A 144,179-nucleotide genomic window follows, 5' to 3' on the forward strand; every position below is an offset into this window, starting at 1 on the left:
AGTCTCTCAACATCAGGTTAAAGTCCAACAGGTTTATTTGGAATCACGAGTTTTTGGAGCGCTGCTCCTTCATCAGGTGAGTCATTCACTCACTTACTCACTCACTCCCATCACTTGAAAGGCCAAATGGCCTCTTCTGCACTGTAGGGATACTAGACACAAAGTAATGAGTCATTCGCTCACTCACTCCCATCACTCACCTGATGAAGGAGCAGTGCTCCGAAAGCTCGTGATTCCAAATAAACCTGTTGGACTTTAACCTGGCGTTGTGAGACTTCTTACTGTGCCCACCCCAATCCAATGCCGGCATCTCCACATCATTACTAAATGGGAAATCAGTAACAGATTCGACTTAAAATATAGATTGGCTATGCTAAATTGCCCCTTTGTGTCCAAAGATGTCATTTAGATGGATTAGCCATGGGAAATGTGTGGGGTTGCGGGGATAAAGTGGAGGAGAGGGCCTGGGTGGGATTCTCTGTCAGAGAGTCGTTGTGGACTTGATGGGTCGAATGGCCTCTTCTGCACTGTAGGGATTCCAGATGCAAAGTAATAGCTACGGCAGAAGTGCTGATATCCAAATGGAGTCAGAGCCATTATGGCCGTTCTTTAGAGCAGTTCAATCAGTCCCATTATCTCACTTGATCCAATAATCCTGCAAGTTTATCTTTTTCCAAGTCTCCATCCAATTTCCTTTTGAATCATTAATCATCTCCGCTGCCATCATCCTCCAAAGACAGCAAGTTCCTGGTCAACACCGTTCACTGTATGAAAACGTTCTTCCTTACACCCACCTCACGGCATCTTGTACCCAAAACCTTAAATCTGGATTCCCTAAATATTGTACCACTAGATTGTCTTTACCTTCCCTAAACCTGTGATAATCTTGTACACCTCTATCAAATCTTTCCTCAATCTCTTTTGCTCCAAGGAGAACAACCCGAGCTTCTCCAATTTAACTTTGGAACTAAAATCCCTGGAACGGTTTTGGTAAATATTCCCTGCACCCTCTCATCGATCCCTAGTGAGGTGACCAGAACTGGACACAATACTCCATATGATTCTTCTAGGACACAAACTAAAGGTTCAGCGTAACTTCCCTCCTTTGGTACTCAATGTCTCCATTTCTGAAGTCCAAAGTCTCTTATAACATTTATTGTAACCATCTCAACATTCACGTCCAATTGATCTCCAGGAGGTAAACTAATGTAGTACCACCGGCTCCCTCCTGGTGGCACTGATCAACCGTTGGACTATCTTCAGTTTCAACCAAGTCTATTTCTTTCTCGTTCAGATGTTAAGCACAGTGAATTTCCAGTGCTGAGAAAGTGCTCATGTACAAGCTACATCAGAAAGTTTAGAAGAATAAAAGACCTTTTGGATTTTGTCCATGTGCTGATAAGTAATTGAATGAATTAACTGGAGTATAAATCATCCCATGAGGATTAGAATTGCACTACAGTATTAGTTTATGGCATGATAATTACAACTGGAGAATGAAAGCCCAACTACTACCCCCCACTGCCCAGAGAACAGGATTATACACTGGAGCCAAAACACCACAATTTAATTCACTAGAGACAATCAGAGAGCTTTCCAAAAATAGCAATATGCTTAAAGTATCTTTAGAGACAGCCAGCCAGTCCGGCTATTTCATCATCACCATCTTTTAATATGCTCCTTTACAATAATCGAGGATTCAGGTCACTTATAGATGCACAAACATTTGCAGATGGCAAATCTTGATCCCTGTAAGCACATCTAGCCATAGAACCACTTGACCTTTAGGCGGCGAATATTCCGCCTTGGAAGTTACATACCAGAGGCTTAGGATGTCAAAACAATTGGTCCATTATATGGACAGCACGGTGGCTAGCACTGCTGCCTCACAGTGCCAGGGACCTGGGTTCAATTCCAGCCTTGGATGACTGCCTGCGTGGAGCTTGCACATCCTCCGTGTGTCAGCGTGGGTTTCCTCCAAGCACTCTGGTTTCCTCCCACAGTCCAAAGATGTGCAGGTTAGGTTGATTGACTATGCTAAATTGCCCCTTAGTGTCAGGGTGATTAGCAGGGCAAATTTGTGGGGTTGTGAGGATTGGGCCTGGGTGGGATTGTTGTCAGTGCAGGCTTGATGGGCCGAATGGTCTCCTCCTGCGCCGTAGGGATTCTAGGGTTATTTTGCAGAAAGAAAATTGAAGGCAAAAGCATCTCTATGGAAATTCAACTGCCAAATCAATCTTATATAGCTCCTCTAACCAGATAACTAAAGATTAGTTGTGGACTAATGGTATAGCTTGATTGGCGAGTTTGTGTGTGTACTCTAATGGAGTGGTTCTCAAACCATTGTGTCACAACACACTGGTATGCTGTGAAGACCCCCCCCCAGTGTGCTGCGAAAAGAGATTCAAAATTCATGTAATTAAACTAAAACTAACGTTAGTCTTCAGCTCCATGGCCAGCATCTCCAAGACCCGATGAATCTTGGGCCTCCCGTGCATGTGTTGGCCAGGAAAGAGCCGCACATAGATCATAGAATCCCTAGAGTAGAATGAAGCCGTTTGGCCCATCGGTTCTTCACCGACTCTCCAGAGCATCGTACTCAGACCCTATCACCAGAACCCTCCATGCAAGAGCCTGCTCCGCCATTCAATAAGATCATGGCTGATCTTTTTGTGGACTCAGCTCCACAGATTCACAACCCTATGGGTGAAGAAGTTCCTCCTCAACTCAGTCCTAAGTCTGCTTCCCCTTATTTTGAGGCTTTGCCCCCCCCCCCAGTTCTGGTTTCATCCACCAGTGGAAACAACCTCCCTGCTTCGATCTTATCTATTCCCTTCATAATCGTATATGTTTCTATAAGAGCTGCCTTCTTTCTTCTAAATTCTTCTAGTCCCAGTCTATTTAATCTCTCCTCATAAGCCAACCCTCTCAACTCCGGAATCAACCTAGTGTATCTCCTCTGCACCCCCTCCAGTGCCAATATATCCTCTCTCAAGTAAGAAGGCCAAAACTATATAAAGTGCTCTAGGTGTGGCCTCACCAGCACCTTATACAGCTGCAACATAACTTCCCTGTTTTTAAACTCCATCCCTCTAGCAATGAAGGACAAAATTCCATTTGCCTTCTTAATTACCTGCTGCACCTGCAAACCAACTTTGTGTGATTCATGCACAAGGACACCCAGGTCCCTCTGAACAGCAGCATGCTGCAACTGTTTACCATTTAAATAATAGTTCATTTTGCTGTTATTCCTACCAAAATGGATGACCTCACATTTACCAACATTGTACTCCATCTGCCAGACCCTCGCCCACGCACTTAGACTATCTATATCCCTTTGCAGACATTGTGTCCTCAGAACACTTTGTTCTCCCACTCATCTTAGTGTCATCTGCGAATTTTGACACACTACACTTGGTCCCCAACTCCAAATCATCTATGTAAATTGTAAACAATTGCGGTCCCAACACTGATCCCTGAGGCACACTGCTAGTCACTGATCGCCAACCAGAAAAACACCCATTTACCCCCACTCTTTGCTTTCTGTTAGTTAACCAATCCTCTATCCATGCTAATACATTACCCATAATGCCGTGCACCTTTATCTTATGCAGCAGCCTTTTGTGTGGCACCTTGTCGAATGCCTTCTGGAAATTCAGATACACCACATCCACCCTTTCCCCATTGTCCACCGTGCTTGTAATGTCCTCAAAAGAATTCTGTTAAATTAGTTAAACATGACCTGCCTTTCATGAACCTATGCTGAGTCATCCCAATGGGACAATTTTTATGCAGATATCTCGTATTTACCCTGCTAATCCCAACCTACTTGGGACACTAAGGGGCAATTTAGTGTGGCCAATCCACCTAACCACATGCGTGGTTTAGATTTTTTATGTCGGTCAGACCCATGCACACGGCCAACGGGACTAGAGCTGAAGTCAAAGATCCCAAGCAACTGCACAAAAAGTGAAAACTCAAAAATGGTGTAAAGCCCGAGGAGAAGCCAGGGAGACAGGCAGAGGTTAAAAATGAAACTCCCAGTGAGGAAGATGATTGAGAAAATAGGTGTGCCTCAAAATATATATTTTTTATAATGATGTTTTTGAAGTTTATTTATTAGTGTCACAAGTAGGCTTACATTAACACTGCAATGAAGTTACTGTGAAAATCCCCTAGTCGCCACACTCCAGCGCCTGTTTGGGTACACTGAGGGAGAATTTAGCATGGCCAATGCACCTTACTAGCACGTCTTCTGGACTGTGGGACAAACCGGAGCACCCGAAGGAAACCCATGCAGACACGGGGAGAACATGCAAACTCCCCACTGACAGTGATCCAAGATGGGAATTGAACCCGGGTCCCTAGCGCCGTGAGACAGCAGTGCTAACCACTGTGCCACCCCGTATAGAGGTGTCCTGCGACATATAAAAGGTCGGGAACGACTGACCTAATGGAATATTCCCCTGTATAGAGTGAACATGTTCCATTATGGCCCACTAGTAGTCCATTACTCAAAGTTCAACACTAATACTGTGAATGGTTATTTTCATGCCCCATCCTGAAATTATCTGGTGTCAACAGCTCAAAGTTGAAAGTAACTATACGAGACAGAAACTGGAAAGAATTTCTTTATTTCAATTTAAACATCTTTTTAAATTATACAATGCTGATCAATAGAAAAACATATCCAAATTACAATACCAGTGATTTTTTTAAACAAAGTTACTGAAATTCTCATGAGTTTACTCCTATTTGGCATTAAGTTGTTTTACAAGTATCACAAACTACAATGTACAAAAAAGGTACAAGCAAAACAGTCAATCCAGATGGAGAATGCAACTTTGGCCAATTTTATTACGTGCAAGAGCAGCAAATTAAAGTCGTGCGAGCAATGGGAACTCCTGGAAATACGCTTTCCATTACACATTGGCTGAAACATAACAACACACAAACAAGTGACATCTACGAAGCAGGATCACTGGGAGATTGGAAGTGTCTCCCGGATGTATGTTTCTGGGAATTAATGCGGAAACTCTGCCATCGCTGAAGGATTCCTTTAGTTTGAGTTTGGGTTCCATTTTGCGTTGAGATGGTATCCAAATTGAAACCACAATCCGGTCACCTATTTACAAATATTCTGCCAATCGCAACTTAAACGGAGTGACCTCCTTTCCCTTTTACACACTTCCCCTGCCCCCACTCCCAGGGAGACCTATGTCAGTGAATTTGGAGGGGTTCCTTTTTAATATGCTTGAAGGTCCATTCAAACTATTGGACAGGTAAAGATCCTTGACCTATTCACATGCTCCTCCCAAAGGCATGTGAAAAACAGTTTAATATGCAAAACTGCAACATTTTCCAGGTTTTTAAAAATACTGTCACGGGATGGCAAAGATCTATTCAGCATTCGGGACCCATGTACTATGGACCACAAAATATCAATCTCCACTACAACCTATGGTTGGAAGTGGAAAATATAACCACATTTTTCACCTATCGCTTCAGTTAATGTTTGAAATGAAATATCAATTGTGTTTTAATTTATTTTGAAATGTTAACCTTGGACTATGCTGAAATGTACATTTCATGCGCTTATAGTAACTGCTTTATGCACCAGTCTATCCAATTTCTCCCACTTTGTCCCCTCCCTGAAACAAACACTTCTATTCCACGAAGCGTTAACTCTTATCCTGTTGGCGAACAAGGAAAGCTCACGTGTATTTATCGGCAGAATACTAGGCAACAGAATGAAATGAAGCAGAAACCGACATGGAGGGAAAGAAAAGGCGATGCTCAACTTCCATGCTAAAGGAAAAATATAACCTTATTAAGCAGACATACGAGAGACGCAACCTAGTTAGGTATTGAAAGCTGGAGTACGTTTCTGTTCAGTGAATTTGACTTGCATTTCTGATATTCATTCTCTGTATTTCAAAAATATATCATTTGCATAAGGGGAAAAATAGTCACATCTTCACTATTTATAAACTGTTCCTTCTTGGATTGAGAAACAGAAGTTTTTACATGCGCCCACTGAATGTTTCCATAGACGTGCTTTGAAGTTTAAGCTATACAATTAAAATAAGACACTCAAAACATTGGATGGGGAGAATAACTGTTTTGGGAAAGGCTCTGAAGAAACTTGGTCTTCATCTATTCAGCAAAAAAAAAGGGGATGCCAACATTTGGATTCGGGATATAAAGTCCCCAAGGACAAACCAACATTTCTGTGCTTTACTTGTACTCAATCTTTGGAGTTATTTCCTATAAGCTGCAAAGGAGAGGTTATTGAGCTTCACTATTCAATAATGCTTTACCACAACACCATCTACCATTGAACAGTCAAGTGCTACTAGTGCTCATCATTTTGCAACTATCCTTCAAGAAAGATCAGAGGAAGAAAGGGTGCACAAAACCCAAAATCCCACCAAACAACGATCCAGAGATACAGGGCGGAATTCTCCAGCCGCGCTGTTTCTAAAAGCCCTAAATTCCCATCCAACCGTCAACAGCGTTTCACATTCTCCGCAACCCGCCCGCTAAAATTCCAGTGGTGAGCGGGATGGGAGAATTCCGGCCACAGTCTTGAGTCACCAGTGGCTGCAGCTTAAGCCTTGAGCAGTTGGCTGCCATGCTGAACTAAACCTATCCATTTAGAGCCTGAAGAGGCACATTTAAATAAAAAAAGATTTGCTTGGTAGATGTCAGTCTCTCTGGATCAGTGAAGAGGCCGTCCCAGCAGTAACTGTGCACCGTGGTGCCAACAGCATTGTGTGCCCCACATTATTCTTTGGTGTGGAGGTCACTTAAACCTGCACTGGCCAAAAGGTCACGGCCAGTCCTCAAATGCTTCCACAGTGCAGCCAGTTTATAGAAAGAACCACCACACATTACAGAAGATTAATAAGCAGAGGCTGACCAGCCACACTAAAGAATGCAATGGTAAAGCAGCTCCAAGAATGGGGCAAACTAAATTTTACCGGCGCAGAGTTAATGGTTGGCATTTCTTCCAACGCGAGCCATTGAATTTCCAGCATGTTAGAAACCTACCAAACCATTAACAGAAGCGTTTCTGAATTTTAAACAAAATATCAGAAAGCCGAATTGGTTTATTTGCCAAACTTAATACTGCCACCTTTTTGCTTGGAAAAAAATTTACATTTTAAATTGCCAAACATAGAAAGTCTTCACTGAAGAGAAAAAAAAATTAAGAATCTAGAAATGAAGAATGGGGGGAAAAAAAAAAATCAAGAAAGTGAGGACAGACTGCAAATTCAAAACCCCACCGCCCCCCCCCCCCGCCCCAAAAAAACTAAATATACATCTTGGAGTCTAGGTGTCTGCCAGTGTATTTACAATTTACATCCATATACTCGATCATTAAAATGTGCAAATTTCTTAAAAGAAGATTAATCTTTCTTTTGGTGGAAACATGCCCTCGTGAGCTGACTGGGTAGCTGTAAAATTGGCATGCCACATCAGAGGGTGGACTGTTTCCTTCCGTCATTTGAAGTCTCAAATTAGTCATTTCCTATTGAATCATAAAGGAGAAGATTTTTCTTATAATTGTCCTTTACTTTGCTAGGTTAAAAATTATTTTTAAAAAAAAAACAAGGGAAGTCCCTTCACGTTCCAGCCCATCCAAACACAGCAGCACAATGTAAAAGAGCTGGCAATTAAACATTCATTTAAAAAAAAACACAACAAAAGAAAATGTACACTATGCCATGCTAAAGAAGAAACGCACAAGTGGTGTGGCTGGGCAAACGCCACCAGTTTAAATACATTCAAACAAGACTGTTAAAATACCATCATTTTTCTGTCACAACAAGGGATGTTGACATTTTTAAAAGATAAGTTGAAGAACTTAAAATAAATCGCTCTTTTAGCATTTTACTTTATAAGGAACCCTCCCTATAGGAGGTGGTCAGGTGCGGGTTGCTGACGCAAAGAACAACTACTGCAGTATTGTACTCAACATTTGAATGCATCAGTTGCCTGATGAAGACACAACCTTTGCGGTTGGCATTATGGAGTGGAAATAAATGTACTGATCCACAGGTCAAAGACAAAAAAAAAACCCAGTGTAAAATGAAGAATCAACGCCCCAAAGCAGGAGACTCGTGGTACCAAGCGTAGATGATCACTGCCCAGCTACCCACCCCCTGCTCCGATCACCATTCCCCGCCTTCCCCAACTTGGTATCAAAATCATCGGCGACAAGCCACATAATTTTACTAAAAACCTGCGCTCTTCCCCTCCTTTAGGCTTTACATTTGGAATAATAATCTGTCGGCCCTTGGAATGGTGGTGGGAGAAGAGGCAAGGGTGACAATTCAAGAGGCCAATGTTGGAAATCAGTCTCCCCGTTTGATATTTTAGTGGCCAGGAGATAAGAATTCCATTCTTGGCTCTGGAGATACACTGAACATTTGTATTTTATTAGTCGTCTCACCGTAGAAATATTCCCCCAAGAATTTAGAGTAAAAATGTACAAAATTTAATTATTTTCCTTCCCCACTCCTTTTATGCTTACTATGCAACATGCACACAGGCACAAAGAATGCTCGGCTGTTTTCAATAGATCCTGAAGCATCCGCTCCACCCTCCAAATTCCAATCCTGCTCATTTTACAAGCATTCATTCAGGCTTCTTTTCATCGCTGACATAATATGGATTCTCTTGACCCTGACAGAGATAGGTATAGCGGGACTGCTGCTTCCCTTTAAAGGTCTTCAGGTCATCATTCTTCTCCGGCTGCAATTCAAAAACACACGGCCAGCATTAAGAAAATGTTAAATTAGGAGCAGAGTCAGAATTCGTACGTACATGTGGAGAACGTCATGGCCGGAATTCGCTGGCCGTTCACGCCCTGTCGCCGCTGCAAGCGATGATGGAGAATTTGGCACTCAGCCAGATCTCCGTTCACTGCAGCGGGATTGGAGAATCCCGCCGGCATGGACGGCTGGAAACTTCCGGTCCACGTCTTGCAAATACATCTCAAAACCTTTTTGCCTTAAATGTGAATGCATGGACTCTGGTGCAGGCAGTGTGACACTTACTGTTTCAAGTTTAAAGATGGAACCTAACGGAGCATGTTTTAGTCGCAGAAACAGGAGGAGTAGGTCACTGAGGACAAGGGGTTGGGGTGGGTTCAGTACAGAACCTATTCCCAGGTCTTCAATTCCTTTGTATGTGCATTGGCTGTGGCAATGAGCATTACTTCAGAAGAACATATGACTTTTTGCTAAAAACCGCAGTAAATGCTGATTAAATGGTAGCATTCTTGTGCATTTAGAGTATCCTTGCCATTAAGCCTGTTCTGCCAGACCAGCAGATCATGGCTGATCCGTATTTTGGTTCCATATACGTTAAGCACTCAAAAGGCCGGGATTTTCCAGCTGGTCACGCCGGCGGAACCTTCTGGTCCTGCCCCGCCCTCCACGGCGGGTTCCCTGGCAGTGCAGCCTGCGAGCAACGCAAATGGCCGTCGACTGGGTGGGAAATGGAAGAGAGTTTCAGATTTCCACTACCCTTGGTGAAGCAGTACTTTTCCACCTCACCCCCACAAACGGCCAAGCTCTTAAAGTTATATGCCTCTGAACTCTACACCATTTTCCCATTGTGTCAAGATTTAAATTTGTGATGAAATTAAAACTATTGGGATGACATTGTGCTCCTGTTTTCTTTGGCAGTGTCAGAATCGGGTTTCACACTAAAGGTAAAAACGTGACGCGATTGTCCCTGCCTCCCAACAGCGACACAATGGTATTCCCAACGTTCAAAGATCAGGAACATCCTTGTTGCATATTTACATCTCATTATCAAGCTTCTATACCTGAATTATCATCCCCCCCTTCTCTCTCCCCCCAAAAATCCATTCACATTGGCATGAGGAAAGATTGGCATGTATCACGACTGGTTTCTCACGATGTGCATCTGGCAAGCAGACCTCCCAGCGGGGCTCAGTTGAGTACATTGCTTAGGGAGGAGAGGGTCATGCCCTGGCAGGATGGGTTCCATGAACTCTTGTGCACTGGGATGACTTTTTAAAATCTTCTCTAAAATAGTAAGCCACTAGCGAGGTGGGTACAATCAAAGCACAGCCCACCAGTTTGACATCGTGGGACTTGCCCCTTGCTATTTCCCTCCCCTCTGTTCCCAAAGATACGATGTATAAAGTAACCTCAGTTGGCCTCAGTGCTGCTTTTCCCTCCCATTGCACGGTGGAACAGTGGTTAGCCCTGCTGCATCACAGCACCAGAAACCCGGGTTCAATTCCCGGCTTGGGTCACTGTCTGTGTGGAGATTGCACATTCTCTCCATGTCTGCGTGGGTTTCCTCCGGGTGCTCCGGTTTCCTCTCTCAATCCGAAAGGTGTGCTGCTTAGATGCATTGACCATGCTAAAATTTTCCCTTGAGAGGTGCCGGAGTGTGGCGACTAGGGGACTTTCACAGTAACTTCATTGCAGTGTTAATGTAAGCCTACTTGTGACACATTTATTTTTCCTTCTTTCTTCCTTTCACTATCACACTCTACCCAATTCTGCAAACATTCCTTTCTGTTCCAGGGTACAGTCTGACGGCATGGATACTCTAAATGCACAAGAACGTTACCATCTAATCAGCTTTACTGCAGTTTTAGCGGGAATCAATGTTCTTCTGAAGTAATGCTCATTACCACAGACAATCCATGTGCAGAAGACCTGGGAATATGTTCTGCACTGAACCCACCCTAACCTCCTGCCCCCAAATTATGCGGCATTGTCACTGGACTAGTAATCCAGGGACCCAAACTCTGGGAACCTGGGTTCAAATCCCACAGTAAGAAGTTTAACAACACCAGGTTAAAGTCCAACAGGTTTATTTGGTAGCAAAAGCCACACAAGCTTTCGGAGCTCTTAGCCCCTTCTTCAGGTGAGTGGGAATTCTGTTCAAAAACAGAGCTTATAAAGACACAGACTCAATTTACATGAATAATGGTTGGAATGCGAATACTTACAACCAATCAAGTCTTTAAGAAACGAAACAATGTGAGTGGAGAGAGCATCAAGACAGGCTAAAAAGATGTGTATTGTCTCCAGACAAGACAGCCAGTGAAACTCTGCAGGTCCACGCAACTGTGGGAGTTACAAATAGTGTGACATGAACCCAATATCCCGGTTGAGGCCGTCCTCGTGTGTGCGGAACTTGGCTATCAGTTTCTGCTCAGCGACTCTGCGCTGTCGTGTGTCGCGAAGGCCGCCTTGGAGAACGCTTACCCGAATATCCGAGGCCGAATGCCCGTGACCGCTGAAGTGCTCCCCAACAGGAAGAGAACAGTCTTGCCTGGTGATTGTCGAGCGGTGTTCATTCATCCGTTGTCGCAGCGTCTGCATAGTTTCCCCAATGTACCATGCCTCGGGACATCCTTTCTTGCAGCGTATCAGGTAGACAACGTTGGCCGAATTGCAAGAGTATGTACCGTGTACCTGGTGGATGGTGTTCTCACGTGAGATGATGGCATCTGTGTCGATGATCCGGCACGTCTTGCAGAGGTTGCTGTGGCAGGGTTGTGTGGTGTCATGGTCACTGTTCTCCTGAAGGCTGGGTAGTAAACACCATCCACCAGGTACACGGTACATACTCTTGCAATTCGGCCAACGTTGTCTACCTGATACGCTGCAAGAAAGGATGTCCCGAGGCATGGTACATTGGGGAAACTATGCAGACGCTGCGACAACGGATGAATGAACACCACTCGACAATCACCAGGCAAGACTGTTCTCTTCCTGTTGGGGAGCACTTCAGCGGTCACGGGCATTCAGCCTCGGATATTCGGGTAAGCGTTCTCCAAGGCGGCCTTCGCGACACACGACAGCGCAGAGTCGCTGAGCAGAAACTGATAGCCAAGTTCCGCACACACGAGGACGACCTCAACCAGGATATTGGGTTCATGTCACACTATTTGTAACTCCCACAGTTGCGTGGACCTGCAGAGTTTCACTGGCTGTCTTGTCTGGAGACGATACACATCTTTTTAGCCTGTCTTGATGCTCTCTCCACTCACATTGTTTCGTTTCTTAAAGACTTGATTAGTTGTAAGTATTCGCATTCCAACCATTATTCATGTAAATTGAGTCTGTGTCTTTATAAGCTCTGTTTGTGAACAGAATTCCCACTCACCTGAAGAAGGGGCTAAGAGCTCCGAAAGCTTGTGTGGCTTTTGCTACCAAATAAACCTGTTGGACTTTAACCTGGTGTTGTTAAACGTCTTACTGTGTTTACCCCAGTCCAACGCCGGCATCTCCACATCATTCAAATCCCACCACAGCGAATGGAGGAAAAAAGGAAAATCTGGAATTAAAACTCTAATGACCATGATTGTTGCAAAAACCCATCTGATTCACTCATGTCCTTTAGGGAAGGAAATCTGCCATCCTTACCTGGTCTGGCCTACATGTGACTCCAGACCCACAGCAATGTGGTTGACTCTCAATTGCCCTAGCAAGCCACTCAGTTCAAGGGCAATTAAGGATGGGCAATAAATAATGGCCCAGCCAGAGACACCCACATCCCTTGAACAAATAAAAAAAATGACCTAATTCTTACTCATACTAAAGGTTACTCATAGCATTTGTAAAGATACCAGGAAAAGACATTCTGTACAGTGTTGAACACAGCTGCTGAGAATAAGCCAGGCACAGTGAGGTCATTCAATGCAAGAAAGAGAAGCCCTGACCTCACCTGATGGTGAAAAAATTTCCAATTATACAACAAGCTCTGACACGAGATACCACTGCCTTCCCACAAATTCATATTAAAGATTACAGGTTTGAAAGTGTTCCGACAGCAAAGGTTTCAAACTGATTTTTTTTAAAAAACTTGGCTACACAAGATATTTTCAACACAAGGCCAAGTCAGTCACTGTGTCACGTAGACATTTCATTACATAAATGTACAGTAAATCCCCGTTTTAAGCGTCCTCTTTTAAAGTAGTTTTGTTTTAAAGGGCTTTATTTTTTACGTCTGGGTTCCATTTGAAGTGCAGTATTCCCTCTTTTAAAATGTGCGAGCAGTGTGATGACATCATCATGTCCTCAGTCTGGCTTGGGATAAACACCATTTTGTTCCTTCTCTACATTCAAATTCTTTTGCTGCATTTTCAGGTCCCCCCAACCCACCGAACATTTTTATTTGTACCCTGTATTGGTTGCTCTTTGTTAGTTTTGAAAGAATTCTCCACTGTAAATACTCATTTTTCACATTTCTTTGCTGCTTCTTGTACAGTCAGACCTGAGGAACTGTTGTGGACTTCTGTTTTTATAAGAGTTCTTTGCTATTCAATGGTACTACTCTGTATTGTACAGTATCTGTGTTTGAGGAATCTATTGAAAACTTGGTGGTTTAAAGAGGTCTCTGCTTAGAATGAAGCCTGCAGACAAGGCAGCAATGTTAAAGTCACTGAACTGGATTGTATAGTATTCCAGATACTAAGAGCTTAAGAGATGAAAAATTAAGCTTTGACTTTGGGCGGGATTTTCCAGCTTTTTCCCACCGGTGCCATCTTCTGGTTCCACCAAAGGTGGCCCCCTGGCAGCAGGTGGGCGAGCCACGCAAAATGCCGTCGACACTGGCGGGACCACAAGATCCTGCCAGCGGCCAATGGCGAGCTGCCTCCAGCATTGGAGGCCTGGAAAATCCCACCCTTCAACATAAATACTTGAAAATTAAGCAGCCTGAGGGGATCTGATGGAAGAAATGGTTTTCATTGTGGGAGTTTTCATTGAGTGATTTTTATCAATGACTTGGAGGATTTGAAGGGTGGGTCAGTAAATTTGCTGATGACACCAAGATTGGTGGAGTAGTGGATGAGGTGGAGGGCTGTTGTAGGCTGCAAAGAGACATAGATAGGATGCAGAGCTGGGTTTAACCCTGATAAGTGCGAGGTGATTCATTTTGGTAGGACAAATTTGAATGCGGATTACAGGGTCAACGGCAGGGTTCTGAGGAATGTGAAGGAACAGAGAGATCTTGGGGTTCATATCCACAGATCTCTGAAGGTTGCCACTCAAGTGGATAGAGCCGTGAAGAAGGCCTATAGTGTGTTAGTGTTTATTAACAGGGGGTTTGAGTTTAAGAGGGGTTGTGCTGCAACTGTACAGGACCTTGGTGAGACCACATTTGGAGTATTGTGTGCAGTTCTGGTCACCTCACTATAAAAAGGATGTGGAAGCATTGGAGAGAGTGCAGAGGAGATTTACCAGGATGCTGCCTGGTTTGGAGGGTAGGTCTTATGAGGAAAGGTTGAGGGAGCTAGGACTTTTCTCTTTAGAGTGGAGGAGGATGAGAGGCGACTTAATAGAGGTTTATAAGGTGATGAGGGGGATAGATAGCGTGGACGATCAGAGACTATTTCCTCGGGTGGATGTAGCTGTTACTAGGGGGGATAACTATAAGGTTCATGGTGGGAGATATAGGAGGGATGTCCGAGGTAGGTTCTTTACTCAGAGTGGTTGGGGTGTGGAATGGACTGCCGGCTGTGATAGTGGAGTCGGACACTTTAGGAACTTTCAAGCGGTTATTGGATAGGCACATGGAGCACACCAGAATGATAGGGAATGGGATAGCTTGATCTTGGTTTCGGACAAAGCTCGGCACAACATCGAGGGCCAAGGGGCCTGTACTGTGCTGTACTGTTCTATGTTTGAGTATTAAAAGAAAAGGCAGCCACTAGACTATTGCTGGAGCACTTATCTTTCCACTGTTGTTGGAGGGCCTTGCAAAGGCCTACAGATAGTATTTCTCCAGTGTTTTACAATGCCTGCTGCTAATGATCCTCTTTCTCAGAATTGCTAGCCCCACCAAGGAATTCCCTTATTTACCAACTGACTCTAGATAGCCATCTGGGAGCTACATAAACAATTTGAAACATTTAAACGAGACATGGGTCAGCCTTCTGGCTCCAACACAGGTTGACAGATGGGACATTCATTGTTCAAGTTCTCTCACTACCAATCCTGACACAGCAAGATAAACACAAGTTAACATTTAACTGTAATTAACTCAGGCTTGTTTGATTTGCATTTGGGTTGTTTATCAGAACCTTTATCAGATGTCTGCAAAGCACATCAGAATGTGGGGATCACTGCTGCCCAGTAAACTATGACCTTCGTCTTGGTTCTGGGATCCTAGTTCTCAAATACTCTTTCTCAATGACCGAAGGCTGCACTGACACAATGCATAGTGCTCCTACCTACTACCCTGTGATTAGCCATATCACAGCATGGACTTTGGGACCAGCCAGAGGGGAACTGATGGAAGAAATAGTTCTTCATTGTGGGAGCATTCATGAAAAGGCAGCCATTAGACTGTTGCTGGGGTACTTTTCTTGCCACTGGAGCTGGAGGGCCTTGAAAAAGGCCTACTGATGATATTTCTCCAGTGCTTTGCAATGCCTGGGTGGACTGAATTGCATTTTACTCAGGAGCCATATTTTCTGAAGTTCACAAAGCAATTCAGGAACAAGAAGTGACAACTAGATTGGCTGGAATTTTCTGGCTCTTCACGCCTGGTGGGATCTTTTGGTTCCCCCCCGATGACACACCCTCTCACCAAGTGTACAATCAATGGAAAATCTGAGAAACAAGTCGTGGGGAGGCCAGAAAATCCCCACAATTATTGGGGATTAATGATCTTCAAGATTCATCTTCAAGATTCATCATCCATGGCCGGGGTTTCCTCATCAGGTGGGAAAGGTGGTGTATAAACCGTTGGCTCCACTGATGGGATTTTCCTGATGGATTTTTTTGGAACTCAGTTTTAAAAATTCCTGGAGGTGGCACGCACGATGTCATGCTGGTGGAGCGTGCTCGGAATGAGCTCACTCTACCACAACGTCAGTCTTTCCAGAGACCTGGGTGCCCTTTTCCTCAAAGGATAAATGAATGATTCTTCCTCTCCTGCTGGTTGACATGGGGAACCTCTCCTTCACAGATCTCCCTTGAAGCCTCCCCTCGCTGGCGGTGCCCCCTGGCACTGGCCAGGCCTGTTGGTTCAGACCAGTTTTAAACCCCACCAACAAGACAGGGAAACCTATCGGGAGGGGATGATACAGTGCGGAAGCCTGCTAATACGTGGTAATGGAGTTCCTATCCTTGCTGGGTGGGAATTATTACATGATGGATGTCAACGCAAAATCCCATTGGTGTATAAACCGTTTGCAGGCTCTCATTGGATTATAGAATCTCTACAATGCAGAAGGCGGCCATTCGGCCCATCAAGCCTGCACTGGCAACAATCCCACCCAGGCCCTATCCCCATAACCCCACGTATCTACCCTGCTAGTCCCCCTGACACTAAGGGGCAATTTATCATGGCCAATCAACCTAACCTGCATCTTTGGAGGTTATCTGCATCCCTTTCCCCCCCCCCCCACTGGCCTTTCTGCCTTCTGAACATGGGAGAATCCCGGCCTATACAATGTTGCAATAATCAAATACCATAGCTCATAGGTTTTACAGGCAAGGTTTAGTTTTAGGAATTAAACTGTTGAACGCAAGATAATCAACTTTAATAAACTTTAAACTGAAAATATCTTTTCCTATCTTGTGCATTTTCAACTGGGAATCAGGATAGTGGTGCAGATCATTTGAACTAGAGAAACGACAATAAACACTGCAACCAAATCCTCATCAATAGCTAACATCTTGAAAGAAAATGACTTGCACTCATATGCTGCTCCTTTCTCGACATCAGCCATTGAAGTAATTTTGAGTCACTGTAATAATGTTAGAAGTTCAGCAGCCCATTTGTGAAGAGCAAGGTTCCACAAACAGTATAATAAAGACAAAATAACCCGTATTGATGATTATTGAGGGATAAATATTTGCCAGGACATCTGGAAAAACTCCCTTAGCTCTTCTTCGAAATTAGTACAATGGGATCTTCCACATTCACCCGAGAGACATGATAGGGCTTCATTTGAAGTCTCATCCAAAAAAGGCTACCACAGTGGAGGGCCGGCCAAGTTGTTTTGTGCTCAAACCTCTGGAATGAGACATAAACCCACAGCTTTCTGACACCGAGGCGAGTGCTACCATGGCTAAAAATTTGATAACTGGATAGTTTGAAGCCAACAGCCAGTGATGCTCCTACTATGATCTGTTATTAAATAATAGATCAAGAACATGTGGGACAAGCTAGATGGACCAGTCGGTATTTTCCTGTATGTTTGACTTGAACTTTTACCTCTGTTAAGGCGACAAATAGTCTTTTATCCTGAATGGGTGGCACGGTGGCACTGCTGCCTCACAGTGCCAGAGACCCGGGTTCGATTCCCGGCTTGGGTCACTGTCTGTGTGGAGTTTGCACGTTCTCCCCGTGTTTGCGTGGGTTTTCCCCGGGTGTTCCAGTTTCCTCACACAGTCTGAAAGACATGCTGGTAGGTGCATTGATCCGAACAGGCACCGAAATGTGGCGACTAGGGGAATTTCACAGTAACTTCATTGCAGTGTTAATGTAGGCCTTACTTGTGACTAATAAATAAACTTTAAACTTTAAGTTAAGGCAGCATGGTGGCACAGTGGTTTGCACAGCTACTTCACAGCACCAGGGACCCGGGTTTGATTCTGGCCTTGGGTGACTGTTTATGTGGAGTTTGGACATTTTCCCAGTGTCTGCTTGGGTTTCCACTGGGTGCTCCGGTTTCCTCCCACAGTCCAAAGATGTGCAAATTAGATGAACTAGCCATGCTAAATTGCCCTTTAGAGTCCCAAGATGTGTAGCTTGGGTGCATTAGTCATGGTAAATGCGTGGGGTTCCAGGGATGGGGGTAGGTGTGGTTCCAGGAATGGGGCAGGTGAGAGGGCCTGGGTGGGATACTCTGTCAGAAAGTCAGTGCAGACTCAATGGGCCAAGTGGCTTCTTCAATGATTCCATGAACTCACAGGGGAAGGGAATGAGAGCCAAGATATTTACCACGATAATGATCTTCTTGAACAGAAGTAGGGCCAGTGAATAGTAGATATTTTCAGTCAGATAAGTACCCACTTCAGGACCTTCCACAGAGTAAATACCATTTAGAATCAAGGCGTTATTCAAACTGCAGCTTTGTGGGGTCTGTCTAAATGCATGTCTGATGCTTGCCAAGGATATGGCATGTACCGAACCAAATGATCTTTCACCTTTTGCACTGGCTATTCGCCAGCCAAATTGTAGCAGCATAAAACACAGACAGTTAGAAAGTTCTGTCAGAAAGAGGAACACCAAGTTCTGGTTATATACGAGCTCTACAATATCATTAATCAGCTTTGTTCTACCAAAGGCACACGGGTTCAAACTAGTAACAGGTAAATTTATAATGTTAGGAAAATTATACTGCATAAAATATGATTTATGTATGGAATGGACTTCCAGTTGTAGCATTGCGGAGACAAAAAGCCTAGAAAATTTATAAAGCAATTGATGCGGCCAGAGGGTGGAGGAAAAATTAGAATCTTTCTAAATGGATGAATTTACATGGGTTAAATAGCCTTCCTTATTTCTGATGAGACTAATGAAACATTCCAATACTGAAATCACTATTCCAGTTTTAAAGTACAAGAATATTTGTGAAAAACTGGGCAGCAACCTTTGTGGTTAGGTGGAACAGCCATGGTAAATGCGCAGGGTTACAGGGATAGGGCAGAGGGGTGGGAGATGTGGAATGCTCTTTCCCAGAGTCTGTGCAGACTCAATGGGCTGAATGGCCTCCTTCTGCACTCTATGGCGATAAGCGTAAAAGTCAGAATACTATCGAGGAAGAACTTCAGAAACCATTTTATTTTTGTGTCAGACTAACCTGGCCTGTTTGGCCAGTGAGCTTTATAAAATTTCTAACTGAACCAAAGGAATCAAAAAGTTGTTTTGCTAAAGTCTGAAACTGTCGCCTTGGGAGTACGCATGTGCTTTTGAGAAGAATGTAGGCATCATTGGAGGCACCTTACAGATTATAGAATGTCCGGGGGAATGGAAAAATCAGAGGGACAAGACGAAGGGTAGGATTTTCTGGCCGCACTCCCCCAAGGCCGGAAAGCCCCGCCCAATGTCAACGGACCTTTGCTTGGTCCGTGTCCCGCCCGCTACGATTCCCGTGGTGAGCGAAAGCACTCACCGTTCTCCCACCATCCCGATGGATTTCGTTTAAACTGCTGGTGCTCCCATTCTCCTGCATTTCGAGCTGATTGCCATCCCAGTGCATGGTGGCGCGAGGAATCTTTGGCATCTCGGATTTGGGCCACATTACGTAATCATGGGAGCCGGATGAGGAACTACATGATCCACTCTTGGATCTGGAAACAAGATTCAATTTTGCTTTAGTTAAAACTCAAGTCTAAACAGACAGTATAATTTACAATGCGATTACGTGTTGCAATTAAATGTGTGCAGATCCCACACTCTTCAAAATGCCATTTTAAACCCGTTAGAATTGCATTTATCCATTGATGTGAACAAGCGCGTGCACTTACACTTTCTTCCTTCCTGCGTCCCTTCAATAATGCGTCAATTCTACTTGTGTAACATAGACAGTATAAATGGCTGCATCATGCTCATTCCCCCTTCCCATTAGAGTTAGCTCAAACCAGATTGAGTACATCGCTTCAAAATATCAGCTGATGGCTGCTGAAAGGTCAAGTGTTTGTACTGAGGTATGACTGACCAAAATATCATGCTTACATTAGCGCAATGAGGATAGCAGCAGTATAGCAACAATTATGTCATTTTCTAAAACCATCCTTTGACTGCAGTCAAAAAGGATAAGCAGCAACACAATGTCCACACTGCATGACTAAAGAACACAGTGACTAGCTGTGAAGGCTTATTCCTTCAGAATTTAATAGCTTGCTCAGTCATTCAATAAGATCATAGTTAATCCTTGACCTGAACTCCTCCTTGCCCAATCTTCGTATCCCACAATTCCCTTGGCGTCCAACAATGGTACACAATACTGAGTATTTTGGCTGAGGTGGGTGGGGGGTGGGGTCAAATTTCTCAACATGATGAGGGCTAGTTCACACGCGAGGAAATTTATCATGCAACATAGATTTGTATTTAAAGACATCTTTTGTGAATCGCAAATCAAAGGAGGTGATTCTACCAAAAATATTGTAAGTACCGAACAAGTGTGAAAACGGGAGAGTTTGAGTTCTGTTTTTTGGGCGAGTTTAAAAATGCAACTGTACGCCACTCTGTGCATTATAATGCACAATCTGTTTCCTGCCAATAGGGGGAGGGGCCTGGCCCAAGATCATGGGAAAGTCAGCAGCTCATAGTGGAGCGCGCAATCGCGCATGCACAGATCGGATTAGAGAGATCTGCCAGTAATTCCACCCCCCAAAAGTTTTAATTTGTTAATCTGACAGTCAGGGAGAATAATTAGTGGCCAACAGTTGTTACCTCTGAAGGAGCCTTTGGAAGCTGCCCACTGAGGTACTTCACTGTTTCTCCAGTGATTGTGCTTCACTTCTGTTTTGTAACTTTGCCTAAAGTGGAAGCTGTTGCTTACCAGCGGTGGTTGAACACAACAGGAGGCATCAGTGTAGGATACTCATCCCTTTGACAGACCATTGTAATCACTGCTGACCAGTATAGAAGGAGTGCGTGAGGGCTTTGTGATACATTGGGTGGAAGTTGGCAGGTGAGATAGAGCATGTTTAATGGATTGTCTGCTTGATCTCTTCAGCAGTGAAAGCTTATTCCTTTAGATTGTAATAACCTGGTTGACAAACCACTAAAGCACCAAGAGGAGAAACCCAAGAGTATATAGGTATCTACTTCCACCAGCATTCCATGTCATGAAGCTTCCATTTTAGACGAGTAGTCAATTTTTCCCCTGAAGTCTACTGTTTATTAGCAGCATTGGACAGAAAGGTGTGTCACGTCCTTACCTGAGACATGTTGTGATCAAGGCCAATAAGAGGAGGAGAAGGATACCACCCAGTACACAGGAGATGACCACAACTGCCAGTAAATATGCTGGGGAAATAGAAGTCACATCAATATTACAGTTGGATAGACAAAGTGGTCACACACCCCTCATTTAGCATCAGAGTTTATAATGAATGGGAAAACATTAAACAGTATAAAAGGTAAATTATGCCAGATTCACAGAGTAAAAGGGGAGTTATTACTTCTTTAACTCACTTAAATGCAGAATTATAATTAAAGATGACTATTTGAACCAAAGAATTCCACTGTGCAGGAGGCCGCCATTTGGTCCATAGAATCTACACCGATTCTCCGAAAGAGCAGCCCACCCAGCCCCTCCCCTCTGCCCTATCCCCATTCATTTAGCATGGCCAACCCACCTAACCTGCACATCGTTGCACTGTGGGAGGAAACCGGAGCACCCGGGAGGAAACCCACTCAGACACAGGGAGAAAGTACAAACACCACCCAGTGACCAGAGGCTGGAATTGAACTTGGGTCCCTGGTGCTGTAAGGCAGCAGTGCTAACCACTGTGCCATGCTATGAAATGAAGGATTTGGCTGCCTTCTCTCATCCTGAACAGAATCCTTCATTCTCTGATCTCTCAGCCATACCAATATTCTGATTAATTTACGTTAAGCCCACCTATGTGAGGCATGTATTCTTCCCCCAATGATCCTAGGGGTTCATGTTCTAGTAGCATTCTGCATTTAGTTCCTTATCAATACCTGATTCCGGTAGCCATACACAAAGTCAATAGCTTAGGGGTTCGGTTTAGCTCAGTTGGCTGGACGGCTGGTTAGTGAGGCAGAGTGACACCAACAGCGTGGGTTCAATTCTCATACCAGCTGAGGTTATTCGCAAAAGCCCCCGCCTTCTCAACCTTGGTGTGGTGATCCTCAGGTTAAACTGCTACCAGTCAGCTCTCCCCCTCAAGGGGGGGGCAGTGGGAGGAACAGCCTATGGTCATCAGAGACTATGGCCACTTTATCTTTAACCTCTTGTCCTTAGGGTGGCCAGCATGGTCCTTATAAATTAAGAGGAGCACTCCTGGGAATACCTGCAGTGGTTTCCTTGCACAGAAAATAGTGCTATGGTCAAATCTACACAGCATATTTCAGAGTTTAACATTTCTCCCTTTCTAATTATCCGACCAATTCTCGTAAGAGGAGAAAACAGTGAACCCCACCCACCTTCTCCAGATGTAGCCAAGATTATTCTGTCAGAGCAAGCCTAAATGACACACAATGGGCAGAATTTTTTGGTCCTTCTGGTCCTGCCGACTGCCAGCGGACCTGAAGATCCACAGGGTGTGCAGAAAATCTCTCCCATTATCTCGGCGCCCACCATAATGGCGGCACGGTAGCACAGTGGTTAGCACTGCTGTTTCACAGCTCCAGGGACCTGGGTTCGATTCCCGGCTTGGGTCACTGTCTGCGTGGAGTTTGCACATTCTCCTCGTGTCTGCGTGGGTTTCCTCCGGGTACTCCGGTTTCCTCCCACAGTCCAAAGATGTGCAGGTTAGGTCGATTGGCCATGCTAAATTGACCCTTAGTGCCCTGAGATGCGTAGGTTAGAGGGATTAGTGGGTAAATATGTGGGGATGTGGGGGTAAGGCCTGGGTGGGATTGTGGTCGGTGCAGACTCGATGGGCCCAATGGCCTCTTTCTGCATTGTAGGGTTTCTATGATGATGATAATTTAGTGGTGCCTAAGGGATTAAATGGAGGCCGCGTCGGTCTTCCATGCTCCAGAGGATCTCACAACAGGGTGGCACAGTGGTTAGCACAGCTGCCTCTCAGCACCAGGGACCCAGGTTCGATTCCCGGCTTGGGTCACTGTCTGTGTGGAGTCTGCACATTCTCCCCGTGTCTACGTGCGTTTCCTCCGGATACTCCGGTTTCCTCCCACAGTCCAAAGATGTGCAGGTTAGGTGGATTGGTCATGATAAATTGAACCTTAGTGTTAGGGGGACTATCAGGGTAGATATGGGGATAGCGGCTGGATGGGATTGTGGTCGGTGCAGACTCGATGGACCGAATGGCCGTCTTCTGCACTGTAGGATTCTATGAAAACAAAACTTACTGGTTTTGCCAACGTACTTCACTATCATGCACTCTGTGCCCATCAATTGACCACTGAAAGTCCCCCCCTTAGTGCTTGCCTCCAACACCCCTCTCTCACTCCTCCTGCCTCCCCTCTCCAGTGCCTTTAGGTTCCTCCCTGATCCTGGGCCTTGGGTGGACGCTGGCACTTGCAGCATGATGAACTGCCAACCTCTGATTGGCCAGCAGCTCTTGGTAAGTAGGGCTTTTGCCCCTGGGAACCTGAATCGAGGCAAGATGGCCATTGGGGCACTTTATCCCATCAGGTCTCACTCATCGAATCTCTTTTACTGAATCCCAGCCAACATTTCACTTGCTGGGGTGAAACTCTATATGGCTTCACTGGGACTTAGCCATAAATCAGATGGTGCACTATGATTCCCTGGGCAGGAAACTTTCTGTCCATTAGTTGGAATTTAAGCTGCTTGATTGTGATTTCCATCTTGGGCAATGGGGTTTGGTCCACATACACAGCCTTAATGCACAGATCGAGATATAGCTGTTGCCCTATGGACTAGCAATAAAACTATAGACTGGGGAGGGGGGTGTTAAATCTCAGATAATCCCCTTTCAAAATGGATGGTCTTCAGGACACTGCTGCCCTCTGCAACAAAGAGGAAACACTGAAGCCCTCAATCCTTTGGGTTTGGGTGAAACAAAATGCCCATGGAGAAAGGAGAAAGAAAGTAGAATGGAAAAGAAAGGTGGAAGTGGACACCAGTAACGATGGGGAGATCTAGGGATTGGGCGGAGGAGAGTGGAAAATGCTGTCCAGATTTCAGGAAGGTTACTTGTTTCAAGGACATCCAGCATCACGTTGGCTATCAGGATTCCAGGCATAGCATGCCTGTGCTGTGTCTGCGAGGGGATTGGTGGTACGCATGCCAGAGTTAACACAATCTGTCAGTATGTTGTTTGTTTGTTTTGCTCAGTTTGACTGGGTGACCACCCTCCCCCATCGTAAGAAGAAGGAGAAGCGTACTAGGTCAGGACCGACTGGCAATGCAAATCCAAACTTCACACTCTCGTCTGGACAAAAAAAAAGAGCTAAAAATGAAATCATGTAACATTAGGATGCTAAGAGTTTTGAGACTTAACCACGTTATCCTTCAGTAGCAGAAAAGTACTTGTACCCATTAACTCTACTGGAAATAGCTATAGCACCATTACATGAAACCAGAGAGAGCGTGGCGAGTACAGGAACCACTGTGTGCTTTCCGTCACCATGCCTTCTGGTCCCGCTGAAACCAATGGTGTTTATCGGCCAGGCCACCAGGAAACCAACCGTGCCGGGGGGTGGGTGGGGGGGGCGGGGGGGGGGGGGGGGGGGGGGGGGGGGGTGGGGTGGGTGGGGGTTGCCATCGGCGGGACCAGAAGATTGAAGAACCCATCAGTGGAAAGGGCCGGAAAATTCAGTCCATAGTCTGCATCCCTCAAGATACAAACATCAGCATGATCCTTGATCACTGTACCCAAATAGCTCTCGCTTCCATTACTGGCACACAAAGAGAGAGTTTGTATCTCAGTCATTTGTAAATGTGATATTTTGCGAAGAATGTAAATGACAGGTACTTACATTTATCACAGTTAAATCCTCCGTAACCAAATGGACATCTAGAAATAACAAGGAGCTAAAATGTTTTAGTTGTCTCAGACACATTGAAAAGATTGAAAATTAACCACCGTCTCCTCCAAAAAGCACATTACTGGCTTAACAGGCTCATTACACCCAGACAAAGATCTTTGGTGTTTGTGTCCCAAGTATTTCTGCTGGTTAAGTTAGGGATGAGACGGAATTCTAGTAGTCAGTAGTAATTTAGCCTTAAATCACTAATGTGGGATGTTTGCATTAGATAGCACGTGTAATTATAAAGAAACTACAGAACAGGTTTTTTAAAAGTTTCAATATGGTAAAAGATGTCAAATTATTCACAGCAATCTGATGTGCAATGGACTCAGTCTGTGGTCTTTCTGGATTCAATTCCATTCAATCCTGGACTAAAAGTTTCCCACTTCAGATTTATTACATCCATCAGAAATTAATCATCTTTGGCAATACGTCTCCACATTAATCAAATTCCATGGCCGAAATAGCCACTCATTGAACATAGAACATAGAACAGTACAGCACAGAACAGGCCCTTCGGCCCACGATGTTGTGCCAAGCTTTATCTGAAACCAAGATCAAGCTATCCCACTCCCTATTATCCTGGTGTGCTCCATGTGCCTATCCAATAGCCGCTTAAATGTTTCTAAAGTGTCTGACTCCACTATCACTGCAGGCAGTCCATTCCACACCCCAACCACTCTCTGCGTAAAGAACCTACCTCGGACATCCTTCCTATATCTCTCATCATGAACCCTATAGTTATGCCCCCTTGTAATAGCTCCATCCACCCGAGGAAATAGTCTTTGAATGTTCGCTCTATCTATCTCCTTCACCATTTTATAAACCTCTATTAAGTCTCCCCTCAACCTCCTCCACTCCAGAGAGAACAGCTCTAGCTCCCTCAACCTTTCCTCTTAAGACCCACCCTCCAAACCATGCAGCATCCTGGTAAATCTCCTCTGCACTCTTTCCAGCGCTTCCACATCCTTCTTATAGTGAGGTGACCAGAACCGCACACAATATTCCAAATGTGGTCTCACCAAGGTCCTGTACAGTTGCAGCATAACCCCACGGCTCTTAAACTCCAACCCTCTGTTAATAAAAGCTAACACACTATAGGCCTTCTTCACAGCTCTATCCACTTGAGTGTCAACCTTTAGAGATCTGTGGATATGGACCCCAAGATCTCTCTGTTCCTCCAGTCTTCAGAACCCTACCTTTGACCCTGTAATCCACATTTAAATTTGTCCTACCAAAATGAATCACCTCACATTTATCAGGGTTAAACTCCATTTGCCATTTTTCAGCCCAGCTTTGCATCCTATCTATGTCTCTTTGCAGCCTACAACAGCCCTCCACCTCATCCACCAATCTTGGTGTCATCAGCAAATTTACTGATCCACCCTTCAGCCCCCTCCTCTAAGTCATTAATAAAAATCACAAAGAGCAGAGGACCAAGCACTGATCCCTGTGGCACTCCGCTAGCAACCTGCCTCCAGTCCGAAAATTTTCCACCCACCACCACCCTCTGTCTTCGATCAGATAGCCAGTTACCTATCCAATCGGCCAACTTTCCCTCTATCCCACACCTCCTCACTTTCATCATAAGCCGACCATGGGGGACCTTATCAAACGCCTTACTAAAATCCATGTATATGACATCAACTGCCCTACCTTCGTCAACACACTTAGTTACCTCCTCAAAAAATTCTATCAAATTTGTGAGGCATGACATACCCTTCACGAATCCGTGCTGACTATCCCGGATTAATCTGCATCTTTCTAAATGGTCGGAAATCCCATCCCCAAGGACCTTTTCCATCAACTTACCAGCCACCGAAGTAAGACTAACCGGCCTATAATTACCAGGGTCATTTCTATTTCCTTTCTTAAACAGAGGAACAACATTCGCCACTCTCCAGTCCTCTGGCACCATCCCCATAGTCAGTGAGGACTCGAAGATCAAAGCCAAAGGCTCTGCAATCTCATCCCTTGCCTCCCAAAGAATCCTAGGATATATTTCATCAGGCCCAGGGGACTTATCAACCTTCAGTTTATTAAAAACTGCTAGTACATCCTCCCTCCGAACATCTATTTCCTCCAGCCTATTAGCCTGTATCATCTTCTCTTCCTCAAAAACATGGTCCCTCTCCTTGGTGAACACTGAAGAAAAGTATTCATTCATCACCTCTCCTATCTCTACTGACTCCATGCACAAGTTCCTACTACTGTCCTTGACCGGCCCTAACCTCACCCCTGGTTATTCTTTTATTCCTCACATAAGAGTAAAAAGCCTTGGGGTTTTCCTTGATCCGACCCGCCAAGGACTTCTCATGCCCCCTCCTAGCTCTCCTAAGCCCCTTTTTCAGCGAACTTGTAACCCTCAATCGAGGGTTTCTAAAGGGAAAAGCATAAGCTACAGGATAAAGGGCAGGTCATATAAAACGGAGGAGCGGAGAAAATTCTTTTAGAATCCCTACTGTGCAGAAGGAGGCGATTCGGCCCATCGAGTCTGCACCTACCACAATCCCACCCAGGCCCTATTCCCGCAACCCACATACTTACCCTGCTAATCCTCCAACACTAGGGTCAATTTAGCTTGGCCAATCAACCTAACCTGCACATCTTTGGACTGTGGGAGGAAACTGGAGTACCCGGAGGAAACTGACGCAGACACTGGGAGAACTTGCAAACTGCACATAGACAGTGACCCGAGGCTGGAATTGAACCGGGTCCCTGACGCTGTGAGGCAGCAGTGCGAACCACTGTGCCACGCTCTTCTCGCAGAGGGTGATGAATCTCTGGAATTTTCTGCGCCAAAGGATAACGGAGGCTGCATCATTAGAAGTATTTAAAGTGGAGGTGGATAAATATTTGAGAGATCGAGGAATAGAGGGCTATGAGGAAATGGCACAGAGAAGGAGTTGAGGCCAGCTTAGATCAGCTATAATCGTATTGAATACCGGGAGCAGGCTTGAAGGCCTACTCCTGCTTCTTGTGTTCTTGTGAGTCTAGATTCACAACCGTACTTTCCTACACCTGGGGTGGGATTTTCCACTCCCACCCTATCCCCCAACCTTCCGCGGCGTGTTTTGCTGCAGCGGAGGCAGCTTGCCATTGGCTGGTGGCAGGGTCACCCAGTCCTGCTCCTATCAACAGGGTTATCCTGTTGTTTGTACCCTCCGCCACCAGGGAACTGGTAGTGGGGACTAACCGTCAATGGGATCGGAAGATCCGCCAGTGGGATGGACACCAAGAAATAACAAGGAGCTAAATGTTTCAGTTATCTTGGACATATCTTGTAGACGCATATGCAAAATCTGATTTCAGTTTAATTTATTTCTTCAAAGGGATTAAATAGATATACTTTACCCATTTAAAAGACACAACATCTGAAACACTGCACTTGACTTCGTTAATAATGGCATCATTAGCCCTTTACTGGAGTCTACAGCTTGCTAGTACACTAGTTGAAAGGTGCTTGGATTTAGTTAAGTGAACATGGGACGCTGACCCCACACACTTGCCCTTTGTGTCTGCACAGAGTCCAGTATATGTAGAGACTGGCTTCCGACCCAAGGATGGGAAAGCAGAGAAGGCAGCTTACCAAAAGCAATCTTAAAAATATAACGTAAAAATGCCTTCACATCACAAATGTTTCCTGTCCACAAAACTACCAGAAATAGCATCAATTCATAGAATCCTACAGTGCAGAAGGAGGCCGTTCAGCCCATCGATTCTACACGGACCACAATCCCACCTAGGCTCTATCCCCATAACCACATACATTTACCCCACCTAGTCCCCCTGACACCAAGGGGCAATTTAGCATGGCCAATCCACCTAACCCTCACATCTTCGGACTGTGGGAAGAAACCGGAGGGCACCTGGAGGAAACCCATGCAGACATGGGGAGAATGAATTAGATCACCTCATCCTCGTGACGTGTATGGGATCTTGTGTGCCTCAATTTTGTGGCAGAGGGATATCATAACTGAAGCAAGAGTATTTTACAATATGCAATAGTGTTTCATTAGATAACAGGAAGCAAATGCCATGGAAATAAAGATGCAACGGACACAAGGGGTCCACTGGAGTGCTTTGTAATTGAGTAACTTACTTCACGCAAGTTCCATTTTCAAGCTTAAATCCACTTAGACAAGCTGTTATAAAAAAGAAACGTAAATAAGTTGATTGTGTCACACTAATACTTCTACATTTCAACTGGTGCCCAGTTTTATACGAGTATAACAGCAGCATTAAGTCTATAAACACACCAGTGTAGACCATGTGTACTTTTCCAAACCACCATAATAAAAATAACAATCCAAAAGGACTGGCTCAAAGGGTACATTCATGCCAATATTGTAGAAGAGTGTGCGCTTGGATCACAACTTGGGCAGTTTCCCCACCCTACACAGTAGATGAGAGGAATGTCAAACCAAGGCAAAATAAACTCAAGGAAACAGAGGCTAGGTAGAATTGTACCAATGGTGTCCCAGGACTCCTGGAGATCAGGCATCACAGTTCTCCATTTATTTAAAAGCTTTCTAAACTTTTTAATAGAATGACGGAGGTGTCAATACTAGCAAACTGACAAACACAAAATCGCCTTAACTACCTCAAAATTCCACAGCTGCTGTGGTGATCACAAAGGTTCCAAAAACTGGGGGGGGGTTTCTTTTGTTAACATGGCATATTATGGGATGAGAAGATTAGGATGGAACAGCTCGATAGGAAGGGACCATTTCCAATAACTGAAGGGTTGTGAATGACACAGACACCAGGTTAAATGCAAGTGATTTGGAACAAAAGTAAATAATTTAGGTTTTCAGAATGCTTTTGACAAGATCTCACATAGTAGATTACTATGTAAAGTTAAAGCACATGGGATTGCGGGTAGTGTCTTGGATAGAAAGCTGGTTAGCAGACAGGAAGCAAAGAGATGGAATAAATGGGTCTTTTTCCAATTGGCAGGCAATGAATTGTGGGGTCGGTTAGGATTGTATTCATTGGCGTTTAGAAGCGAAAGAGGGGATCTCAACAAAATGTATAAAATTCTAACAGGATTAGACAGGGTAGACTCAGAAAGAATGTTCCCGATGGTGGGGGGAGTCCAGAACTAGAGGACATAGTTTGAGGATAAGGGGTAAACCTTTTAGGATTGGGATGAGGAGAAATTTCTTCACCCAGAGAGTGGTGAATGTGTGGAATTCATTACCACAGAATGTAGTTGAGGCCAAAATATTGAGAGATATCAAGACTATAAATTAGATATAGTTCTTGGGGCTAAAGGGATCAAGGGATTTGTGGGGGGAAGGTGGGATCAGGATATTGCATTCGACAATCAGCCATGATCATAATGAATAGTGGAGCAGGCTCGAAGGGCCAAATGGCCTACTCCTGCTTCTATTTTCTATCTTTCTATGTAAATACACTTCCTTACTGAGAAAATTGAAAACGTGGAAATAATTTTCAGGCTTGGTAGCTGTAGCAGAAACCAATTCAACATGTAGGATTAGATTAAGCAAATAAAGGAAAGTGGTTACCAGCGGGTTAATTGCGATCAGGATTACTTGCTTGTTTTGGAGGATAAATGTATTCATTGGGCCACATTGCCCATTTCCTGTTCGAACACATACATTTCTACATTTTTGAAAGATGGGGTTTTTTAAAAACTCCAAATAGCTTTAGTGGAGGAGTATGCAGATGCATCAATTGCAATATGCAGATTAGGCTGGCACTGACAGATATCAGGTTATCACTGTTGAGCAACATTAACTAACGGGCCACCCCAGTTCTGCGTTACATTACCAAAGTGAAGAGCACTGCAGTGATAGGTTTGAAGCAACAAATCTTGCAGCAGAATGAAAGCTCACACCATGAAGTTCACGGGAGAATGACGATCAAATCATTCGGCTCACACAATGGGGAAATGAGAGAATTTTTCATATGGCTATGAGCGAGTTACTTTGCCTTTCAGCTCTTAATCCATTTCAGGACCCCACTGGGGTGGATTACTTATCAAGACCAAGGGAACAAATCCTAGAATGGCTCCTCCCCACACAGACTGGGAGAATTTGCAATGCGTGATTATATTTTCACCAATAACTTTAAAAAACATGTGATGCAACTTGACACACAGAACAGCAAGTTTGAACAAGAATTCCTAATTGACAGGTTAGGCCTCAAAGGTTGATGGACCACATTACACAAAGAACGATAAACCATCAGGAAGGAGACCATGATAGTTTAAATTTAGGCTGTATACTCATTGTTTATAATGAGTTAAGTCTCAGCCGTCGACCTCTCTGGCCTCCTTCAACTCTAGAGTCCTTGGAAATCTTTACCCTCCTCCACAGGTATAGGTTGAGAGGCGGTAGATTTAAAACTGAGATGAGGAGGAACTACTTCTCGCAGAGGGCTGTGAATTTGTCCAACTCGCTGCCCCATAGCGCGGTGGAGACTGAATCATTGAATGGTTGCAAGAAGATTGATATATTTTTGATTGAAAAAACAGGTTAAAAAAGGGATTTGGGCAGAGGTGGGATTTGAGACCAGGAAGAGATCAGCCATGATCTGATTGAATGGCAGAGCAGGCTCGAAGGGCTGAATTGCCTACTTCTGCTCCTAAATCCTCTGTTCCTATACTGACACAGAGATTTTAATCGCTCCACCATTGTCAGCGGAGCTCCTGGGTGATTCGAGAGCCTAAAGCACTGGGCATTCTCCCTAAATCTTACATGCCCTCGATCCTCCATTAAGATATTTCTCAAAATCTCTTTGACCAAGCTTTTGGCCATTTATTCTAGAATCCTCGTATGGCTCAAGTGTCAAATTATGTTCACCAATGCTTCTGTGAAGCATCTTGGATTGCTTTATGCTGTAGGCACCATATGAGTGCAAGTTACTGTAAATGTACCCCAAAGCCACACCGACTGCACAGTTGTCACTTACCTTTGCAGCTACGGTCAGATGGAAGAAATTTGAAGTAGCCAGGCAGACAGTTGCAGGTAGTAATGCCATTGTTTGCTTTACATCGAGAGGTGCTGTTATCGCAAGGGTTCTGACTGCATACGCTTTCAGCTATTTTATGTAAAAACAAGGGAGGGGGTGGGAGAGGGAAGAGAAAGTGGAAGAAAAAGAAAAATCAGTTACAACACATTTGACTCCATTTTTGTTTCAGTTTTCAGGTGCCATCTTAGTATGTTTTAGGGCCACACAGTGGTTAGCACTGCTGCCTCACAGTGCCAGGGACCCCGGTTCGATTCCCGGCTTGGGTCACTGTCTGTGTGGAGTTTGCACGTTCTCCTCGTGTCTGCGTGGGTTTCCTCCAGGTGCTCCGGTTTCCTCCCACAGTCCAAAACACGTGCTGGTTAGGTGCATTGGCCTTGCTAAATTCTCCCTCAGTGTACCCGAACAGGCGCTGGAGTGTGGCAACTAGGGGATTTTCACAGTAACTTCATTGCAGTGTTAATGTAAGCCTATTTGTGACGCTAATAAATAAACTTTAAACTTATTTGGTGGCTGTGGAGCCGATGCCACGTTTCCTCAGGCAAAACCAAAAACTTCAGGAGAACATGGCCCACAAAGGCAGTGATCACAGAATCATAGAATCCCTCAAGTGCAGAAGGAGGCCATTTGGCCCATCGAGTTTGCACCAACTCTCTCTGACTGAGAACCACACCCAGGCCCTTTCCCCTATCCTACCCCCTAGCCCCGCACATGGCCAATCCACCGATCTTTGGAGTGTGGGAAGAAACCCACGCAGACACAGGGAGAATGTGCAAACTCCACACAGACAGTGACCCGAGGCCGGGATTGAACCCAGGTCCCTCACTCTGAGTCAGCAGTGTTAACCTCTGTGACACCCTAAAACATACTAAAGGGACATCTGGACTTGAACCTGAGACTTCTTGATCTGCAGTCAAATACTCTCCCACTGAGCTATACCACCAGAGCGGACACTGGATCGACCGATCCCACTGGAGTATATCCACACAATGCTTCCTCAGTTTATTTCTGACCCATTTGTAAATTGTGGTGAGCATAACATTTCTTCGCCAAGGGCAGAATTCCCCCAACTATATGCAGAAATTCATTAAAAGGCAGTTCCACCTCAAAAGCAGCATGATGGTTAAGTCAAACTGCCAACAGGCCTCCTTCATAACTTGGCCTGTTCAATCAGAGAATTGAAGTGGAAAACATTAGCATGGAAGTTTCACAATTGCTTTGGTGCCAACATCACTTCACTGGTTTTGTGCAGAGGCCCCACTGCAGCATGCAGTAGACTATCTTTGGTTTGGATGACCTTTCGAGAATTATTTGATTAAAGCTGAGATCATTTGATGGCATCAACCACATCCCAAACCCCAGCACAACTGTATCCAGCACAAGAAATAAATCTAAAACACATGTTACAAATCTTCAGAACAGAAAGATCTTAAAGCTGTTATTTTTACTCCTCCCCCCCAAAGATTAGATCCTGGTAACTCCTTTCTATTTAATTGGCTGAAATTCTGACACTCTTTTCTGGATGTCATTTCTATTGCAATTTCGTGCGCTTCTTTCATTATAATGGAATTTCTAACATGCACCTTACCTTAACATTGTCATTTCAATGGGCTCTACACTCTTCTACAGATCTTTATCTATTGCCCAGGTTTCGGAGGCAGACACGATAGAATGTTACAAGCTCGTATTGTCGTTAACACATCCTTCTTCCTTACAAATTATATCCGACATCTAATTTCAGGTGCAATCTCCTATTATCGTTTGTCCTAACTAGACAAAATTATCTAGTGCGATATGATCTACTGCGATCATCCCTCTTGGTTGTTTCTCATGTATTCCTTCTAACCACAGTAAGAGTTTTAACAACACCAGGTTAAAGTCCAACAGGCTTATTTGGTAGCAAATGCCATTAGCTTTCGGAGCGCTGCTCCTTCGTCAGATGGAGTGGAAATCTGCTCTCAAACAGGGCACAGCGACACAAAATCAAGTTACAGAATACGGATTAGAATGCGAATCTCTACAGCCTGGCTGGCTGTAGAGATTCAAATGGTCGAGAGCTTCAAGTTTCTAGGTGACCAGATCACCAACAACTTGTCCTAGTCCCTCCTCCACACTAATGCTGTAGTTAAGAAAGCCCAACAACGCATCTACTTTCTCAGGAGGCTAAGGAAATTCGGCACGTCTGCTGCAACTCTCACCAATTTTTACAGATGCACCATAGAAAACATCCTTTCTGGATGTATCACAATTTGGTACGGACTCTGCTCTGACCAAGGCCACAGGAAACTACAAAGGGTTGTGAACGTAGCCCAGTCCACCACACAAACCAGCCTCCCATCCATTGACTCTGTCTAAACTTTCCGCTGCCTCAGGAAAGCGGCCAACATAACCAAGGACCCCACACACCCTGGACTTGCTCTTTTCCATCTTCTTCCGTCAGGAAAAAGATACAAGTCTGAAAACATGTACCAACTGACTCAAGAATAGCTTCTTCTCTGTTGCCACCAGACTTTTGAATGGACCTACCATATATCAAGTTGATATTTCTTTATACCCTAGCTATGACTGTAACACTATATTCTGCACCCAGTCCTTTCCTTCTTCCCTATGTGCTCCAAGAATGGTGTGTTTTGTCTGTATAGCACGTAAGAAACAATACTTTTCAGTGTATCCCAATAATAAATCAAAACATGTAATGCACTGATTATTAACCACACTTGATTGAAGGTCAAACCTTTCTCAAAGGCTGTGCATAGCAAATATCCAAGTCTTAAAATATAGGTTTACTAACAATGGGGCCATGGCTTCTGAATTTGTGGAATATACTCAGGCTTCCAAGAAATGATATGCAATTAAATGCTTTTAAATTGCTGAGCTTTGCGTAGTAGGGGAATTATGAATAATGGTACTGGTGAGGTAATTACCAACAAAATGATGGTTGGGCTAGATTTCGGAACTGCAAACTCACCCATGTGAAATGCAATACTCACACAATAGTCACAGGAATTCCAGGGCAGTATCCCTGCTCTCTCACTGTAATTTAACACCTCCAAACGGTAGTCTAAAGTGCTCTTATCCCTCTTTCTGCACCTGTCGATCTTTGTTTCCAGCATTCTTTGTTTCAGGAGCCTGCTTCTGTACATCTCAGCCCATTTGTCACACCCTTTGTCTCTCAACATTGCGCTAATCAGTTTGTCTTTCAGCTCACATTGAAAAAAAAAGTTTAATGAATCTCAACGCATTCCAAAGCTCTTACTGCAGATTGTACTCTTTCATCGATACTTTAGTTTTTTTTATCTTCTATGATTTGATTGAAATGCTGACCACTCCAAACACTCAAAAAGGAATGCTATTTCAATGAGTGCCACAAACTATGGTTAGCAAATTCATCCATGTGTTACCTTTATTCCACTCACAATACTCTGTCCCTTCACTTGCCGGTCAAGTGTAATGTAAATTCCTCACAGTTAAATAGTCGGACCCAATACCCATTGTGAGCACAGTTCAATGATGCACCAGTTTTAAAGGCACTATGGGCACTCACATTGGTCCCAAATCGTGTAATGATATACAACTCAACCATTTCAGGCCTGAAAATATTTTTGTTTCATTGAAAGGTGCTATATAAATGCAACCCGTTTTGTAAACGGTCATCGCAGACAGTTGTCTTGTTTTCCACTCAATAAAATTCAAACGTTTCCAAACAAATGGAATAAACAACAAATCGTAACTATACTCTGCACTCTATCCTGTCCCTATATACTCTATGAACGGTATGTTTTGTCTGCCATCGTGCTACCCAAGTATTGTTTCTTGCACAGGGTACACAGTGGTTAGCACTGCTGCCTCATAGCACCAGAGATCCTGGTTAGATTCTCGGCTTGGGTGATTGTCTACGTGGAGTTTGCACGCTCTCCCAGTGTTTGCGTGAGTTTCCTCCAATTTTTCTGGTTTTCTCCCACACTCCAAAACACATACTGGTTAGGTGCATTGACCATGCTAAATTCTCCCTCAGTCTATCCAGACAGGCACCTCAGTGTGGCGACTAAGGGATTTTCACAGTAACTTCATTGCAGTGTTAATGTAAGGTGACTTGTGACACTAATAAATAAACTTTAAAACTTTTCACTGTATCCCAATACATAACCACAATAAATCACATCAAATCAGCTGGCTGATATCCCATTGTCCACCTTTCAGAAAGTTGAACTTGTCCAATAGGCACCAAAAGCCAGCATAATTAAGGACCCCACGCACCCCGGACATTCTTCCTTCTACCTTCTTCCATCGGGAAAAAGATACAAAAGTCCGAGGTCATGTACCAACCGACTCAAGAACAGCTTCTTCCCTGTTGCTGTCAGACTTTTGAATGGACCTACCTTGCATTAAGTTGATCTTTCTCTACACCCTAGCTATGACAGTAACACTATATTCTGCACTCCCTCATTTCCTTCTCTATGAACAGTATGTTTTGTCTGTATAGTGCGCAAGAAACAATACTTTTCACTGTATGTTAATACATGTGACAATAATAAATCAAATCAACTTACCCATCACCTCCAAGCTCACTGATCTATCATCTGCCCCCATTCCCGAAATAGCTCAATTTTAAAATTCTCACCCTCCTTTTTCAAATCCCTCCATGGTCTTGCCCTCCGTAACTTTGTCCTTCCCTAATCCCTCGGCGATCTCTGCACCACTCCGATTCTGGCCTCTTGTGCATAGCCGATTTGAACTGCTCCATCATTGGCAGCTGTGCTTTCAGCTGCCGAAACAACAAACTCAAATTCCTTCCCTAAAATATCCCATCTCCTTGAAACATTCCTTAAAGCCTAACCTCTTTGACCAAGCTTTTAATCACCTTTCTTATCATTGCTATGGTGCTGATAACCCTCCCGTGAAGCATCTTGCAACATTTTTCTATATTAAAAGTTGCCATGTAAATACAGGCTGCTGTTGCATTGCAAATGCGGTTGTCTTTGTAAATATTCCAAAATGTTTGACCATTTAATGTTCATTTTCTTCCACACAGTGCAGTTCCAAAATTACACAGAATAAAACAGCTGCAACAAAGTTATTCCAGCAACTGACGTTCCAAGCTTTCAAAGGGTCGTTCGTTCACATGGACTGAATTTGTGAACACAGTCCATGATAAAATGATGGTTTTCTTAAAAGTTGATGCACAGACATGAAGCAACAAGGAAAAAAAACTGAAAGTCAATTTAAGTAACAAAAATAGATTCATAGAATAGAATACATGCAATGTAGAAGGTGGCCATTCAGCCCATCGAGCCTGCACTGACAACAATCCCACCCAGACCCTATCCCTGTAACCCCCACGTATTTATTCTGCTAGTCCCCTTGACTCTAAGGGGCAATTTTGTATGGCCAATCAACCTAATCTGCACATCTTTGGACTGTGGGAGGAAACCGGAGCACCCGGAGGAAACCCACGCAGACATGGAGAGAATGTGCAAACTCCACACAGACTGTCAGCCGACGTTGGAATTGAACCTGGGACCCTGGCGTTCTGAGGCAGCAGTGCTAACCGCTGTGCCAACGTGCCGCCCATTAAATACATTTTATCCAAGGCAAAATAGGCAACTATAGGCGTGATCATGGTCCCAGGAACCAATTTTGCAAACATTATCGGGGAACTAACAACTTCAATGTAACCCTGCAGCATAAACAATGGCACTGAATATGGCAAAGACTATTTAAAATCTTGACAACAAGAAAGCGAAACGGTGCACACGGCTTTTCTTTCTTTTCCAGCCTTTGGAAAGTATGCATGCAGAGAGGCAAGTGGAAAAAGAAAACAATCTGACTGGTGTTTTAAAACACAAAATCTGGTCGCAAAAAATGCCCAAATTCGTTGCTCATGAGCAGGTACTCATCGGTGGTCCTGAAGGCAACTCGTATAGAGTAGCTTTCCTTCAAATGTCTAGGCAATTGCAAAAGTAAAGTATATTGTTGATTGAATACACTGCAACTCCAGAGCACTACAGAACATTCAACTTACCAATGAAAGTGTCTTCACGTGTAACAAGAGCACAGGATGAACAATTTTCAATGCCAGCTTTGATCATTGCGCTGACAGAGTCCTCAGTTGCATTGGAGGAAAGTGCAAAAATGTTGTCGACAATGGCATTAACACTCCCTTTTCTGAAAAGGAAAAGTACAGCAAATGAGAGTAACTGCAATTGCATGTAATAGACAGTCAACTTCACTGCTCGCCAATGGGCCACAGGTTTAAAAGGCGACACTAATCATCCAGCTTCCTCATTTATATTAATAAATTAGAGTACAACTGTTGTGGAATTAAATACTTAAATGAAAGGTAACTGAACCTCTGGAGGTCAGAAAGTGCCAGACCACCAAGGTAATTACACATCAAAAGCTTCTTCCATGTACTTATAAGATCAGAGGTTGGAGAGCAAAAACCGTAGAAATGGTAGTTGGCCTTCACTTAGCTGGTGACCTGCAGACAACAAGCCAAAGGAGGATTACCCTGACTTCATTAAACATTTAAATTCTTCATGGAGATCTCAGAATCAAAAGGTTTGGTTTTGAAGCCAAGAGAGTTAATTGATGTAAATTTCTGTTTGGAACACCCCATGTATGCCATGTTGTCATGGAGATAGGTTTACAGCAAATTGCCCTTTTGTGTGGTGTTTACCTGTGTGTTTTGCTCAGTCAGAGCTAAGCTCGGAGAGGCCAGAAGGTTTGGGACTTGTAGCTGAAAGCAAAATAATTTCGTGTTGAAGCTCCCGAGTCCAGAAGGCAAAGCAAAATAATTAGCCGAGACAGCTGTGGACCAGGAGGACAGTGCTAGTAGCAATCAGGGGGGCGGGGGGTTCTAATTCTTTGTTCAATTCATTTTGCCAAGGAAGTTCAGGTTTGAGCTGAAACATCGCAGATCTTGTCAGGCAGCTGTGGAAAAGCTTGGAGTTCGTCACATGGAAGTGGATTATCTTCAAGAACCCGATAAGTGACCAAAGGACTTTCTGCGGGAAGTCCTATTAGAAAAGAGAAGGTTCAGTTGAGGACTTTAGTCCAGAGTCGGCGGTGGTATTTTGTGGTGCGTTCCAACGTAAAGATTAAGGAATCACCAAAGAAAGTGTTTAAGTCTTGTAGTTGCAATCTTTTTACACATTCTCTCATGCACTTGAATTCTGCTTTAATGACACTGTAAGAAGTCTCACAACACCACGTTAAAGTCCAACAGGTTTATTTGGAATCACGAGCTTTCAGAGCGCTGCTCCTTCCTCAGGTAAGTGAGGGCTCACCTGAGGAAGGAGCAGCACTCTGAAAGCTCGTGATTCCAAATAAACCTGTTGGACTTTAACCTGGTGTTGTGAGACTTCTTACTGTGCCCACCCCAGTCCAATGCCGGCAACTCCACTTAATGACAGTGTATATGCCCAAAAAGATGGCGTTGCCATGGGTTCCTCTAGTGCCAGCCCACGCTAACAATTCCACTGGCTGCCATGAGAAAGGTGGTCCTGATTGGGATGACACCTAACCTCTTACTCCTTGCGTACTTCCAAGATGTAAACAGATTTTCTATATTTTTATCTGCAGCTGCATGCAAGAATTTCCCTACCTGAACGTGCTTCATCCCACACTCAAATTCCCCGTTGAAATGGAGCAATTGAAAGCGCACCTTTCCTTCAATGTGCTAGTTTGAAACCCAATCATTGATTCTTTATTACTGTCCTATAACAAATAATTGTCCTGTCCTATAACGAGCCTATCTTCGCTGGTCAATATACTTACAGCTCCACATGGTGGCAGATTGGCCTTATAAGGAACATCGTAAATAGGGCCCAAGACATTTGCTCACCAAGCAAGCTTGATGCATGAAATGGGGCACATCAAAACTATCCTGCAGAATAATGGCTACCCTGGTCAGATCATTGCTCACCGTATATTGTCTATCCTCATGAATGGGCCCAAGATGACCTGAAAAGTGTCCAGTCTGCCTCAAATTACCCTGCCAGGGTAAAGTATCTCAAAGGTTTGAGCAACAGATGAAGCTTGTATCTATTTAGGGGCAGCACGATGGCACAGTGATTAGCACAGCTGCCTCACAGTGCCAGGGACCCGGGTTCAATTCCGGCCTCGGGTCACTGTCTGTGTGGAGTTTGCACATTCTCCCCGTGTCTGCATGGGTTTCTTCTGGGTGCTCCGGTTTCCTCCCACAGTCTAACGATATGCAGGTTAGGTTGATTGGCTATGCTAAATTGACCCTAGTGTCAGAGGATTAGCGGGGTAAATATGTGGGGTTACGGGGATAGCACATGGGTGGGATTGTGGTTGGTGCAGACTCAACGGGCCGAATGGCCTCCTCCTGCATTGCAGGGATTCTATGATTCTAACAGTTTCATGCCACAAGTGTGGAGTTTTTCCGTAACGGGATGCTATCCCCGAGCCAAAAAGATGCTTGGGACAGTACAGGAATGAAGTATAAGATTTGGTTTAGCTGGAAGCAGAATTGACTTCATTAACAAATGTGTGATGCCAGTGACTATCAGATTGTATCAAACAACACATCCCTTCTGCGGTTTGCAAAGGCAGAGAGTACGGACTATACTCAACTGCACTTGCAAAATTCAGAACATAATGTTGGAACTAATTCTGTGATTGGACAGCACTTGCTGAACAATCCCAAGTGTGCTGAGAATTACACTCATCATCAGTTTAGATTATCTGTTAGGATTGAAAGAAGTGACATTTATTCCAGATGCAGAGACCGATACTCTGCAGGACAAGGTAATATCTTCAAATGTTGCACCTTTTTTTTAAAAGAATAAAAAAGCATGGGGGTCCAATGGCCATGGCACCAATTAGAACTATCTGGCAACTAATCAGCATCTCTTTTCTCGTGCAGTATAAAGTGATGGCTCCTTTGAAATTTGATATTCTTGCATTTGTCCTGGTGAGTGCAAGATGAAAAGCCTCAACAGTATGTCTTACTTTCAGCAACAGCCAAGTTCTTTACTACCAAGCAACTATTAATTCATTCAGTAAGTAATGGGAATTTCAAACCTCTCTTTAAATATTAACAGTCCCCATGGAGATCATAACAAAGGTTTCAGTTTATTAATGAAGTCAATTCCACTTCTAACTTAACCAAATATTTCAAAATTTATATAGTTAGAATTTCAGAATATATTTATACTTGAAACCCTTCTGGAAACCATCAACTTTCATAATCTGAATGCAAGTGCAAGATTTGCTCTGAAGTCACCAAGAGTCAGTAATGGTGATGCTTGGAAACGATGTTGTAGATAAAGGAGGAAAAGATAGGGAAAGAAAGCCAGGTTTACCACTCGAATGCAACTCTCCACCGCCTCCCCCCCCCCCCTCCCCCATCCTACTCCTTGGAAAACATGGGCCATTTCCCCTATCTTGGAGACCTCCTCTCAATGAAGGCAAACTGAGGTGACAAAATGCATCACCACCTCCAATGTGCCTTAGGCTGACTAAACGAGAGTGGATTTGAGGATCTCCAACCAAGTGGTCATGGTTTACTGGGCAGCTGTGATTCCCCACACTCCTTCCTACATGCTTTGGAGTCTTGAGACACCAACAGTGAGCTTCTCAAAGCATTGGAGAAGTATCACAAGTGGGGTCTTCGCAAACTCCTCCCGATTTGGTGGCAAGAAAGGTGATTCAAGAGCAGGTTCCTCTCTCAAGCCAACATGCCCGGCACCAAGCCTCGAGTTGCTCAAAACCAGCTCCACTGGGCAGGAAATGTAATTCGCTATGCCCAAGAGCAGATCCCTGAAGATCTACTCTGAACCCTGTTCGGAGAGACTCCCAAAAGGAGAGCGGAAACACTGTGGTGATGTCCTCAAAGTATCTCTGAAGAGGTCAAACATCTGCACCTACTCATAAAGGTCCCTGGCTTTGTGACTGACCAAAATGGCAAAGATACATTCGGGAAGGCACCAAACGCAAGAGAGACTTGGTCAGGAGCAGGTAGAGGCAAAGCCGATGTGACAGAGAGCGCACACATACCTCCAAACAACCCATTTATCCAACTCTTCAAGCACCACATGCTTCACATGCGGCAGGGTCTGTAGATTGTGCATCAGACATTTCGGAACCCATTGAACTGGAGTGGAAGCAAATCATCCTCAATCCTGAGGGGATTGCCCCAGGGGAAAAGCACTGAAAACCTTCATTGTTCAACTAAGTCTTCCCTGTTTTACATTTTTAAAAGAAATTAAGCACAACCTGAGAAATACTATTTGTTACATTTCTGAAGACAACAGTAGTTTGCCTTGAATAATGAAAACAGAGGACAAAAACCTGAAGTGAATAACCTGAACAATGGGAGAGGGGAAGAAAGTCAAAGAAGTCATAAACACATAAGGAATTGGCATTAGTTTATGCAGTGCACAAACTTAATGGTCTTAACTCCCAGCTTCCACAATGGATGGGTACTGCAGGGTGCAGAACATCTTGTACCTGTCTGCCAGCATTTGGCAACATGCCGGTTCTGGTGAGAAAAATGCGTGCACCTCGCCAGAGAAACAGGCCGTTTTCTCACCTGATCTTTAGGATTCACACCGTCATGTAGAGGGGCGGGGCCTAAACACGCAAAGCCCAGCTCCATGGAGATTGGGGTGAAAAAAATAACCCCAACCCATGATCACTCCCCCCCCCTCCCCCATGATCAGAACTGGCATCTGTCTGCCCCCATCATGATCAATACACGGCGAGGGAGGTGTTTAATTGTGTTGAAATATATTCAATTCAGGTTCATGCCAGCAGGGTGTATTTTGGGGTTTCGCTGCATCTTGAGCCTCCACCACCATTCCCTGCGGGTGACGAGCGTGGGCTCGACATCCCGCTCATAGGCACAGCTTTTGTTGGAACATTGTTTGCTTATGTGGAGCTTCTATCAATTTGATTGGACGTCGAGTTTCTTTCTTACACTGATCGTGCCCTACAAGGGCCACTTTGCAAATTCCGATTTGGTAACCTTGGGGTAACCCACACTTGTTGCTCCATCTAAATAGGCTTACATGCATTTTCAAGCTGAAGACAGGATATAGCACATGTTTGGAAGGACCCAGCGCCTTGAAGTTCTCGATTAAAAGTGGATACTTACGCAAGCTTCCGAACAATAGATTTGCGGTAGGAAATGTCGCCTTTGAAAAAACTCTTCACCTAATTACAATGGGGAGAAAGCAAAAAGAAATTTGGGGGATGTCAGTATTTGCATCTGTGACTGCATGAGTAGCATTTTCACAACCTAAAAAAAATAGTTTTCATAGTAATTGTTCAGAAGAGGTTCTGAATTTACAATGCTACATCTTGCTAAATAACTACATTTGGTGGCAGTGGCGGAGGGTGAGAGAGAAAATGCATACCCTTCAGGAATGCCATCTAAATGTTTCACTTGTCCATTATACACTGTTGGTCAGTGCATCATTGACAAATCCAGCAGGATGTTCCCCTTACTGGAGCTTAACTAAACAAGGAGAGGCTAGCAGCAGCAGCGTTAAAACACAATGCCATTTGCAATTTACTTGCTTTCATGGTGCTCTATCTGGGCAGTAATTTTGGGCAAACCTCCATGTTTTCAGTCGTGACAAGTCGCCCTGCAACTCACACTGCAGGACCGCGATCAGACTGAAAATTTGGGGTGCTTCCACAACCGTAGAAGGAGATTTGTAACCGCTGACTAAACGTTGAAGTTCCATCTCACCAAAGGATCAATTCTCCATAATCAGAATTCCGTTGGACAAATAATCTTGGAATTGCAGTGTTGTGTGCAGGCAACTGATTCATTCGCTACGACCAAATATGAATGTGATAGACTGGGAAACATTACTGAAAGGAAGGACAGTGAACAGGCAACGGCAGGCATTCAAGAAACAAATGGGTGAATTCCAGAAGTTGTTTATTCCTATTTGGCGCAAGAGTAGAAACGGAACTGTGGCCAAACCATGACTTACAAAAGGAAATTAGAGACAGTATTAGATTCAAAGAAGCAGCGTACAAATTGGCAAGAAAAAGCAATAGACCTGCGGATTGGGAGCAGTTTAAAATTCAGCAAAGGTGAGCCAAGGGATTAAGAAGGGGAAAATAGAGTGTGAAAGTGAGATGGCAGAGAATATGAAGAGAAAAAGATTGACAAAAGTGAGTGTAGGCTCCTCACAGTCAGAAACGGGGGAATTCACAACAGGGGACAAACAAATGGCTGAGGAACTAAATTCATCCTTTGCTTCTATCTTCACAAAGGAAGACATGGATAATGTGCCAGAAGTTCTGCAAGAAACAAGTTTTAGTGAGGAGCTGAAGGAAATTAGTATTAGTACAGAAATGGTTTTGGGGAAATGAATGGGATTGAAGGTGGATAAATTTTCAGAGCCTGATAATCTTCATCCCGGAGTACTTGAGGAAGTGGCCCTAGAAATAGTAGATCCATTGATGGCCATTTTGCAAAATTCTTTGGACTCTGGAATGGTTCCTACAGATTGGAGGATAGCCAGTGTAATTGGCTGCTATTCATAAAAAGGAGGTAGAGAGAAAACAAGGAACGATAAACCAGTGAGACTAATGTCAGCAGTAGGGAAGTTGCTGGGGTCCTTTATCAAGGATTTCATAACACAGCATTTGGAAAGCAGTGGCATGAGCAGACAAAGTTAGCATGAATTTACGAAAGGGAAAACATGCTTGACAAATCTACTAGAATTCTTTCAGTATGTAACTCAGAGTTGACCAGGGAGAACTGATGGATGTGGTTTATTTATACTTTCAGAAGGCTTTTGACAAGGGGCCTGATTTTACCATTTTGAGCCTAAGTGCCGAATCCGGGCGTCAAATAGGTCTGCGCCTGGAATCCTCTTTCCAGCGCGCCCATACGCGTTTTGCCGGCTCCGGTCCGATTCGCGCTGGCGGACCGATCGGAGCTCTGAACTGCGCATGTGCAGTTCAAATAAAATCTGACAGAGCGCGCCTGGGCGCGAAAGACAAAAAAAACAGAAAGTGGAGAGAGCGGCTCTCTGACAATCATCCTCTGGTCGGGGGGAGGTGGGAGGAGGAGGGGGGGGCGGGACCCAGATCATCCTCTGGTTGAGGGGGGGTTCCGCTGCCAGTCTGTGGCCGATCGGTGGGGATGGAGGGGGCAGGGGGGTCCGCCGCCACTCTGCGGGTGATCCCTCCTCCCCACCAGAGGAACGAATCCCTCCTACCGGAGTGGACGTGCGGCCATGCCATCCCACAAAACCTTCAGGATGAAGCGATTCCTCGCTAAGAAGATGAAGCAGAACCGGCCGATTCCACAGTGGATCCGCATGAAAACCGGCAACAAGATCAGTACAAGTCCAAGAAGAGACACTGGAGAAGGACCAAGCTGGGCCTGTAAAGGGATACACCATCACTGGTACACTACCAGCCACAGACTACTCTTCCCTGCAGGGGCAAGAGAGCGGGAGAGATGGCTGTGGCTGGTAATGAACCAGTGATGGTGTATCCTTCAGGATGAAGCGATTCCTCGCTAAGATGATGATGAAGCAGAACCGGCCGATTCCACTCCACCCCCAGAGGATGACCTGGGTCAGAGAGCCGTTGCAGGCTCTGACCCCACTCTTCGGAAGCTGCAGCGACGACTTCAGACTTTTATTTTGCAGGTCGCTTACAGCGCGGATGCGGAACGGGCCAGAAGACGGTAAAGTGGGATTTGGCGGTAGGGTTGGGCGCGCAGTTCATTAAGTCGATTTAAATGCATCTGAATGCATTTAAATAGTCAGGCTGCCCGATTCGGGCGCGGGCCGGACCCACGCCCGAATCGGGTGTCGGTAAAGCCGCGTTCTGCTCGGAATCAGGTGCAAATCGCGGTATAGGCTCGACGCCCAACTTTACCGCGATTTCGCGCCCGGTAAAATCGGGCCCAAGGTCTTACATAGCAGATTACTATATAAAGTTAAAGTGCATGGGATTGCTGAAATGTCTGAGATGGGTCGAAAGCAAAGAGTTGAAATAAACGGGTCCTTTTCCGATTGGCAGGCAGTGACTAGTGGGGTACCACAGGGTTGTGCTAGGACCCTAATTGTTCACATTATATGTCAATGATTTGGACGAAGAAATTAAATGTTTTATTTCCAAATTTGCAAATGATACAAAGTTGGGTGGGGGGTGAGTTGTGAGGAGGATGCAGAGTTGCTTCAACGGGATTTGAACAGGCTGAGTGAATGGGCAGATGTAGTATAATGTATATATCCACTTCAGTAGCAAAAGTAGGAAGGCAGATTATTATTTGAATGGGTGTAAATTGAGAGAGGTGGATACTCAGCGAGATCTTGGTGTCCGCATGCATCAGTCCTCAAAGTAAGCATGCAGGTACAGCAGGCAGTAAAGATGGCAAATGGCATGTTGGCCTTCATAGCGAGAGTCCATGAGTATTGGAATAGGGATGGTTTACTGTAACTGTACAGGCCAGACCTGGAGTATTGTGTGTAGTTTTGGTGTCCTTATCTGACGCTCTTGCTAAAGAGGGAGTACAGCGAAGGTTTACCAAGCTGATTCCTGAGATGGCAGGTCTGTTATATGAGGTGAGACTAAGTCGGTTAGGATTATATTTACTGGAGTTTAGAAGTGTGAGAGGGGATCTCATAGAAACTTATAAAACTTTAACAGGGGTGATTTAAAAAGAATGTTCCCAATGGTGGGGGAATCCAGAACAAGGCGTCATAGTTTGAGGCGAAGGGATAAACCTTTCAAAACTGAGGTGAGGAGAAATTTCTTCACCCAGAGTGCAGAATCTGTGGAGTTTAGAAACATAGAATAGAAACATAGAAAAACTACAGCACAAACAGGCCCTTCGGCCCACAAGTTGTGCCGAACACATCCCTACCTTCTAGATCTACCTATAACCCTCCATCCTATTAAGCTCCATGTACTCATCCAGGAGTTTCTTAAAAGACCCTATTGAGTTCGCCTCCACCACCACTGACGGCAGCCGATTCCACTCGCCCACCACCCTCTGTGTGAAAGACTTACCCCTAACATCTCCCCTGTACCTACCCCCCAGCACCTTAAACCTGTGTCCTCTCGTAGCAGACATTTCCACCCTGGGAAAAAGCCTCAGAGGCCATCCGATCTATGCCTCTCAACATCTTATACACCTCTAATAGGTCTCCTCTCATCCTTCGTCTCTCCAAGGAGAAAAGACCGAGCTCCCTCAGCCTATCCTCATAAGGCATGCCACTCAATCCAGACAACATCCTTGTAAATCTCCTCTGCACCCTTTCAATCTTTTCCACATCCTTCCTATAGTGAGGTGACCAGAACTGAGCACAGTACTCCAAGTGGGGTCTGATGAGGGTCTTATATAGCTGCATCATTATCCCCAGACTCCTAAACTCAATCTCTCGATTGATAAAGGCCAGCACACCATAAGCCTTCTTAACCACCTCCTCCACCTGTGGGGCCAATTTCAGAGTCCTATGGACCCGGACCCCAAGGTCCTTCTGATCCTCTACAGTACTAAGAGTCTTTCCCTTTATATTGTACTCCTTCATCCCATTTGACCTACCAAAATGGACCACGACGCATTCACCTGGGTTGAAGTCCATCTGCCACTTGTCCGCCCAGTCTTGCATCCTATCTATGTCCCTCTGTAACTTCTGACATCCCTCCAGACTATCCACAACCCCACCAACCTTCGTGTCGTCGGCAAACTTACCAACCCATCCCTCCGCTTCCTCATCCAGGAAGTGCCACATAAATTAGTTGAGGCCAAATTGTTGCGCGATTTCAAGAAGAAATTAGATATAGATCTTGGGGCTAAAGGGATATGGGGAGGGAGACGGGATCAGAGTATTTAATATGATCAGCCATGAGCATATGTGCAGAACAAGCACAAAGGGGTCGAGTGGCCTACTCCTGTTTCTAGTTTCTATGTACGAAAATAGAGTTAAACTTGCTGGATAGTTAACTAACCTCTTTCTCTATTTTTGTTGCTGTGTCATAAAACGCCTTCGAGCTTACTTCTTTCATGTCATTCGTAAAACTAACCTCCTTTAAGTGCAAGATTCCAGGGAAGGTTCTCACTAGAAAGAGAGACAGAGGTAAAACATTTGACACAATAACCATCTGGCCTGGGCAGTGAGTATAAGTATTCAATTGCACCAATAAAACAATAAAAAGTCACAGGCAGATTGCCTTCCTGAGTTCTGGGTTGAATCCATGGGGAAAGAGAGAGATTATAGGCTGTGAATTCCTGTTATTGTCATTTTTACTTTGCCAGCCAACATGATCCACAAGCAGATTGGAGTCGGAAAATGTTCTACAAATAGATACAGATAGTTAACGGAGTCCTTATCTGCAACAGAAAATAATTTATCAGCGAAAACGACTGCACATGGAAGGGAGGGACATCTATCAGAGACCCTGCAGGGAATGAAGAAAAATTGGGTTTTTGTGGAAATCAGGAGTGTAATAACTTTATCAAGGCCCACGAGGTGGAACTGTCAGAATACGAGCTCCCTGATTGAGGTAGTTAATGCCACCCAATCCGGGAGCCCTGCAGAGGTATATAATGTGGAGTGCCCAGGTTACTGGCACTCATGGTGTATACTCTGTACTGGGAAGTACCTGTCTGAGTATTACTAACTATTGTAAATAAATCTGGAAGGAACACCAGCCTCGGAGCTACTTCAAGGAGACAGCGCATTATAAGTATCTATACAGCACTGATATTAGTATCTGCATAGTAACTTCCATCTCCTCATGTTGCCCCGAAGGATGTTACAGCCAATTAATTAATTCTGAAACGTAGTCAAACGGCAGCCAATCTATTTTGGTGACATTAGTTAAAGATGAAGATTTGCAAGGAGAACAGGGAGAGAGACAGCCTCTATTCAGGTGGGGTAAAGTGATCAAAGTTTAAGGACAGCATCTTTGCAACTGTCCATCAGTAGATATTGCATGAAAGTGTCAATGTTTGTGTACTCAGGTTTGCAACGGGCGCTGTACCCTCAAAAGGTCTGACTCACAAAAAGGCGAGTGTTCTACAACTGAGTCAAAAGCACGCTGAAGATATTAAAGACAACTTTCAGCCATTAATTACAAGGCAGTCAAAACCAGTGTAAGGCAGAATGTCTCCAAAATTGGTCAACGCCATCTGATAATCTTAAACGTACAAGAAAGAAAAATATCAGATTATAAAGTATATAAAAAAACCAGAGTCTTTGCAGACCCATTTTCCTTATTTAATCCACTTTCACTTGGCACTAGTTACTCTTTTCCTGGTCAAAAGGGAGGAGAAAGGCAGAGGACTCCATTCCAGTGATTCTGTTCTCCCACTCCCACCATTAATTAGCTTCTGTAAGTGCAGGAAGAACAGACATATGGACACGCACAAACCCATGGACGCACCAGCAAGTGCCTTAAAGGATGACAGCTATAATTTGATGGCCAGAAAATGGTTAATTGTTCTTTTTATTTAGAATCAGCGATTTAATTTCCATTATGCAGAGAATTACAGAACAATTCAAGTTGTAGCTTCCAATAGCATGCAGGGAACACGCTTGGATGATTAGCTTTACCCCATCTTGACCCCTTTATTTTCATTTCATTTCTTAACTGTTCTCTTTTACTTCTTTACTTTTCTTCCCCCTTACTCTTTCCCCCCATTTTATCCCCCCTTTCCTTACCTTTTCTCCCCCTTTTATCTCTCTCCCACCCATGCCCCTGCCTTCCCCCACATCTTCATCTGCCACAGCTTACCCTCTGATTTCAGTTTGTCTGCCATTTGGCCACTCGCTCTTCTGTTCTCTCTATGGACTGCCATTAGCAGCCTTTCCCCTTGTTTTTGTGGCTATGACTCATCTTTCATTCCCTCACCCTGCAGTATAAATATCTCCCACTTTCTATGCCTTTTGGCTTTGACAAAGGGACAGCTGGACTCGAAACATCAGCACTTTTCTCTCCTTACAGATGCTGCCAGACCTGTTGAGATTTTCCAGCATTTTCTCTTTTGGTTTCAGATTCCAGCATCCGCAGAATTTGCTTTTTTACGCCTGGATTACTAGTTGGTTTTTAAAAAGTATATCCAGGCTACATACAGGACAGTGACGAACATGGTAAATACTACACAACAACTCAAAACAAGCGACTCCACAATATAAATACATCATGATCTACTGAAATCTTAAGCTGCTTTTATATTAGACTCCATTGGGGTCATTAAGTATTAACAAATCTTGCCAAGTTTCCTCTCGGCTGGAGCTGGCACACTGGCTTGGGTCTCATGTGCCATAAAAATAGCTTGTATGCATCAAGAGTTTGTTGTCGACGTTATCGCAAAACTATAACATTGATAATTCCTTTTTACCTGTGACACAGCTAGCCTCGTTTTCAAGGAGTCCCGGGGGACATTGACACTTGTACGACACAAAAAGATTCACACATTTACTGCTTGGAGGACAGTTTGCGCTTACGCAATGATCTGGAAGTCAAAATAAATATCAACATATATCACTCGCAGAATAAATTCAGAATGAAACAAAGTCACGTCTGCGTAATGTTTCTGAACACACAATCAAAAGCTTTGGATTAGGAAGAAACATTTCTTGCTATCATTTGTTATAGGACTTATCAAATGTAATTATTCATAATCTTCAGTGGATTTTAACAATAGGACCTTAATTTACTCAAGCCCTGAGCAACGCATTGTCAACTACAGCTTACAAGAGCTGATCGCAAAATGGATAACAAGAGCCGCAAGGAATCTCTCTCTCATGCTTCAGCAATCACTTAAATAACTGCTCTTTCGTGGTCTTTGTTCAGACATTTGATTTAAAAAATCTACACCATCACCAATGTAAAATGAAGACACAGTCTGACAACTACTACACCAACTGGGTGGCAGGCACGGTGACACAGTGGTTAGCACTGCTGCCTCACAGCGCCAGGGACCCGGGTTCGATTCCTGGCTTGGGTCACTGTCTGTACGGAGTCTGCACGTTCTCCCCATGTCTGCGTGGGTTTCCTCCCACAGTCCGCAAGACGTGCTGGTTAGGTGCATTGGCCATGCTAAATTCTCCCTCAGTGTACCTGAACAGGTGCCGGAGTGTGGCGATGAGGGGATTTTCACAGTAACTTCATTGCAGTGTTAATGTAAGCCTACTTGTGATCCTAATAAATAAACTTTTAAAAAAAAACAACTCCAGCTCAGGTTCTTCACTGTTGATCATGAGGTGGACATTCTGGTTCCCTATTTTCAACCACACATTTCAACTTTTGCATCCTGAATGAGCTAAACTGAACCCTCAATTGAATTGAACCCAAGTCGTTATCCAAGATCTGGGTCAACTCTGACATAATGCAAGGACATGGCTCCTTTGTGTACTACTTTGTAAGGTTTTACATGGCCAACTTAGCACTGCTGCCTCACAGCAACAGGGACCCAGGTTCAATTCCGGCCTTGGGTGACTGTGTCTATGGTTTGCATGTTCTCCCCATGTCTGCGTGGGTTTCCTCCGGGTGCTCCGGTTTCCTCTTACACTCCGAAGATGTGCAGTTTTGGTTGACTGGCCATGTTAAATTGCACCCCCCTAGCATCATGGAGATGAGCAGGGTAAATACACGGAGTTAGGGCGATAGGGTCTGGATGGGATTGTTGGTGCAGACTCGATGGGCCGAATGGTCTCTTTCTGCCTGCAGGGATTCTATGATTCTAACTTCTTCATAGCACAAGGTACAACTGGGAATCTCTGATCATACACAAAATGCAGGTCAGTCAGCTAATTAATTGTGTGGGAGATTAACTGTGAAAGCAGAAGCTTTCCGAGATCACAAGATATCCATCTTAAACTTATTTATCTAGAGATTCCAATCCCGGTCGTATTCCAATTGTTTCTTCAATAGCTCCAGTGTATTTGTCTCCACTAGTCTAGCAGTTAATTCCCACATGCTGTCATTCTGTTTGAAGAATTTACTGATAGCGCTCCTCACAAAATCCTACAGTGCATTCGGCCCATCGAGTCTGCACCGACCACAATCCCACCCAGCCATCAACCCCATAACCCCATCCATTTACCCTAGCTAGTCCTCCTGAAACTAAAGGGGCAACTGAGCATGGCCAATCCACCTAACCCGCACATCTTTGGACTGTGGGAGGAAACCGGAGCACCAGGAGGAAACCCACGTGGACACGGGGGGAAACATGCAAATTCCAGACAGACAATAACCCAAGCCGGGAATCGAACCCGGGTCCCTGGCGCTGGGAGGTGCCCCAATCGGGTGGTGAAAGGAACAAATTTGTGGCATAAAATTAAATAGCTTTACTGAACAAGATGGAAAATGGAGGTGTTCAGATCTGTAAATAAATCAGATGTTTATTTATACAACAGAAACTATTTCACAAAAGTAGCCATCACAAGCATTAAATGGAAATTTCCACTTTCCATTTGGTCCCAAACAAGATTAGTTCATTAAAAAAAATATGCCAGCAATGTCTCCTTCATTGGCCTCTGATTTTCTTAATTTTCGCAAGGGCAATCTATGATTTACAACTGAACATTAATTTTTAACCACTTTTCTCTCGAGATATTGTCCACTAGTAACCTCTTCCTATCAAGTTTGCTTTCCCTAGATTGAAGTTTAAACCAGGACACTGGGATTGTTCTTATTCCAATCGATGTTCAGGTTTTATCTGGCAAAAAGTTGATGATTGCTCGCACGTGTTAGCAGTAAAGTTTCCACTACAACTCAAAAATATTTACTGTACACCCAGTAAAAAAATGAAGGTCATTATGACCGACAAGGTTCAAGATCAACTCAGAATAAATGTTAACTCAGAGCATCAACACACCCTGGCTGGAGGAAGTTACTTCGACAACCAGCTATGTCTATAAAGGAAATTTAGTCCATCTTAGAGGCGGCATGGTAGCACTGCTGCCTTACAGCACTAGGGACCCGGGTTCAATTCTCGGCTTGGGTCACTGTCTTGTCTGGAGTTTGCACGTTCTCCCCGTCGCTGCGCGGGTTTCCTCCAGGTGCTCTGGATTCCTCCCACAGTCTGAAAGACGTGCTGGTTAGGGTGCATTGGCCATGCTAAATTCTCCCTCAGTGTACCCAAACAGGCACCGGAGTGTGGCGACTAGGGGATTTTCACAGTAACTTCATTGCAGTGTTGATGCAAGCCGACTTGTGACACTAATAAATAAACATTAAACCTGTATTCATTTGGCAGGCACTTGGGCCCTCAACACTACCGTTCGTACCTCTTATTAGAATGTGAGATTCATGTCATCCAAAGAGCCAGTTATTGCCAGCACTAATGAAGTATAGTGAAACGCCAACCCCAAATTAGCTTTTGCAACAAAATGCAGCAAAGCAGTTTATTACACTGAGAAAAATGTTTGCGCTTTACCTGCAGGTAGTGTTGCCGAGGTCTTTGGAGACTGTGCTGTGGTCCAAGTAGAACTGGAAACTTCTGTACTCTGCGTCATCGCCTGACTTGTAGCATTCATTGGCACTGTAGCAGTCACTGGCACTGTATCATTTATAATGGTTACAGATGTGCTGGTTGATGTAATGTTTAGTGTAACCACGTCCGATGTTTCAATTGTGGGAATTACTGTTGACACAGGAACATTTATATGTCCACTAGTGGCTGATATGCTGGTCGATGCATTATGAAGTGTTGGAGAAATGGTTGTGAGATCCAGTGTTGAGGTTTGGGTGAAATTAGATGTGGTGTTTGTTGGCATCTCGGTTGTGGCCACTGTTTGAGTAGTTGAAGCCTCTGGTATCATATCAGTCTTGGTCACAGGGGAACTGGCGGTGGCAAAGCTTTCATTTGAAAGAGTAGTTGGTATTTCAGTGGTACTCGTAATGTTCTCAGTCGGAGAGGCTGTAACATTGGGCGTTGAAATACTTGGAAGATTTGTATTGGATATGGTAACAATGGATGACACCGAAGCTCCCTCAGTGCCAGAAGTCGGTGTTGAGGTAGTGCTTTCATTTTGTTTTGAAGTGGATAATAGTTCAGTCGGCTGAAGTCCCGTTACTGCAGTGGGATTTGAAGGTGACATGGACGTGACATTCATCAGTTCTGTAGTACTTGCTGTTCCTGAAAGAAATAGTTACTCATATCATTGGAAAATATTTTACAGTTTTAAAGCCTTACAACCCCTGTAGAAAAATAGTCACTTCGGAGGTAAAAGGAAAGAAGACTTGATCAGTGGACATTTCATAGAATCATACCATCCTACAGTGCAGAAAGAGGCCATTCGGCCCATCGAGCCTACACTGGCAACAATCCCACCCAAGCCCAATCCCCAAAACCCCACATATGGTGGCATGGTGGCACAGTGGTTAGCATGGCTGCCTCACAGCGCCAGGGACCCGGGTTCAATTCTGGCCTCAGACACTGTTTGCACATGCTCCCCATATCTGTGTGGGTTTCCTCCGGGTGCTCCGGTTTCCTCCCACAGTCCAAAGATGTGTGGACTAGGTGAGATTGGCCAAGCTAAATTGTCCTTCATCATCGGGGGACTAGCAGGTTAATAAATACACGAGATTACAGGGATAGGGCCTGGGTGGGATTCTGGTTGGTGCAGACTCGATGGGCTGAAAGGCCTTCTTCTGCACTGTGGGGATTCTATGCATTTACCCTGCTCATCTCCCTGATACTTTGGGACAATTTAGAATGGCCAATCACCCTAACCCACCCATCTTTGGGCTGTGGGAGAAAACTGGAGCACCTGGAAGAAACCCATTCAGACATGGGGAGAATGTGCAAACTCCACACAGACAGTCGCCTGAGGCCAGAATCGAACCAGAGTCCCTGGCGCTGTGAGGCAGCAGTGCTAACCACTGTGCCACCGTGGTTTCAAATCACTTCCTGCAGCCAATGTACTTCTTCAAGTGAATATAGATACAAGGAAAAGTTTGATTCAGTGAGATTTGTGTGTGGCTATTAGGTCATCGTTGCCTGATAGCTTTGTGATGTGGTTGCTACTGTAATGGTCTGAAGTAAATCTGTAAATGCAGTTCGGGAATCAAGTGTTAGTCTGCGTGAAGGTAATGATTTGGTGATTATGTTTGTCCAGATTTTGCAGCTATAGCAACGGTGATACTGTTAGCATTCAACATCATTACTCCGCAAAAACAACAATGACTTACGTTTGCATTTAAACACAGACTCAGCTGTTGCCACTAGTGATTTCTTCTACAGGATGAACTGATAAGAACATCTTTTTAAGATTAAAATCCCTGACAATGTTACGTCTTGTTAATGAGGTGCTAACTGGGTTTTCTTTTAAAATCACAGTATGTCATAATAGTGATGAACATCTCTCTGGCCCTGAAAATAATACTTTTTTAATTTGACAGTGGCACAATGGTTAGCACTGCTGCCCCGCAGCTCCAGGGACCTGGGTTCAATTCTGGCCTTGGGCGAGTGTGCATGGAGTGTGCACGTTCCCCCCCCATGTCTGCGTGTTTCATCTGGGTGCTCCAGTTTCCTCCCACAATCCAAAGATGTGGTTAGAAGCAAAATACTGCGGATGCTGGAATCTGAAACAAAAACAGAAAATGTTGGAAAATCTCAGCAAGTCTGACAGCATCTAGGGGGAGAGAATAGAGCCAATGTTGAGAGTCTAGATGACCCTTCGTCAGAGGTGTGGATGTGGATTGGCCATGGTAGATTGCCCCCTTGGTGCCAAGGGCAATGTATGGGGTTACAGGGATAGGGCGGGGGAGAAGCCTAGGTAAGATACTCTGTCAGAGAGCCGGTGCAACCTCGATGGGCCGAATGGCCTCTTCTGCACTGTAGGGATTCGATGATTCCCCATGATAAAAATTGGATAAGTTAATATTCAAAGCTTTATGATATTTCAGCTCATGTTCCATCTTTAGTTTTTCTCCATAAAATTGAGAAATGTGTATAATCAATGTACATATTTTACTTCCCAATTTGCTGTATGTGAGAATTCTTCATAGTAATTAACCCTTAACTCTGTTTGATGAATGCCTTAAGAACCCCCTTGATTAGGCACTAGATTCAAATATCAGAAAAGGTGAAATCCAGAGGTAGTTAGAGCTTTTGAAGAGAAAGTCATATATAGTATATGGTGTACAGTTAGTTATTCTTCCTTCACAAAGTTTATACCCAGTTATTAACTGTTTCTGCAGTCTTTGCATTTGTTTTTCTAAGATCTCTCCTCAAAACACTTTGCTACCCTTGGGTACTTACACACATTATTTGCTCCATTATCACATGTTGATCTGTATTTCTTGAACAGGTAAGTTGGCACTGCCCATGAATCCCAATCCCGTCCACGCCCTGTCCCCCATTTACCTTTGACACAGTGATTCAGTGAGTCTAGCCCAAAGGCCAGGAGTTACATTCGACCACTTTGCATCAATCATAATAGCAAAAAGCAAATTGATTCATATTTAATGGTTTAAACAGCATAGAGGGATTGCGAAAATTGAAGTCCTTTTATGTCTGATATTTTCCCACTGCATAAATCTATTTTAAATCTTCTGTCTAAAGTACTTAGTTCCATAGACTTGGGCATTTGGTACATCTTGGAAAATGCGCCAACAGTGACTATAAATATCTATTCCTTTAATGTGTTGTTGCCTCACAAGCCTGAGCCCATTATCTGTTGGACTGGATTTCCACGCCTGCTTTAGCAGTGAAATGGTTCGATTCTGTCATAAATTCTCTCCCGAGACACTCTGGCCATAGTATATCACTTTTTTCCGCAGCTCAAGACAGTTAACAAGCTCCACTAGTGCCTGCTTCCATTTGTTCAACTCCGTGGGACTGCATTTGCTTCGTTCCAAATTTGCCATCAAATCCCACCTGGAGCATTTCTAACAATGGCTCCTCCTTCCCCCTCATTACTTTCAGGACCCTGCAGGGATTTATCCTTGGCTTCCTACTCTTCACTCAAGCGCTTGACAGTGCCCATTCAGAGACATGGGGGCAGTTGCTACGTGTGCACGGGTGACTTCCAACACCATACTTTCCTCATCGCCTCTTCATCACTACTCATAATGAAACAGAATTTCTTCCGTTTAAACATTGGCAAGATTGAAGCCATTGTCTTCAACCTTTGCTACAAACACCAATTTTCCCTCCCTGCCTAGTGACCATCTTGAGTCGAACCAATTTGTTTGCTGCTCATTCAAATCCACACCGAGTTTCCAAAGCCATATCCTCGCCATCTTTTATGAGCTGACCGGGTGATACAGGTTGACATGGTGGATCTAAGTAATGCAGTTTCATGGGAACAAATAATTCCAAGGAAATTGGGAAATCTGCAGCACTGAAGACCCTAGTAAAAACATTCCCAACTTGTGCCTTGAACAATAAACGGTCTTGGTGAAGGATATCCTCCTACAAGTTTTGCTAACCTTCAAAAGACCAATTTTATTGGATAAATTCTAATTTTATTTTATCCGAGGATTAACTTTTCTTCAATTAACTTGCTGTAGATGTTAAAAACTGAGTGGGGAAAAATGGCACACTGGATGGAAAAATTATTTGAAGTATGTGTCAATTTTATGGTCACTCGCACATTTATGAATGGCCATGATGTGGAGATGCCGGCATTGGACTGGGGTGGGCACAGTAAGAAATCTCACAACACCAGGTTAAAGTCCAACAGGTTTATTTGGGAATCACGAGCTTTCAGAGCGCTGCTCCTTCATCGGGCAAGTCGCCTGATGAAGGAGCAGTGCTCCGAAAGCTTGTGATTCCAAATAGACCTGTCGGACTTTAAACTGGTGTTGTGAGACTATTATTTATGAATGGAACAGAGGTCGGATAGCTTTGGTTTCTACGAGTTATATTTGTGCCTCGTTGGAGCGCGACATCTTAAAAGTGCGACAAAACTTTGACCAGAGGCCACAACCACTGTTTAGATACAAGCGTACGAATTAGGAGCAGGAGTAGGCCATTTGGCCCCTTCAGCCTACTCTGCCAGATTGGATTTTAAAATCAGTAAGGGAATCAAGGGTTATAGGGATAAGGCAGGAACGGGGAGTTGACGATTATCATTTCAGATTAGTCATGATCTCATGAATGGCGGAGCAGACTTGATGGGCCGAACGGCCTACTTCTGCTCCTACATCTTATCCCCTCTACCACCAATAACCTTTGACTCCCTTGTTATTGACATTTACCGCTACTTGCAGGACTGTATCAAAAAAGTGGAAGATTATAAACAGTAAACCAAGTTCACTTCAGAAGGCAAAGTCACATTTGCATTTCTATAATCGTTGACGTCCTTGTTATTTACAGTTACCTCTGCGTGCAGATTGTATTAATTATAAACAACAGTAAATTAAACTCACTTCAAAAAGCAAAGTCATATTTGTGTTTCAGTGCGAGATGAATCATAAACAGCTCTTGAAAGCAAACCCCGGCTTTTATAGTGTAGATTGCAGTTCACTGTTGAAGCTATCACATTACAGGATTCCAATAGAAACCTGCTGATTATAACTAGTGTGCAAGAAACTCAGACAGATACAATGACAAGGGTGAGAATTATACAATTTTCAGAAGTATTATTTTCACAGATACGGCAAAGGAGTGAGGCTCATGATCAGAGATGTATAGCAAACATTTTAAAAATATTGAGTAGTCTTTTGCCTGAAGAGAGAATACATTTTTAAAAAGTCAAAAAGCAAGAATCTACAAGCCCGTACTTTACGGTGTTCAACTCGAAGAGGCATAATCTCTTTATGCGGAACAACTATGCAGGTTATGTAACTTAATTCTACACAATCTACATTTTAGGAATTTGCTTACGATCTACATGGCTGTTCCACTTAAACAGCCTGAAAATCCAAATTAGAATGTCAGGATTTGCCAAATAGATTCATTACAGTTTAGTTGCCAGAGTTCGGAATCTCGCCAAATGGAAGCTCTAAAAAGGGCAAATCCCAAATTGCTGAAGTTTCAGGAATGCGCCTTTGCTTCAACATCTGGGTGCATTTTTGACAGTGCTCCTGGATTAAGAGTTTGGTCATTGTCTGTAAGTATGGGGATTATCTAAAGCCTCCATAAATTCTTTCAGTCTTTAAACAGAGGGGTGATGGTCATGTGTTAGAAACCTTATTTGAACTAATTAGTTTTTAGTTTATTTATTAGCGTCACAAGTAGGCTTACATTAACACTGTAATGAAGTTGCCGTGAAAATCCCCTAGTCGCCACACTCCGGCGCCTGTTCGGGTACATGGAGGGAGAATTTAGCATGGATAATGCAGCTATCCAGTGCATCTTTCGCACTGTGGGAGGAAAGCGGAGCACTCGGAGGGAACCCACGCAGACACAGGGAGAACGCACAGACAGTGATCCAAGCCAGGGATCGAACCCAGGGATCAGGTAGATACAAATTAAAACAAATAATCCCAGCATCGTCTTCAACTGGAATTATACCCCCTCAAACTTGCAACTGATACCTTTGCAATATTGTACTGGATAGGCTTGGGAACAAAGTTTCTGGGTCTAGACTACTTGTTTAAATTCCAAATACATTATGACCATGCTTAAAACATACTGCAAACACCATAACAACACTTGACAAGAGGATTTGTCTCAGTGGTCTCTGCTTTGTAAATTTGTATTACCAGGGATTGAAATATCCATGTACAGACTATACACCAAGAAGAGTGTTTTTTGAGGGGGGGGGGGGGGGGGGACAGGGAGCATAGGGGAGAAAGAGCTTTGACTGCAATATTTTTGCACAGTGATTGTCTCATTCATAAAGTGTAAACAGTAAGTGATCATATTTTGCAAAATGGAGATGACAAAAAAAACAGAGACCACGCAACAGTAGATACATTTGTTGTAATGGGTTCAACTGATGCAAACAAGCAGTTTCAGGGGTGCTGAGTAAGTGGAATTTCGTGCTCCAAACAATTGAAACAATGGCAGTACGTCAATAAACCCATGTGGCTTTTAAAGAGGACTTTGCTGACATGTATCATCTTTCTATTTTGGGGAGTCCAACATTGCTTCCAGCCAAGGCACAAACTTTGATCAGCACTTCACAGACACATTTGTAAATGGTGATACTTCCATGACTCAAAAGTCAGGAGTGGATAGGAATGCAATTCTGTACTGAGTGTGTTACACTGTCAGAGGTGCCTACTTTCCAGATGAGACCAGTTAAACCAAGGTCCCTCCCTCTCATGGGGACATAAGAGATCCCATTGTGCCACTTTGAAGAGCAAGGAGTTATGCCTGGTGTCCGGGCCAATATTTATCCTTCAATCTATGCCACAAACACAGATTATCACGACATTGCTGTTTGTGGGAGCTTGCTGTGCACGAATTGCTGCCACGTTTCCTACATTACAATAACAGTGACTACGCTTCAGAAGTACTTAATTGGTTGTAAAGTGCTTTGGGACGTCCTGAAAGAAGATATAAGAATACAAGTCTTTTTATTTTATTTAAGCTTATTTATTAGTGTCACAAGTAGGCTTACATTAACACTGCAATGAAGTTACTGTGAAAATCCCTGAGTCACCACACTCTGGCACCTGTTCGGGTACATTGAGGGAGAATTTTAGCATGGCCAATGCACCTAACTGGAGCACCGGGAGGAAACCCACGCAGACACGGGGAGAACGTGCAGACTCTGCACAGACAGTGACCCAGGCCGGGAACTGAACCTGGGTCCCTAGTGCCGTGAGGCAGCAGTGCTAACCACTGTGCCACATAAATGATGTGCACACAACTGTTTAAGTGACCAATCACTAGCAGTTCGGGATGAATAACAGATTAATTTTGGAAAACTCCATTAATATAGCTCCCTTTATTAAAGTAATTGAACTTCCAACAGCTCCAGGATAGATAAGCATTTAGTACTTAGCCTCGCAATGACAACACCAAATTGGCTTTGTTCAAGTAAGAAAAAGACTTGATTGTTTTGCATAATCAAGTCCAGGCAGGTAGAATTAGCTGCAGTTCATCCCCACAAACCACTTCACCAAATGTCAAAATGCAACTTTTAATTGTTCGGTTATATTTTCTCTGTTCCAACCCAAATGAGGTAACATGCATCTTCTCATCTTTCCTTCTCTTTTATGCTGTGACAATAATTTGGTTTTACCCTGGTCAAGGCAGGTACAGAGCAGGCCATTTGGCCCATCAAGTCTGCACCAACTCTCCGACAGAGCAGCGCAACTAGGCCCAACCCTCACCCTACCCCCACAACCCCATGCGTTCACCCCACTAATACCCCCCAACCAACAGTAAGGGGCAATTTAGCATGGCCAATCCACCTAACCTGCACATCTTTGAAGGGTGGGAGGAAACCGCAGCACCCGGAGGAGACCCACGCAGACACGGGGAGAATGTGCAAACTCCACACACCCAAGGCCGGAATTGAGCGCAAGCATGAGGTGTCTGGTGCTGTGAGGCAGCAGTGCCAACCACTGTGCCACCCTTACAAGCAGTAAGGAGGTCATGGAGAAAGTAAGATGGCAAAAGGAATTTCCTCATGGCAGAAGAGAGAATCCACAGGAAGGGGAAAAAAAGACACCAATCACAACCTGGGGCCAACACTACTCTTATGGCAGGAGAGAGCCATTCATGAACAAGCTTCTACAACCACTAAAAAAGAAACAATTTTTAATCCAAGCATGATGTAAACTCTGGGCGCAGTCCGTTGTTTCCCGAGATGGATGGAAGTCTAACTAACCCTTCAAGACAAGGACATCGGTTATTTCCTCTAAAGGAGAATGAGCATGTAATTTTGTTGCATTAAGCAGATTGCAAGTTGTTTTAATTATTATTCATCATAGTTTCCATGTTCACTTATGCACAACATGCAATCCAGCTCAAATCCCTGGCCCGCCACCCCACAAGAAGATAATTACAAAAATGAGATAAGATGGTTTTGCCTCAGAGTAAACTCTGGACAACTTCCAACAAGTTAGACAAGTTTTATCCCATCAAGTCTCTCCACTAAGGAATCTCCGGCACTCCAACATGGCACAATTCTCACCCCTAGCAACAGTCATTAGTAAAAGAACTTAGAATTTCACTTTGCCAGCCTACAGCTACCCACAAGTGGTGGACAAAGCAGCTGACGCAGTAGGGAAGAAGGGTTATTTTGTTATGACATCAGACAAATGCACTTTGCTGAGCATTTTTATGCGACTTATATCACTACGTTTGGGGAACATAAAGGCATCGTTTGAAGATAACGCCCCTTGAAAACACCTGTAACTCAGCCAGGTCACTTGTATTGTTTTGGTCAATTAACTTGCAATTGGATCACAGAGACCTATTTCTTATGTCACAATCAAGGCAAGGAGGGGTGGTGGAGGTGGGAGAGAAAGAGGGTCATGCTCGGGTAGTGTCCTGGCATGATGCTGGCAGCCCTAGCATTACATGGACATTAACATTACCTGGGCACTGCCAGTTCGATTCCAGGGCAGTGCACAGTTAGTGCCAGCTTGATGCCAAGGTAATGCCTGGGCACTACCCAGGTAGTGCCGGGGTAGGGGGAGGGAGTGCACATGGTTGAACCGGTTTGCTCGCTTTGCGCTAGGACACCTTTAAAAATGGCACCCCAGGTCATCAAATAAGTTGATGGCAGGACAGGCAAAACAGAGGCGTCGTCATGAGACTTTAACTTCTAACTATACCGCAAAGAAAGCCGTCATGGCCGGTGGTCTCCTGCCTAACAATTAGCCTTTGCCGATATCGGAGAAAATCCCAGTCTTAGGGTCTGGACACAAGCCCAAGGAATAGTTATCTCGAGCAAGATACTGGAGCATTGGTGTCAACTTCGGAACTGTATCTCAAGACACCAGCTCCAAGACAGTAGGAAAGAAAATGAATAAAAATACTTTAAAATCTTGTATGGGTTGAATTGCTACAGATTCACAAGTTGCAATTCAGACTTTTGCCCTTACTGAGTTCAGTAGAATATGACAGGGGATCTTAATCCATACAGCTCTCTATGAAATCCAAGAGAGTAAGATCATGAAAGGGTTTGATAAGGTAGGCATAGAAGATGTTTACACTTCAGGCTTGGAGAGATGTGTGTTTGTCTGTCTGTGTGTGGTGCAGAGAAGACGACCAAAACTAGGGCCCATAAATACAAGATCACCACTAATTATCCAATAAGGAATTTCAGGAGAAATTGGAGATGTTTCATTCATGATGCAAGTGTCGCTGGGATTCTTAGAAATCTTAGAATCTTAGAAACCCTACAGCACAGAGAGAGGCCATTCGGCCCATCGAGTCTGCACCGACCACAATCCCACCCAGGCCCTACATATCCCCCATATCCTTACATATTTACCCACTAATCCCTCTAACCTACGCATCCCAGGACACTAAGGGCAATTTTAGCATGGCCAATCAACCTAACCCGCACATCTTTGGACTGTGGGAGGAAACCGGAGCACCCGGAGGAAACCCACGCAAACACGAAGAGAATGTGCAAACTCCACACAGACAGTGACCCAAGCCGGGAATCGAACCCAGGTCCCTGGAGCTGTGAAGCAGCAGTGCTAACCACTGTGCTACCGTGCCGCCCCGGATTGACTCACATTTGCTTCCCATCCCTAACTGCCCTTAAGGTGATGGTGATTAAGTAGCCTTCTTGAACCAATGGAGTCCACGTGAACGTGGGTACACTCATATCACTATTAGAAAGGGAGGTCCAGGCTTGAATCCCAGTGACATATAGCCCCAAGCCAGGATGGCATGCGGTTTGGAGGAGAATTTCCATTTGGTAGTGTCCCCAGGCACCTGCTGCCCTTATCTTTTTAGGTAGCAATGGGTTTGGATAATATTGTCAAATGTGGAATTCACTACCACAAGAAGTTGTTAAGGCTAACAGCGTAGATACGTTTTGAGGAGAAGCTGGTTTAAAAGTGAGGGAGTTTGGTGATGTAGGGTGGGAAGGGTCTAACTAAGCATAAAAACAGATATGGACCAGTTGGCTATAATTGACTGTTTCTCTGCTGGACATTCTATGCAATTCTCGGATTAACAGGAGGATTAAAGAGAAACTCTCAGCTCTACATTAAAAACCAGTTAGAAAATCTACTTCACAAAAGAAGTGTTATATTAAAAGAATGCTATATTTGTTGCCAACCAACCATTGATAGCTATGTCAAAGTGAACATGAAGATCTTTGTCCACAGCCTATTCCTTATTTTCCTGCAAGTGGTAGGTAGGAGTGTCAACTTTTGACCCTTCCCCAATTTTGCAAGCCAGTTAATCAGCTCAGAATGTGTCATTTTCTTTCACGTTTTAGAAGCAGCCAAGCCAGCAGTTGCAGAGCCAAGTTCCACGTTCACTGACAAAGCACCCAGCGTTCAGATAATGCCGCACACTCAAGAGCCACAGGATCAGCGAGAGATGGTAAAAGATCCATCATAAAGTCCACCGTTTTCACTTGGATAACTTTACTGAAAGAAAAATCTGTTTTGCAAAACAAAGCACATCTGGTTCGGAACCACACAGATGGATGGCTTCGAACAAGTGCTTCAGCACAAATTCCTCACATTCCACAATGTCACACCTGCAAGCGCACAGGCCGCTGCTTGTGGTAAACGTTGCAAAGTCAACACATATCCCTCCCGAGTTACCTCCAACCTCACAGTAGGATTCAACATTATTGAGCTGCTTAAAGAATTAGATACGACTGCAGCCCAGCCTGGTCGCATTTTCTCTTCATGTCAAGAATGTCCCAAGGATTACCAAAGACACTTGAGGCATTCATTTATAGTACAGGTCATCGGGCACGGCTCAGACCTATCTGGGTCTCAGTCTGTCAGAGACTGCACTGATCCTTAAATTCTGACTCCTAGATAAAGTGGAAAATCACTCGCAGAATTCGAGATGTTTGGACATACTTGACGATTGTGTGTGTAGTCGCCCCTGACAGCCTGGACCTTCCTGTACATTAGCGAAGGAGAAACGAGGGGAGAAATTTTAAGAGCAGAAAAATCCAATATGCACATTCAAGGTTTAGAAAACTACAGGGGATATTGCAGGAGATGCAAATAGAACCTATCGGCCCACCCTACATCAATGGTTAAAACAGACAAGATCAGCATTTACTTTGCAACAATGATTTTATCAGCAGACATTCCTGAAGACAGTTAGCTTAATGTTGCAATTATTATTTTTTATCCCACATGATACAGAATCCCCATATTCAAAGGCCATTTTTGTGTTCAGCCTTTATATTGTACTGGAAATTGCAATTACATCTTTAGCACAAAAGGTCTATATTTAGCCTGACATTTTTCCTCCCTGAAACCAAGAGGCTAAGATAAATGAAATGAGCACAATGATCACAACGTGTGCCTGTAATCAGCCCAAGAAAACAAACACACACACACACACACAAAAGCCAACCTCTCAGAATCATCCAGGGATTATCCAGCATTCTTGAAATATTTTACCACAGCAGCATACCAGCCAGATGAATTCAACTCCTCCCCCTCCAAAGTGGAAATGTTTCCTGACACCAGGAGCCTTCCTTACTCCTTTTTTAATCTTTATGAGTTCAATGACAGACACCAGTGCAGCAAGAACTATGTTACAACAGAGAACGCAAGATAATGGCCCAAATTGTCCAGTGTCCAGAGCAGCAAAGTCTGAACTAAGTCCAGGTTGTGTGTCAGGTCCTTGCAGAAAGGCTGGGCCAAAGGGCCTTTTTCTACGCTGTAGACCCTCCACGACCTGGCACTCACACATGCCCTGTCAGTTCCCAAGAAGTTTAAATGTCCGATGGGTTGCTGCTCTGGATCCTCCTCCACCAATGTCTCCAATGCGAAGCGCAGACTCAGAGACTTAGGCCAGGTATGCAGGACTCACCTGGACACACACAGGAAACGTCATGCTGGTTAATACCTGGGGATTAGTTGATGCAACTGAACTGAGCTCCCCTCGTCATCCCCCATGACCTACCCCAACTCTCTCCCAACACCACCGCGTGGCCGGACTACCGACACATCCATCTCCCATTCATTAAAAAGACCGAGACCATTACAAATATGGCAGTTAGTGCATGTCCTCTCCTTCCCTCGACTCTCCTGCATTTGCTGGATATACCCTAGAGAGACTGTGCTGACCCATTTCTGCTTCAGCATTGCCATTGGTCAGAGGATTGGAGCCAAGTGCACCACCAGCAAGCCTGCAATTGCGTGGCTGCCATGTTCAGCATAACTGATCCACATTAAGTTTTTAAGGCTTCTAGTGTCACAAGTAGGCTTACATTAACACTGCAATGAAGTTACTGCGTAAATTCCCTAGTCGTCACACTCCAGCACCTGTTTGGATACACAGAGGGTGAATTTAGCACGGCCAATCAGCATGTCTTTTGGACTGCGGGAGGAAACTGGAGCACTCAGAGGAAACCCTCGCAGACGCAGGGAGAACGTGCAGACTCTGCACAGACAGCGACCCATGCTGGGACGCAAACCCAAGTCACTGACGCTGTGAGGCAGCAGTGCTAACCACTGTGCTCCCCAGTTCAGCATCTCAACTGGAACAATCAACTCAAGCCCACGTGTCTGTCCATTCACACCGGTCAAGTGGCTGTCTCTAAATGAAATGGGGCACTTACTGTTGTGTGCATTCACACAAACAATAGCTGTGACCTGGAGTGCTGCAACAAGGCCCTTTCTCTCTTTGACTGCAAAGCTTCAGGAGCTGAAATGCTTGTTTATCCCAGACTCAAGTGCGGCTCTCTTTTTGAACCTTAAAATTAATAGAATTTGTAGGAGTTTGGAATTTTAAAATTGCTATGCATTGCACTTAAAAAAATGAATCAAAACATCATATTTCCAGCCACTGGAATTCAATTTTCTTCACTTATCCAGCTACAGCAGGGTTTGGATTTACCAGTTCAGTTCACGTAGCTTTGCAGATTTTTGATGAGGAACACTGCAGATACAGGGTGGGATTTTACAGCCTTGCTCATCCCGAAACCATACAATCCCACCCGAGGTCAACGGACCTTTCCGTGCTCCGCCCCTCGCCAACTCCGATTCCCGTGACAGGCGGGACGCTAAGATTCCAGCCACGGAATCCAGTCTTCCACATCAGACAGGAAGGAGTGACTGGCTGTCAAATGAGCAAAATTGAAAAATTACCTGCCACAAGGGACCATTACATCCAAGATCTTAATTGTTGTTCTACAATCAAAATGATAAGCAAACATCAGAGCAATACTGCAATGACTGAATTCTTAAGGACTGTAGATAAATGTAAATATAGGCCAATAATGGACTGGGAAGGTCCCTGTCTCATCGTACTGTGCTGATATAGACCAGTGTGTCCTCAGCCACTTGTGTGAGTGAGAGCAATGGATTTCTCCAAAATCATGTGCTACCTTGGATCACACTTGACAAAAGTTGGGAGAAAAACAGGAAGAAATAATGTTAAAAAAAAGTATTTAGGGGCGATTGTCCATTACAAAATAAAAATGCCACCAAAACCTTGTAAATGGGATTAGAAGAACTTGCATTTATATAGTGCTGATCATGAGCACATCATCTCAAAGTGTTTTAGTGCCAATGAAATCATTTTCTGAAGTGTAGGGCAGGATTTTCCAATACCGCCAATATCTACAGGGTCTTGCATATGAGCCGCACCTTCCGCCACTGGGGAATGAGGGGTGTCGCCATCCGTGGGCAGGAAGGAGGTGGAAAGTTTTGGTCACCTTCACTGTTGAAATGTAGGAAACGTGCTGGCCAATCTGCACACAGTAAACTCTCGAACAGATGATCTATTTTTGTGATGTTGACAGGGGGGGGTGGTGAGGGGTGGCGGGGGGGGGTGGCGAGGGGGGGGGGGGGTGGAGGACGAGGAGGAGGAGATAAATATTGGTCTGGACACTGGGGAGAACTCCCCTGCTGTGTTTCGAAGTGCGCCCATGCGGACTGATGTGATAATCGTCTCATCCAAAGGTTGGGTACCTCAGTCCAGTACTTCTTCTAATTGTAAATTATAAAAACAAAACACCCATATAACAGAGGAATTCTCATAGGGCCTATGATGCTACGCCACAATGCCAAACAACTTTTCATACTGACAGAACTGCAGTGTTCCAGATCACTGTATTGCTTGATTACAGCAATTAAAAGTTAAATACAGACATCCTGCTGTGCGTGGAAAGTGTTGATAACTCAGATGCAATTATGCAGAAGAGGAACAAAATAACCAAGCGGGTTAATTTGGTTGGGTCAGGGATGAGGTGTGTGGGTGTGCAGTTGGATTTGTACATTTACAGTATCGCATGAGCTGAACAGACACAAACAACACCAAATCCTCCAAAGGTGAGGGTTCCCACCATTCAAATCATGCCCCATTAATGTTCAATTGCATCAGGATGAGCTAGCAGAAATGGAGATGGGCGCTGTCATCTTGCTGCTGTTCACACCGGTGGGATCTTACGGTCCCTCCAATGGCGCACCACTGCCGCAGGTTTACTGGCGGCGGAGGGTGCATTTCCCCCCCACCCCCCCCCCAAAAGCATGCTATTGGCCACTGCCAGATGTCAATGCAGTCCTTACTGTACAGGAGGCGGCCATTTGGCCCATTGAGTCTGTACCAATCACAATCCCTATTCCCGTAGCCCCACACATTTACCCTACTGATTCCCTGACACTAAGGGACAATTTGGCATGGCCAATCAACCTAATCCGCACATCTTTGGACTGTGGGAGGAAACCGGAGTACCCGGAGGAAACCCACGCAGACACGAGGAGAATGTGCAAACTCCACACAGACAGCGACCCGAGGACGAAATTGAACCTGGGACCTTGGTGCTGTGAGGCAGCAGTGCTAACCGCTATGCCACCCCCATAGCTCAACAGCTCCGCCGGTGTGGAACCTGTAGTGGGGCTGGTGAGCCATGCAAATCTTCCAGCCAACTTTGGCAGACTGGAAGATCCTGCCGGCAGGAAAGACTGGAAAATTCCAGCCAGTGGTACAGCATTGCGAAAGGATTGCCTGTACTCTCAAATGTACTGAATGGAAACATCAGGCAGAGTCAGCGTTGCTGTTCTTCACTGGAGACAACAGAAAGCTTTGGAATTTGGGTTTTCAAGCAGTCAACTTCTTACAAGAAGCTCAAAATAGCAGTTGCAAGAGTGAACCAATTTAGATTTCTGCACACACAGTTTAAAAAGAATTCATAGAATCCTATAGTGCAGAAAGAGGCCATTCGGCCCATCAAGTCTGCATCGGCCACAATCCCACCCAGGCCCTATACCCATGACCCCTTGCATTTAGTGAAATGTGCAAATCCACACAGACAGTGACCCAAGCCGGGAATCGAACCCAGTGAGGCAGCAGTGCTAACCACTGTGCCGCCCTAGTCCAAGTATGTGACAGCTACAATTAGAGGACAAGAAAATCAAAAATGCAGGTTCAGTAAAAATCAGATTATCCAATGATCAAAACTCAAAAAGTTGGGAAAAATCCAAAAGGTGACAGCAATAGTTCCAATCTTGTGCCTATCTTCCGTGCACCAACTAAACTTATACATGACCATTGAAGCATGTATGGGGCTGTAGTGGGGTTGCCACCCCTCTAGGATTGCTCTGGATTCTTCAGAAATTAAAGATAAATCTCCTGAATACTGTTGCTGCAAGCAACATAGGGAATAATTGTATTTTGTTTTTTGAGGATTAAAATATTGGGGATGAAAACAATTGCTCAACTGGGAAAGACAGAGACAGGAAGATGAGGTGATGAAGCCTTGGGGAGATGGAGTTGGCAACTAGATAGCAGAGGAATGTGTTAATCTTAATGAGATCATGATAACAATGAGGTAGCTGCAAAATCTGTAGTCAGATGACCGAGGGGCTAGGAGCAGAACAGTCTGTGCCCTGTTTACCATGCATTTACCCTGAGGTCTTTGTCAATAGCCCTGAACAAAAGGTTTGAAGTTAAACCATACCAACTATCTCAGGTCTGTCAAATGGAAACAAAACTAAGGTTCGGTAGTCAAGAAAGCATGGCATTAGTAAAAGCTCGCTAATGCTTGGCAACAACGTCAAAAGGCATCAAAACATATATCTCTGACTAGAGCTGGCAATCCCAGCTCCGGGAGTTGCCAGAAGGTGTGCTAACATTTCCTGGCAGGGGTGAAACCATGATCAGGCAGGGGATGAGGCTAGTCCATTGCACTGGGGAGTGTGCTGACGCCTGCAATGGTGGTTTGCCCAGGCAAGGGTCAGGGTAGCCAATGGGGTTAAACTGAGACTTTACCTGGTGCAATTTTTCAAAGCCATTTCGGCCTTTTGGCTAAGGTGAAGCGTTAGATCAAGCCCGGGAGGGGTGCGATACCTCATCCTGTCAACTTGGATCTTGTTAGATCGAGCCCAAGATGGAATGTGGTATCTTGTCAGCTTGTATCTGGTTTGTCCCTCATGTGGTGACCACAATTGGACTTAATTTGAATTGACTTTTTTGATTAGAAGTAAAGTACCGAAAGGTACCAAAAAAAAAGATGTGGTTGTCAAACATTAGTCGTTTCCAATGGCCCCAACTCTCAAAATCTGAAACGCCACAGAGCGAAAGATTAAAGAATAATTTCCAATGCTTAATGAACTGACATATACTTACTGTGTTAAGCAAAAAAAAAAGTACTAATCTTAGAAAAGGTACCAATTTGTGCTCCCTCTGCCCCCAGGGCCAAAGTAAACCCCTCACAGAAATGCTTTGAGTTGCATTTCTGGCATGTGCAGGAATTGTATTGAAAATAGAATCAACGTGCCGTGAAAAGAATCAAAGAGAAATAGTCACCTGAACTGAAATTTAAACCCTGCAATAATCGAATTCAGCAAACAGGAAGCCCTCGTTGCAGCAACTTCTCTCGTTTCAAGGAAACGATCAGACGCAAGGCCAGATTTTAAAAGTATTCCCAAAGGCAAAAATCAAAGCAGAACGCGCTGGTATCTGTCCAAATTACAAACTGTGGTCCTAAATTAATTCCAGGGTTTTACCCACCTCTACAATAGGAAGCGAGGAGCAACTGATACACTCCAGGGTTCCTCGCGTGCACTATTGGCAACTCACACCTGTGGAACCACAGCACAGGTCACCAGATTAAAAGGAAAGGGAATTAATTAAAGCTGACTAATCAGTTTGGATGATTATTTACAATGCATTTTTTTTAAAACCGCCGAATAACACTGAATGGGGATATTTATCCAGCTGGATTGAAGCACAGGTTATCAGCAGAAAAGTGCCACTGTTATTGTGTCCACCTCTGTGGAACAAGTACACCGTGTACTGCAGCCATCTTGGAGCCAACACAAGGTTTTTAGTGGCTAAATCTTTGCAGCAAGCTAGTACCATTACAGCACCAATCAGGATGGCACCGGAGTGAGGTGACTTCTTGCAAGCTATGCCCAGCATACCTTCTAATTCTATCTTTTACGCTCGTTCTATGCTTCTAAAACTTTATCCTAACTCTTTTCTATGACTAACACTACATTCTGCACTCTCGCTTTTCCTTCTCTACGAACGGTATGCTTTGCATGTACAGCGCGCAAGAAACAATACTTTTCGCTGTATGTTAATGCATGTGACAATAATAAACTCAAATCAAAAATCAAATCAAATCTCACAATGCTTCGAGATTACGGCCGTAACACTGATATCAAAACATTTCTATTTACACTGCCAGTCATTTGGCTTCAAGTCCTTTCTTGTAATGGTCGCTGAACTGATTTGAGTTGGAGCCTGAAGAATCAAGAAAATGGTCAAAGCACAGAAGGTAGCCAATCGGCCCATCATGGTCTGGCCAGTTCTCTTCAATAGCAACGCAGATAGTCCCATTCACTGTTTCCCTGCAAATTTCATCTCTTTAGATAATTATCTGATTCCCTTTTGAAAACCATAGTTGAAACCACAGGCAGTGTATTCCAGGTCTTAACTACACGCCATGTAATAAAGCTTTTCTTCGGTCAACTCTGGGGTTTTCTTTTGCCATTCATCTTAAATTGATGCCCTCTGGTTCTCGAAACTTCCACCAATCGGAACAATTCTACTCTGTCCAGATCCCTTGTGATTTCGAACACCTTCAACAAATCTCATTTCAATTTCGCTACTCCAGTTTCTCCAATCTCTCAACGTCATTCCCTCATCCCGGGAACCATTCTCCAAATCTTTCAGCATGCTCCCCAATGCCTTCGGATCGTTTCTAAAATGTTTGATGCCTAGAATTGTTCAGAATATTCCAGTTGAGGCCTAATCAATATTTTATAAAAGATTCCTTGCTTTATATCTTCATTTGATTAAGTCCAGTATCTAGTTAACCACTTTCGCACCCTGCCCCATCGCCTTCAACATCTGGCGCACATAGATCCCCAGGTCCGTCTGCTCCTACACCACTTTTAGAATTGTATCCTTTAATTTATATTGCCACTTCTTGTTTTTCCCCTAGCAACACGTACACTTTACATCAAGCAGTAGTCCCTGGACCACTGGGCAATTCCATCAGATACTTGCCTCCTGTTTGAGAAATAGTGCAAAGGTGTGCAGGTTAGATGGATTGGCCATGATAGATTGCCCCTTCATGTCCCAAGATATGTAGGTTAGGGGGATTAGTGAGGCAAATACATGGGGTTTACGGGGATAGGGCCATGGTGGGATGCTCTGTTGGAGAGTCGGTGCAGATTTGATGGGCCAAATGGCCTCCTTCTGCACTGTAGAGATTCTATGAACTATTCATCACCACTCCCCATTTCTTGTCATTCATCCAACTTCATACTCATGATGCAAACATCTCTCTTCTTCTACGGGGTTCAATTTGATAACAAGCCTGTCATATGGCACTTTATCAACACCTTTTGAAAGTTCATGTAAACTGCAAGAACGACATTACTCTCATCAAAAAAACTCAAGTTAATTAAACACGATTTGTTGTTAGCAAACCTACGTGAACTTTCCTCAGTTAAATCTGCACCTGTCCAAATGACTTTCTTGTCCTCGAGTATGGGCCTGAATTCTCCGACCCCACTGCAGTGAATGGAGTTTTGGCTGAGTGCCAAATTCTCCACTCGTGATCGGAAAATCTCGGCCATGTTCTCCTGCCACTGAGGTTGAACTGACTGACCAGTAGTTACTATGATTACCCTTGCGCCTTTTTGAGCAAAAGGTGCTAACATTTGCAGAAAATGCTGAAACACTCAGACCTGGACCATTAACACTGTTTCCCTCTCCACGGAGTCTGCCCGACCTGCTGGCATCTTCACATTTCCACCTCCACAGCATTTTGCTTTTGTGCTAACAGGTGCAATTCGCCAGTCCTCTGGTACCAACCCGATATCCAAGGAAGATTGGAACACCTTGGCTTCCCTTGGTATGCTCAGAGTGATCCCATCCGGTGTGGTGACTCATCAACTTTTAAGTATAGTCTTTCTCTTTTTAGGTAACATGCCAAAAGAGGGTCTTGACAAACATGGGCCTCCATTTTAATCTTGCTCTAGGAGGTGTGGATCATCTTTGTACCAACATTCATCCAGTTTGCAAGGGTCCTTGAAAAGATCGTTCTTTGTCCACACCACCCACCCATTGTCCCAATCACCTTCTCTTTCATTATGGCTTTAGCAGCACCTATTTTCTTGGTAAAGGCAAAGTACTCATTTAGTACTTCTGCCTCCATGCTTAAATCCCCTTTCTTGTCCCCCAACTCGGCCTCAATGGAAGCCAGATTCTCTCTACGTTAGCTTCCGATCTCTTCTCATACTCTATTTTACTCTGAACTTTCTATACTCAGCCTGATTCGCAGTTGCATTTTCAAGCTGACATCTGTCACATGCAACATTTTTCTGTTTACCATCTCTTCTCTGATCCAGGGAGTTCTGGCTTTTTAAAAATTCTTTCATGGGATGTGGGTGTCGCTGGCAACACCAGCATTTGTTGCCCACACATAATTGAACTTGAATTGAGTGGCTTGCTGGGCTATTTCAAATTACAGAGTCAACTACATTGTTGTGTGGAATAACACAAAGACCAATTTCCTTTCCTAAAGGAGATTAGTGAACAAGATATGTATTTACGACAATAGTTTCATGGTCATCATTAGACTTCCAATTCCAGATTTTTAATTGAATTCAAATTCCAACATCTGCCATGGTGGGATTTGAACCTGGGTCCCCAGAGCATTATCCTGGGTTTCTGGATTATTAGTCCAGTGACAATACCATGAGGCCACCATCGCCCCTTGTCTTACATTTCCCTCTTGTGAAAAATGTACCTCAATCATCATTGAACCATTTCTTCTTTGAAGCCAGCCGACTACAGTTATGTCTGTCTTGATTCCGATTTACTTAGAATAAATCAGTTCTTCTTTGAAATTGGCCTTTCCCCAGTCACTGTAGTTATTTTACACTGGATTACCCCTTGACCTTTTCCATTTAAAGCACTATTTCCTACCAATACTTTATCCATCTCATTCCCCAGGGCCAAGTCCAGCATGACTCCTTATTGGGCCAGAAACATACTCAAATTGAAAGTCCCCCTGAATATACTTCAGAAATTCTTCCCCTTCTTTGCACCATTACACTAATTATCCTAATTTAGACAGGAATAATAAATTTCCAATTATAACTATTTTGCATCCCTCTAAATTCTTTGCAAGCTTGTTCCTCTATATCTTCTTTAAAAACTACCAGTGGCCTATAGTATACATAGATAAAAGGTACCATTATTATTTCTTAGCTGCAACAAAAGATCGTGTCCTTGACACCTCTAAGCTATGCTCTCTCTCCAGCACTATAACATTCTCCTTAATTAATGCTGCCAGCCCCATCTCTTTTCCTTCCTTCTCTACCCATCCTGAACACCTTGTTATTTAAAACCAAGTCCTGCCCTTTTCTGAAACAGAAACAGAAAATGTTGGAAAATCTCGTCAGGTCCGACAGCGTCTATAGTGGGAGAATGGAGCCAACATTGAGAGTCAGGATGACCCTTTGTCAAAAGCTGTGACTCGAAGCATTGGCTCTGTTCTCCCTCCACAGATGCTGTCAGACCTGCTGAAATTTTCCAGCATTTTTTGTTTCTGCTTCAGATTCCAGCATCTACAGTATTTTGCCTGCTCTTTTCCGAGCTAGATCTGCATTATCGCAAGAACATATTCCCCATGTCAATCTGTGCCTGCAGCTTGTCAGCCTTTAACAGTCACATATACTCTAAACCGAATTTAGAAATTATGCATTTCCTCTTACTTTTTATTTTATTTATTCATGGGATGTGGACATCACTGGCTGGGCCGACATTTATTACCCGCAAGAAGGTAGTGATGATGAGCTGCATGTGGTACAGATTTTCTACAACTAAGTGGCTTGTTAGGCAGACCTGGTAAAGATGGCACGAGTCAACAAGGTGAGTTTTTACAACAATCGACATGGCTGCATCATTAGAATTTTATTTCAAGGTTTTTATTAAATTCAAATCCCAGCATCTGCCAAGGTGAGATTCGAACCCAGGCCCCCAGATCATTACCCTGGGTCTCTGGATTACCAGTCCAGTAACAATACTGGGCGGCACAGTGGTTAGCACTGCTGCCCCACAGCGCCAGGGACCTGGGTTTGATTCCCAGCTTGGGTACTGTCTGTGTGGAGTTTGCACATTCTCCCCATGTTTACGTGGGATTGCTCCAGGTGCCCCGGTTTCCTCTCACATTCCAAAGATGTGCAGGTTAGGTGCATTGGCCATGCTATGTTGCCCCTTAGTGTCAGGGGGATTAGCTAGGGTAAATGCATGGGGTTATGGGGATAGGTCCTGGGTAGGATAGTGGTTGGTGCAGACTCGATGGGCCGATTGGCCTCCTTCTGCACTGTAGGATTCAATACCACTTTGCTATCACTTCCCCTTTCCAGTGCTACCTGTTTTCCTGATCCTTTCTGCAGAAGTACAATGCAAAAACAGGAAAATCAAACAAATGGGCTTCAGAAAGCAATATTGCTATTTTTGAAGGGGGTGTCCATTTGGTATTACGTAGAAACAGACTAAATTGAAATACAGCATAACGACATGACAGGTATCCAAGCAGGAGGCAAAAAGAAATCTTGTAAGATGTTTCCCCAAAGCAGCAGGATCCCTCTAAAATATCCATGAATCCCTGAAGACCATTGCTCAGTATGTCAACAGAAAGCCTCAGGCACTAATCTGTACAAATTTCACATGGCAGTTCATGCCCAGCCGATTCCACGCAACTGAACTGAAAAACTGTACAAGGTTCATTAGCTTTTAAACTAAAACAACAGAAAAAAATATTTCCACATTGAAAGAGCTTAAACATAGTGATTATCACAACTTGAGGATATCCCAGAGATTGGAGTCAATTTTTGAAATGTAGTCATTGCAACGTAGGAAAGACAGCAGCCAATCAACACGCAGTATGGTCCCACAAACATCAGTGTGATAATGACCAATTAAAATAGTGATGTTGGTTGAAGAAGAACTTCCCTCAGTGCCCTTGGATCTCTTTTTTACATCCAAGAACTACAAGGGCTTAATACCTCATCTGAAAGAGGACACCATTTAAAAATAAAAATGTTTTTACCCCATTCTTAGTTACAAAGCCAACGCTCAGAGTGGACCACACACACGAGACACAAACAAGATCCAAGCTGACAAGATAAGACATCGCACCCCATCTTGGGTTTGGGATGGGCTGCATCTTAACTGGAAGGGCACTAGCATCCTAGCGGAGAGGTTTGACCCTGCACTTCGGTTGGATTTAAACTAAGGCGGCAGGGAAGTGGGATCCACAGCAGTAGGTCAGAAAGTACAGAGAACGTGGACAACTCAGTGAATGGCTCCAGTAAAGCTAAGAGAAATAAAACACGGAGAGCGTACAAAACATGACAGGACTGATGGTCTGAGGTGTGTTTGCTTTAATGCAAGGAGTAAGACAGGTAAGGTGGGTGACCTTAAGGCTTGGATTACTATATGGAATTATGATTTTGTGACAATTACAGAGACTTGGATGAAAGAAGGGCAGGACCGGCAGTTTAGCATTCCAGGATTTAGATGCTTCAGGCAAGTTAGAGAGGGTGACAAAAGAGGTGGGGGTGTTGCTTTACTGACTGGGGAGAATGTCACAGCTATACAGAAGGAGGATAACTTGGTGGGATCATACAGTGGGTCGAACTCAGGAACAGGAGTGGCGCAATCACACTGTTGGGGTTACACTACAGACCTCCCAACAGCCAGCGTGAAGTGGAGGAATTCTTATGTCAGCAGATTATGGGAAGATGTAAAAACAACAGGGTTGTTGTGATGGGCGATTTTAACTTCCCCAACATAGACTGAGATTCCTTTAGGGCCAGGGGTTTGGACAGAGCAGGGTTTGTTCAGTGTGTCCAAGAGCTCTTCTTGAGGCAAAATGTAGATAGTTGGGAAGGGACTACTGTAGAAACGAACCCGAACAGGTGATTGATATCTTAGTGGGGGACCATTTTGGGAACAGTGATCACAATTCTATAAGTTTCAAGATACTTGTAGAAAAAGGATAGAAGGAAAGGACTAAACTCCTATCTAATACGACAGTATTAGGCAGGAGCTAGGGAATGTAGACTGGGGTTGGCTATTTGAGAGTAAATCCACAACTGAAATGTGGGAATCTCTTAAAAGTCAGTTGTTAACAATTCAGGACAAGTATGTCCCTGTAAAAATGAAGCATAAAGATGGCAAGATTCGGGAACCCTGGATGACAAGAGAGACTGTGAGCTTCGTGAAAAAGGCGGCGGCGCATACATAAATTTCAGGAAATTGAAAACGGATAAGGTTCTTGAGGAATACAAAGATAGCAAGAAAGAGTTTAAGCAGGGAATTAGGAAGGCTAAAAAGGGCCATGAAATGTCTTTGGCAGGCACGATTAAGGAGAATCCCAAGGCTTTTTGTGTGTACAAAAGGAGGAAGAGGGTAGTTAAGGAGAGGAGAGTCCACTCAAGGACAGTAGAGGGAATTCGTGTGCAGAGCCAGAGTATTGAGCATTAATGAGTACTTTACATGAGTATTCACAAAGGAGAAGGGTGTGGTGGATGGTGAGTGTAGAAAGGAGGATGTTGACATTCTAGGCCAGGTTGAGATAAAAAGGGAGGCGGTATTGGCGGTTTTGAAAAACATTAAGGTGGACAAGTCCCCAGAGTCAGATGGGGTCTATCCCAGAATACTGAGAGAGGCGAGGGAAGAAATTGCTGAGGCCTTGGCCAAAATCTTTGTATCCTCTTTAGCCATGGGCGAGGTACCGGGGATTGGAGAGTAGCTAACATCGTTTCTCTGTTTAAGGGCAGAAGAGACAATTCGGGAAATTACAGGCCTGTGAGCCTTATATCAGTGGTGGGGAAATTATTGGGAGAAGATTCTTAGGGACAGGATGTACTCACATCTGGAAGAGAATAGGCTTATTAGCGTTAGGCAGCATGGTTTTGTGAAGGGGAGGTCGTGTCTCACAACTTGATTGAGTTTTTTGAGGAAGTGACAAAAAATATTGACTTGGGCAGTGGATGTTGTATACATGGACATTAGTAAAACCTTCGATAAGGTTCCGTATGGCAGACTGATACAGAAGGCGAAGTCATATGGGGTCCGAGGTGAGCTGGTAAGATGGAGACAAAACTGGCTTGGGCACAGAAAGCAGAGAGTAGCAGTGGAAGGGTACCTTTCTAACTGGAGGTCTGTAACAAGCAGTGTTCCACAAAGATCAGTGCTGGGGCCTCTGTTGAAATGATGTGGAGGAAAATGTAGGTGGTCTGATTAGTAAATTTGCAGTTAATACAAAAATTGGGGGAATAGCAGATAGTGAGGAGGATTGTCAGAGGATACAGCAGGATATAATCGCCTACAGGCCTGGGCCGAAAGATGGCAGATGGAATTTAACCCAGACAAATGAGAGGTGATGCGATTTGGAAGGTCTATTACAGAGGAAAGTATACTGCAAATGGTAGAGCCCTTAGAAATATTAGCGTACAAAGGGATCTAGGTGTGCAGATCCAGTTCCCTGAAAGTGGACAAGGTGGTCAAGAAGGCGTATAGCATGCTGGCCTTCATGTGTCGGGGCGTTAAGTATAGGAATTGGAAAATCATGTTGCAGCTGTATAAGACTTTGGCGAGACCGCATTTGGAGTATTGTGTGCAATTCTGCTCGCCACACTACCGGAAGGATGTTGATATATTGGAAAGGATGCAGAAGAGATTTACCAGGATGTTGCCTGGTTTGGAGGGTATGGATTATGAAGAAAGGTTGAACAAACTTGGATTGTTTTCATTGGAGAATCGGAGGATGAAGGGGGGGGGGGGGGGGGGGGGGGGCCTAGTGGAGGTTTACAAGATTATGACAGGCTTGGGTAGAGTGGATAGTCGGAAGCTTTTCCCTCGAGTCGAAGGGTCAATTATTCGGGGACATGGGTTGAAAGTGAGAGGGGGAAAGTTTGAGAGAGATATTAGGGGCAAGTTTTTCCACAGAGGGTGGTGAATGCCTGGAATGCGCTGCCGGAGGTGGTCGAGGAAGCAGATTTTATAACAACATTCAAGAGGCATCTGGATAGACACATGAATAGGCAGGGAATAGAGAGACATGGACCACGTAAAGGCAAGAAAATATTCAAGAGGCATCTGTGTCAGCACAGACTTGTTGGGCCAGAGGGTCTGTTCCTGTGCTGTACTGTTCTTTGTTGATCTTAGCCAAAAGGCCGAGAAGCAAAAGAGAACAGAGGACACCTCCGATTGCACAGCATCGCATTACGTCAGCTTATACAGGTACTGGAGGCTCTAGAGCAGGATGTGACTCACACCCTGCTGACTCCAAGGCAGAAGGGCGAGCGAAGCTCAAGGTTAATGGTCAAATGACTACTACACAACTGCTGACCTTGACCCTCAAAATGGGGGCATTATCTGGGGTGTATTGTCAGCTGTATAATACAAGAATGAGACATCAGTGATAGTGATTACAATTACGAGATAATGATTCACTATACAAGGCCATGGACACAACATTAAAATGTGTTTTGTCAGACATTGTTCGATACCAATACAGCGAGCAAGGTTGGAGAGAGGATGGGTTTCTTATTGAAATGATGTCTAACTTCAGGTGCGGACACACAAATGGTTCAGAAGTTAGTTCGTGTGTTCACCATGAACTGTGAGAACTCAGTTAGGTGTTATTTTCCAGCCACATGAAGAATGATTTGTGCAAGGTCCCACATTGAGCGATATACATACTAGAAAGTACCAGGTTACAAAGCAACGGCTGTTTCCTTTTAACCCACAGCAATGAAGGACCAGAGATTCAAGGGGAAATAAAGTTAAGAACTAAGTTAAGGACGAACACGAGTACAGCCCAACTCATATCCATAAAGATAGACTTCCCTCTATTATTATCTCAGTAAAACAGAAACAAGTCTTTGCTCATCTCACCAAAAATAGGATTTAGATAGAGATACAGGGTGGGATTTTACAACCTCGCTCGGACGCGGCGCGTAAGATTCCACCCGAGGAAAATGGAGAATTCTGTTCTGCGAGTCTCGCTACCCGGCGGTAACATTTTGGCCATCGTTTATTTATTAATGTCACAAGTAGGCTTACATTAACACTGTAATGAAGTTACTGCGAAAGTCGCCACACTCCAGTGCCTGTTTGGATACACTGAGGGATTAGGATCAGCAAGGTAAAGCCTCACACATTGCAAAACGTGAAAAACTGTAGTAATGCCCTTAGGCTGTCAGAAGGTGAAATCGCAGGTCACTTTACAGAAGCACAAATAACTTTCCATGCAGTTTCTAAACTGAACTATTCTCTCTTCCGACTTGCCGAGTCACTACAAAACATTTTTGTTTCCAGGGTAACCTGTACACAAATCTACCACATCACTTTTATGTCCAGAATGTTTGACGCCATTCTCTCTTCCCACTGGTATCGAGTAAATCAGGTATCCATTTAGAAAAATCTGGATGCCTGCCAAAACCATTTTTTTTGTAAGCAAGTGACAAAACAGTCACATATCCCAGTTCAATACAAGTGCTTTAACTACATACAATGGTTCCACACGCAGGTTAGACCATGATTTTCGTGGCCATACATTACTAGTTCGTTCACGAGATCCTAAAGCATGTCCCCTGCTGCAACTGCTTAAGTCAAGACCATTTTAATGCACAGAATGATCGTTTAAAAAGTGCCAAGCCTTAAAAGATCTTAGCTTCTTGCTCATCCCTGACTTTTATCACAAGTATGTTTACTCCAACACAGCCTTTTTGTTGGAAATTTCCTGGATTACTCAGGCTTGAGTCTTCCTGCTGTTTCCAGCCCAGTTAGCCACAGCAATAAATATTCATGATGGCGCGAAATAGCTCTCAGTCATGTTTGGGCTCTGTACATTTCTTCATACATGCCCCATCCTCAAATTCATGGGGCATTTTGTGGTGGTTTGGGGGGGGTGGGGTGGTGTTGGTTGCACTGAATTCACTTTGGAAATCTGAGCAACAGCATAAGTGCAATTTTAGTCACAATATTGCCCTAATAAAATTAATTTAGCCAACTATATTTACTAAATGGATGATTTTGAGGGAAGGCTTTTCTGAGGCAACATTATTTTTTAAAAAAAGCTTTTTCAAAGCAAAAAGGACGAGTGATTTCAAACAAGCTCTTTGCATTTGACATCCAGCCAACATCAAGTGCTTTCAACTCCAAAGAGAAAACACTGGAAAATCTCAGCAGGTTCATGACAAGGTTCATCTGGACTCCAAACGTCGGCCCTTTTCTCTCCTCACAGATGCTGCCAGACCTGCTGAAATTTTCCAGCATTTGTCTTTTGGCTAAAGACCTGCTGGTTAGGTGCACTGGCCATGCTAAAATTCTCCCTCAGTGTGCCTGAACAGACGCCGGAGTGTGGAGACTTGGGGATTTTCACAGTAACTTCATTGCAGTGTGAATGTAAGCCGACTTGCGACGAACAAACAAACTTTATTTTTAAAAGCAAGTCTGAAGGGGAAAAAAAAGCAAGCAGCTTCAGAGGTTGGTTGCCTAAGGCTTAAACAAACTGGAATGAAAATAATTACAGTAAAGCTGACAATGGATTCGTCTCTTCTCCCAAAGGGAATTAAAAACAAAGACTACATCACCTGACACGTAGCAGGTGAGAGCATTAACATATAGGGCAAGTTTCGATGAAAAAGAAAGTGCTTTCTATAAGGCAGTACCTCCATTAAATCTCAGCACTCAAATCTCATTGAGTTGGCAACACTTTTGAAGTTATCCCCTAACCAATTCCCTTTCTGTTCCATCAGGTTATCTGAGTCAGTTTGTCCAGTTCCCTTCTCATGAAGTCATAAAACTTTACAGCATAAAAAGACACCTATCGCGTCTGTGCCAGCCATCAAGCACCTAGCTATTCAAATCCCATTTTCCAGCACTTGGTTATATATGCTGCGGTGTTTCAAGTGTTCATTTAAATGCTTCTTAAATGTTGTGAGGGCTCCCACCACCCTTTCAGGCAGTGAGTTCTAAATTCCCATCACTTTCTGGGTGAAAATGAGTTTCCACAAAACCCCTCCAAATCTCCTGCACATTACCTTAAACCTGAGCCCCTTGGTGATTGACCCCTTAACTAAGGGGAATAGTTTCTTCCTCTCTACCCTGTCTATGTGGCCCTAATGGCAAAATCTGCTGTCCCATCTGTAGTTCATTCTATGGATTTTGAAGCTCCACTTAAATAAGTGACTAGCAATGTGGGATTTTTAAAGTAGCACCCAGAGTTTTAAATGATTTGGGCCAGTTGCCATTCTCTGGTGCACTTTGTTTCTTGTTTCATGGATACTGTAGACAATCAACATTCCTTTCACATGCACAGTGACAGCATTGTTGCATTCTAGAAAATCTCAGCAGGTCTGACAGCATCTGTGGGGAGAGGAGAGAGCCAACGTTTCATGTCTAGATTATCTTTGTCAGAACTGATGAAGGGTCATCTAGACTCGAAACTTTGGCTCTATTGTCTCCCCACAGATGCTGTCAGACCTGCTGAGATTTTCCAGCATTTTCTGTTTCAGATTCCAGCATCCACAGTATTTTGCCTTTATTATATTGTTGCATTTGAGGACTTGCTTCAGGAGTGCACACAACTCTTCCACTATCCAAATTTGACATTTGTCGATAGTGGTAATGTAGTTGCTTAACCAGGTGGCCACACTCATTGTCTGCAGTGACAACATCTTCCAGGAATTGGGATTGGCACTAAGTGGAGTGTGGAATCTGAGGTTTCCAAGCATTATTTGAGTGAGACCTGAGGAATGATTTCTTTTAAAGAAACAGGGTGGGATTTGCGCAGGCGGGAGGGAGGCAGCAAACCATCTGGAGCTTCCTTGCGAAGGACCAGAAATTTGAACTCCTAATCTCATCAGGCCACCTACCAGAACCTTGTCCGAACCTAGCTGGAAATGGTAACTGGCTGATATCGGGATTTTAGGTGACAGGGAATCGCAATTGGAAGCTGAACTTACGGTTTCCAGTCTTCCTTTTAAGTGGCTGGCTGATTGTTCAAGAGGACCCAGTCTTCTGGCCCCAGCTCCACCTGCTGCAGGGTTGGTCTGGCATTTGACTACAAATGAATTTTTCCATTATTTTGTATCAGGCTTGGATCTGAACATAACAAGAACCATGACTGTGTTAGAATGGGCGAGCAGCCGTCCATTTAATTTGGCAATTGAGCACTGATTAAGTTACTGGAACCCAATTGGCATAATTAAAAGGTCTCTACTGGGCTTCAGATGGACATCCCTCTTACCTTCTAGAGGAACAGATTATCAGAGCCCGTGGGAAAGTAGCAGGGAGATCAATACATTTTTATTGATTAGCTGCAGAAGTAGGCTTACATTCACACTGCAATGAAGTCACTGTGAAAATACCCTAGTCGCCACACTCCGGCGCCTGTTCGGGTGCGCTGAGGGAGAATTTAGCATGGCCAAATGCACCTAACCTGGACGTCTTTTGGACCGTGGGAGGAAATTGGAGCACCCAGAGGAAACCCACATAGACACGGGAGAATGTGCAGACTCCATATGGGCAGTGACCCAAGCCAGGAATCGAACCCGGGTCACTGGCACTGTGAGGCAACAATGCTAACCACTGTGCCACCCTGAAATATGTGCCCTGGGCAGTTTCAGCTTCCTACCGGTAGGACCAGATTACTGCCCTCGGGATTTCAAATATAGGACTTCCCTTTTCTGAAGCGCAGGAAGGAACAGGTGACAGCAAACAAACAAGGTACCGACTCTCGGTGACCTCGTCATGGATCAACTTCAACATGACCTTGAGTCTGATAAAGTACTGTAGGGCTTGGCTTAACAATCCAAAGACTGAAACTTTTAAGATGTCAAGTGATGTTTATTTAGCAGGTCATGCAGCATCTGTGGAGAAAAACAGAATTAACGTTTCGTAACGTTGCAATAACTTTTCATATGAAACATTAATTCAGTTTTCCTCCACAGATGCTGCCTGACCTGCTAAATATTTCCAGCATTTTCTATTTTTGTTTCAGATTTCCAGTGTCCACAATTTTTGTGCCGTGCTGTTTATTTAGATTCATCTTTGAGAATGAAATGACTTAGAACAGAATTTTTGATTCTCTCCTTAGTCCTCCTACATAAACATGAACTGGTAGCCTTCCTTTCCGGTATGAATTAGAAGTGTCCGCTCATTAGAATACACAAGGGAGGAAGGTAAACGTGCAGGCAGCACTTTAGTTCCTGAGTGCACGATTTACGCAATGTGCTACATAAGCATTTAAACAAAAAAAACAATCTGATGAATTGGCTCGAGTGTCAGCTTTTATAAATAAATGACCTGATCTTTGTAAAGCTTTTGACATTACTTTCCCAGTACAGGAGCTGCCGATACACAGTTTGCTTTTTCAAATTCAAGCCTTAAAAGGTTAGCTATTCCTGCTTTGTACCCTCGAGGCTTACCCATTTACATTGGGCCAACCATATTGTGGAAGCGGAGAAAGATAATGGTGGCAAGGTTTGAAAGTAAATGTGTTATGAGAAGAAAACATATATAGAAGCAAGTCACAGTCATTTTTTAAATCCACCTTCAAACAGTGAACAGCAATGACAGCCTTCAACTTAATTAGGTTGTTATTGTGGCAGATTGGGTTCCAGAACGGAATGTTCTCCCTCCCACCCCATGTTAAATATTACTGCATTGACTTTGAATGGATAATAATGTAGTTTCATTAACCATCTTCCACCTAATGGTTGCACAGGCCATGATACACGCAACTTTCAAAGCCCATTTGCACTTTGCACTGAAGTACAGTGCAGAGAAACGATTAACTATGATTATTGCAAACCCATGGACAATGGCACAATGGTTAGCACTGCTGCCTCACAGTGCCAGGGACCCGGGTTCAATTCCGGCCTTGGGTGTCTGTGTGGAGTTTGCATGGTCTCCCCGTGTCTGCGTGGGCTTCCTCCCGAGGACCAAAGATGTGCAGGTTAGGTGGATTTGCCATGCTAAATTGCCCTTTAGTGTCCCAAGGTTTATAGATTGGGGGCATTAGCAGGTTACATACATAGGATACAGGGATAGGGTCTGGGTGAGATGCTCTGTCGGGGAGTCGGTGCAGACTCAAAGGGCCAAATGGCTTGCTTCTGCCTGCAGGGATTCTATGATTCATCCAAAGTTGTGCTTGCTGGGGTCTCAGCTCCTCAGACTAAACTCGAGTCTTAGACTTGATTGCGTTTCCATCCTCCCTCCCAAATTTTCTCCACTCACACAATGTTTCACTGACACCTTCAGCTTTCTGGACAAGGGGCTGGAGTGGAACAATTTTACCTTGATAGATGGCCACATTAAAGCCATCGATTGGATTTATTAGGATCTTTCATGATCCATATGGCTCGGGATTACACCACAACAGTGCCCACAGTTTGCAGAGGCAAAAAAAAAAGAGAAGAAACTGTGCCAATGGAAAGAGAACCACAAAATCCCTCTCAAGGACTAGAAATTCTACCCAGTGTGGACCCAGCATATAGCAGTGTAAACATGCAAGACTGCCAAGTACTGTTTATGTAAATAGTTAAAAATTAATAGCTCAAATTGGTTATGCACCAAGGTCACCACCCAAATGGGAAGCCACAAAGGAAACATAAAAACCAATAAAGTTAAATATTCAAGGGCTTAAGAGTCAAGATGTTTATATTAATTAAATTCCAGAGATGGTACCTTCTTTAACTTCTACTTTATGCATCTTTAGAGTTTGCAATTTAGTAATTGAACAGCTCCCTCATTACTGTAGCTGGAAAATGCTGGCTGCAAGCCTATCTTATACAAGAAACATGAACCAAACTGTACAATGGTGATTACTGTTCATTTTCTCATTGAACTATTTGCCATTTTATATTCTTTTCTTCAGAGGTGGCCTTGGAAACGAGGCACTCTAAACTACACGAACCACACCAACAAAGGAACAAGTACGTTTTTACGTAGTATCCTTCAAAGACTTAAGGATGCCCTAAAGTGCTATACAGCCAATAAAGTGCTTTTAAAGTATAGTCATTGATATAATGGTATGGCAGCCAACTTGCACATTAAGAACCCACCAACAGGCATGACAAAATAAGTACAGTATCTGTTTTTAACTTTTTTGTTAGAAAGCAGCGATATTGGTCGAGAGGTAAAATGTTGGCGAGGACACCAGGGAGAGTTACCCTGCTTTTCCCTCGTCGGAGCTTTAACCATCCCAGCTGATGAGCCGGAAAGGCCCTTCCGGCAAATGGAACAAGAAGATAAGTATGGGTGAGGTTCTCCGGCTCCCAGCTGGGTGTTTCTCAGCGATGGTGGGTGACGTGCCATTCGTTAGTGGTGGGATTCTCTGGTCCCGCTGCTGTCAATGGGATTTTTCATTGATGTTACCCCACGCCGCGAGGAAACCCGTGGTCGGGAAATTGCGCTAATGGAGGGACCGAAGAATCTGGTTGACGTTAACAGCCAGAGAATTCCAGCCTCGGTCTTGAAAGACCAGTTACCTTGAAACCGAAAGAACTCAGTGAATAATTATTGATTATGTTACACCAACCACTTTGTTGTTTTTCAAAAGAAATAATTTTCTTCAGAACCAGCACAACAGTGAATGAGCAGGCATGAAAATGGTCAACTATTCATCCGTTAAGCACCTACCCTCACCTGGGACCAAAACAAGATCTGTGATTAAACACAGTTCCTCAGTCAGAATTGGATCATGCCCAATTCGCAAAATAAAACTATAATTTTGTAACATTTTGCTCAACTATCACTGCTGTGAAAAACCTTGGGACATTTTACCAACGTTAAACACTTTATAAAATGCAGGTGGTTGTTGAAGCTTTTAATTGATTTTCAAAAGGCGGGGGATTTTTAACAGAACATGCTCAGAACAACAGTGGACATTTTTCCATGAGAATATCTGAAGCGCTTCCAGCTATTGTAGTCAGCATTGAATTTGTCATGGCAACATCAGTAATCTTTATAAAGTATTGCACCTTGAAATTTGTTCTTCAACTTTCATGTTTTCTCCATACAGTATAACTTTGAATCATATATTTTGTGTGGATCCTATGTTTAAAAGGGTCCCAAGAACATGAACGTTCCATGAACATTTCTGACAAAATGCGACAATCTGAATTCATTGAGGTGAAAGTGTTAATATGATGGAGTTTAATGTAGATAAGCATGAGGTTACCCATTTTGGCAGGAAAAAATAGAAAGGCAAATTATCTAAATGGAAAGCAGATTCAAAATGCATCTGGGCAGAGGGATCTGGGTGTCTGTGTTCATGAATCGCAGAAAGTTGGCACGCAGGTGCAGCATGTCATAAAAAAGGTAAATGGGATGTTGGCATTTATTGCAAAGGGACTGGAGTATAAAAGTAGAGAAGTGTTGTTGCAATTGTATAGGGTGTTGGTGAAGCCACATCTGAAGTACTGTGTCCAATTTTGGTCCCCTTATTTGAGAAAGGATGTTGTGGCATTGGAGGCAGTTCAGAAGAGATTCACCAGATTGATTCCGGGGATGAAAGGGTTGACGTATGAAGAGAGATTAAACAGTTTGAACTTATACTCGCCAGAGTTTAGAAGGCCGAGAGGGGATCTGATCGAGGTATATAAAATTTTAAAGGGAACCGATAAAGTAAACGGCAACCAAATGTTTCCTCTGATTGGGCAATCTAGCACAAGAGGTCACAGGTATAGGTTGAGAGGCGGTAGATTTAAAATTGAGATGAGGAGGAACTACTTCTCGCAGAGGGTGGTGAATTTGTGGAACTCGCTGCCCCATAGCGCGGTGGAGTCTGAATCGTTGAATGGTTTCAAGGAAATAGATATATTTCTAATTTAAAAAAGGATATGAGGAACAGGTGGGGAGGTGGATTTGAGACCAGGGAGAGGTCAGCCATGATCTGATTGGATGGCGGGGCAGACTGGAAGGGCTGAATTTGCCTACTCCTAATTCCCATCTTCCTATGTTCAAAACACCAACTGTGTTTTGTTCGGCTTTTTTGAGAACAAAAGACCGAAATCTTCTGGTCCTGCCTGCTGTGGGAATCAGCAAGGGCAGAATGGATAACTTGATGGACAACTAAAGGTCCAGTGACCTCAGGCAGCAACATCTGGCCCCGGGATGGGTGGGACCAGAAAATCCCGCACAAAGAACCTGTAACAATTTAAGCTATTACAATTTCTCAGCTCAGAATGATCTCAGTTCTTTGAAAACTTGAAATTAATTTAAGCTTGGAAGAATCACAAAGGGAAAAAAAAGGGAGTTTCAATACTGTGCTCACACCCAATGAATTAAACTCAAGAAGGAAAGAAATAAGCAGCATAGTTCACATCCTCAGACCATTTAAAAGCACCTCACAGCCAACGGGTGACCTTTAGAAATGCAGTCCCATTGACGAAGAGGGCAGGCAATTTTAGAATAGAATAGAATACCTACGGTGCAGAAGGAGGCCATTCGGCCCATCGAGTCTGCACTGATCACAATCCCACCCAGGCCCTATCCCTGTAACCCCACATATTTACCCTGCTAATTCCTATGACACCAAAGGGTCAATTTAGCATAGCTAATCCACCTAACCAACACATCTTCGGACTGTGGGAGGAAACCGGAGCACCTGGAGGAAACCCACAGACACGGGGAGAACATGCAAACTCCACACAGACAGTCACCTGAGGCCAGAATTGAACCCAGATCCCTGGTGCTGTGAGACAGCAGTGCTTACCACTGTGCTGACCCATTGGGAAGGGAGAAGGAGCGAAATAGGGGTACATACTGATCTTCCCATTAATGTGCATGCATCTCAAGTTACCAAAGTATGAATAAACTGGAGTACATTCAGAAAATTAAACATCAGTGCACTACGCAATAACAGTTAGATGAAAAGGCTCTAAACAAAATATTGTTTCCCTCTTCCACTGAATTACCAAGTGTCCCATAAACAACATTTACATCAGGGTTTCAATTGACATATTGTTTTGGCTAAAACCAGTTCAAATAATCTAGTCACCATTCTGCACATGTGCACAGATAAGTGAGGAAAAAAATCTCCTCAGGATCCACCAACAGTTTAACCACTTTATCCAGGGTGTTGCTGAGACACAAATCCTTAGCTCAATAACCAGCTCGTGTTCAGTTAACCGTCTTGATCGTTTAGCAGCGCAGTTTCTAAAACATGCCTCATCTCCTCTCATCCTGCTTTTCTACCAGTTGTCAGTGTCCCATGAGGGGTTCCCAAGGAGTAGGTCACATGAAATGGCAGCCCCAATGATACAACAGCATCAAGCACAACTCCTTCCAAACTCAAAATACAAGCATGAAATATAAATGCAAAGATCGTTGGCCTGGCCGCTTATAGACCCAACTTGGAAAGTCATGCTTTTTGCCATTGGGGATACCACCTCAAACTTCGTAATTTCTTTCCCAGTGCAAATCAGTTCGAAAAAAATGCTCAAAAGGATAGAAACATAGAAGATAGGAGCAGGAGGAGGCCATTTGGCCCTTCGAGCCTGCTCCTCCATTCATTACGATCACGGCTGATCATCCAACTCAATAGCCTAATCCTGCTTTTTCCCCATAACCTTTGATCCCATTCGCCCCAAGTGCTATATCCAGCCGCCTCTTGAATACATTCAATGTTTCGGCATCAACTACTTCCTGTGGGAATGAATTTCACAGGCTCACCACTCTTTGGCTGAAGAAATGTCTCCTCACCTCTGTCCTAAATGGTCTACCCCAAATCCTCAGACTGTGACCCCTGGTTCTGGACTTTCCCCACCATCGGGAATATCCTCTCAGCATCTACCCTGTCTAGTCCCGTTAGACTAATCCACAATTACCACCCACATCCTCGCAATCTACTGTGTAAATACTACAGAGAGATGCATAGAGCCTCACGGATGAGTGAGGAAACATCCCTGTATAATTTCTGAGCTTTACCGAGTTTGCCAATCTCAGCCAAAGATCATGTGTGAAGAACGCCCATTTTTGAGATGTGACACAGCACAAGATCCCAACACTACCAGGAGAAGAGTGTACTGTGTAACTACTGAACGTAATATAGCTTATTAGCTCCCCCTCTGCCCATGTCAGCATCGTGACATGTTTTGTTCCTTAACTTCTGGCCCGCTTGGAAATGTTTAGCCTGGTAACGCCGAAAGTTACTGTAAAGTTGCATCATATTTACACTATAGGCTTGAGCAACTAAGCAATTATCTAAATCGAGGACAAGGACAGCCTGTTACAACTTGAGGTGAGTCAAAGGTGTGTGTGGAAACATGAAGGACAAAAACAACAAACAGCACTACAAGAGATCAGAGCACAAGAAATGCATTTACGCTTTTTAATTTAGTTTTTGCTAAAATTATTTTATTTTTCCCCCCACTATGCCTCCAACCCACCCCCCATCTTCAACTCCCATTCCCAATGGTTTAGTTTTGCATTTCCCAGTCAAGCTTCAGAAAGTTCAAGGGGAAAATGAGACTTTTTTTTCCCCTCTAAAGAAAGGCACAGGGCCTAGGACCAAAGCAAGTTCTATTGCATTTACAGCGGGCAAGTGTGTCACATCCGTAAAGTTCCTAAAACACACAGCAGGTCTGCAAAATTTGACCACATCCTAAACGTTAATGTCATGTGAACTGACTATTCTCTTTCAGAAATAAAAACAGAAAACTCTGGAAGTACTCAGCAGCTCTGACAGCATCTGTGGAGAGCGATAGGAGAGGATTCGCCAGTCTCATCCACGGCAAAACCTGTTGCGAGCGAGAACAGAAAATTTGCCGTTTCAGCCTAAACTCCATTCACTTCCAGCGGCACTGGCAAATCCCAGCCACGAAGGAGGACGGAAGATTTTAGCCATAAAGTTAACCTCTGATGAAAGATCACCAGCCCATTACATTAACTCTGTATCGCTCTCCTGAGATGCAGCCAGACCTACTGTGTCTTTTCAGCATGCTCCACGACTGAAATAAAAAATTGCATTTATATAGCACCTTTCACAACCAGTGGACATCCCATAAGTATAATTACTGTTGTACTGTAGGAAGCATGACAGCCAATCTGTGCACAGCAAGCCCAAAAACAGCAACAAAGACAAGATGGCCTGTTTTTGTGACACAGATTGACTAATAAATATTGGCCTGGAAACCAGGGATAGCTTGACACTATCCAAGATAAAGCAGCCCGCTTGATTGGCACCACACCCAAAAACATCCACTCCCTTCACCACCGATGCTCAGTAGCAGCAGTGTGTACCATTTACAAGATGCACTGCAGCAATTCACCAAAGATCCTTAAACAGCACCTTCCAAACCCATGCCCACTTCCATCTAGAAAGTCAAGGGCAGCAGATACCTGGGAACACCACCACCTGCAAGTTCCCCTCCAAGCTACTCACCATCCTGACTTGGAAACATATCACCGTGGCTTTGCAGTCGCTGGGTCAAAATCCCAGAATTCTTTCACCAACGGCATTGTGGGTCAACGCACAGCACGTGGACTGCAGAGATTCAAGAAGGCAGCTCACCACCTCCTTCTCAAGGGCAACTAGAGATGGGCAATAAATGCTGGCGACACCCATGTTTCACAAATGAATTTTAAAAATAGCATTAGGGCTCCCTTTCTCTGATTCATCTGCACACTTGGGACATTTTCTACTTTTATTTCAGGTTTTATAGAACTGCCTCATTTATCCATACTGCATACACATGAAAGAGAGCGAGAAACGTATTACAGGAAATAAGGCATTCACTGAAGTTCAAAGTTTATAAATAGACTATATTCATGCATCCCAGATTAAGCATGTAACAGGGATCCTGACATTGTGGCAAATTGTTTCCTTCTACTCCAAATAAAGTTACTTGCTGAAGTTGCAGTTGCCATTTCTAGTATGACCTTGGTAATACATACAATGCAAGGAAACTATTAGGCAGAAGCAAATTGCCACCTAATCTGATGACTGTTAATGAACATCTTGGCTGGTGAGGTTATGATCATTCACTTTGTCTCCTTCACTTCTCCCCCATGCTCCTTGGCAAAAGTCACTGCAGATGTTTACACAGTTGCCATTAGCAAATACCTTTGGCTCGCATTTAGTGAGCAAACTGTAATGCAGTCAGAATACAAACAAGTAGTTTGAGGGATGCTATCATTGTTTTATTTATTAATGTCACAAGTAGGCTTACATTAACACTTGCAATGAAGTTGCTGTGAAAATCCCCTAGTCGCCACACTCTGGCACCTGTTCGGGTACACAGAGAGAACTTAGCATGGCCAAAGCACCTAACCTACACATCTGTGGACTGTGAAAGGAAACTGGAGCATCCGGAGGAAACCCACACAGACATGGGGAAAACGTGCAAACTCCACACAAACAAACAGTCACCCAAGCCGGGAATCGAATTCAAGTTCCTGGTGCTGTGAGGCAGCAGTGCTAACCACTGATGCACCATCAATCGAGCAAAGACTAGTTTGTATGCAAGAACAAATAGGCTTTTATTAGCAAAAGACTTGGAGCACACCTATGCCGATGAACTGGTCCAGACTGAGGCAGGGGGTGGGGAGCAGCCGCCTTTATACCTGGACCAGGGCGGGGGGGGGGGGGGGGGGGGGGGGGCTGGCAGGCATGTCACATATACAGGTAATAAGCTAACAGTGGTTTACCACAACCACCATATCACCCCAACATTGGTAGGTTTTGAGGGGAACCTCCAAGTTCCAAATAGTCCCATTTCTTTAAAATGGCTCAATTTCATTTGTTTAGTCAAAACAAGCTGGATGCTTCCCCAATTAAGAGCAGCCACTGGGTACAGTATTCATTTGAAAAATTCTGGGGATTACAATGCCTGCCAGTGACTCAAACCCACACAGAATAACTCCCACGATGGCACAGCAAATTTATCTAAATTAGTAGCTGAGAAAACATGAGAAAGTCCCCCAGGTTTCATTCCCAATCCTTGCTGAGTTTGCAGGCCTAGCCACAGGGGCAGATCTTTATCTATAACTTCTTCTCACGTACATCTTAGCCAGCCTCTGAGTGGAAAGATCCAAACGCAATCACAAAATCTGCTAACCAAGCATTAAGTAGAAAAAAAACTCTCATATCGAAACTTGTTTTTCCTGTTTAGATTACGAGGACAAACAGAAATTTGAAAAAAATATTCAGTGCCAGAGACTTGCAAATTGCTGGGATGCATAAACAGCACTTGGATCAGGGCTTAAACTGACATGTGCATCGATTCCATTGTCAGTCTGAATAGAGACCATGAAACTTGGTCCTGGCTAAAACCAGCTCTGCCAATCTCGTCATCTTTCTACAGCAAGACTGAACAGAGGATGAAAAGAATCTCCTCGGGGCTCTACCTGCAGTTCAGTGACTTTATCCAAGGATAAATCAGGGGAAAGCCCAACGCCCAATTGCCAGTTTGTATCAAGTTAGCTGTTCCGAAACTTGCCGGTAGAGGTGCCAAAATTGACCATCTCCCTTAACCTACTGAGATGACAATCAGTAAGAAAAGTACCAAGGGGTTCCCGAATTTTAAGCCCCAAATAGCAAGTGACAACTCTATCTCAACTCTGCGATATTCACAAATGCTAAAGTCCAGGAGAGGCCAGTTTAAAAATAACATGCCTTCCAGACCATGGTTTTAGCAAATCTGACAAATTGTATGTGGTCTACTGTTTGCGAGCTCGTGACAAATCAGCCCACTGATATTATGGAAACAGCTTGGCCAATATCCCCATTCCTCAATGACCACAGCTTTGTAGAATGCCATTGGGAATAGGATTACATCCCCCCATTGTAATCTGATAGCTGGCTAATTTGAAACTTCAAAGCTCACACAATAATTAGGTACTATTACTCCACCACCCCACCCCTTCCCAACCCATCTTCAGACAGAAGGGAACAGCAGGAAAATGGCCTGGGGCAATTTTAACATGCCCACATCAATCAGCATCTGAAATGTGGGAAGGCACGGCTAAAATGTTCAGTTAATCCTGGTGATTTGTTGGAACAAATGTGTCACAACTCCCTATGACTAGTCCAATAAATTAACTTGGGTGCTGCAGCCCACCACCACCTTTCAGGGCACCCAGACAATTCTACAGTGCAGAAGGAGGCCATTCGGCCCATTGAGTCTGCACAGACCACCCAGCCCCAATCCCCATGACCCCATGCATTTACCCTAGCTAGTGCTCTGACACTAAGAGGTAATTTAGCATGGCCAATCCACCTAACCATGAGGTGGACATTGATAAACCTGAGAAGGGCAATAAATACCAGTTTTACCAACAACAGTGGAAGAATTGAAAAAAAATAATGCTGTATTATAGAGGAACAAGAAACGTAGAAAATAGGAGTAGGCCATTTGGCCTTTCAACCCTGCTCTGCCATTTTACATGGTCAGGGCTGACCCGCTATCTCAATGCCATATCCTCACACTCTCCCCATAACCCCGCCCATCTTTAGAATCTAGAAATCTATTTCCTTCTTAAATATGTTCAGTGATTTGGCCTCTACAGCCTTCTGTGGTTAAGAATTCCACATGTTCACCATCCTGAGTGAAGAGGTTTCTCCTCATCTCAATCCTAAATGGCCTATCCCCTATCCTGAGGCATGTTCTAGACCCACCAACCTGAAGAAACAACATCCTTACATCCAGTCTGTCCAGCCCTGTCAGAGTTTTATACGCTTCAATTAGATCCCCTCTCATTCTTCTGAATTCCAGTAAATACAAGATGAGATTGCCTGCCAAGCAAGCATTGTGGATCACAGAAGCAACGAACGATAAAAGTGCAGAAATGCACCCGGATATACCTTGTAAGTAAGGGGGCAGCACTGGAAACAGTACAGTACAGGATTCACATCCCTTAGCAGGGGATTCCCTGAGCCAGATGATTTGGGTTCAAATTGTACCCCAGAGACTGGGGGTATAAAATCTAGCCCTGACATTTAGTGCCTGCAGCACTCCCTCAGTACTGCACTATCAGAAGTGTCAAACAAGAGGTCAAACTGAGACCCCAACAATACATTTGAGGATGACTTCAAAGATTGCATGGCATTATTTCAAAGAGGAACTGGGGTTCTCCCAGGTAATCTAGCCAACATTATGAAAACAATCTGTCCATGGTCACGTTTTTGTTTGGGAGACTTTGCTGTGCACAGCATTGACTGCCACATTCCCACGTTACAATAGTGATTACAAGTACTTTGCTGCATCTCAAGGTCATGAAAAGCATGAGATGCAAGCCTTTAATTTGCTTTGTCAGATGTTGCAAGACCTGTTATCAGGTTATACTGGGAACTACACCTGTCCAAACTTAGCTCAAATCTGACCTTCATCCGCCAAGACCTTGAAGCACAACCAAGCAAGCAGCAGTCACATTGTGTAAACACACAAATAAAACAGGCACTGAGTGCAATTCATTAAATTGGGAAGGTGAGCCCAGGAGCTTAATTGCTCTCAGTTCTGAAGTAGAAAGGCTGCTAAGCATGCATCCTTTAACTAAAATTAACTCCTGGGAGGAGATAGCTTCTTCCAATAATTGCTGCCAGCAAGTTCCTAATCTTCTGCTTAGTTAGTGGTTCCCCGCTGAGGTGCCCTGAAACCAAAGCTTCTGTCAGCAGTTTATGATTTGGAAGCTGACCTCTCTTCTATGAGATTTATATTTCCATGGAGCTATCTTGCCTAGAACAAATTGCTGTCTTTTAAAAAATGATGAACCCAAGATCCAACAGGAATTTTATGTGGATTTGAAAAGTCCTCTTTTCCAGGCCTTTTAATGCCATTACATTAGTAAGTGTGTGATCCTGTTAACAGCAGCTGTGAGTACAGCTTGCCCTCATTCTTGCACACTTTCCTTTCAGGAGTCCAATCAGTCTTTAAATCAAAAAATGCACACATTCCAAACTGATCACTGCCACTCTTCCCTTCAGATTCAAGCTAATTATTCTATAAATTAAAATGGCGCTGACATTCTTGATAAGGGACAAAGGCAAGAGATAAAAGGTCTAAGTACATAGGGAACGTACTTCCGGAGCGCTGCTCCTTCATCAGGCGAGTGCCAGTTCCTAATTCTCAAACGTAGACAGATCAATGAAGATCTACACATTGCAATTGAATTGACAGCAATACCTTTAAGTGCAACCATTCTATCACTGGCAGAGCTAATGTTTGGCAAATCGGGGGATGTACCAATTTACCTACTCTTACCCATCCCACTCTTTCAGAAACTAGAGGGCAACTTTTAAAACTACAAGCGGAGATAACCAACATGCACAATGAAAACGCAGGTTCAGTTTTCCCTAGTTTACTGTGGGACAACAGGTTCACATCCAGGATCCCACAGAAGGTATGTGGCAACCAGCTGAGATGACAAGGATTTGTTCAGAGTCAAAGTCCTAGGAAGTCCTTGTACACAAAGATGCAATGGTGACACATAACTGAGAACAAATTAGATCCATTCCAGCTCGTCGACCATCGTGCAGTCCTATTGTATCTAGGACATGATCCCAAATGCAACCAAAAATGACATCCAAGAATGACAATCCCTAGATCATTGTGAGCAATTAAAGAAATCTCCAGACAAGGGTACCCATTGCAAGATCTGGGTGTATCCCTTCTTGCTTTAGAGACTCAAATTCAATAGTTCTATGCACTTATGTAATGGTAATTAAACAGGAGTATGATTTGTAAATCGTTATATTGCTTTAGAAGAGCAGGGGGAAGTGTCTTGAAAAAGAAAGGGGCATGTTGTAACAGCATGAGATCACTAGAAGGGAAATGTGTCATGCGATCCAGTCTTTGTTTCATTTTTGCTTTCGGCAGAGCACATACACAAGCAGCTCTGATGCCTTCAAGTTTTTTTAAACCTACTTATAACTCTTCTCACATGTCTAGTATTAGTTAATAAACCCACACCATTTTTCCCAAATCCGTTATGAGCGAATGGGTACTATATCTTTTAAAGTTTATTTATTAGTGTCACAAGTAGGCTTACATTAACACTGCAATGAAGTTACTGTGAAAATCCCTGAGTCGCCAAACCCCGGCGCCTGTTTGGGTACATGATGTGGAGTTGCCGGTGTTGGACTGGAGTAAGCACTCGCCTGATGAAGCAGCGCTCTGAAAGCTTGTGCTACCAAATAAATCTGTTGGACTTTAACCTGGTGTTGTGAGACTTCTTACTGTGCTACCCCAGTCCAACGCTGGCAACTCCACATCATACATAGGGAACAAGTTTAGACTCAAGGCTGGTGAGTAGCCAGAGCCAGTATTCCCTGCAACATCCTTCTATCAGGGGTGGCACAGTGGTTGGCACTGCTGCCTCACAGCACCAGGGACGCAGGTTCAATTCCGCCTCGGATCACTGTTTGTGTGGAGTTTGTACGTTCTCCCCAAATCCACATGGGTTTCCTCCCACAGTCCAAAGATGTGCGGGTTAGGTCGATTGGTCATGCTAAATTGCCCCTTAGCATCAGGGGGATAGCAGGGTAAATACATGGGGTTATGGCAATAGAGCCTGGGTGAGATTGTTGTCGGTACAGGCGCGATGGGCTGAATGACCTCCTTCTGCAGTGTAGGGATTCTATCCCTTAGTGCAATTTTCCAAAGATAATATTTGGTGTGCAGTTACTGGCTTACAATTTCTCCCCAGTGGACACTTTTGTACACAGTCCCAGCTAGCTCAAATTATCTCCATTCACGCAGTTTGCCATTCAACTATCTTGAATCAAAGAATCTGAATTTTCTAAAAATAAAAAGTAGTGACGATTGACTGCTTCGATTACTGAGCGGTTTTAAAAAAATACTTACCTGGAAAGGATTACAGGAGGCAGAACACAGCTCCACTTAGTGTAAACATAACACTTGACTGCTCAGCTAGCCTTTAAACATTGAAATCTAAACTGTGAGATTTTCAAGCAAAGAGAATGACTGTTTTGAAACCACTAACTGGATGATGAGTCGGCCTTCCCTTACTAACAAGAATGAGCTCCTGAAGTCAGTTCTTGGTGGGCCATTCTTTAAATTTCGCTACTCGGAATCCCAAGCGAAATTTGTATTCACGGGAAATCTTTCTAATGAATCCCCGATTCAACAGAACAGACGAGAACAATTGCACCCAACATCACTATTTGATTCAGATCAAAGGTGGAAAATGTGCAGCAATTTACATAATATTAAGAATGTGAAATGAATGCCGGCCTTGCCAGCAATAACCACCTTCCATGAATGAATAAATAATAGACTAATAGAGTATCACTGCTTAAAATGGAATTAAGATTAATCTTTCCCATTTTGCCAAGGCATGGCATGAGCAACCTGAGGAAGAGTAGTGATAAACAATATATGATTGATGAAGCCAAATGCTATAATTCACCCACAACTAGAAACAGAGGGAGGACACCAATTAGTTCAGCGTGATTTACAGGTTACCTTATGTTTAGGTAACTTGGATGCATTGGGGTCTGCAGATAGTGGGCTGGCGCGGTAAGGTTAGACTGTGGACAAATGTTGGATGCATTTAAATGTCAGCAATGAGCTGCAGTGTAAATCCAGAGTCATGACCCAACCCAATCAGACTCTGGAAAGCAATGGTGAAAGACTCCCTGCATTCTGGAGCAGATAACTTCAGTGTGGCGGTAAACTAGGTTTAAAAGGAACATGCAACGAGTCACTTGCATAAACTTCAATAAGAAAAAAGTGCATTCTGTCTCTCGGCTACTGAGTAGCCTACATTTAAGATCACAATTTACAAAATACCAAAATGTTTACTTGAACTTTAGAATCATAGAATCCTTACAGTGCAGAAGAGGCCATTCAGCCCATCATGTCTCTGACAGAGTATTTTACCCAGGCCCTCTCCCTGTAATCCCACACATTTACCATGGCTAATTCCATCTAACCTGCACACCTTGGGACGCTAAGGAGCAATTTAGCATGGCCAAGTCACCTAACCCGCACATCTTTGGAGTGTGGGAGGAAACCGGAGCACCCGGGGGAAACCCACGCAGACACAGGGAGAACGTGCAAACTCAACGCCGACAGTCACCCGAGGCCCGAATTGACCCGGGTTCCTGGAGCTGCGAAGCAGCAGTGCTAATCACTGTGCCATCATGCCACCTCATTTATTTTGTACACAAGTGAGCATTCTGCACTTGAGCATAGCGTGTGACAGCAGCTTACCACATATTGTTCTCACAGATATGCATATTTTCCAGCAGGACTCATTTAATAACATTCAGCAGTAGCAGGAGTAGGTTTCACCCACTGCCTGTGGTCAAACCAGAGAGTCCAGACACAGCTCCACTGATCCAAGGCTGCCCTGATCAAACATGGGAATATGTAATCTGGACAACAATCTGCAGCCGTGCTCTACATTCACCAGTGATTACAACCATCAGACATCAAGAAAATGGGGTTAAGGCAAGGTACAAAAGATTTCAAAACACAACCGTAACCTGCTTATCCAAACAAAATGCCAATCCATCACCTTGCTCTTGACTCACTCCAAAACCTCTCGACTATTTGCTGCAAACAACCTCAGGCCCAAACAAGCTGAATACCATTGTCAGCTTGCTCCACGGGGCAGGCCAAAACCAGCAATACCTTGGGGTAGTGGGGCAGTACCTTGGAGCAGTTAAGCACCCGATGATTAATTAATTTCCCATACAAATACAGTCTAGCTTTAAAATGACAAGCTTTTGAAATATACAAGATGTATATCTGTAAAACTAACATGTTAAAGAATGCACACCTGCAGTGCACTAGAGTGTTCCAATTGTTCTCTGATCCAACCTCAAAGAAAAGTGAGTCAAATACAAGTCAACCATGACATTTGTACGTTACGCTGTAATTGCCATAGTTTCAAATCAATCTTGGCGTACTGTTAGTACCACTGGTGACCAACCAGCAGCAGTTAGCCAACAGTGAATCACAGCAGCATTGTACTCCTCCCATTTAACTAGATCAAAATTGAGACCAAGTTTAACACTATTACATATATGCACATTGGGGGACCCTCCATGTAGATGTACCATGCATGAAACTGTTGAGTGCAATAATGTCCAAGATCAGCCACAATCGTATTGAGTGGCAGAGCAGACTAGATTAGCCATATCACAGAATCCCTACAGTGCAGGAGAAGGCCATTCAGACCATCAAGCCTGCACCGACAACAATCCCACCCAGGCCCCATCCCCGTAACCCCATGTATTTACCCTACTAATCTCCCTGACACCAAGTGGCAATTTAGCATCGCCAATCAAGCTAACCTACACATCTTTTGGACAGTGGGAGGAAACCGGAGCACCTGGAAGAAACCCATGCAGACATGGGGAGAACGTGCTGACTCCGCACAGGCAGCCACCCGAGCTCCCTGGTACTGTGAGGCAGCAATGCTAACCACTGTGTCACCCCCATACGGTCTACTCCTATCGCGTGTCCTTGTGAATCAAATCAATTACACAAACACATGTACATTCATGACACTGACAGCTACAGAACTGGTGAAAAAAAATACTTGCGCGCCTTAAAAGGAACTTAATTATTCCCCATCAGAAAAGAGACTATGAGCAAAACAGGACTGAAGCACTCCTGAACTGGAGATTGGTACCAAGCCAGCAGTGACAACTGCTGGGCACAGCTTGTTAGCATTTAACAGTTCAAGTTATTTTTACACAATTGTCCGCTTGAGTTAGGAGACCCGCAGCAAGGGAGCCCTGGATGAAGCCAGGGCCATTTAAATATTCAAGAAGTGCCCCTGGCCTGATCAACAAACCAGCTTATTGACAAAAACAGAGAAAGCAGATTCTCAACATCAGGGGCAGCTCAAATCAGAAGCTGGTGGTTAATGAATTGATAAAATTATGGGGGGCGGAAAAAGAGAAGGAAAGCGGAGGGAGGGCTGTCCGGGGTCCACCATGGCAATAACAAGAGGACAGAGAAAAAAATGCTGAAAGCTCAAGACAGTGATTTATTAGGCGTCACTCCCACTTTATTGCGCATTTTTTTCCGTCTGTGTTACAGTGTTGTTGAGATAATATTCATTAAAAAAAAGAACCAAAAACAATGTTAGCAGAGATTAAAACATGTTCGAACTGGAGTTTGGACAAGAGGAGGAGGACACATCTTTTTGAGTGCCCTGGGTTATTTGAGTCACTGCACAGTTGCTATGCGAACCGCGGCGAATCATTGTAAGAAGATTAAGTGAAACTTTACGCCTGACGGATTTCTGGTTTCAGAAACCCTGGTTTCTCTGGAAGGAATATAAAAAAAATACTTTTAATTTACCACCCCCCCCCCCCCAAAATAAAAATAACTTTCTTAAAAATAAAAGTTTAGTTTTAACTCTTGCTTTTCTGCATTGCCCCCCTCTAAACAACCCCACAATAAATGGCAATGTGTGTGACAATTTGACACGACCTACCCGTGGCTGCAATGCCGCTGTTCTCAACTTGAATTGCAATGTAGCAGATAAGGTAAGTCAGTGTGACGCCGGGTATCATCGACATCCTCGCTACAATTCAGGGAGAGAAGAGGATAAAAATGTAGCAGGCTCCTTATCCAGCCCGATACTGCTGCTGCTGCTGCTGCTGTTCTCTGGTCTTCAGCGGAGTGTCGAGGCAGCTGAATGATTCTCTCTATCTGTCTCAATGAGCCGCACTCTATCTGTGTGTCTGTGTACTGAACAGGTGTTGAAGAAACTCCAGCGCTGGTCACTTTCAACAGATGTGTTGCGGTTTCAGCGCAACACAGGCTCCACCCTCACGCCGGCCCTTAAAGGCGCACCGTCTGCTCCCCGGAATGCAGAACTCCCTCTTTGACAGGAGAAATAACAATTATAATCAGCCAGCATTCATAGAATCCCTACTTTGCAGAAGGAGGTCCATCGAGTCTGCACCAACCACAATCCCACCCAGGCCCTATCCCCATAAGTTTACCCCCCCCCCCCCCAGTCCCCCCTCCCCCCTAAGGGACAATTTTAGCATGGCCCATCAACCTAACCCACACATCTTTGGACTGTGGAAGGAAATTGGAGCACTCGGAGGAAACTCACACAGACACAGGGAGAATGCACAGACTCTGCACAGATAGTAACCCAAGCTGGGAATCGGTCCCCGGCTCTGTGAGACAGTAGTGCTAACCATTGTGCCACCGTGCCGTCCCCTCGTCTCAGTACTTGATTTGATTTGATTTGAACGCGTATGCTGGCCAGCTGCTTATGGCTCTCTGAGATTTTCTATTTTCGCTCAATCTGCTTTCGTTTCTTTTTGTTTTTTATTCTCTGCAGCTCTTCTTGAGAAAGTGGTACGTCGGCGAGACCATGCAGACGCTACGACAACGGATGAATGGGCACCACGCAACAATTGCCAGGCAGGAGTGTTCCCTTCCAGTCAGGAAACACTTCAGCAGTCAAGGGCGTTCAACTTCCAATCTTCGGGTAAGCGTTCTCCAAGGTGGCCTTCAAGACACACAACAGCGCAGAATCGCTGAGCAGAAACTGATAGCCAAGATTTGAATGCATGAGGACAGCCTCAACTGGGATCTTGGGTTCATGTCACACTACATGTAATCCCCACCATTCTGCCTGGGTTTGCAAAATCCTACTAACTGTCCTGGCTTGAAACAATTCACACCTCTTTAACCTGTGATTCCCTTTCTCCATGCACACTGTTTGTACCTGTAAAGATTTGATTACCTGTAAAGACTCGCATTCCAACCATTCTTCACATTCCAATCTGTAATTATCTTGCAATTGTGTCTTTGTCTATATATGCTGTTTGTGAACCTACCCCCACTTATCTATGAAGGAGCAGCACTCAGAAAACTCATGATTCCAAATAAACCTGTTGGACTTTAACCTGGTGTTGTGAGACTTCTTACTGTGCCCACCCCAGTCCAACGCCGGCATCTCCACATCATGATTTGTTATTGACATATGTATTAATGTACAGTGAAACATATTGGCCAGAACGCTACCACCTCGTCCACCACAGAATCGACGTGGGCGAGGGTCCGACAACAGAAATCCCCTTTGACATCGGGAGGGAATTTCCGGTCTCGCCCAAGTGATGCTGTAAAATCCTGCCCATTGTTTCTTGCGCGCTATACAGACAAAGCACACCGTTCATAGAGAAGGAAAGGAGAGGGTGCAGAATATAGTGTTACAGTATCCTATTGCTTCCCTTGTCTGCAGATTTTGCATCTTCCTACACAAGAGGAGGTTTAGAACCAGCATCTAAGACGTGTCGTCACATAGCATCCCTACAGTGCAGAAGGAGGCCATTCGGCCCATCGAGCCTGCACCGCCAACGATCCCACCCAGGTCCTATCCCTGTAATCTCATGTATTTACCCTGCTAGTCCCCCTGACACTAAGGGCAATGTAACATGGCCAATCCCCCTAAGCTACATATCTTGGGACACTATGGGGCAATTTAGCATGGCCAATCCACCTAACTTGCACATCTTTGGAGTGTGAGAGGAAACTGGAGCACCCGGAGGAAACCTACGGAGATACGGTGAGAACGTGCAAACTCCACACACTCACCCAAGGCCGCAATCTCTGGCGCTGTGAGGCAGCAGTGCTAACCACTATGCCACCATGCCGCCCATAGAATTATAGAATCCCTACAGTGCAGAAAGCTGCCATTTGACCCATCAAGTCTGCACCAACTCTCTCTGACAGAATACCTTATCTAGGTCCTTTTCCCCCACCCTATCCCATTGGGTGAGAGAATGCGAATGAGCGATATAGTTTGAGAGATACAGGATGAGAGATATAGGCCGGAATTCTCCGACCTCGCCTGTGGCTGGGATTCTCCAGTCCCGTTGCTGTGAATGGAGATTTGGCTGAGCACCAAATTCTCCATTCTCGCTGGCAATGGTGCGAGGCTGGACAATTCCGGCCATTGACTGAGAGATATAATAAACCTATCTGCAAAGCACACCAATCATTCAGTGCAGGATTTACAGCTTAAACCAACTGTGCTGTGAGAACCTCTGACTTAAAATGCCGCCTTTACAACCATCATCTATTATTGTTAAATGCATGGGTTTTATATATGTATAAAACCATTGATATTAAAATAATCTCCTGTTGCTTTGAGCTACTGCGCTGAGAATTTGGATGGCGTGTAAAATTCAGGCAGCTCAGTTTCAGCAACATCTTCATTTGCAATTGACAAGGCTGATGAGTGATCCCAGTTTAAGGTGGCAAATTCTTATTCTCTAATCACTGTCCTATTTCTGGCTGGAGAGTACATATCGCTGAAGCTAAGGTGCAGGAGTCCATTGCTATCTTAATCCAGCATCACCATGCCATAAATGCCCCATTCTCCTGAGCAAAGTCTTATGGCTTGTGTCATGCATGGGTACCTGTGTTTGTGTGAATGAAAATAAGACCAAGGGAGTGAATGACAGAGCACAGTCTATATATAAAGGATGGATGGATGGAAAGTAAGTCGCAAAATTTCAGGACCAAAGTATTTAACAGATAAAATTGTCTTGAATGTTTGAATGAATTTGTGCTAGCTATGCGTAGTGCCAGCACTCTCTCCTCTGAGTCAAAAGGTTTTTAGTTCAAGACTTGAGATAGACTGTGATTCCAGGACAATGCTGAGGAAGAGCTGTACTACTGCGAACAATTTCAGATGTGAAGAGCGGGCGGGGGTGGGGGATATTGTTTCAAATCACCACCTAAAAAGCATATTTTTGGCCTCCAATTGTTCCAATCTCACCCTTGGCTTTTACATCAGGTGGGATGTACCTGTGCAAGTCTTATCCCAGGTCTAGACTGAAAGGCTTGGAGCTGAAACTCCAGAGTTAGGCCGGAATTTTACCACCTTGCCCACCATGGGAATCGTTGTGGCTGGTGGTGGTGGGGGCGTGGCGGGGGGGGGGGGGGGGGGCGGGGTGTGTGTTGGTGGCGGAACATGGAAAGGTCGATTGACCTCGGGCAGGATCTTACAGTTTTGGGATGAGCAAGGCCATAAAATCTCACCCTTTTACTGCACCCACACAAAACTATGCAGGAAATTCTGCCTGATGGTCAAGATTTATCATAACTAGATCCCTGCTCTTTTCATAACCTTTACAGCAGACACCCACTGATCTTCCTACATGACTGCAGCATGTCTTTCTGAAGACGTTGAAGAAGGATTGTAGCCTTGCAGTGCATTTCCGCACCTCTAACAGCCATGTATGCTCACTTGAGCAGAGCCGATGCTGAGATCAAACTGAGCTGCGATATTAGCCATCCAGGCTTGGCACAAGATGTACAAAGTTCTTGCCCATGAGTTGTGCCCTGCAGAAAAAGGCACCTCTGTCTATAGCACAGGAGCTTTACTTCGTTATCACTTCTTGTTTCCAGACAGTTAAATAGCAGGAAAAAGCAAGTGACAGTAACAGGATTTCATAGAAAATAGGAAACCTAGAAAATAGGTGCAAGAGTAAGCCATTCGGCCCTTTGAGCCTGCACCACCATTCAATATGATCAAGGCTGATCATGCACTTTCAGTATCCCATTCCCGCTTTCTCTCCATACCCGTTGATCCCTTTAGAAACAAGGGCCACGTACAGCTCCCTCTTGAATATATCTAACGAACTGGCCACTTCACTTCACCACATGGTTGCTTTCCTCAAGGAAATCTTCACCATGAACCATTATGTACAGAAATCACTGGAAAGGGAGTTGGCCACTCTTTCGAGTGGTTAGCATACAACTTGTGAAATGGTTGTCATTAAACGAGTCTTGAGCGGACCATGAGCTCAAGTTCTATATAACGGTGTAAGATCATATCACTAAACTATTTTGTTGAAGACTGTTAACTTATAATAGTGGGGTGGCATGGTGGCACAGTGGTTAGCACTGCTGCCTCACAGTGCCAGGGAACCTGGTTCAATTCTGGCCTCGGGTCACTGGCTGTGTGGAGTTTGCACCTTCTCCCCATGTCTGCGTGGGTTTCCTTCGGGTGCTCCAGTTTCCTCCCACAGTCTAAAGATGTGTGGGTTAGGTTGATTGGCCATGCTAAAATTGACTCTAGTGTCAGGGGATTAGCAGAGCAAATATGTGGGGTTATGGGAATAAGGCCTGTGTGGGATTGTGGTCGATGCAGGCTTGATGGGCCAAATGGCCTCCTTCTGCACTGTGGGGATTCTATGATTAGAGCTATGCACATTTTGAATGACCTTTCGTGAATTTTGAAGTCTTTTGTTCCAAAAGCAGGTGCTTAAAAAATGTTTTGATCATTACTTCTTTCAGCCTGTCTGCTGACATAACTGACCCTTGCTGAGACGGGGTCACTTTAACTTTTGGCTGTAGTAATAAATCACAGCTGGTATCCCTTGGTAGTGTCTTGAATAGAGAGGAAAATTGGCTGAGGTATTTAATGATCTGATATTGCCCACATTATGCCATGGCCAAAAGTCAAAATGTCTTCCTCGCATTGGGCACTCGCTGTGATCTGGTATCTTGTCCAAGTGCCTAGTCTTTACCTATAAATCATAGTCCTGAATGTTGAGAAGATAATCAATGACTGAGGACAATGCAGCCTTACCAGCCCATCATTTTTATGATTTGTTCACGGAATATGGGTGTCAGCATGTATCCCTAATTGCCCTCAAGAAAGTGGTTCTTGACCTGCTGCAATCCATGTGGTGTCGGTACATCGGAGTACTGTAGGTTCTGTTTCTTCTCACCTGGTGTTAAAAGGCATGCTGGTTTTAGTGAACGGTGATTAAGCACGAAACTTCAAATTGATTTTTCCTCCTACTTTGGAGGCCAATTATAGACCTCCAACCAGTTTCTGGCTTCAATCTCAAACGAAGGTTTCTAACTGGACAAAAAGCTTTTCACAATTACACAGGGCCACATTACCTACAACAGAGAAAAATGTCTGTTGTTTGTGTTGGTGTAATAGGATTCCTAAGCTTCCATGCTAAACTGGATAATGGCTTCACTCAGGTAAAGTTCCACATTGAAGCAATTCATTTTACATCGGTAAGGCAGCATGTCAGTACCTGCTGTTTATAAACTCATTGCAATGCACTGAAACAGCAGAAGATAAGCAGATGTGCAAAGATTTCTCAAATAGAAAGAGGGTAATTCGATCTTTCTAAATTAGTGTTTTTTTTGAGTAACTGTCAGGCGTTTTATTGACAGAAAATGTAAACATTGTTACTAATACTTATTGGCCAAGATTTGTGCTGGAGAGAGAGAAGAGATGATTTGATTTTTTGATTTGATTTGATTTAGTATTGTCATTGGTATACAGCAAAAAGAATTGTTTCTTGCATGCTATACAGACAAAGCATACCGTTCATAGAGAAGGCAAGGAGAAAGTGCAGAATGTAATGTAACAGTCATAGCAAGGGTATAGAGAAAGATCAACTTAATGCAAGGTAGGTCCATTCAAAAGTCTGATGGCAGCAGGGAAGAAGCTGTTCTTGAGTCAGTTGGTACGTGACCTCAGACATTTGTATCTTTTTCCCGATGGCAGAAGGTGGAAGAGAGTATGTCTGGAGTGCATGGGATCCTTAATTATGTTAGCTACTTTTCTGAGGTAGTGGGAAGTGTAGACAGTGTCAATGAGTGGGAGGCTGGTTTGAGTGATGGACTGGGCTTCGTTCACGACCCTTTGTAGTTTCTTGCAGTCTTAGATCGAGCAGGAGCCATGGGGAGATGACAGGAAATGAGGGAGAAAGGGTGAGATTATATTACTGAACTATTTTGTTGAAGACTGTTAACTTATAATAGTGGGGCAGCACGGTAGAGGAGGAGGATTGAAAAGAACAGGGAAGTAGAAGAGGGGAGAAAGAGGAATCCTGACAAACCGAGTGCCCTTCTTCCAAAAAGACATCCATTTACTTACTGTAAGCAATGCCATTGAAGATCCACTTACAAAACAACATGTCCTCCAACTTTGCACAGACAGTACGGTAGGATGCCAACTATGAATACAAAACTTTTTGAATGTGCATATTTTCTGCCTGCCATGCTTCTATGTTGGAACCACCTGATAAAGGCAAATTTCTATGTCACATTTACCAAGTATATGGAGCCTACCAGGGCAGCACGGTGGTACAGTGGTTAGCACTGCTGCCTCTCAGAGCCTGGGACCTGGGTTTAATTCCCGGCTTGGGTCACTGTTCTATGAGTAGTCTGCATGTTCTCCCTGTGTCTGCATCGGTTTCCTCCGGTTTCCTCCCACAGTCCGAAAGACGTGCTGGTTAGGTGCATTGGCTGGGCTAAACTCTCCTTCAGCGTACCCGAACAGGCGCCAGAGTGTGGCGGCTGGGGGATTTTCACAGCAGCTTCATTGCAGTGTTAATGTAAGCCTACTTGTGACACGAAAAAAGACTTAAACTTTAAAAAATATATATTCTGCCTCATTGTCAGTTTCATACACCTGATTGATTGACATACCCATTTTTACTTTTTAAAAATACATACAAGATATATATATATATATATTTATATTTCTTGGAAAGGGTTGCTGAACTACCTCAGAACTATTTTAAGATATTGTCTATCTGCCTCCTTTGCCTGCCAATTACCCACAATTTAAAATATACTATCGGAGTACTTGGAAAATACTTTGACTGAAAAGTTGCCCAACTCATGTTGGAAATGTGTCTCTTAACCATTACCCCTGAGGCCTAACTTTTTTCTTGAAGACTAGAGTTCTAGTTTATTGCCCACCTTGAACTATGTTGCAGTTTCTATAGCCTGTCATGTTCCAGGCCTTTGTTGACCTAGTGCATTTGAGGCCCTCATGTACTGTTTGCCTGTGAGGCTTACCCCAGTTTTATGGCCCTGTAACTGCTACCTCAACCAATAGCTCCCCTGCAACTAATTAGCCTATATGGTCAGTTTAAATCTGTATTTCCTTGCTTATGTCCTATCTCCTGGCGACATGTGGTCCCCTGAAGGCTGACAACTAGGGTGGCATGGTGGCCCGATGGTTAGCATTTCTGCCCCACAACCCCAGGGAGCCAGGTTTAATTCCAGCCTTGGGTAACTGTCTGTGTGGAGTTTGCATGTTCTCCTCATGTGTATGTGCGTTTTTTCTGGGTGCTCCAGTTTCCTCCCACAGTCCAAAGATGTGCGGGTTAAGTTGATGGTAAATTGCTCCTTACTGTTGGAGATTAGCAGGATAAATACATGAGGTTAAGGGGATAGGGCCTCGTTTGGATTATTGTTGGTGCAGGCTCAATGGGCTGAATGGCCTCTTTTTGCACTGTAGGGATTCTATGATTATTGTGTCCTCTGACTCAGGTAACTCAATATTCTTTTCACTTTTTTTTGATGACTTACCTTGTGGTCGAGGAAGTTTGGAAGGGGGCTTCTCTTATTACCTTTTTAGTGGATAAATTCTAGAGCAGAATGTTTGATTTGATTTGATTTATTATTATTACATGTATTGGAATAAAGTATTGTTCCTTGCGAGCTATACAGACAAAACATACCATTCATAGAGTACATAGGGGAGTAAGAAAGGAGGGAGCATAGAATATAGTGTTACAGTCACAGCTAGGGTGTGGAGGAAGATCAGTTTAATATATATAGTAGGTTCATTCAAAAGTCTGATGGCAGCAGGGAAGAATGTCAAGAGTAGAGGTGGTATCATGTGTGGTCTCCCAGGGCTCCACCCAAGTTAAAGATTTAAAAAAATTAAACCAAGTATGCAGTGCAAATGCATCTCGAACTGAAAACTGGCTTCAAGTTTGGAATGGACTCTAAAGCCAAAAATATGCTCAGAATGGATTGGGAGCTCATATCAAAACAAAATACTGTGAATGCTGGAAATTGGAAATGAGTAAGAAGTCTCACAACACCAGGTTAAAGTCCAACTGTAAGTTGGACTTTAACCTGGTGTTGTGAGACTTCTTACTGTGTTTACCCCAGTCCAACGCCGGCATCTCCATATAATTGGAAATGAGAACAGAGAGTGCTGGAAAACCTCAGCACGCTTGGCAGCAATTGCAGAGAGAGAAACAGAGTTAACCCGTCGAAGAAGAGTCGTATTCATCTGAAAATGTTTGGTGTTTCTCTCTCCTCTCAGACCTGCTGAGATTTTCCAACACTTTCAGTTTTTATTCCCTCACTATTGCAATATATTTCTCCCACTGCAATTATAACAAATTGTAGTTACAATTTACAATGTCCCAAAGTGCTTGACAGAAGCACTATCCATCAAAATTTTGACAGTGAGCCACATAAAGACAAAGATCAAATGACCAAAATGTTGGTCTAAAAGGTAGGTTATAAGAAGCATCTTAAAAGAGGAAAGAAGAGAGACAGAGAGGATAATGGAGGGATTTCCAGAGCTTGGCAGCCTCAACAGCTAAAGGCACGACTGTCAATGGTAGAGTGATTCAAATTAGAATGATTAAGAAAGCTCACCAACGCCTCTACTTTCTCAGGTGGCTAAGGAAATTCGGCATGTCCGCCCTGACTCTCACTAATGTTTACAGATGCACCATAGAAAGTATCCTTTCTGGATGTATCACAGCTCCAGCTCTGATCAAAGGCCTCAAGAAACTACAAAGAATCATAGAATCCCTAGGCTGCTGCCATCATCAAATTAGTTGTGGACAGAAAAAGGCCATTCGGACCATCGAGCCTGCACTGACAACAATCCCACCCGATACCCGTAACCCCACATATTTACCCTACTAATTTCCCTGAAACTAGAATCAATTTAGCATGGCCAATCTACCTAACTCACACATCTTTGGACTGTGAGAGAAAACCGGAGTGCCCAGAGGAAACCCACACAGACACGGGGAGAACGAGCAAACTCCACACAGACACTGATCCAAGCCGGGAATCGAACCCGGGTCCCTGGCGCTGTGAGGCAGCAGTGCTAACCACTGCACCACTGTGCCACCCGTGCCACAAATGGTTGTGAACATAACCCAGTCCATCATGCAAACCAGCCTTCCAACCATTGACTCAGTTCACACTTCCTGCTGCCTTGGAAAAGCAGCCAGCATAATCAAGGACTCCATGCACCCTGGACATTCTCTCTTCCACCTTCTTCCATTGGAAAAAAAATACAGAAGTCTGAGATCACGTAGCAACCGACTCAAGAATAACTTCTTCTCTGCTGCCATCATTGAATGGACCTATCATAAATTGAGCTGATCTTTCTCTACAACCTATCTCTGACTGTAACATTATATTCTGCATCTTCTCCTTTCCTTCTCCCCTATGTACTCTATGAACTGTATGTTTTGTCTGTATAGCGCACAAGAAATAATACTTTTCACTGTATGTGACAATAATAAACCAAATCAAAAAAATCTACCAGGATTTCACCATCTGTTTATTCAATGTCCCCAAAACATTGGGGACATTGGGGACACTGTCTTCCATCCAGCCAACCTCTACCACTTCCAAAACTGGACCCTGGAACTTCTCTTCTCCACTACTGCCAGCTCCTGGGACCCTCACCATTGCTTTGAGATTCCATCACCCAATTCACTGTGTCATCACACTCCAGACTATTCTGGCATCTGTGATGGGAATCCCGGTACATCTTCCCCACCTTCCATCCTCCACTTCTACCAGAACCAGTCAGGAAAACACCACATTCTACCAAACCTTACGTCCCCCTTTTTCAACATCCCCATAACCTAATAGCTTAGAGACGCACCCCATGCTGCACCCCATGGTAGCATTCTCCAAGGCGGCCTTTACAACACACGACAGTGCAGAGTTGCTGAGCAGAGACTGATAGCCAGGTTCCGCACACATGAGGACGGCCTCAACCGGGATCTTGGGTTCATGTCACACTATCTGTAACTCCCACAACTTGCCTGGACTTGCAAAGTCTCACTGGCTGTCCTGTCTGGAGACAATACACATCTCTTTAACCTGTGCTAATGCTCTCTCCACTCACATTGTCTGTACCTTTAAGACTTGATTAGCTGTAAAGACTCGCATTCCAATCATTATTCATTATTCTGTAAATTGAGTTTGTGTCTTTATATGCCCTGTTTGCTGTTTATGAGCAGATCTCCCACTCACCTGACGAAGGAGCAGCGCTCCGAAAGCTAGTGGCATTTGTTACCAAATAAACCTGTTGGACTTTAACCTGGTGTTGTTAGACTCCTTACTGTGTTTACCCCAGTCCAACGCCGGCATCTCCACATCATCAATTCCCAGGCACATTGGTAGCGAATATCAAACGGGAATTCAGCAGGTTGGAGCAGTGTGCATAATCTAAATGAAAAGAAAATCAGGCAGGTTCTGAACCACTTACTTTCTGATGTTCAGACTGCCCAACTGATCCTGATACAGGAGAATTACCGTACCCTCCTCTTGTCCTTAAAACAATTCCCGTAAAAGTCTAGAGTCTTAAGTAAATGGTTTAGATCATTCCCTTTAGTTTTAGTTTATTTCTTTATTAGTCACAAGTAGGCTTACATTCCCACTGCAATGAAGTTACTATGAAAATCCCCTAGCCGCCACACTCCTGCACCTGTTTGGGTACACTGAGGGAGAATTTAGCATGGCCAATGCACCTAACCCACACATCTTTAGACTGTGGGAGGAAACCGGAGCACTTGGAGGAAACCCACGCAGACATAGGGAGAACATGCAAACTCCACACAGAGTGACCCAAGCCGGGAATCGAACCTGGGTCCTTGGCGCTGTGAGGCAGCAGTGCTAACTACTGTGCCACCGTGCCACCCCAGTCATGTTTCTCATGGGTATATGGGGTACATCATAAAATTGCCTGTAGTTTGGCACATAGAAAGGATGTTAGGATGATTGTTGCAGGAAATGAGTGGTGGGGGGGGCGGGGGGTGAATTCACCAGTTTACATATGACTGCTGTAAAGTTGGACACACAGTATATGGTGATACAGTGGCACTGTGGTTAGCACCGCTGCCTCACAGCGTCAGGGACACGGGTTCAATTCCGGCCTTGAGCGACTGTGTGGTGTTTGTACATTCTTCTTGTGTTTTTGTGGGTTTCCTCTGGGTGCTCTGGTTTCCTCGCACAGTCCAAAGATGTGCGGGTTAGGTTGATTGGCCATGCTAAATTGACTCTTAGTGTCAGGACGATTAGCAGAATAAATACGTGGGGTTATGGGGTGATGCGCTATCAATAAGGCAAAAGACTACTTGTGTGCCAATACAAGTGTAGGCTTTTATTCACAACAGAATCAGGAGCAGATCCCAACAAATAACCAACCTGGACTGAACAAGGGGGAGGAGACAGCCACCTTTATACTAGGTGCCGAGGGGAGGAACTGAACTGGGAGGGGATGTGTCCAGGCATGACAAACACACAACGGTGGTCCATATAGGACAAAGGCACAACTGAGGTCCACCACATGGGAATAGGTGGGTTTGTTGTTGGTGCAGGCTCGATGGGCCAAATGGCCTTTTTCTGTACTGTGGGGAATTTATCTATCTACCAAGAGGGATAATTTATGTGACTCAACAGAACAGGAGGTTGAAGCTAATGTTTGTGTGGTTTTGTTTATAACAACTGATATCCATATAATCTCATTAGGCTGCCAATGATGACCCATTAGATAATAGTTTCCACATTCAAGTTGGAGTATTAAATTGGTTTCTTACCATTTAATAGTAAGGCTTGTTGGCATGGAGACTTAAGCCAACATATGTTTCTGACAGGAATATAATGGAATCATAAAAGCTCATTCTTAGAATTTGTTATTAAGTGGGAACCTCAAGCAAATAATAAAACGGGGGAAAAATATGATTTTACTGTTCCTAAACCTGTTGATTCTCTAGAAAATGAAATGTTCCTTCTTTATATGTTCACTGTCAAGCGAGTCAGGTCTCTGGCTATAATTGTTCTTGCTGCAAACAGTCGCCGTTGGAGATTGCATAAATTAATTCTTTTGTATCTTGTGATACAGTAATGTCACTGTAACACAGGAAAAATGTGGTTCCGAAGGCAGTGGCCACTAGCCTGAGAGTTTAAATCTACCTGGTTGAGGGTGTCAGTGAGCAGGCCGGTTGTCATGGATACAACTAGCATTTCCTGATGAGTGCTGGAGCTGCCATGTCCAATTTTCTTCGGTCTGGTAGTTTGCACTCACTCTTAAATTTATAACGTGGCTCTGAAAACGGTTACAATATATAACATGCGTGCTCTTGTTCTGCTTTATGTTGTAATTAGGTTGTAACATAGCCTCCATTACCCAATAAGTTTGGCTGGACGGCTGGTAAGTGACGCAGGCGATGCCAACAGCGCGGGTTCAATTCCCATACTGGCTGAGGTTATTCATGAAGGCCTCGCCTTCTTAACTTTGCCCCCTCACCTGAGGAGTGAGGCTCCTCAGGTTAAAATCGCCACTAGTCAGCTCTCCTCCTCAAAGGGAAGTGAAATAACTTCCACTGAGTCTGGTGTCCCTTCAACAAATCCATATTTATTTACAATAGTTAGTAATACTCAGGCAGGAAGTTCCCAGTACAGAGAATACACCCTGAGTGCCGGTAACCCAGACACTCCACGTTATATAACACTGCAGGTCTCCCGGATTGGACAGCACTAACCGCCTCAATCAGGGAGCTCATATTCTAACAGGTCCACCTAGTGAACCTTGTTAAAGTCATTATAGGAAGAACAGCCTATGATCATCTGGATCTGTGGTGACTTTACCGTTACCTTTCATAGAATCATAGAATCCCTACAGTGCAGAAGCAGGCCATTCAATCCTTCGAGTCTGCAAAAACTCTCCAACGGAGCATCCCACCCAGGCCCTATCCACGTAAACCCGTGTATTTACCCCGCTAATCCCCCTAACCTACACATCTTGGGACACTAAAGGGCAATTTAGCATGGCCAATCCACCTAACCTGCACATCTTTGGAGTGTGGGAGGAAACCGGAGCACCCGGAGGAAACCCACGCAGACACAGGGAGAATGTGCAAACTCCACACAGACAGTCACCCAAGGCTGGAATTGAACCCAGGTCCCTGGCACTGTGAGACCACAATGCTAACCACTGTGCTGAACAGTGTTTAATTGTGTTTTGAAGCTCAAAACAACTCCTGTACAGCCTCTGCTAAATGAATAACATCTCACATCCATGATGGCAGCATCACCCTGACTCCTTGCAAACCATAAGCTGATATGATTTCAGATCCATTTTCAATCCAATGTTCTTGACTTCTCTTTGATGCAAAATTTTCCTTTCAGTTTTCTCCTGAAGGTAGTGAATTTGACTGTGGTGGAATGCACCATCTATCATTAACATGGATTTCAGCTTGAATAAAGTTGAGGAGAAACTATTCCTTCCCTAACCCTATCTCTATTCCTGTTGAGGTTATTTTGGCAGCATCTCCGAACTTGATCCTCTACACCTCAATCAATTTCACCATCACCTCCAGGTCTTGACTCCCTCTGCTGGATACATGTAAAATTGTACAATATCAACTTAAGATGACATTGGTGATCCTCACTATCTTCCTTGGGTTCAATTCTGGCTTTGGGTGACTTTCTGTGTGGAATTTGCACATTCTCCCCGTGTCTGCGTGGGTTGCCTCTGGGTGCTCCGGTTTCCTCCCACAGTTCAAAGATCATAGAAACCCTACAGTGCAGAATGAGGCCATTCAGCCCATTGAGTACACCAACAACAATCTCACCTGGGCCCTTTCCCCATAACCCCACATATTTACCCCGCTAATCCCTCCAACCTACGCATCCCAAGACACTAAGGGACAATTTAGCATGGCCAACGCACCTAACCCGCACATCTTTGGACTGTGGGGCGGCGCGGTAGCACAGTGGTTAGCACTGCTGCTTCACAGCTCCAGGGTCCCGGGTTCGATTCCCGGCTCGGGTCACTGTCTGTGTGGAGTTTGCACATTCTCCTCGTGTCTGCGTGGGTTTCCTCCGGGTGCTCCGGTTTCCTCCCACAGTCCAAAGATGTGCGGGTTAGGTTGATTGGCCAGGTTAAAAATTGCCCCTTAGAGTCCTGGGATGCGTAGGTTAGAGGGATTAGTGGGTAAATATGTGGGGGTAGGGCCTGGGTGGGATTGTGGTCGGTGCAGACTCGATGGGCCGAATGGTCTCCTTCTGCACTGTAGGGTTTCTATGATTTCTATGAAACCGGGACAACTGGAGGAAACCCACGCAGACACGGGTAGAATGTGCAAACTGCATACAGACAGTGACCCAAGCTGGCAATCGAACCCAGATGCCTGGAGCAGTGAGGCAGCAGCGCTAACTAATGTGCCACCGTGTGTTGGTTAGATGGATTAGCCATGCTAAAATTGCCTCTTAGTGTCAGGGGGATTAGCAGGGTAAAAGGTTACGGGGATGGGGCCTGGGTGGGATTGTTGTCGGTGCAGTCTCGTTGGGCCGAATGGCCTCATTCTGTAGTGTGGGCATTCTGTGAAAAAAGTGAGTGTATAAGCTTGAGCGATGGATGTCAATGGGCTATTGAACCCCATAGTGCACTGTAACAGTATCAAATCCTGTCCAAGTTAACATGAAGCAACAATACTCATTTAGGGTGGCACGGTTAACACTGCTGCCTCATAGCGCCAGGGATCTGGGTTCAAATCCCAACTTGGGTCACTGTCTGTTTGCACATTCTCCCCGTGTCTGCGTGGGTTTCCTCCGGGTGCTCCGGTTTCCTCCCACAGTCCAAAGGTGTGCGGGTTAGGTGGATGCTAAATTGTGCCTTAGTGTCAGGGGGTTAGCAAGGTAAATATGTGGGGTTATGGGGATAGGGCCTGGATGGGAGTGTGGTTGGTGCAGACTCGATGGGCCAAATCGACTCCTTCTGCACTGTGGGGATTCTATGATTCAATGATCCATATTGAGTAGGAGCAGGATTCCAAGCCAGTTGTATGCAGCTTTAACCTGGTGACACAAAACCGGTTTGAGTGCTCAATTCATTTCCGACCCAGGATGTCTGGTGGCTCAGTTGGTCGTTGTCTCTGCCTCAGAGTCTGAAATTATGGGTTCAAGTTTCCATTCCAAGATTTGTTGGCCACAGGAGGAACATTTGGGATGTGTTTCATAAATGTTGGCAATCAGTCTGCTAATCCTTCTCACACTTCCCCACGGTTCTTCAAGGAAAGAAAGTGTGTGAAGAAATGAAACAAACAGACTTTGCTGCCCCTGCATCGTACAGAGTAAACTGAGCACAGGTCACACATCAAACTTTATACTTTCTTGGTTTGAATGGCTCAGTACCACCTTCTAGCTTTGATTTATCTATTCAATCTATATCAGAATCTCCAACTTGCACTTCCATCCATTACACAAAGTATTGCACAGTAAAATGGAATTCACTTCGCTTGATCCCGCAACACAGTCTCAACTTATACTGTCGTTCTTTCAAAGAAGGTGATCCAATGGCCCAGAGTCCAATGGTGTTCAGATTAGCTGGATGGGCCGTGTTAAATTGCCCCTTAGTGTCCCAAGATGTACAGGTTAGAGGATTGGCCATGGTAAATGTGTGGAGTTACTGGGATGGGGCCTGGGTGGGACTCTCTGCCGGAGAGTTGGTGCAGCCTCAATGGGCCGAATGGCCTCCTTCTGCACTGTAGGGATTCTATGATTCTATGACTTTCTGGACTGGGGAATCCTGCCCATGAATTAGACATCTTCATTCAACATTAAGTCAAAAATACTTCTTGTGCTGCAAATTGCTGAAAGTGGAAGGCCAACATTGCAATTAGTTGACTGACGGGACTAATGACCCATCTCCTTCAACCATGAGATAGAAGGATTGAGAAAGAAACAGAGGAATGATGAAGAAGGAGATATGCGAATTTGAGTCACAGCAGGCACAGATCGGGAAACAGAGGGGAGGTAAAGTAGGGTGAGAGAAGTACAGAAAGGACGGGTAAGAAAAAATAATTTTTTTAATTTGATAGATCGCCAACAATTGACAGGAATGCAATTCCCTTGTTTCAACCGATCTCCAGTACAAACGTAAAATATTGCAGATACTGGAAAGCTGAAATAAAAGTGGGAAATGTTTGGAATACTCAGCAGGTCAGGCAGCATCTGTGGAAAGAGAAACCAAGTTAACTTTTCAGGTTGTGACCGCTTTTTGTCTGAAAAGGGGTAATCTCGATCTGAAACGTTAACTTGTTTCCCTCTCCCCAGATGCTGACTGACCTGCTGAGTATTTCCAGCATTGCTTTGCTTCTGTTTCAATTGAGCTGTCTGGGTTGGAGAGGCTGAATGGCATTGTGTGAACATGTCCTTGAAAGGATCCTTCCAGTGTTAAATACCAGCCCTAACCTTCTGCAGCGAATTTAATTGACAATGGATGCAGCGATTTTTAAGTTTATTTATTAGCGTCGAAGTCAAAAATCAAAAAGAGCCACAGTGCAGAGTACAGAGGCTGTGGAGAACTCAGTGAATGGGTCCAGTAAGGCTAAGAGGAATAAAACACAGGGAGAGTGCACAAAACATGACCGGACAAATGGTCTGAGCAAGTAGGCTTACATTAACATTGCAGTGAAGTTACTGTGAAGGCTCACTGGGTGGGCGGCCATTTTTGCGAGGTTCACAGAGAAGCCGAACAAATCAGCCAAGAACTTTTGAATCATAGGATCCCTACAGTGCAGAAGGAGGCCATTCGGCCCATCAGGTCTACACCGACTCTCCGGCAGAGCATCTTTGGTGATTTGTGTAATTCACAGGCTCTCTCTTCCTCACCTCAGATTCCTGGGTCATTTACCCACAAATAACGGTTCGCACTTAAAAACCTATCATTAATTTGGTAGCAAAATCTGGCCCGTTCAATATTGAGGGAGCCATTCTCTGAATGCATCTTGTCATTGTTGGACCTCAAGTTTTCCAAATACTAACTCAGGCGAGAATCCCGGCCTTCGACACGTGCATGGAAAGTTACCCCAATCTGCTCAGCCCCTGTTGATTTTGAAAGAAGCCCAAAATTTCCTCAGGCCTAACAAGTCGGGCGACACCCCATCAGCTACGGTATATCCTGCTTGTAAAAGGCATGCATTTGGCCAATTTACTGGGAGTTGCAACACTTAACTTGTGGCCCCCATTGACATTAGTCCACGATGATGAAATCTGTTCACTTCCAAAGATAATTCACTTAATTGCAAATGTTTAACTAAATTACTAATCGTGGAATGTTTAGGGTACCGTATGGCTCCGGGGAGTGAACAGACTCCTAGGTTATTCTACTTGTCCCGTCCAAAGATTTATAGTTCATAAAACTAAAAACAAAGCCCAGTTCCTATTTCAGAATGGTCTCTTATCAAATGAACAGGGTAGTTGTTTAAATTCTGTCTGCAGCCTAGGAACAGACTGTTTCGCTCGTCTGGCACCAGTTAACTATTTCACATCAATGTAAAAATGATAATCCTCAAGCAAGGTTTAAGATTAGGATTTTAAAAAAAAAATGCTGCGTTAACTATTAATTCTAAAGCAGAGCCCGGATGAATATTTGATTTGGGTGATATGGTATTGTGGAGAAGGATGGTTGGTGAGACATGAATGAAAAGGAAAATAATGAGTACACCACAAAAAGAGTTAGAGAGGTTAAAGTAACCTTCCACAAGGAGTGGTTAGAACGTGGAATTCTCTGCCATAGACTGCTAAATTGTATTAAATAGTTTCTTAGGAATATCGAAAGGTGTGAGAAGCAAACTGGATTTGCATTCACACAGCGCTCTTCCAACCTCAGGATGTCTCACAACCCCTTGCAGACAATTAAACCCCTTTGAATCTGTGTTGTGATGAAGGAACCACAAGGGGCGGCACGGTAGCACAGTGGTTAGCACTGCTGCTTCACAGCTCCAGGGACCTGGGTTCGATTCCCGGCTCGGGTCACTGTCTGTGTGGAGTTTGCACATTCTCCTCGTGTGGGTTCCCTCCGGGTGCTCTGGTTTCCTCCCACAGTCCAAAGATGTGCGGGTTAGGTTGATTGGCCATGCTAAAATTGCCCCTTAGTGTTCTGAGATGCGTAGGTTATCGCTAGAAGGATTAGCAGGTAAATGTGTAGGGATGGGGGGGTAGGGCCTGGGTGGGATTGTGGTCGGTGCAGACTCGATGGGCCAGATGGCTTCGTTCTGCACTGTAGGGTTTCTATGATTCTATGACAACAGCCAATTTGCACACAGCAAGGTCCCATAAATAGCAAAGTGATGCTAATGTGTTTTTTAAGTAATGTTAATTGAGGGATAAATATTAGCCAGCAGCATTACTCTTCATAGAATGATAGAATCCCTACAGTGCGGAAGGTAGCTATTGGGCCCATCGAGCCTGCACTGACAACAATCCCACCTAGGTCCTATCCCCGTAACCCCATGTATTTAACCTACTAATCCCCCTGACACTAAGGGACAATTTACCAGGGCCAATCAACCTAACCTGCACATCGTTGGACTGTGGGAGGAAACTGGAGCACTCAGAGGAAACCCACGCAGACATGGGGAGAATGTGCAGACTCCGCATAATCTCTGCTGACTCTCTTTCCTCTCAGCTCTGACAAAGGGTCATCCAGGCTCGAAAAGTTGTCGCTACTCTCTCTCCACCGATGCTGTCAGACCTGCTGAGATTTTCCAGCATTTTTCTGTTTTTGTTTGGGATTCCAGCATCTGCAGTATTTTGCGCTTATCCGCACAGACAGTGACCCGAGGCCGGAATTGAACCCAGGACCCTGATGCTGTGAGGCAGCAGTGCTAACCACTGTGCCACCCGTGGAATCCTTTTACATCCACTTGAAGTGGCAAGCAGGGCCTTGGTTTAATGTCTGATCTGAAAGTCAGCACCTGTGACAGTGTAGCATTCCCTCAGTATTGCCCCAGAGTGTCAGCCAAGATTTTGGGGGAAATTTGCCCGTCCTGCCTGCTACGCGAATCATAGCGGGCAGGGAGCCGACCATGTAAATGTCCGTTGGCCTCGGGAGGGATTTTCTGGTTTTGGAGCGAGTGTGGCTGGAAAATTCCCCCCATTTGCATTGAATCATCTTACTCAGAGAATACTGCCAATTGGTGCACCATTATTTAATTGGTGAGGTGAATTTTAACATTGCTAAGATTGAAGATTTTGGAAAATGTGATATTACAACTAATTAGAATGTTTGTTCTACAGATGACGTATGTTTAGAAGTCATAAAAGCACTCACATTAGTCCAAATGATTTACTAGATTTTACAATATTCGCCTGCATTGACTATGAGACATTCCTATTGTGTGCTGATTAAATACCAAGGCTATAGGTCAGGGTATTAACAGATGAGGTTTATTGCAGGGTCCAATTGAGTCAAATCCCTGCAGTGTTAGCCACAATGTTTACTAGTAACCGCAAGTTGTTAGCCTGAAGGATAAACTCACAATTCACTTTAGGGATGTTCTCAAGCGGTTATCTTTAATGGCTATTTGAAGTTAATCCTCAAGTAATTTGCATTTATCTAGCATCTTTCACGTGCTCAGGGCATTGTAAAAAGTATTACTCTCAATTAGGTACTTTGGAAATGTTGTATTGTAGGAATCGCAACATCCAATTTGTTCCCAACAAAAGTGCAACAGGATAATGATCAGATAACCTGCTTTAATGTCCTTGATGATGGATAAATATTGGCCAGGATATTGGCGGTAACTTCCCTACGCTACTTTGAAATAGTGCCGTACGATCTTTTGCATCCACCTGAAAGAGTTTAATGTCCCATGTGAAAGACGGCACCTCCAACAGTGCAGCACTCCCTCGGTACTGCACAGGAATGTCAGCCTTGTTTTTTTTGTATTCAAAGGTTTGGGAGTGGGACTTGGAGCCACAACTTCCCATCATGAGAGTGCTCCCATCTAAACCATGAATGACATGTTTCACTATCGTAGGCTGTGTCATTTAATTATCTTGAATAATTCTAATTATTTTTTTAAAAGCGATATTCAAGACAACAGTTGACCCTTACAAAGCGATCTCATTTCTCTACATGAAGCCCTGGTCATGAAGCGGCAGCGAGACTTAATATCTCCAAAATCAGGTTATTATTTCCTGGAGCCATTGAACACTTTTGACTACCTGGTAGACGCAGACGACTGCTTTGATAAGCTAGGTCCCTTGACACAGCTATGCATCTACTGAGAATGAAGGATCAAAGAAAGCAATGTGGTTAGATTTGATTTTGTTTCCAGTTATTTATTTGAACTCCGTCTTGATGTTTTCTGTTGGCAGTAATGATGGTTTATGATTTGCATGTTCTGGTTTGGAGATAATGAGGCGGGGGTACCGATACCACGCTCTGAGGCATTTCTTCACATATTTGAAATTAAACGTAACATACAGAATGAAACAAACTGATCCTGAACTGAAACAAGCTTGTAGTTAGGAATGAGACCAGCCCACCAATGCTGAGACCAATCTTTTTCCCCCCCACACTAGTAAAATTTTTTTAATGAGTTTAAATTTTTAAAACTTCTGTTGTTAAAGAGAAAGAATTGGAATGGAAACACGTTCTTCACAACCAGTTTATAACTGAAAGGATGTGGAAAATGCTGGGTAAACTCAGCAGGTCTGGCAGCAACTGTGAATGGAGAAACAGAGTTAACCTTTGGAGTCTGTATGGCTCTTCAGAGCCGGAAATCTCTTCCGTTTTGTGCTGGCTCAGGTGAGAAAAGTGATGGGCAGCTCGCCAGTTATGCAGGGGAGCTAAGATTGGGGGTGGGTGGGGGGGGGGGGGGGGGCGTTCATGCAGGGGTGGATCATGTCGGGGGTCTTGATGGGGAGGCCATGTCGAGGGTCTTGATGGGGGCGGGGGGTCATGTAAGGGGGGGGCCCATTGGGGAGGGCGTGGGGGGGGGGATTCCTGATATCCAGGGGGTGAGGTAGGGGTCTAGTAGCACACTGTGAGATCGGGGCACTCTTGCAAAATGGCGCCCAAGCGTTCTGAAGCTGGGCTCACCTGTGTGATTAGCCCCTCCCCCACAGCCCCAAGTACTGGCTCGGATCTCTCCAAAAATGTAACTGAGTGTGGGAGGATTGTGGTGCAGTGTGAGGTGAGGGACAGGTGAAGATCGCTGCATTCTAGCTGCTAGTAGAAATTTTTGGAAGAATTCCATCCTCTGTGCTTCTCTCTTCACAGATGCTACCAAACCTGCTGAGTTTATCCAACATTTTCTGCATTTATTTCAGATTTCCTGCATCTGCAGTATTTTGCTTTTATTGAAATACCTTTTAACTGTAGTTAGTATTGTAACCTGGACAAAGCACTGGAATATTATTTCCAAACTGGACATGTGCCATGGCAGGGTGGCACAGTGGTTAGCATTGCTGCCTCTCAGCTCCAGGGACTTGGGTTCGATTCCCAGTTTGGGTCACTTTCTGTGTGGAGTTTGCACGTTCTCCCCGTGTCTGTGTGGATTTCCTCCGGGTGCTCCGGTTTCCTCTCACAGTCCAAAGATATGCGGGTTAGGTGCATTGGCCATGATCCCGGGATGCATAGGTTAGAGGGGTAACTATGTGGGATTACAGGGATAGGGCCTAGGTGGGATTGTTGTCGGTGCAGACCCTATGGACTGAATGACCTCCTTCTGCACTGTAGGGATTCTATGTCTAATTCTATATCTATATCCATGTTTAAAGGGACCAGAACACTTGATATGGATTCCTTTGCCAGAGTGCGTTCACAAAGAAGGCTTTCAATATTTATTGCTATTTTTCTAAAATGCTTAACAACCTCAATGCAATGCAAGGCTGAAACCTTGGGCTGGCTATTTCTCTTCACGTGACAATAGGAAATCTCAAGATTGGGGAACACGTGTTTGTGAGACAGAGCTACATCAGATTTATCCAGCAGAAAATTGTAAAAAAAAATTCTCATTGGAAACTGGCCACTCACTGAGGATATTTGCAGGGAAATGAATTATTTGCAGCATTCTAAGATTATCAAAATTAATAATTACTGGCACTGTTGTTTGAATCCAGATATAAGTAAGCATTTTTAAAACTCCACAAGCCAAATGATATAAGCATACAAGTAGACTTGTCTTAGGACAATTTGGGATTGCTGATCACAATCTTGAAGCATTGCAGACTAATGCATTGAATGCACAACAAAAATGTATTTTTTTTCAAGGTGTTGTTTAGTGTGTGTATTTTAAACACAACAAATTATAGCCACCTAAGAAGCAATGCAAAGAATGTTGGCTTATCTTTGATGAATGAGGCATACTTCTTGTTATGGAACCTGCCTTATGCTCTGAACTCTGCTCAGGCCTTAGAATTCATTTTACAATCTTCATAAAAATGTAGACAGAGTGATTAAAGGGGTGTCTCAAGGAACTATTAAGACACCTTAATATATATCGTACTTGGGCAGTCTGAGTGTGGTGCCTAATGAACAATTCTCCACACCACAAAATTGCCCTTGAATCCACTTCAATTAATACTCGTTCTGCAATCTCCCTCGGAGACCTCAGTGATGGACAACGCTGGAAATTAATCGGTCACATTGGTGCAGTTGGAGGTTGCGGTTGAAATACACTGATAGGAAAATGGAAAGAGTCCTTTATTTTGCTGACGCTATGCTTCACCTGAAAGTACCTCATGTTCTGCTTCCTGAAGAGTAATCCATTATCCCAAGGATCAGAAAAAGGTCATCCTTTTCTCAAACTACGGCCCCTCGCGCTGAAGATTCCATTACCACAGACCGTGAAAGTTTAAGTGTTTTGCATTCAGCGAAAAAAAAAAAGATTTTTAAAAGGAATTTTTTTTCGGGTCACTTCTCATTCAAATCATTCTACATGATTTCACGTGAATTTTCACACTAGGGAACTTATAGAGATGGAAACAGTGCGAATTTTGTTTCATATTGTGAACACTTAATTTGTAAAATTGTCTCTTATTTTTTTCTACTTCATTGACCCTATCCCTGTAAACCCACTTATTTATCCTTATAATCCCCCTAACCTACACATCTTGGGACACTAAGGGGCAATTTAGCATGGCCAATCAACCTAACTTGCACATCTCTGGACTGCAGGGGGAAACCGGAACACCCGGGGGAAAGCCACGCAGACACGGGTAGGATGTGCAAACTCCACACAGGCAGTCACCTAGAATTGAACTCGCATCCCTAGTGCTGTGAGGCAGCAGTGCTAACCACTGTGCCACCCATGCCGCTCTAATTCTTAGGGGACATGAGTTCAAAACCCAAGTGGGTGGAATTTAAATTCAAATAATAAATCTGGAATATAAAATCAGTCTCAGTAATTCATAGAATCTCCGACAATGTAGAAGGAGGCCATTTAGCCCATTGAATCTGCACTGATTCTCTGAAAGAGTACCTTACCCAGGCCCACCCCATGCCCTATCCCCTTAACCACACACATTTACACTATGGACACTAATTTGAAAGAGGGGTTTAAGTCTATAAGAGAAACATTGCTTGATTGGAATGTATAGTGATAGGTTAGCAGTTGAGAAGTGTATCTTGCCATGTTCAAGTATTATTCAATTGTTAAAAGTTAAGCGAATTCATTTGTTATAGTTAAACTGTATTGTTAAATAAAGTTTGTTTTGATAGAAGCTCCCTAGGTTGTCAGTAGAATTGCACCTGGAGTGAAACATCTTATCCTCACATCAATGCCAAAATAGAAAATTGTTGGGGGTTTAGTCTGGCTTCACAATATACCTTGGGGTTTCTGATCTGGTACCCTAACAGTCCATCGTACATTACTGACTGATTTAAACATGGGAGAGCCACATTACGTTTGTAGTTATTTTGGCAGCAAGGTCTGTGTCATTCACTTTCTATTGCTTTAACAGGCACAAGTTGACTTCTGTTTTAAAAGTCTTTCATCAACATTCCTTTACGATATTTGGGAGCTTAGGAGACACAGAACAGTGCAAAATCAGGCTGTTCTGTTGGCATTTAAGTTAAATGCGTCATGACAACTGTTTACGCAGCAAACGTTTCACTAAACTTAGCAAACAGCAGAAATAATAGGCCTCTGAATAACTTGTCCCAATATCTTCACTGAGATCTCAATAATTCTTATTGTACCTCTTCTTTACTTAAACATTTTTTGTACTGAATGTCCTTTGCTGCTTTCATAGTATGTGTATTCTTTCTATCACACAATTATTTAACCTCAGGGGTCAGATGTCTCTCCCAAAGGCTCTGAATCATCCATTCCATTGCATTCACATTGAAGAGCTGGAGTACTGGTTTATCCTGGTGAACTAAAGGGCCCACATTCCCTACCCCGATGTCTGAAGGGGAGAAATATCTTTGATTGTGGCATCACAATGATGGAATAGTTCAGGCACCCTGCACAAAGTGACTGAAATGTCCATGTCTTTGACTTCTTGTCCTAAACGTATGACACTTCAATCTAGAAGGGCAAGGGCAGTAGAGACATGCGAACACCACCCCATCCAAGCCTCTCACTATCCTGACTTGGAAATATATCGCCGTTCCTTCGCAGTTGCTGGGTCAACATCCTAGAATTCCCTCCCTAACAGCATTGTAGATCAACCCACAACAGGTGGACTGCAGCATTTCAAGAAGACAGCTCACCACCACCTTCTCAAGGGCAACTAGGGATGGGCAATAAGTGCTGGCCAGCCAGTGATGCCCATGTCCCCCACGAATGAATAAAAAAAAGCCCACATATACCATCCAGAAATGATTTCCGATCCTCAAACAGGTTGTCAGTGATTGGTGCCTCTGTTGAATATTGGAAGAAGGGATCTGTTAAATGATCATAGGGTAAAACAGCTAATGGCAATCCTCAGGCTAATACATTTTAAAACCAATCTAAAATTACTGGCGTGTTTCCAATTCCCACACAAGTCAACCTAATTATTGCTTTCTCTCCTTGTTTCTCTCGATCTGCCCATCTTTTGCTAATTCCCTTTGCCTGCTCTATACAGATATTTCTCATTGTCAATAATTTTCAAAAGTACTCTTATTACTGACGGCTATTCATACAGTCCAGGAGTCTTATTCTCCCTCACATCTGTTTTCTTTTAACATTCATTTCTTGCAGAGATAATGATTCAATAAGGGTACATTTCTCTGATCATCCTGATCATCTTCCAGTACCTTACTCTATTTGGCTATTCTTCATGTCTGGGCAGTAACATGAAGGGTGTGGAAATGGGATGTTAGGAGGCGATCTTACCAAAAATGTTCTGAGTACCGAACGAGCGTGAAAATGGGAGAGAATCACGCCCATTTTTTCAGTGAGTCCTCAAACTTAATGCAAAAGAAGAGGCAAAGTGTGATTCACGCCAGTAGGGGGGGTGGACAGAGTCTACTCCCGCAGGAAAGCCAGCTGCTGATAGCTAGAGAATGACATTGCATCTGTGCTTTGATTTCTCAATATGAACACCATAACATCCCCCTACCCGTCCCGGACATCACTCCCCCACCCGCTTGATGGCCTTCCTGGCCGATTGCTGGCATCCCTGGCTGATCACTGGTCTCCTTAGCCGATTGCCATTCTGACATCACCCCCTTTAGTCTATCGCCGGCCAAATACCCACTCCCCTGCCGATTGCTGCTCCATACCTCCCGATTGCAAAGTGCACACCCTGCCGCCTGCCTCCCATTAGATTCTGCACCGTTCAGGCCCTAAAAACTTATATTCAGGCCCAGCCCTTTGGCATTGCCCAGTGGTGGTGGGCAGTGCCAGCCTGGCCAGTCCCAAGGGACACTGCTCTCCTTGTCCCTGACAACCCAGGACGGAGGGGCCTCAATGGCCTCTGGTCCCACCAATGAGGTCATCACATCAAGCTTCCATTGCTGAGGCCAATAGGTGATCCTTGCCAGTGAGGACCTCCACTGGGACACCGTTAAGACAAGTGAGCCCAGACGAATGCGTCCCAGGCTCACTAATAATATTTAAATGAGTATTTAAATATTATAATCAGCCTCGCGCCCTTCCCGCCTGCGAGGCTGATCACACCAACTTCACAGGGCCACTAATATCACAAGAGGCGAGAAACCAGGCATGAAGCGTGTTTCTGGCCTCTCTCACAATCTTATCTGCTTGCCACGCCAATTGACTGGCGGGACGAGCTGGTAAGATGCCCCCCCCCCCCCCCCCCCCACTTCCACCCCTCTTTAGTCTTTAGTGCGAGATGCTTGGAATATAAAATTGTAATGAACTCTTGTTGCAAATTTATAGGGCCTTGTGTGACCACACCCAGAGTCCATTGCACAAGTCCATTAGGTCTCCTTATCTAAGGGAGGGTAGACTTTCCTCAGACGGGGTGCAACAAAGGTTTACTGGATTGATTCGTGGAATGAGAAGGCTGCCCTATGAGGAGGGATTGAGTAAATTGGGCTTATATTCTCCTTTCCACATTCACTTAATGACAATTTTGATTTGACAACACATTGACTCCCCAAAAGAAGGAATAATCTTTTCCCATTTGCGCTCTCAGCACATTTCAGAGTTTCTAAAATCTCATTTAAACAGCTTCTACTCCTGTGTAACTAGTTTCAAGTCTCTCCTCAGAACTATGGGTCTCCATCCTCGGCATCATCCTGATGATTTGCTGCTGCACCCACTCTCTAAAAAGAGAAAAAAAGACTTGCATTTATATAGTACTTTACACAACCACCGGGCATCTTGACACACTTTACAGCAATTAAGTACTTAGAGCCATAGAATCTCTACAGGGTAGGAAGAGGCCATTCAGCCCATCGAGTCTGCATCGACTGAAAGAGCATCCCACCCCAGTTGTCTCCTCCGTCCTACCCCAATAACCCTGCGTATTTACCATGGCTAATCCATCTAACATACACATCTTTGGACTGTGGGAGGAAACCGGAGCACCTGGAGGAAACCCACACAGACATGGGGGGAGAACGTGCAGACTCAGCACAGACAGTCACGGTTGAACCTGGGTCCCTGGTATTGTGAGGTAGCAGTGCTAACCACTGCACCACCATGCCACTATACTTCTGAAGTGTAGTCACAGTTGTAGGAAACACGGCAGCCAATTTGCACATAGCAAGTTCCCACATCAGCAAATGTGAAAATGACTAAGTATCTTTTTTGTGATGTTGAATGAGGGGCAAAAAACATTGGTCAGTACACCAGGGGGTAACATCCTTGCTCCTCTTCAAAATAGTACCATGGGATCTTTTAAATCTACCTCAGCAGGCTAATGGAATCCTAGTTAAAGGCCCCATCTGAAAAATGGCACCTCCCGTAGTGCAGCACTCCCTCAGTGCTGTACTAAAGTGTCAACCTTAATTTGTGCTCAAGTCCTGAAGTGGGACTGCAATCCAGAACCTCGAGACTCAGGAGACAGTAATGGTACCAACTGAGCAATGGCCTATCCCTCCATTCCTTGCACAGTCATGTTCTGATCTCAAAGCCCCCTTAAACACCCCCATTGTATTTGCCTGCACCCCCACCCCTGGCGGTGCATTCCAGATACTGACTACTCGATGTAAAATACTTGCCCCTCACATCTCCTTTGAACTTTCCCCCTTTTCTTTTGCACATACGCTTGAATTTTTCATCCAACACTCATGAGATAATGATTGAACATCTTCTGAAAGTCCATATGCATTACATCTATCGCACGGCTTTTATTCAGTTGGTTACCTCTTAATTTGTGAAACAGGACTGGCCTTTAACAAATCCAGTAAGAGTTTTAACAACACCAGGTTAGAGTCCAACTGGTTTATTTGGTAGCAAATGCCATTAGCTTTCGGAGCGCTGCTCCTTCGTCAGATGGAGTGGAAATCTGCTCTCAAACAGGGCACAGAGACACAAAATCAAGTTACAGAATACTGATTAGAATGCGAATCTCTACAGCCAACCAGGTCTTAAAATACAGACAATGTGAGTGGAGGGAGCATTAAGTACAGGTTAAAGAGATGTATATTGTCTCCAGACAGGACAGCCAGTGAGATCCTGCAAGTCCAGGAGGCAAGCTGTGGGGGTTACTGATAGTGTGACATAAACCCAACATCCCGGTTTAGGCCGTCCTCATGTGTGCGGAACTTGGCTATCAGTTTCTGCTCAGCGACTCTGCGCTGTCGTGTGTCGTGAAGGCTGCCTTGGAGAACGCTTACCCGAAGATCAGATGCTGAATGCCCGTGACCGCTGAAGTGCTCCCCCACAGGAAGAGAACAGTCTTGCCTGGTGATTGTCGAGCGGTGTTCATTCATCCGTTGTCGTAGTGTCTGCATGGTTTCCCCAATGTACCATGCCTCGGGACATCCTTTCCTGCAGCGTATCAGGTAGACAACGTTGGCCGAGTTGCAAGAGTAGGTACCGTGTACCTGGTAGATGGTGTTCTCATGTGAGATGATGGCATCTGTCTTGCAGAGGTTGCTGTGGCAGGGTTGTGTGGTGTCGTGGTCACTGTTCTCCTGAAGGCTGGGTAGTTTGCTGCGGACAATGGTCTGTTTGAGGTTGTGAGGTTGTTTGAAGGCAAGAAGTGGGGGTGTGGGAATGGCCTTGGCGAGATGTTCGTCTTCATCAATGACATGTTGAAGAATCCGGAGGAGATGCCGTAGCTTCTCCGCTCCGGGGAAGTACTGGACGACGAAGGGTACTCTGTCCACCATGGACAGTCCACTTTAACAAGTACACGCAGACTTATCTTGACTGCCTCGGGCTTTTCTAAATGCTGACTATTTTGTTTCCTCAATTTATGACTAAGAGTTTGACCACGATTGACGTCAGTTTTACTAGTTACTCACTTTATCCTTCTCTTTCTCTTTGAACAAAGCTCTCACATTGGCTACTCTCCAGCTGAACAACACAACTTGCATATTTGCGGATTAAGAAATTGCGGATTGAAAAATTATGCCATAGCCTCTGCTAACTCTTTGCAGACTGGAGAGCTTAACCTTCAGGGACTATAGACGTTATACAACCCAGGTTCTGCTCATTGTTTTGGACCCAATGCCTTTCCTACAATTATCTTTAATATATCTTCTGGCTGTCCACCTACTCACTTCAACCATCATTTGTAAAAAAAATGTAAGATATTTATTTGGTACTTTTATCTTCCACATTTAGCGGGGGGGTTTCTGTCCTGTATTCGTTGGGGGGGATTGGCGATGGGTGTGGCGTAATGGCATGATTGTCTCTGCCATCCTGCCAGTGATGTAGCAGGAATCTTAATGTTCAACTTTGGGAAATCCATGACAATAAATTTACATCTAATTATCAGTCCTCAACGCATGATAACCCCCCCCCTCCCATTTTATAATCTATTTAAGTTGGCATGAAGGCACACCGACATAAATTACAATAGTGCACCTGGCAAACAAAATCCACCAGAGTAGTTCAGGTGGGTACATCGATCGGGGGGTGGGGGAAGACTGCGAAGAGAAACAGGGTCATGCCCGGGCACTGTCCCCCTTGCACTATACAGGCACTGCCCACTGACTGCCCAGGCACTGCTCATCTTGCACTATACAAGGGGGGCACTGCCCACTGACTGGTCCTGGCACTGTACAGACACTGCCCACTGAGTGCCCCTGGCACTGTACAGGACACTGCCCACTGACTGTCCCTGGCATTGTACAGACGCAGCCCACTGACTGCCCCTGGTACTGTTCAGACACTGCCCACTGACTGCCTTGGCACTGTACGGACACTACCCACTGACTGCCCCTGGCATTGTACAGACACTGCCCACTGACTGCCCCAGCACTGCCCACTGACTGCCCCTGGGCACTGTACAGGCACTGCCCACTGACTGCCCCTTGCACTGTACAGACACTGCCCACTGACTGCCCCTTGCACTGTACAGACACTGCCCACTGACTGCCCCTTGCACTGTACAGACACTGCCCACTGACTGCCCCTTGCACTGTACAGACACTGCCCACTGACTGCCCCTTGCACTGTACAGACACTGCCCACTGACTGTACAGGTACTGCCCACTGACAGCCCCGGCACTGTTCAGACACTGCCCACTGACAGCCCTGGCACTGTAGAGGCACTGCCCACTGGCACTGCCCCTTGGCAGAGTGCTCGGGCCAGTGCTGGGGGTGGCGTTGGCATTGGACGGGTTGATGGTTGCATACGGGGTGTTGAATGGGGTGTGTTCTGTGGGAGGGAAGGGGGGGTGTACAGGAAGGGTGGGCTCAATCGGAGCTCGCCTCGGCAGAGTTTCGTCATGGGACCCACCTCTTCAACTATTTTTTCGGCTCTCAACCAAACAATATGGTGGAGAAATCCACCGTTGGGGCTGACGGCTTCCACACTGTTTTTCCCACCCGCTGCTCCACTCTGCCAGGATATGGGAAAATCCCACCCTGAGGCTCTCTCCTTCATCTGCTGTAATGCTACTTAATATTTAGCTCTTTTACTCTTTCCTATATCCTCTCTTCCAATCTCCTTCTCCACCTCTCCGCTCCTCTCGCTTATTTTTCATATTTTGCCTTCCTTTTAGATTTCAGTTTTGTTCTATTCGCTCAGTTTATCTAGAATTTGGTTGAACATTTCTCATTAAACGGAAAATACCTCTGACAAAGGGGAAGCCCTGATGTGGAGATGCCGGCGTTGGACTGGGGTGAACACAGTAAGAAGTTTAACAACACCAGGTTAAAGTCCAACAGGTTTATTTGGTAGCAAAAGCCACACAAGCTTTCGGAGCTCCAAGCCCCTTCTTCAGATGAGTGGGAATTCTGTTCACAAACAGGGCATATAAAGACACAGACTCAATTTACATGAATAATGGTTGGAATGCGAATACTTACAGCTAATCAAGTCTTTAAGATACAAACAACGTGAGTGGAGAGAGCATCAAGACAGGCTAAAAAGATGCGTATTGTCTCCAGACAAGACAGCCAGTGAAACTCTGCAGGTCCAGGCAAGCTGTGGGGGTTACAAATAGTGTGACATGAACCCAATATCCCGGTTGAGGCCGTCCTCGTGTGTGCGGAATTTGGCTATCAGTTTCTGCTCAGCGACTCTGCGCCTCAACCGGGATATTGGGTTCATGTCACACTATTTGTAACCCCCACAGCTTGCCTGGACCTGCAGAGTTTCACTGGCTGTCTTGTCTGGAGACAATACACATCTTTTTAGCCTGTCTTGATGCTCTCTCCACTCACGTTGTTTGTATCTTAAAGACTTGATTAGCTGTAAGTATTCGCATTCCAACCATTATTCATGTAAATTGAGTCTGTGTCTTTATATGCCCTGTTTGTGAACAGAATTCCCACTCACCTGAAGAAGGGGCTTGGAGCTCCGAAAGCTTGTGTGGCTTTTGCTACCAAATAAACCTGTTGGACTTTAACCTGGTGTTGTTAAACTTCTTAAAGGGGAAGTCCCTCAGTCCTGCACTGGACTGGGAGCTTCACTTACTCGATCAAATCAATCCACAACTTTTACTGACTCAGGAAGAAGAGAGGAGCGACTTAACCTAACTTACAAATTTGGGAAATAAATGAACCAATCATTTTGGCCTGGTAACCAAAAAAAAATGCCTGTTTGTGTCTGTGCGGTGCTAACAGTTTATAAGCTGGTTGACAACCTAATCAGATTTTATTTGCATTTTAGTTGTTAACTTTACGATACAACATATGTCAGAAATACCCAGCGCCCTTTCTCAGTAAATATTTGCAGAACTCATGACATTTGGGCACAAATTAGACAAGGCAGTGTAAAATGATAATGATTAATAACTTGAGTTGATAATTAGATTCAAACCAGTCAACCAAAGAACTCACAGAAAAATAGCCTCAGTGAGAGATCAGTAAAGAGGCAAGAATGTCCAGTGGCTAAGGGATTGGTGGGGTGCGGGGTGCTGTGTGGAAGTGATCAAATGTGTTACTAAAGTTTAAAGGTGGCAAGCCTATTGATGTTAGTTTAATTGGACTATTGTAATAAAGTTTAAGTTTATTTCTTAGTGTCACAAGTAGGCTTACATTAACACTGCTGGTTAGCACTGCTGTCTCCCAGCGCCAGGGACCCGAGTTCAATTCCCGGCTTGGGTCACTGTCTGTGCGGAGTCTGCACATTCTCCCCGTGTCTGCGTGGGTTTCCTCTGGGTGCTCCAGTTTCCTCCCACAGTCTGAAAGATGTGCTGGTTAGGTGCATTGGTCATGCTAAATTCTCCCTCAGTGGGAATGTGGTGACTTGGGGATTTTCACAGTAACTTCATTGCGGTGTTAATGTAAGCCTACTTGTGACACTAATAATAAATAAAACAATCCTTTAATCGCCACACTCTGGCGCCTGTTCGGGTCCATTGAGGGAGAATTCAGCATGGCCAATGCACCTAACCAGCATGACTTTCCGACAGTGAGAGGAAACTGGAGCACCCGGAGGAAACCCACGCAGACACGGGGAGAATGTGCAAACTCCACACAGATAGTGACCCAAACCTGGAATCGAACCTGGGTCCCTGGCGCCATGAGGCAGCAGTGCTGACCACTGTGCCACCATTAGAATGAATGGGGATTAACGAGTCTTTGTTACAAAGGCCAAGGCCGGAATGCTACCACCATTCATACTGGCGGGATTTTCCCATCCCGCTGCAGTGAACAGAGACGTGGCTGGGCGTCAAATTCTCGACCTGGCTGCAGCAGGAGCGTGGGGTGAACGGCCGGTAAGATCGCGCCCCCCATCTCTTACAGTTTACATGTTTCCTGCAGTCTGGGCTAGTGAATCCAGCCAAGATTCAGTTCTTACGCTACTTTATTTTCCACCCAGAATAACACAACTCACATCTCATCAACACCAAGAAGCAGCTTTCACTTCCAGACTTGGCTCAGAAGTCCAAGGAGTGGATCTCTTTCATGTCCTCTTTAATTTTATGAAGCGTTTCTAACTTGTAAATCCACAGTACTTTCCCACAGAAAGTTCCTAAATGTGTTCTACATTCCACTTCAATATCCGTGTTCTAGCTGCCCGCAGCCAGCAGTCAGTACAGTGCGTGCCAATTAGTGGTCCCCCTGCTGAGGAGGACAACTGTTTACGTGGGAACATTCCTCAGGCACCAGTTCATTCCTGAGATAACCAAATGGGGGGAGGGGGAGAAAGGTGCAGATCAAATGTTACCATAAGACCATAAGACATAGGAGCGGAAGTAAGGCCATTCGGCCCATCGAGTCCACTCCACCATTCAATCATGGTTGATTTCAACTCCATTTACCCGCTCTCTCCCCATAGCCCTTAATTCCTCGAGAAATCAAGAATTTATCAATTTCTGTCTTGAAGACGCTCAACGTCTCGGCCTCCACAGCCCTCTGTGGCAATGAATTCCACAGACCTACCACTCTCTGGCTGAAGAAATTTCTCCTCATCTCTGTTCTAAAGTGACTCCCTTTTATTCTAAGGCTGTGCCCCCGCGTCCTAGTCTCCCCTGCTAATGGAAACAACTTCCCTACGTCCATCCTATCTAAGCCGTTTATTATCTTGTAAGTTTCTATTAGATCTCCCCTCAACCTCCTAAACTCCAATGAATATAATCCCACGATCCTCAGACGTTCATCGTATGTCAGGCCTACCATTCCTGGGATCATCCGTGTGAATCTCCGCTGGACCCGCTCCAGTGCCAGTATGTCCTTCCTGAGGTGTGGGGCCCAAAATTGCTCACAGTACTCCAAATGGGGCCATCTCTCAGTCATATTCCCTGGCCAGCGCTGCAACAGAACCTTTTGCAATGCTCCCATTGGTGTAAAGATTGCAATTTCCCACTGGATTCCCATTTGGGAGTTGGGTAATGGATGCAAGGCAGGAATTTATCAGACTTCCATCTCTAAGGAATTACACAAATCAACTCTTTTGGGAGAAGATTGGGCAACACGGTGGCACAGTGGTTAGCACTGCTGCCTCACAGCACTAGGGACACAGGTTCGATTCACGGCTTGGGCCACTGTCTGTGTAGAGTTTGCACATTCTCCCGTGTCTGTGTGGGTTTCCTCTGGGTGCTCCGGTTTCTTACCATAGTCCAAAGATGTGCTGGTTAGTGTATTGGCCATGCTAAATTGTCCCGGGATGTGTAGGTTAGAGGGATTAGCGGGATAAATATGTGGGGTTATGGGGATGGGGCCTGAGTAGGATTGTTGCCGGTGCAGGCTCGATGGGCTGAATGGCCTCTTCTGCACTGTCGGGGTTCTATGAAGATAGGCAAAATTGCCTAATTTTTCAAGAGAGTTTATCCAGCTATATTTGTTGTGCATTAAGATAAAAACCAAATACTGTGGATGCTGGAATAAGACCATAAGACATAGGGGCAGAATTAGGCCACTCGGTCCATCGAGTCTGCTCCGCCATTCAATCATGGCTGAAATGTTTTTCATCCCCATTCGCCTGCCTTTTCCCCATAACCCCTGACCCCCTTATTAATCAAGAACCGATCTATCTCTGTCTTAAAGACACTCAATGACCTGGCCTCCATAGCCTTCTGCGGCAAAGAGTTCCACAGATTTACCACTCTCTGGCTGAAGAAATTCCTCCTCATCTCTGTTTTAAAGGATCGTCCCTTTAGCCTGAGTTTGTGCCCTCTGGTTCTAGATTTTCCTACTAGTGGAAACATCCTCTCCATGTCCACTTTATCCAGACTTCGCAGTATCCTGTAAATTTCAATAAGATACCCCCTCATCCTTCTAAACTCCAACGAGTACAGACACAAAGTCCTCAACCGTTCCTCATACGACAAGCACTTCATTCCAGGGATCATTCTTGTGAACCTCCTCTGGACCCTTTCCAAGGCCAGCACATCCTTCCTTAGATACAGGGCCCAAAACTGCTGACAATACTCCAAATGGGGTCTGACCAGAGCCTTATACAGCCTCAGAAGTACTTCCCTGCTCTTGTATTCTAGCCCTCTCGACATGAATGCTAACATTGCATTTGCCTTCCTAACTGCCGACTGAACTTGCACGTTAACTTTAAGAGAATCTTGAACAAGGACTCCCAAGTCTCTTTGTGCTTCTGATTTCTGAAGCATTTCCCCATTTAGAAAATAGTCTATGCCTCCATTCTTCCTTTCAAAGTGCTTAACCTCACACTTTTCCACATTGTATTCCATCTGCCACTTCTATGCCCACTCTCCTAACCTGTCCAAGTCCTTCTGCAGTCCCCCTGCTTCCTCAATACTACTTGTCCCTCTATATATCTTTGTATCGTCTGCAAATTTCGCAATAGTGCCTTCAGTTCCTTCCTCCAAATCGTTAATGTATATTGTGAAAAGTTGTGGTCTCAGCACCGACCCCTGAGGCACACCACTATCACCGGCTGCCATCCTGAAAAAGACCCCTTTATCCCCATTCTTTGCCTTCTGCCAATCAGCCAAATTCTCTATCCATGCCAGGATCTTACCCTTAACACCATGGGCTCTTAACTTATTTAACAGTCTCCTATGTGGCACCTTGTCGAAGGCCTTTTGGAAATCTAAATAAATCACGTCCACTGGTTCTCCTTTATCTAACTTCCTTGTTACCTCCTCAAAGAACTGTAACAGATTTATCAGGACATGACCTCCCCTTGACGAAGCCATGCTGACTCAGTATTATTTTATCATGCACTTCCCAGTACTCCATGATCTCATCTTTAATAATGGACTCTAAAATCTTGCCAATGACCGAAGTCAGGCTAACCGGCCTATAATTTCCCGTCTGCTGCCTCCCTCCCTTTTTAAACAGCGGTGTTACATTAGCTACTTTCCAGTCCTCTGGGACCTTCCCTGTCTCCAGTGATTCTTGAAAGATCACCACCAATACCTCCACAATTTCCTCAGCTATCTCTTTTAGAACCTTGGGGTGTAGTCCATCCAGTCCAGGTGATTTATGCACCTTCAGACCTTTCAGTTTCCCCAGAACCTTCTTCTTAGTGATGGCCACTACACTCACCTGTGCCCCCTGATTCTCCTGGGGCTCTGGCATCCCACTGGTGTCTTCCACTGTGAAGACTGATGCAAAGAAACTATTCAGTTCCTCTGCCATTTCTTTGTTTCCCATTATTACTTCTCCAGATTTCAAGCACGGCTTCGTCAAGGGGAGGTCAGGTCTGACGGCATCTGTGGAGAGAGAGGCTCTATTCTGTCAGACCCGCTGAGATTTTCCAGCATTTTCTGTTTTTGTTTCTTGTGCATTGTGAGCTTGAAGTCTGGAGTCGCAAAAGCATATGGTCGGGGGAGATAGGAGAAATGAAAGAATGAAGCATAGAAGATGAATAAAAATATGAAACAGAACAAGACAGAAAGCAGTAAGGAAGGAAAAGCAAGTGGAAAATTTAATCAGAGGAGGAAAAAGCAAAAAGGAGAGCGAGGAGCAAAGTCAGACGTGAGTGAACAGTAATTTTGAAGTTATTCCACAATGCGACAAAGGCACAAAGTCAGTTTTGTAATTTTTGGAATTTTATCTTGGAAAAACACGAGAAGCAGGAAAAGTAGAGGGAAAGGGTGTGATAAACAGGAAACACTCCCTCATGATATGGAAGGTCAACTTTCTCTAGGAAAGCAAATCCAAATACAAAAGTCATCTGTGGGGTTTACGTAGATTTCTATCAGAAGCTGTGACATTTCTGCACCAAGGCAGCACTGTAGAACAATATGAGGTACTTTTTATAGCATGCTTAAATATAAGTTTGCAAAATGTGATTTCCTGTCTTGGTTCCCCCACCAGTCCCCACTCTCATGCATATCAGGAAAAGTCAGTTCCACCAATGCTTCTTAACTCAGCAACAAGGGAGAAAAAAAAGTAGACTTTGCATCTGTGTAGCACATGTCACAACCTCAGAACATCCCAAAGCAGCATTTTGTTATGAAGCGTAGCCGCGATTGTAATGCAGCAAAATGCACCAATAAACTGCAAGAAGTGGCATAAAGGATAGTCCTGTGTGACTCGCCTGACCCCAGTGAGGAAGCTTCTTGTGGATAGTCAATGTCTTCCATGAAATTCAGCTGGAATCGTTTAATCATCGGATCCCTACAGTGCAGAAGGAGGCCATTCAGCCCATCGAACCTGCACCAGCAACAATCCCACCCAGGTCCTATCCCCATAACCTGCCATATTTACCTTGCTAATCCCCCTGACACAAAGGGGCAATTTACCCTGGCAAATCCACCTAACCTGCACGTCTTTGGACTGTGGGGGGAAACTGGAGCACCTGGAGGAAACCCATGCAGACATGAGGAGAATGTGCAAACTCCACAGGACCTACCTGCGTGGTTAATAATGGGTGTGAGCTACTGAGCGGTTCAAACTCGCTTGCATTTATTTTTGTCAGCTATTTAAACTATTAGATTGGTAGGTACAAAATAATAATTTTATCCTGGTGCTGACTGGACATCATTGTCAGTGACATGATCTAGCATCTTAAAGTACAGTACAAAATATTTGCGTTAGGGCCAGTGTGATCTCCTGGACTCGTTTCGATCGCCTCAGGGGGTCGGAGAGGAATTTCCCAGATTTTTTTTCCCCATATTGGCCCTGGGGTTTTCACTCTGGGTTTTCGCCTCTCCCTGGAGATCACATGGTCTGGAATGGGGGCGTGGGGGTGAGTTAATAGGTTGTGATGAACAAAGCATCGTAGCTGTGAGGTACAGCTCGTTGGATAGGATATTAGGATGTAGATAGGCTGGAAAATTGGGCGGGGATCCTGGATTCAGGATTCAATCCTGGACCGGGGAGCGGCGCGGGCTTGGAGGGCCGAAGGGCCTGTTCCTGTGCTGTATTGTTCTTTGTTCTTTGTTCTTTGTTTACGATATAGCTGAACAGGGAATAGAAGGCCTGGACTTAAAAGAAAGATTTACGTTGGAGCATCCTGTGTTGTGAAAGATGCTAATGTGTTTTACTGCCAACAAAGTACTTTTGAACTGTTACAATATAGGAAATGCAGCAGTAAATTTGCCCACAAACAGCATGGTGATAGCGGATAGATAATCTGTATTTGCTGAGGGATAAATATTGGCCGGGACACTGGTAATAACTTCCCTGCTCTTCTTCAAAATAATGCCATGGGATCTTTTTTCTGTCTACCTGAGAGAGCAGATGGGCTCTTGGTTTGACATTTCATTCAAAGAATGGCACCTCTGACAATGCAGCACTCCCTAGGTACTGCACTGGAGTGCCAGCCTTGATTTTGATGCTTTAGTCCTTGAGTGGGACCTGAGACCACAACCTTATGACTGAGGGGCCAGAATGCTAGCAAGTAAGCAATAGCTAACTGTTATGATCCCAGCTGATGTTACTAATTGGGAGTCAGATCCCAGAGCAGAACCCTGGCTCAATAAATCATAACTTTGACTTTGTTCAGGGATTTGGAAAAAACAGAGTCGCAGCATTGTTGATTAACTTTTAACAAAAGAATAAAATATTTATTAAACAGGAAAAGATTTACTATAATACAATACTCCTTCACTCTGGTATATATAGAATTATAAGGATTACACAAGTTGCAAAATCTATCTTACACTCTGATGTTCTCAGTAAGTACACAGTCCATGTAAACCAATAGGTGAAATGTGGTCAGACATGCCACACGCTGAAACCAAGTGACAGATGCTACACAATACAATAATATGGGTGGCACGGTGGCACAATGGGCAGCATGGTGGCACAGTGGTTAGCACTGTTGCCTCACAGCACCAGGGACCTGGGTTCGATTCCCGGTTAGGATCACTGTCTGAATGGAGTTTGCACATTCTCCACGTGTCTGCGTGGGTTTCCTCCGGGTGCTCAGGTTTCCTCCCACAGTCCAAAGATGTGCGGGTTAGGTGGATTGGCCATGCTAAATTGTCCCTTAGTGTCAGGGGAACTAGCTAGGATAAATGCTTGGAGTTATGGGGCTAGGGCCTGGGTGGGATTGTGGTTGGTGTAGACTCAATGGGCCAAATGGCCTCCTTCTGCACTGTAGGGATTCTATGATACAATGTCTGTGAAAGCACCATGTGACAAAAGGCTTCATTTTAACAGAAATGTTGGTGGCCCTGTCCACTACCTGCCATCAGGAACTCCTTGTGTATGAAACACCCCACCCCGGCGACGTGTTTTGGGGTGGTAGAAGTAGCCCATCAATGGTCTCTGGCAGGACCTTCAGTCCTGCTGCTGTCAATAGATTTTCCCATTGTTCCCACCCTTCATGGAACAAAGGGTGGAAGTTCCTGCCAGTGGGAATGCCAGGAAAATTTCAGCCTTGCCTTTAAAGATGAAGAACCTGCCTTCGAGAGCCAGCAGCCAATCAGAGGACTCAGCTCTTCCGGCACGGGGAGGTGTGTAGATTTCTGCCCATAATGTGCAACAGTTTTACCAGATATATTTGTCAATCTAATACCTTGAGAACAAAAGAAGATTATTCAAGGGAAAATTAGAAGTTAACAATTAGTAACATTGCATTCGGTATGGACACTATGCACATGTCGGTTTGCCTACTTAAAAAAAGTTATTTTAGCAAAATGGTTCCGGTTCCATTACTAAATGTATTGAACTCGTGTTTATTAAGCTCTGACATTAATGTTGTTGATTTCCTAACCGAATGTCTTAAAACAGGAAAAAAAGGTTGACATTTCATTTTTAGGGTCTATTTTATAAATTTCAAAATATTTAAGTAATGAAACTGGATCCAATTCGATTAATACCAGGCAAAAAGAGGTTTTTGTCTTTATTCTTTTAAAGAATCCAAAGGGCATCACGGTGGCACAGTGGTTAGCACTGCTGCCTCACAGCGCCAGGGACCCGGGTTCGATTCCCGGCTTGGGTCACTGTCTGTGTGGAGTTTGCACATTCTCCCCGTGTCTGCGTGGGTTTCCTCCAGTTGCTTTGGTTTCGTCCCACAGTCCAAAGATGTGCAGGTTAGGTTGATTGGCCATGCTAAATTGCCCCTTAGTGTCAGGGCAATGAGCAGAGTAAATATGTGGGGTACGGGGATAGGGCCTGGGTGGGATTGTTGCCAGTTCAAGTTTGATGGACCAAATGATCTCCTTCTGCACTGTATGGATTCTATGATTCTATGATATTTGCTCCTCTGAAGTTCCTCCAATGTAACTCAAATTGATGTCAGGGGAATGGGAGACTGGATGGGACTATCAACTCTTCTGGTAAAATTTCCCACTGAAGTGACATTAGGATCACGATTAATAGCTGCATCTGGAGCGAGCCCTGGCAAGGGAGGACATTTGCTCCGGTATGCTGGCCTTTTAGCCATCAACGCATTTCCCAGAGGCAGAATGGGGGTTGGAGGGCAAACGGCTTGCAAACAGCAGATAGGTTAATGGTCTATTAGAGCCTATTGTTCAAGGCCATTTTCTCATTAGCCTGCAGGCCCTGTCCTTGGTAACAAGGCCAACTGCCTGAAGGGGGCAGCAGACCAGGCCTTGAGGCCCTCCCGGCCTGCTTGGTCGCAGCCTCCAATTGGCCCTCTAGCTTTGATAGTCCACTCGTTGTCCTTAATTGGATGATGACCATCCTCTGGTCAATAATTGGTCAATTTGGAGAATATCACTGACTGTTTCATCCACTTGTGGGGTTTTGACCTTCATGTGACACTGGTGCTAGAGTCTCGGCCTATAAAGTCAATGCCTCACCTCAGGAATACAATGGGTGGGATTTTCCTATCCGGGACTAGGTCCCTGGCGGGGGTGAGCATGGGACGACAACATATCATCCATCCCTGGTGTAATTAATTGTGCATCCATTTGGCCCCGTCTTCCATGGCGGGACAGACTTGATGGCGCACACCCCGCTATCAGTCCTGGGTGCCGTATTTAAAAGACTCCAGACGTCACTGACCCACCGTTGGAGAGAGAAGATGGATCTCCAGGAACACTCTGAGGCTGGAAGATGGACGGCCTGGAAGGCACTGAAGTGGAAAGATCTACGTAATAGATCCCCCCACCGCACTGCTGCAGTGTTCCAGGGCCACTGCTGGCCTCCATCCTGAACACCGGAGGCAGCGCCCTGGGCATTGCTCAGGTTCAATCCCAACTTTTGCACCGGCCTGTTTTCCCACTGGCATCATGGGTAATTGGGTGTGCGGGAGAAAGATTCCAGTTGGACATTCCCCTACATCCCATTAACGGGATGCAAATCAGTTTCAGTTCAGTGGGATTCCCGATCCGCCAGAAAGGGCAGCATCGGAAGATCCCGCTGTGATTTCACACTGGCATGAATCTGATTTTGAATCCCCTGCTGATTTCTCTCTCCTGTCCACCATCGATTTCCCCAGTGGGGGCATGGGAAAATTCCTCTCAAACCTGCTCAGCTAAGTAATGCCTGTACTCACAGCCACCAATGCCTCTACTCTCTCAGAAGACAAAGGAAATTCGGCATGACAGCTACGACTCTCACCAACTTTTATAAATGCACCATAGAAAGCATTCTTTCTGGTTGTATCACAGCTTGGTATGGCTCCTACTCTGCCCAAGACCACAAGAAACTGCAAAAGGTCGTGAATGTAGCCCAATCCATCACGCAAACCAGCCTCCCATCCATTGACTCTGTCTACACTTCCCGCTGCCTCGGCAAAGCAGCCAGCATAATTAAGCACCCCAGACATTCTCTCTTCGACCTTCTTCCGTCGGGAAAAAGATACAAACGTCTGAGATCACGGACCAACCGACTCAAGAACAGTTTCTTCCCTGCTGCTGTCAGACTTTTGAATGGACCTACCTCGCATTAAGTTGATCTTTCTCTGCACCCTAGCTATGACTGTAACACTACATTCTGCACTCTCTCCTTTCCTTCTCTATGAATAGTATATTTTTGTCTGTATAGCGCGCAAGAAACAGTACATTTCACTGTATGTTAATTCATGTGACAATAATAAATTAAATCAAATCAAAGTTTGGAATGAAATGATGTGCAAAGCTGCCAGTGCTCTGACACTGGAAGAAGCAATGAGTAAACAAGGCTGGATATGGAATTATGGAATGCCTACAGTGCAGAAAGAGGACATTCGGCTCATCGTTCCTACACCGACAACAATCCCACCCAGACCCTATCCCCATAACCCCACGTACTTACCCTGACAAGTTTATTTATTCGTCACAAGTAGGCTTACATTAACACTGCAATGAAGTTACTGTGAAATCTCCTGGTCGCCACACT

The 144,179-nt window shown here is 44.4% G+C and overlaps 1 protein-coding gene across 1 annotated transcript; it reads right to left on the reverse strand.

Moving 5' to 3' along the window:
• Positions 1-4,613: 4,613 nt before the first annotated feature.
• LOC144500665 (protein HEG homolog 1-like) lies at positions 4,614-101,936 on the reverse strand. Its single transcript, XM_078223963.1, has 12 exons — positions 101,627-101,936; positions 53,078-53,779; positions 50,036-50,149; positions 47,641-47,750; positions 42,803-42,861; positions 37,700-37,842; positions 31,621-31,749; positions 28,784-28,826; positions 24,631-24,668; positions 20,910-20,997; positions 19,136-19,313; positions 4,614-8,760 (listed from the first exon to the last, which is right to left on the reverse strand). The coding sequence occupies exons 1-12, from the start codon at positions 101,709-101,711 to the stop codon at positions 8,644-8,646; spliced, it is 1,806 nt and encodes a 601-aa protein (XP_078080089.1). The 5' UTR covers positions 101,712-101,936; the 3' UTR covers positions 4,614-8,643.
• Between the last annotated feature and the right edge of the window lie 42,243 nt (positions 101,937-144,179).

The sequence above is a fragment of the Mustelus asterias genome, chromosome 11 (genome assembly GCF_964213995.1).
Source record: "Mustelus asterias chromosome 11, sMusAst1.hap1.1, whole genome shotgun sequence".
Taxonomy (NCBI): domain Eukaryota; kingdom Metazoa; phylum Chordata; class Chondrichthyes; order Carcharhiniformes; family Triakidae; genus Mustelus; species Mustelus asterias.

Coding starts and splice junctions, on each gene's coding strand:
- LOC144500665 (XM_078223963.1), bottom strand. CDS start 101,711: ATGTCGATGATACCCGGCGTCACACTGACTTACCTTATCTGCTACATT. Junction 47,751..50,035: donor CGAGGCTAGCTGTGTCACAG/GTAAAAAGGAAT, acceptor CTCTCTTTCTAG/TGAGAACCTTCCCTGGAATC. Junction 19,314..20,909: donor TTGATCACAACATGTCTCAG/GTAAGGACGTGA, acceptor TCTTGTTTCCAG/ATCCAAGAGTGGATCATGTA.